At 43.7% G+C, this 121,896-nt stretch overlaps 2 protein-coding genes across 2 annotated transcripts in view; both read right to left on the minus strand.

Moving 5' to 3' along the window:
* CLYBL (citramalyl-CoA lyase) overlaps window positions 1–31,525 on the minus strand; it is a 221,443-nt gene extending 189,918 nt beyond the window's left edge. Inside the window, exon 1 of the mRNA XM_054701673.1 lies at window positions 31,367–31,525. Coding sequence (XP_054557648.1) covers window positions 31,367–31,525 — 159 coding nt within the window. The remainder of the gene's footprint in view (window positions 1–31,366) is intronic.
* A 24,269-nt stretch (window positions 31,526–55,794) lies between these two features.
* Window positions 55,795–104,374, minus strand: TM9SF2 (transmembrane 9 superfamily member 2). The gene is made up of 17 exons (XM_037528753.2): window positions 103,996–104,374; window positions 92,924–92,991; window positions 91,205–91,298; window positions 85,203–85,330; window positions 81,606–81,735; window positions 80,472–80,596; window positions 78,796–78,907; window positions 77,967–78,046; window positions 77,224–77,332; window positions 74,072–74,204; window positions 70,342–70,461; window positions 67,946–68,003; window positions 65,292–65,451; window positions 63,332–63,483; window positions 62,065–62,176; window positions 59,009–59,180; window positions 55,795–57,121 (listed from the first exon to the last, which is right to left on the minus strand). The coding sequence occupies exons 1-17, from the start codon at window positions 104,344–104,346 to the stop codon at window positions 57,054–57,056; spliced, it is 2,172 nt and encodes a 723-aa protein (XP_037384650.1). The 5' UTR covers window positions 104,347–104,374; the 3' UTR covers window positions 55,795–57,053.
* Window positions 104,375–121,896: the final 17,522 nt, after the last annotated feature.

A 121,896-nucleotide genomic window follows, 5' to 3' on the forward strand; every position in this document is an offset into this window, starting at 1 on the left:
TGAAATGATGCTATTAATTTGACTCTCCTGAAACCATTAATGGTTTTTTTTTTTTTTTTTTGTGGGGGGAGGTTAATTTACCAATGAAATATTAATACAAACACATATCCTTATATTCACATGTAAAACATTCATTTCAAAGTCCAATGTGCAGATCTAAAATCTTACATGTAACACCTAAGATTGGGATAAAAAAATGGTATTTAGGGTATGTAAAAAAACTATATTTAAAAACTACCAGTGAGGCTTGATGGTGAGCTCCATTGTCTTCCCAAGGAGTAAGAAAAGCATTCTCTTTTGACTGAATTAATTTTATCAGGCTATCAAAGCAAGTTTATAAGAAGGCCTTAAACATTGACTTCAGCACAATATCATTCTTCGATAACTACTTCAGGGCGATTTCTCAAGCACGTCTGTCTGTCCACCCTACCTGTTCCGGAATACATGAATGGAATAAAAAGGGCTCCTAAGAGTAACAGTCAGTCCCACTAATCACATTATCATCCTAATGGATTGACAGTGAGAGAAATCACAGAAAACAAGCACTGACAGGAAGACTGTCCCGATATTTAAAGAACAATGGACTGCTTATTTTGGCACGCCACAGCCATTTTACCTACACGCTCTTTTAGAAAACTGGTAAAATTCAGGAAGCAGCACCTAGGGGCTAATCCATATTCACATGGAGCCTTCTGAACAGTCCCTGGCGTTCAGATTTCTGTCCTCGAACTTGAAAAGTTAAAGGCATGTCCTGCCAATTGTGAGATGCCCTCTCCAACACAGACCACCCACAACCACGGATTTTCCATCTGGTGAACAAAACAGACAGCTCCCTAATTATTTTTAAAAAGGATTTTTTCCCCCTAACATACTTTCTTTATTTGTCTGTGACCTGGAACTTAATGGAAAACCTGGTGTATGCCAACTTCATTTCTTGTAATGAAACATCCTATTTTATTGTTTTAACTGGGTTCTTCAAAGGCTCTCAGATAGAAATTATTACCCTCAGAGCTAACACACCAAACCACTAAGACAATTCCAATGAGCAACTGTTTTCTCTGAACAGAGACTATCTTGTTTAAATATTAACCATGGAAGTTTTCTCAAACATGATGAAAATAGGAGGGAAATTATTTTCAATCATATTCAACTGGGCACCCATACTGCTAGTGTCAAAATCTATGGCTTTTCCAACAAGATGGCCACCTCTGCCAAAAGCGTGCTCAGAAATGCCAAGTGTAATTAAAATCTGGCACCTGTCTTGGGCACCAAATTTGCTTCTAATATCTCCATGTTGAAATGTGTCTCAGCTTTGAGAGGACGTAAGATGCTTCTTGCCCTCTGCCCTCTGGAAAAATGCTTGAGTGGAGAAAGTGACGGCTGTTATCCCGAAAATTGCGTTTTTTACATCTGAACTATCCTAAATCTTCTCTGCTTTCTTTGCCTGAATCTGTTTGTTTAATTAGTCCCAAGAGAATCAGCATACATTTCCTTCACACATTTTGGTTTTTTCCAACCTTGGGGAAAAATAGGCAGTGAAACAAGTTCTTCCTACTCTAGGGTGGTGCTGAAGGGGGTGGGGTGGCCGGGGAACAGGGATAGATTCTGCAGGGTATGGAGACCACGGGGTTGGGAGGCTAGAGGTGGGGGTAGGTGTTTCCCTACAAACCCCAGAAGGTTCTCAGAGCCCAGAGCTGTGGATCTTGATGCGATACACACTGTCCTCCCTGACTGCTGTCTATGAGCAAGCTTTCACCCCGACTATTGCCTTTGCAGGGGAGGGATATCTCAAAATCTCACTTTAGTTTGTGTCTTGAAAGAACCTATAGCATTTTTCTCATGAAGGAATGCCCTTCTCTTGCAAGTCTTCCACACACACCACCAGCTCCACTTGGAGGACAAAGTGTCCAGGCCCAGTGGGGACTTAGGAAGGTTAAAGCTGTCGCCCAGCTTGGCCCCACTCCTGGGGCAGCAAAGGGCCCAGTGTGTGGAGGCCCCATAGCAGGCACACTCTTGCACCCTGAGCACCAGCCTTCTCTGAAGACCTCGGCCTGTCCCTCTCCACCCCGTGAAGGCCTGATAGGGGCGTCAGCCGTCTGACCAGGGGCTGCCTGCCTTGCCCCCAGAAGGGCAGTGGCCAATAGTATCCTCTACCCCTGGCCCCTCAGCTCCCAAGGCCTCCTCTCTGCCAGAAATGAAAACAGGATAGGGTCCTCCCTGGTGGCACAAGGGGTTAAGACACAACCTATGAAGCTATCTGCAGCCACTGCAGTATGGGTTCAATCCCCGGGCAGGGAGCTTCCCACATGGTGCAGTAGACCTCTCCTGCCTCACCCACTGCTCCCCTCAGCAGCGGATTTCAATCTGCCTGTTCTATTCCCCACTCTGTCTCTGGTGAATACTCTCACCCCCCACAGCTCTGGCCTGTACCCCACTTCTTGTATACATAAATTAATTTTTTAAAAAAATAAAGAAAAGCGGCGAAAGGGGCGCGACTGACCACTTAAGGTGCAAACAGTTTTTCCTATGAAATAAAACAAAGGGTATAAAAGCAGTGCCTCGTTTATGACCGGGTTCTGCTCAAAAACATTCACCAAGAAAGGTTGTTTCTTTGGAACAGAAAGTGATTTTTCCCCCAATGGAAAAGATGTCACACAAATGAGGGCTAGGCCCTCAGGAGGGCTCAGGAAATCCTCTGCACCCCACAATGCCCCAGAGTCCTGGTCACTTCCCCCCACCCAGCCCTCTTTGTCACAGCCTACTCCTGGGCACAGGGGAAAGATACCCAGGGCACTAGTGGCAGTTTCTGAAAGGCTCACACCTCAAAGAAACCACTTCCCTGGACCAGAAATTTCCTGAAGGCAGCCTTTCTCAAAAATGCTTTACTGCCACCCACAGGAAGAAACATATTTTATGCTCAGAGGCCACACACACACACACACCATACAGTAAGAGAAGCGGTTTTATAAAAGGAAACTTAACATGTGATATATCCTGAATAGCGCAGTTGCTGTTCTGATATAGTTCACTTTTTAAATGCTTCTCATGACCCAATACATTAATTTTGAGGTCATAACTTGGGTGGGACCCCAGTAATGAACAGCCAAGGTTGAGGAGCCCAGGGCAGGAAGTGGGGCTGGTGATAGGCACCCCTATCCTGCTTACACCACTCGGCAAGATTTTAATACAATGATGAATAAAAAGGTGCACATCAGCTGATTGCCTGCAAGTGTGTCAGAAACATGCGTGTCCCTCAGTTGGGGCTGCCACCTAAGTAATTTCTTCCTTTGTATTCTATCTTGTTAAAGATGTAGGTGTTGGCAGAGAAGCTGAGGATACAGATAATTATAAATACTAGATAACAAAGACAAAGACTGCAAACCATGTTGATGAAATCAGCCTGAAGATTCCTAAACTACTTTTTTAAAGAGTTACTTATTTATGCATACGAGAGCTGGGGTACAGGCCAGAGGTGCAGGGGGTGAGAGGACTCACCAGAGACAGAGTGGGGAGCAGAACAGGCAGACTGACTGAAATACACTGCTGAGGGGAGTAGCGGGCGAGACAGGAGAGGTCTGCTGTACCATGTGGGTAGCTCCCTGGCCAGGGATCGAACTCATGCTGCAGTGGCTGGTGACAGCTTCATAGTGCTGCGACTTAATCCCCTGCACCACCAGGTTAGGCCCAGATTCCTAAACTTTAAAAAGTATTTTTGGCTCTTCAGAATGCTGGGATGTCGTTCAATGACGCCTTTTTACCCCCAGAGTAAGCTGTGAACAGCCACCGGGAGTGGGAACCAGTCACTGCTATCCAGGGGCTGCTGTCACCAAGCAGAGGGGAAACAGTGCCCCCAGCCTCGCAGCCCCCTGGGACAGACCTAAAGCATCTTCTTTCTGGAGAAAGACTCCTGATGGAGGTGACTCTGGTGACTGAAGGACAACTAAGTTCCTTGGAAGAACCTGTGGACCCAAGGGCAGAGTCCTCAGGGAGGCCAAGCCCAGGGACACTGGTGTAGATTAGAGATGAGTCCATACTCTGCTTTTATCTCCAGGCAGATTCTAGCAACCAGCCATGGCCACTGCCACACTCCCACATAGGACTTCGGCTGACGGTGCCCAAAACTGGCAGCCTCACAGAGGTGCACATTAGTCAAGGCTGTAATCCTGGGCGTCAGATTGCCTATGGACTGAACCCTTTTCTTCAAAGAACCCCTCCCCAAACCTAGTCTGGTCAGAGGTTGTAAAATGATGAGTCTTTCTAAGGAGCTCCTTGACATGTGTGCCATGGGTTCTCACCACCACTTATCAAGGTATGCACTTGTTTGTTCAGTTACATTTATTTTAAAACTGTGTTCAAAAGATTGGGCAATATTACTTCCTAGTTCAATTTTTAAAGGTGTCTTTTCAAAAAGAAAAGTGTACACACCTCAGAAATATCCACCCACCCGACTTCAACTTGGCCTTTTCATTTCTGGGCTTTCATTTTTTTTTTCTTGTGTAGGACTATTTATAAGAAATAAAATGGCGGCCTCCCCTGGTGGCGCAGGCAGTTTGAGCACTGCGCTGTGAAGCTGTCCGCAGCCTCTGCAGCACCGGTTCATTCCTGGCTGGCCAGCGAGGGTCCCACATGGCACGGAAGACCTCTCCTGTCGTGCCCGCTGCTCCCCTCAGCAGTGTATTTTGTCAGTCTGCCTATTCTGTTCCCCGCTCTGTCTCTGGTGACTCCTCTCACCCTCCCGCACATCTGGACTATACCCCAGCTCTTGTATAAAAATAAATAAATCTTTAAAAAATTTAAATAAATAAATAAAATGGAGTAGATTACTGGTTTTTAAAAAACGAATAAAGGGAATATGCACACAATGTCAGTGCCATGACAGAAATAGCTTTGGCTCATCTGGTTCATAGCTTTCTACACTTACAATTAATTCTAACGTATAGGCTAGCAATGACTAATCACTCATATTTAAAATCAGCAAGAAGCACATTATGTCTATTGGGGTAGTACCAACTGCAACCAACTTTTGATTGTAGGCTTACACAGATGACCTGAGAAAAGATTCCCAGTAGGCTTGCAGGCGAGACTTTCTTTCAGAGAAAACTCTATAGAAAACAATTTACATTTTTTTTCACATCTGCACATGGCAACAGAGTTCATAAAACCGACCAAAGGAAGTTCTATGTTAGAAAAACAATAAATGTGAAATAAAGCAAAACTGGGTACTGATTTTGTTTGTTAAGTCCACCCGCAAAGGGAATGTTTTTTAGGAAATGTATCAGCACAAGCAGTTTGATCTTGCACCACCCACCACACATCCTCATACATGTGTATTTATGTACATGTCTGTATCGGGCACGTGATATGTATTTCCAGAGCCGTAAAAATCCCATAGGCCTTAAGACAAAATAGCAGGGGGCACTGCCCATTAAATTATCGGTTCCAGGCCTTCACTTTCTAATTGACAACTTCAGGGATACTTTCATCACTTGTCAACTTCAAACCTACACTCCATTTTTCCTCTTCGATGCTGTGCATCTGTAACACAGCGGTACAGCTTCTGCCACACTGGAGTGTGTTCTACTCAGACTGTTTCCTCAGAAGCACAGCTTAATAGAGGATGGAAAGGGGGGACCCGCTAAATGCTTTTCACATCTATCAGCTACTCAAAAGAACATTGCAGGAAAAAAAAAACACACATTTTTATCTTAAGATATTTTCTGCTAGCTTTAACCCTAATTCTAGCTATACAGAGCAAGTAAATATGGATTTAAGTAAGACACAAAGGGGTATTTGCTACAACAACAAAAAACAGCATCAGCTTAGTAAGGTGAAGCTAGTGGAAGCTGACAGTCGATGCGAGCTAACGCACGAGAACCACTGTGAAACGTATTTGGCTCCACGCTAAACGATTTTTAAAATACACAATGATGCCTCCCTGGTGGCTCAAGGGGTAAAGACAACCTATGAAGCTACCTGTAGCCACTGCAGCACAAGCTTGATCCCTGGCCAGGGAGCTACCCACATGGCGCATACCTCTCCTGACTCCCCGCTGCTCCCTTCAGCAGTGTATTTCCGTAGATCTGCCTGTTCTGCTCCCCGCTCTGTCTCTGGTGAATCCTCTCACCCCCCACACCTCTGGTCTGTACCCCAGTTCTTGTATGCATAAATAAATCTTTAAAAAAATAAAAATAAAATAAAATACACAATGAGACTAGAAAAAAATATTAAATACCTAAGCATTCAACTGTCCACTTTATTAAATAATAAATGAAATATTTATTTATTATGAAATAATAAATCTTTTAAGTTGATAGGTGATTAAGCATTCACTTTCATGATGAAAAAAATAAATTCAAAACTTATAAGAGATTAAAATCAGGTTATCTCTTTAACTCTACGCTATGCAGAGAAATTTTCATTTTCAACTACACATGTAGGAATCATGCTTGAAATTTTCCCAATTTCATTTTCAAATATTCTGTCCAGAAACATCAATTCCAAAGAACACCTGCACCCCTATGTTTATAGCAGCACTGTTTACAATAGTTAAGCTTTGGAAACAGCCCAAATGCCCAAAAATAGATGACTGGATCAAGAAGATGTGGTACATATACACCATGGAATATTACTCAGCATTCAAAAAAGATAAACACATGCCATTTGCAGCAACATGGATGGCGCTGGAAGGGATCATGCTCAGCGAAATAAGCCAGAAAGAAAATGAAAAATACCGGATGGTCTCACTCATAGCAGGAATCTAGAAAACTTAAATAAGGGACCAGGAAAAAGAATAACTATAAGAAAGTGAAAATCAAAATCAACAAAAAACTATGAACCAGAGACACTTTTTGGGGGGTGGGGGGCGGGAAGGGAAGGATTGGGGTCAGAATGGGGGGGGTTGCAATTGTATGGGGAATATAAAAATAAAACTTATTATTTAAAAAAAATATTCTGTCCAATTATCCATTTCCATAATTGTACTAAATCTTGTGCTCAGATGGTGTACACCAACTTGTGGTTCTAAAAATACAGTTACCGTGTGTAGGCTTATAAGGATGTGTTTTATTTTTGATTCTGATTTTTGGTTTTGGCTTTCATTTGCTATGTGTAAATTCATTTATATGACTGCTAAGCCAGTGGAACACTTCATGTAGGATTACAAAGGCTTCTGTTCTAGAACTGGATTTGGCCAAGTATTTATTGTTATGGTTACCAACATTTATGAAACTGTGTATGGTGAAAGCATCACCGTGTCATTTCTGCCATTTAAGAGGCTTATCTTCCAGAAGGTAATGGAATTTACAAATCAACACACACACACACACACACACTCGGGCCCTAACTAACATGCTGTGTCTCTAGAGAGATACAAGCCCTGGCTTGCCTATGGTCCTGGCTGAGTCTGGAATGTCCTAGCACCCCTATGAATCGCTCCTTCTCACTCAGAATTGTCTGGGTGTGGATAAGGACTTCTAGACCCTGTTCATCCATGCGAAGATTTGCAGCTGGCCGCTTACTAGCATTTATCACTGTCATCACCAGGGTGCTCATGTAGGTGATTTTTCAAAATTCAATAGGTCGTCAACTAAAATTTAGCCTCAGGTGACAAAGCGAACGGCAAAGACCAGCCTTGTTGGAACACACTGAGCTTGGGGCCCGGCTCTGCCTCTCACTTGGCTATTGGGGGAGTTATTTCCCCTGATGCCCCTGGGTTCATGGGTCTAGCAATGGGAGTGGGCAGGGGTGGGGGCTAACCGACAGGACACCATGCGTTCCAGTGCTGCTTCAAATCCTGCCTCCACCACTCAGTTGCTGAGTAACCCTGGGCAGGGAACCTGGCCTCGCTGTCCCTCAGTTTCCTCCTAAGAAAAGTAGCAGTGAGCAAAATTTAGCCCGCAGGTTGCTGAGAACACCGAGGAAATACTGCTGACCGTGTTAGAGCAAGCTCGCTCCCCGAAGCACACACAGGGTGCCGACCTCCTCCTTCCCGTCTGTGGTGGACATGGGCTCCCTGACAGCAAGGGCTCTGTCATATTTTGGAGAAAAAAATTTAAGCCTTATTTATTTTTAAAAACCAAACCGCTAGGAAAATACATCGCAGCCTTGAGACAGCAAACAGACAGGCTGGACTACAGAAAAAGTCCTGATCAACACAAGGAGCCAGGGCCAGGGAGGCACACGGAGGCTTGGATGAGAGGCTGCTCTCCTCCAGGCTCGGGAGTGACACTCCTCCAGCCCAGACCTGCTGCAGTCAAGGGACTGTCTCAAGAGAGCTGTGTTGTCTCAGGGGCAAGCAGGCGGCCCCCCTTGATCATATTAAACCCTCCAATCAGCGGAGTCTGGAACACAGTGGTGGTGAAGCAACACTTGCTCAGATGATCTTAGGAGATGAGCGAGGCGTGCACTCACTCATGTATATTGTGTGTGTGTGTGTGTATTAATAAAGTGCTCAATAATTTGGAATAAGGAAAAAGAACCTTCTTTGAAGTAGTAAAAGGCTTGAAAGAAATGCCCTGACAGTTACTTCTGAACCAGGTGGAGCAAGTAGAAGGTTACTGGTGTTACTGACTTTAACACCAAAGAGAGAGGATCTGTAACGAGCTTTCTCTGTGTGCAATTATCTGCTAGACTTAAAAACTGTCTGAAGTTTCTCAGAAATATGAATGAAGGTGTGTGTACACATTCACAGATACACATACACACTCTGGGAACTGTATAGATTTTGCATGACATTTTTGTGCCAGCTCTGTTTCTTTTTTATCATATCTTATTGGCAAGGTATCACACAGCCCATAAGAGACACCAGGTTTGGCAGAAATGGCACAGAGCCAAGATGACACTGCTTGACCCACTCCACTCCAAAGCGGGGGTTTTCATGGAGTCCTTCCAACCCAGAGAGGAGCCACTTACTGCTTGGGATTTCTTCCACTCACGCGTGGTACCTTCCCGTTCAGGTGAACACACTGGCAACCTGGGGAGCCTCCACAGCCCTGGCACTTCAAAGATGAAAGGTTTAAATGAGACAAAGGACCTGACTTGCTAAGAATGCTCCAGATTACCACTAGGATGGTAACGGAGAGAATCCGAAACCACTTGTTTCCTTATTTGCCATTAGAACCATCGTTTTTTCTGTACACTAGCCAAGAAGCAAGACCCGAGACATGCCCTGCACTACAGAGTGACCCACATCTGTTGCCACCCATAAAATGCCTTCTTTTTACATTTTTTAATTTTTTAAATTATTTTTATTTTTTATTTTTTAAGATTTATTCTATTTTATGCACACAAGAGCTGGGGCACAGGCTAGAGGTGTGGAGGGTGAGAGGATTCATCAGAGACAAGAGTGGGGAACAGAACAGGCACACTGACTGAAGTACACTGCTGAGGGGAGCAGCGGGCGAGTCAGGAGAGGTCTGCTTCACCGTGTGGGTTGCTCCCTGGCCAGCTGGGGGATCGAACTCATGCTGCAGAGGCTGCAGATAGTTTCATAGGTTGCGTCTTAACACCTTGAGCCACCAGGGAGGCCCCTACATTTCTTTTTTAAATAGGCTAAAACTATCAGCTGGGCCGCATCCATTCTGGACATTTTGTATTTTTTTTAAGATTTATTTTTTATTTATGCATACAAGAACTGGGGTGTAGGCCAGAGGTGCGGGGGTGAGAAGAGTCACCAGAGACAGAGTGGGGGGCAGAACAGGCAGATCTAATGGCATACACTGCTGAGGGGAGCAGGGGGGCGAGACAGGAGAGATCTGTTGCACCATGTGGGTAGCTCCCGGGTTGGGGGGGTGCTGCAGTGGTTGCAGATAGCTTCATAGTGCTGACTGACCCATAACCCCTTGCACCACCAGGAAGGCCCCTTCTTTTACATTTTAAACCCTTAGAGTTGGACATTTCTCTCAAAAGTGTGAGGATGGGTACCCAAACAACTCTGTTAAGAGGAATGCGTTCAGGCACAGGGTGTCCAGGTGCATGGGGGCAGCTCTCACTGGCCAGGTATTGCCCGTCAACTCACCTTGTTCAGAAGTTTGTTGACACTGCATCAGCTGAAGCTCAGCCAGCAAGTCCTGCCCCTGCTTTCACACATCTCAAGTGACAGGAGATCATTCACTTAAGACTACTCCATCAGCATTCTCTTACCAAGACTTGGGCCTTGTAAAATCTGAGATTCCTATTTATCCAGACAGCTAATGACCTGCAGCAAGGGGGAGCACTGGGTGACAGGTTAAGATATCTACAATAAAGTGTGAAAGGAGGGGTTAGCATTTGCTTGGGGAGATTAAGTCACTTCTTTAAAAATAAAATTTGAGGAGTTTCTGCTGAAAATATGCATAAAACTCTGCATTTCGTGTGACATGAAATCCCACAGCTAAAATTAATGACAATCACTCCTTTTAACTTAGCAGGTCTATTCTATTAAAATCTAAACTTTGTCAAGAGTTCAGCGCTGGCCTCAAGGAATCTAGAATCTAGCAAGCAAGAAGGACATTTAACCAGGAAGATTCGATATAATGTTGAAAGTACTGTAAGAATAACAGCTGATCAGATGCCAAGCTACGCACTTTTCCTATAGTATCCTTAGTCCTTCTGCTTTGGCAAAATGAGTACAGACGAAAAAACTGAGGCAGGGGGAGACTAAGTTGCCTGAGTTCATATAGCCAGTGGGTTGAAGAACTGGAATTGGAACCAAATCTCTCCAGCTCCTACCCCTGTCATCTTCCATCAGCCTGCACCATCTCTGGAGGGGCGGGCTAGAAGCACGCCCAAGAGTCAGGGGCAGAGAAGAGGAACCTTGTGTCTAGCTTGGTAAGGAACAGGTGTGCTTCTAGGACAAGGTATTTCTGAGGTGACAACAATTTTCTATGTGAAGGTGAGGGTTCAAGAGTGAAGAGTAAGAGGAGAGAGCCAGGCCTCTCCTCCCACCCACCCAACCCCCGTTATGTCATCGACATTGTGATTTCCCCCCAGTTTTACAGATATATAATTGACATATAACACTATATTCATTTAGGGTATATGACATCATATCTTGATAGAAGTTATATAACAATTTTTTTTTTTTTAAAGATTTTTTTTATTTTATTTATTTATACAAGCACTGGTACAGTCAGAAGCGCGGGAGGGTGAGAGAATTCACCAGAGCGGGGAGCAGAGCAGGCAGAAGGACCGAAGTACACTGCTGAGGGGAGCAGCGGGCGGCAGGAGAGGTCTGTGCGCCATGTGGGACCCTCCTCCGGTGGCCGGGGAGCAGCCGGGAATCGAACCGGCGTCGCAGAGGCTGCGGGCAGCTTCGCAACCCAGCGCTCAACCGTTGCGCCACCGGGGAGGCCCATATATAACAATTTTTGACAGCACATTGGACATCATGACTTCATGTTGTAGATTCCGAAGATCTCTCTAAAGAATTACTTTTGCTCTAGTGAACAGCTAACATCAGCTAACATCACTTCTTAATCTTAGCTCCCAGCTGCTGCATTTGACCAGTCCTTCCAGGGTCTTCCCACACATTTCAGTGGCCCTCAAGGATTTGTGTCACTCTGTGTACAGATTTTGGGCTTTACCCTCTGTGTAGCTCCCTTCCCTCAGGAATTTCTCTAATTTTGTGGCTCCTCAGTCAGTCTCCGCTTCTACCTTCTAACACGTCACTGCAGAAAGGCTGTGGCTTTCTTAAGTTAAATGAATTTGGGACTTGTCTTCGGGTAAAAAGCCACAAACTTTCAGACCTTACCCACTGTAGTTTGCCTTTCAAGGTAGAGTCTGCTCCAATTTCTGCATGCCTTTGCTGGGTTTTAGCACCTTAAAATAGTTGGTTTAAAAAAATATTTTGTGCAGATTCTAACAATGCTATCTATTACAGGGAGGTTAGTGTAATCAAACTGCTCCATCACTCACGGAAGCTGCCTCATTATTTCTAATTGCTACATCTTCCTATGGTATGACTATATTGTAGTTTATTTAACAAATCTGCAATGTAGGGAATTTTATATTAGTAACTCTTTTGGTAACAGTAAAAGAATTCTCCATTCCAGAAGTGTCCAGGCTGGAGGACTGAACGCAATGATGCAACAAATAGGTCTCAGAAATGGGGGTTTTGGCTCCTGCTCTACTCCAAGGTAGGCGTGCAATTGTGGGTAAATCACCTAACTCCCCTGCATGTCACTTTCCTACTCTGAAAGGCAGGCAAAAGAAGACTTCTCTCCGGCTAACATGAGCATATAAAGGCACAGTGCTTGGCGCTGGAAAGAGCTCCCCAGAGTGTAGCCCTCCCCAAGAATCAGAACCTGGCCCGGGAGACAGCAGAGCTGGGGTGAAGATGACAGAACAGGGCAACTGGGGACAGGAGGCTCAGCTGGAATGGGAGGTCACCAGGTGAGGGGAAAGAAGAAAGGAGAGAAGAAAAAGAGAGGCCAAAAATAACGCGTTTTTGCAGGAGGTGAGATGGCATCCAAAGCGCTTCTCCTTCAGAAGTGCTTTGGCCAACACTTGTGAGCAGGCACAGTCCCTGCCAGTCCCTGCCACCAACCCTTCCACTTTGAGCACTTCTCTGCACCTGCTGGTGCCCAGCAGCCCGTGCTTCTAGCACGGGCTCTTCTCAGGGACTGTACTCGCCAGCAGCCCCCCCCCCCAAGACCTCCCTCAACCTCATTGTCCCGAGCACACCCATGCTTGCTCTACAGGGGTTCCAGAGTAAAGAAAGGGGTGGGGGGCAGACATAAATGATGGGAGGACGCCCTGAGCTGCTTCTGCAGGAGAGAATGGAGGTGGAGCCACATCCAGGGACACTTGTGCACCTGGTCGGGGCGTGGGGCATGGAGGCATCAAGCAAGGGATGCGAGGAAGGCGCCACCCCCAACCAGCTCCGGGAGCCTCTGAGAGCAGCGGGGGCAACCACACGGCTGGAGGAGACACTGCCTGGGGAAGCTCCGCAGGGGCATCAGCAGAAATGGCCGTCAAGCAAGAACGCTGTGAGCAGAAAGGGGCACACGGGACTGTGCTGATGTCAGCAGAGGCCCAGCCCACGGTCTCTTTGGGAAAGGAAGACATTTTAAAGGGACCCCTGTGCCAACAAGAACCCAGGGCCTGGAGGGAGCAGTGATTTCTCCGAGATAATACTGATCTCTTGGCATGGGACCACCCTCTCAGTCCAATGCCATCTGTGCCCTCTGGAAGGAGCTAGAGGCCACTGGTGTGAAGAACGGAAATATTACTGAACGCTACAATTTCCTCTGTGGGAGACCCTTTGAGTTGCCATGAGAATCAGAAGGGGTACTTCCTACCGGCTCGAGAAAGAGGCCAGTGAGAGAGCTGCAGATGAACTAGTTCCTCTCGCCCCAAGAGGACCTCGGACATAGGTCACCCTGACGTGGTGGACCAGTTAGGAGCATTTCAGGTGAGACCACTAAGTCCTGGAGCAGGGCCGGCGGGCCCCTTGGGGCGCAGAGACAAACAGCCGCGTCTGCGCTGATCAGGAGGCACAGCCGGGGCGGCCGGTGTACAAGGCACCCGCCACCGTGCCTGCCCCTTCTGCAGACCACTCTCCTCTACGGAACGGGTTCTTGGCCTCTCCCCTAGCCTGTTTTTTTCACTGTGTTAAGTTAGAGCCACACTCGGGATGAGCAGCAGAAGCACGGAAAGGGCAGGCTCCCAGAGGGCCGTCTGCCACTCCCAGGGGGGGCTTGGAATCCGAGTCCAGCCTCCATGCCCCCCCCCACCTCAAGGGCCCTCCACTTTCTCAGCCAAGAGGAGGCTGGAAACCGTCTTCCAGCCCCACACCTCCCCAGCCCTGGGCTCTGCCTGTCCCACGCCCCCCGCGTACCCCAGGCTGAGTCCAGGCAGCACACAAAGAAACAGGACGTGTGCAGGAGTAGCTGTTTCTAGGCAAAACCTCCATATTCATGGTGACACAGCCATCATCATTGCCCCCCCCCCCCGCCTTAAACTAACAAAAATATTCACGGTTGGACTTGTTCTCCTTGCAGTGAGCTCCCTGTGCCCCCCACCCTCAGCTACAAAGGCTGAACAAGAACATAACATCGCCAGAATGAGTAGACACGACGGCCACTGGCTCCGCATTTAGGCAGCTGGATCATGGGATCTGCCCACGATACTGAGCACATTTGTGATTCTGATAACTTAAGACTTTTTAAAACTATATTACAAACTGATTACCGTCCAGAGCCTAAAACTAAGATTTACAAGCCTGTTCTGCCTTCCTTCAGGCCCTCCATGCTTATAAATGGCACCTTCCAATGTCTTAAAGCATGAGAGGCAGCTAGTCCCAAATTCTCAGGCTGCTAATGGTTTCACATAAAATGAGCTCCTACAATTTTATTACCATCCTGGTGCGAATTCACAGGTGAGGGGCCACCAGGGGAAAGATGAGGACACGTCTCTCACTCCTGGCCTCCTGACTTTCCAAGTACAAGGGACTTTTCTGCACAATGGTTCCAATAACGGCTCCCACGCCCAAGATGTTGATCAGGCCCTATGGGCTCTGCCAGGTGCCTTGGAGAAAGCAGGATAAGTCATCAAGAGCTCCCTGGAGACAGGGGACAAGAATTCCCACCCTAACTTTACACCTGTAAAGCTGATCAAGCAACTGAGCCTTTCTTTCTATTTTGAGTTAACTATACGTTGGGTGGGTATCTGCCGATTTGCATATTGGAAGTCACTCGTGAAAGTGTTAACTTTCACATTTCAGATAAGACACAGTTGTGCATACTTGACAGAGAGGACATGGATCTCACAAGGATGATTGTGCTCGCACAGGTGACCCTGTTAGCAGGACAAGAAAACACCCTCAGGGTTCTGCAAACAGGAGGGGCCACATCTCTGCATCTACAGGTAATTTCAACAACACTCGAGGCGCCAAGCATAGCGCCCAGGAGCTGCTTTGGAAAGAACGCCTAGAAATCCTTAAACCCGCGCCGACCGCCAGAAAATACGTGGAATTCACATGCTCGGATATATTTAACTTTGTATGACTATTTGCTCACCTTTGAAAGGGACCTGAGGCGGGCCAAATGGAAAAATGGGCAGACAGTAGGTCTAAAAGTATTTAGCAACGTAACTGGGGGGAGGGGAGGAACCTAAAACCATGGCAACGAAAGATGATTTCTCCATTTTCAAAAGCAGTTGACAAGTAATGAACGCTTGTAATGAACGCTTGCTGGGGAAAACTATTTTCTCAGTATCTTTTAAAAATAAAAAGGCCAAATTAACTAAATGTCAAACATGTGAGAAACAGCTCAATATGGCAGACTCTACTTTTCAAACTTTAAAATTTCAAATTCAAATAAAACGAAATTCCACATAAATGGCTTACATATAAAACAACAAAACGCACATAAAAAGTTGTCCTCTTTAAGACCAAACATCTTCTAAGATCATTTGTCATAGTCTTAGAAGTGGTGAAAACTAAACCAGCTGCCAGAAATTATTTACTTTGCAGCACAAACGACCAAGGCTATAACACCCACTAAGTGAGCTGAGAGAAAATGCAAGGTTAATTCCGGGAGCAGGCTTTCAGTGTGACTTTCTGTTAAAAAAACAAAAAACAAAACCCACCACCACCTCATCACCAAACTCTACTCTTCCTTCGTGCATTGTGTCATAATCCAAAGTAGCGGCAAAGGAAGTAACACAGGAAAGAAAGCAGGAGCGGCCAGAGCGGAAATTCAGGATTAACCCTCTCTTCCAGGACCACCCTCTCATAAACACATCAGGAATACTTATTTCCTCTCGGGAGCGGAGGGCGAGGCCCCGCTGTCATTACGGCACGTATTACAGTCTCCCCCTAGCCGTACGTGCACAGCAGCCTTGGGGTCTTTTCAGATTGGGAGGCATCACCCCAAATGCGGGCCGGCGAGGGCAGCGGGCTGGGAGCTGGTCCCGCACAAGTCGTCATGGAGACAGTCCTGCCACAGGCGGGCTTGTTAGTCCTGCAAATATATAAGTTCTTTGTACCCAAAGCTCTGGAATGTCATCTGTCTTAAATTACCTCCACCTGGGATTACGTTCCGATGACCAATATGGGCAGATTACTGGAACTTGAAAACCTCACTTTTTGGGTAATTGACATTTAAACTGTTTGAAGTTTCTCATTAAGGTCTCTAAAGAAATTAACTGCAGATGTAGGGAGCTAAGTGCACGCACGCAGAGCAGCGGAGTCACCTGAAGGCTCCGCGGAACTGAAGTATTCACCGCAGTGAGTGCTCTGGAAGGAGCGGGTGAGCCGTCCTGCCCCGTCGGGGACAGAGTTCCATCACTTTTTCCCTAATTAGTTTTCCCAGCACATTTGGAATGTAATTAAAAGCAAAGAGGAAGGCAAGAGGTTAAGTGACGTGGGACAACCACCCAGACCCGAGCAGAGTGCAGAACACGCGAGACGGAGGCTGGAGCAGATTAACCATCTCTGCTGCCTCCCGCTGCCACCAGGATGTGCATGGGAAGCCCCGGCTGGCCTTAGCAGCCCTCCACGACCCCCTCAGCTTCCCGCAGGGACCTCTGCCACGAGGCACTGCCCACTCTGCACTGTGCACCTCTGGGCTGCAGAGGCCCGGCCAGGAATGCCCCTCGCTCTCCTGTCACCCTTGCAGCGCTGCTCAGTGGCCGGCTTCCCTGGGAACAGTCCAGGTCCTCCGAAAGCCAGCCCACCTCCGTTCTGCCACTTCCCATGGCAGGCCCTAGTCAGTGCTGCTGGCCGCCTCGGACGGGCCACGGCACCGGGTGGCTTCTCCAAGAACAAGTCACTCCTCTCAAGGCCTCTGCCCCGGCCGGCCCCTTGAGGGCACAGCTCAGACAGCAGAGTCCGCACCTTACGCTGGACGGGCCACACAGAAGCGCCTCCAGGGAGTCTTCTCCCCTCCTCCCAGCAGCTGCCCGACTGAGACTGAGCGGGGACGTGAGCTCCTTCTGCTCAGAAGGCGGTGCAAGCAAATGAACAACAAAAAGAAGTGCATGACAGGCGCATCTTGCTTGAAAGCACACCACCAGCCTTCTCGAAGCCTGGACAACACTCTTCTATGTTCTATTTCCCCACCTGCCTGCATCGTGAAATCAACGGTGAGTCCAGCAAGAAAAGTTTTGTCCTTTTAAAATAAAAACCAGGGCCTCCCCGGTGGCGCAGCGGTTGAGCGCTGGGTTGCGAAGCTGCCCGCGGCCTCTGCGGCGCCGGTTCGATCCCCGGCTGCTCCCCGGCCACCGGAGGAGGGTCCCACATGGCGCGCAGACCTCTCCTGCCGCCCGCTGCTCCCCTCAGCAGTGTACTTCGGTCCTTCTGCCTGCTCTGCTCCCCGCTCTGGCTCTGGTGAATTCTCTCACCCTCCCGCGCTTCTGACTGTACCCAGTGCATGTATAACCAAACAAACAAACCAGCAAACAAATAAATAAAGCATGCCTCTATAAAAAAAATAAAATAAAATAAAATAAAAACCAAATGTACAAATGCTTGAAAGAGAAAAGGCACACTAAGCAGTTAGGGTAGGCGGCTGTGAAGACAAAGAAGAGAAGTTTCCTACCCCTTCTTCACGATGATCCCGGAACGGTAACGTGGTGAATTCCTCAGCACAGCGCACTCACTGATGAGACGCACCTGCGTCAAGGCGTCCATCTTTAAAAGGCGCTTCTCTGGCTGAGGCCGGCATCCTCATGGAGCACGTGATCTCCTGAAACCAGCCGAACCAGCTGGCCAGTGCTGGTCACCAGCGAGCTGCGGGTGCTTGGAGGTGCCCACAGCAGAAGAGTGGCCGCCAGCTGGTTCAGGAGCTGGCTAGTCAGCAGCCCTCCGGGCGGACAGGCAGCAGAAGGGGGGGGCTCTGCTCTCAAGGAGCGTCTGGCTGGCGGCCTCAGCCCATCAGCAGATCTCTGTCCCGAGTCACTGCAGGGTCAGGACTGACTGCCAAGGGGAGAGGGGTCTTCTCCAACGGTGCGCACACCAGTGATGGCCATGAGAGGCCCACAACCAACGTGCAGCGTCCGGCCACCCTCATTCTAGTAAAGTCTAGGGTTTCTGGGGAAGGAGAGAGTCAGGCGTGAACAAACACAGAATGGAGATTTTCAGAGTGAAAGTGGAGATTGCTTGGATCCTGCTAAGATTCCTGAACTGAAAGTCAGTGACTTATTTTTAAGTAGTTCAAAATATATATACCCCCCTGTAGGGTAAGGTAAAAAGTATCAGGTTTTTCTGCCCTCCCGCCATCAGGTTAGATGCCAGAACCCTGCGGTCCCGAATGCATGCCTGATGGCGGCACCTGCAGTGGGGTGTGGGCACATGGAGATGGGATTCACCTGGGCTGAGACTGGACTTTTAAGGGCGGCGTCACGGGGACAAACGGACGAGAAGAAGAGAAGCAGAGAGAGAAGCAGAGCCATGAGAAGAGCAGAGAGAACGTGAGAGAACACCGGAGAGCCCAGATACAGTGAGGATTTGCTGGGGTCCGGGAGGCCGGCCAGCCTGCCACGTACCTGGTAATCCCAATAGGGGCCTGCAAAAGCCACTGAGGGCTCCAGGCCTCTGACTCCTCCTTTGCCCGGTCTGCTGGATCAGAAAACCTGCCTTGTGTCCTTCCTGCCCCTACACCCCCCCTCCCCTTATCGCCCCTTGGCCCTTGCTCCCACCCCCACCTCTTCGCCTCCAGTAAGCTCGGTTCCGTCATCCAAGTCCACTTTGCTGTGTCGGCTCTTCGGCTGTTACCCTGTGCTCCCCATATATGTGAAATCAGCCAATACTTGACTTTTACCTTTTGGGTCAACACCACAACATTTTTAAACACACCTTCAGGATACTGAGTCAAGGGAAAGACGTGTGCTCCCCAGACGAGAAATTCTGGAATAAGCAGATTGCACCTGGAGTGAACTGGGCTGGGACCGGCTTTTGACCTCAAAGGTGGCTGACCAGGTTCCCCTGGTGACTCCTCAGAGCTGGAGTACAGCCCTCCTGTGACCCACAACTCACTGGTGCAAACTAATAATGTAAAAAAATACCGTACAGAAGACGCCCCCCTTACGCTTTCAAAAACTTTTGGGGGAAAAAATGAGATTATTGTGGAATCTGAAAAAAGCCCTGGACTGTGTTCAAAAACCCAAGCCAAGCGAGAACCTTCAGATTTGACATCTTAAATTAGCAGGAATGTTTAGACAAATCTATAATCTAGGAAAACATACACACACCCACACTCTTACACGAGAAGTTTGCCTTTCCACCCTCTCATGTCAAGTGGATAATTAGGAATGAATCCTGTTTACTGTGGCCATATGATGACTCTTCGCATTCGAGAATTTTTTAGTGAGTGCCTACTATGTGTCAGGCACAAAGGGGTGTGCGTGGGGTTTCCATCTGGTGAGGGCAACCACACACGGCAGGGAGACCCCAGTCGTGTCACCGGGTTACCCCATGTGATGAAGAACAGAACGCTCTGAGGAGGGAAACACAGTGGGGGGTTAGGGGGAACACTGTAGCTGGCGTCCCCCCCAGAGGTGGTTTTACTGCCTTGTTTTGTATGTCCAGAGGTCACTGGGGTTCTCATGAGCCAGGTGTGTGCTCAGCATTCGATGCAGCATCTCATTTAATTCTCACCACCTGATGCAGTAACTATCCTGGGCCCTGGACAGACAAGGATCTAGAGGCCAGGGAGTGGCAGGGCCAGCGCTCCGGCTCAGGTCTGTGTGACCTCAGGGTCATGTCTGAACCCCTGTGGCCTCAAAGCCCAGGCCTTTGCCTTCCTCACTTGAGGAAACAAGAGGAGACTGGGGTCTTCTCTCACGATGCTGGCGGTGTGGGTGATGTGGGTGGAGGAAGATGAGAGGTGAGAGGTCAAGACAGGTGTGCAAACATCTGGGCAATGCACATAACAGCAGCACTCATGATCACCAAAAGGTGGGAACGACCCGTGGACTGTGGAAGGGGAACAATGTCCACCAGCTGTGGAATGGACAAACAAAACAGTCCATAACTGCAGTGGAATATTACTCAGTCATAAAAAGCGGTGAATTGTGATACATGCTACTGTGTGGACGAACCTTGAAAACATTGGGTAAGTGAAAGAAGTCAGCCCCAAAGGCCACACAGTGGGTGAGTCCATTCATATGAAATATCCGTAACAGGCAGAAGCAGCGAGACAGCAGACTGCGGCTGCCGGGGCTGGGGGGCCTGGGGGTGGGAGTGACTGCAATGGGCACAGGCTTTTCCTTACGTGTGACGAAAACTGTCTGAACTAGATAGGGGCTACAAATGCACTCAATGCCCCGACTGTGTGCTTCAAAATGGCAAATTTCATGTTAATTGAATTTCACCTCAATTTAAAAAAAAAAAAAGAACAGCTTGAAAGTGTGCAAGGAGATGTCAAAGACCTTTACTTACAGAGGTGTCCAGAGGGCAGACAACCACTGGGAGGGCGAAAGTAGTGACAAGAGAGAGGGCCAGGCCCCAGAGATGAGGCTGGAGACAGAGCACCGAGCTGCTACAGAACAGACGTCTTGATGTTCACGCAGGTGACCTGGGCGAGCGGGCAGCCCCAGCCAGCTCCTCCACGCTCTGGGAGTGGGGGTGGTAAGCAGAGCAGCGACGCCCTCGTCCAGCACCTGGGAAGACCTCAGTGGGATCACAGTGCCAAGTCGTTGGCGGTGCAGGGAGAGCTGGCATGTCCCCCGTGCTCAGCGTAACCACAAGCTTTCTGCCAAGTGGAGAGGGAGGCAGAAGAGAGAGAACCAGGGAGAAGCATTCAACCCACTGCTGTTGGCGCCGAACAAGGAGGCTGCGACCATGAGCAGAGAATGTGGGCGGCCTCTGGGGGCTGGGAGAGTGGAGGGCGCCTCCAGAGACCCCTACCGCGTAGGGTAATAGCTTTGTGCAAGGCGGGCCTCTAAGCATGGAGTGGCCTGCCGCAGCAGCCCTAGAAACAAACACGGTGGGAAGAGCTGAGAAGGGGAAATAACAGACCTGGCACCAGAGCAGCAGGTGGGAAAGGGAGAGGAAGCCATCAACGTGGACCAAGGTGAAGGAGGTAGAAGAGCTGATTGAGGGACCGGGGCTTCAGCAAGCCCTTCAGCAAGCCCATTTGTCCTTCAGCAAGAAGGACAAATGGTTTCTAGGAAGACCTCCTGGGGTTTCTAGGAAGAAGTGGCCCTGAAGGAGGAGCAGGAGGGGCAGGAGAAGAATGGGAGCAACCAGAGGGGTGAGGCCTGAGGGGGGGCACGCCACACCGAGGGCCCCGACTTGCTGCACAGTTGCAGGCGATCAGGAGCTTCACCTCAGGCCTGTCCCCAGGTCACCTGGCATATAACACAGGGGGACACCAATGACCTGAACTCCCAGCCTGGACCTGGCCTAGGGGCTCGGGTGGGAGGTGGCGCCTCAGCCTCTCCTGGGTGCAGTGTGCTTCCCTGGCAGAGGAAACTCTTTACTGGCCAACTCCTGCAGGGGGCACTCGGGAAGGTGCTCGTTAAAGCCCACGAAATCTGGGAGGGACCCCACAGGCGACATGAGTAGGTGCCGGCTTCCTCAGGCTCCCCGGGCACCACAGGGGGTCTGCTGGGTATGTGGACAGGAGGGACACTTGCAGGTCTGCAGGAGGGCCCAAGGAGGGCAGGAGAATGCCAGCAGGGGACAGGGCGTAGGCAGAAGCCAGTCTCGGCTTTTCTGAGTCTACCCTGGGAAACAGGCTGAGTGCAGGGCCTTCGCCTCTCCTCACTCCTGCCTTCCCGGTCTGCATGGCTGGTGCCTGACTCACTTCAAAATCACAGCCGCCGAGCAGCAGCAGCAGCGGCCTCGGGAACGGGGTCTGAGCACGGCACCTGGTGGCTGCTCCCGCTGCAGACAGCAAAGCCACGATGACACCGCCTGTTCTGAGGATCTGAAGGACGAGGCTGAACAACGCGGAACAAAAACGTCTCCCAAGATGGTAGGAGTGGAGATCAAGTGAGTGCAGACTGTCCCCGTAAACGCGGGGGAGGCAGAGCTTTCATTCTCTTCAACCTCTGCTCAAATTGAGCTGAAACGGACCAAAATAGCTCAAAGCTTACAAAACCATATATTTCATATTTCTGAATTCTCCAAAGTCTTCTTCCTTTAGGTCACATTCCTTTCTAGATTACGGAACGTCGACGGCAGGAGGCATGGAGTCCGACGTCCTTGTTTTAACTGTGAGAAGGAGGCTCAGTCTGGACCAGGGCCTTGAAATCCTTGAACGAGGTCAAGGGAGAGCTGGAGGCCACACCGCCTAGACCCCCAGAGCACCTGCCCAGGACCCTCCTGCTTACAGCGAGGGCCAGTAATTTGGTTTTGTGATTTTTTTTTTTTTATATTTGTAAGAAAAACCTGAATAGCATCCACGGGGATATTAAACCAAGCCTGATTTTTAGGAACTTGAATACGCTTCTACTGTTAGCTGACATAAAAGTATTTTCCTGAAGGTAAAAATCACCCAAGGGTGACCCGTGAGTCACTGGTATAATTTAAAGACATTATCGTTTCTAAGAAAGGCTCTCCAGGCTCAATACTTTCACACCACACTCCCATGCTCTGCATGGAACACGCACCAACAATACCAAAGGGCGGAAACAACCCCAACGCACACAGACGGGTGACCGGATAAGCACCATGTGGTACAGACACACGATGAGATGTTGCTCAGCCTTAAAAAGAAATTTCTGATAGGCGCTTCCATGTGGATAAAGCCTGGGGACATCATGATGTCAAATACATTAGCCGGCCACAAAAGACAAATATTGCATGATTTCACGTAAATGAGCTTACGGAACAGTCACATGCTTAGAGGCAAAGTAAGAGAGTGGGGACAGGGCGTGAGGTGGTGCCGCTGGGCAGTGAGTGTTTGATGGGGACAGAGTTTCAGTCTGAGCTGACGACAGGCCTGGAGGTGCTGGCGCTTGGGGCGGCACAGCAGCGCGGGTGTGCTGGCCGCCGCTGGCCTGGCCACTCAGGTGGCTCAAACAGCAAATTTACTTATATTTTACCACAACAAGAAAGACATTATTTCCAGAAATACTATCTTAAAAATGTCATTTCCCAACTAAATCTGTTCTTTTTTCTTTCAGCAGGTTTCTGCTGGATGCTTACTAGGCGCCAGTCACTGTTTTAGAGTCAGGACAGCAGTGATGGGACGAAGAGACCAAGTCCCTGCTCTCAAGAAGACAGGGAGGCGGGGGAGGGGGGCGGGGGTGGATGGGGGCACACAGACACCAGACGGACAAATGCACAATAAGTCAGGTGTGAAAATCACGAGGCAGAGTGAGGGGACAGAGGGCAGGGGCTAATCGGGGGCGGGTGCTGCACGGTGCAGGGTGGCTCTCCCACGGGTGACATCTGAGCGGACTCTGAAGGGCAGAGTGCCCCAGGCTGGGACACTCTCTGCCAGTGAGGCCTGTGTGGCAGGAAGGAGGAGGCCTGGGGCACGGCATTCCTTCTTAAGTTCCCTACCAATTTCTCAAGGGACCATTTAGAGGTGAGTATAGAAATATTTTCCTATCATCTATGTGTCTTTTATTTGTCTTAAAAAGACAGGAAAGCCCACTCCCCCATCTTCTCTGAAGAGCAAGTGTGCAGGGACAGTTCGCATCTCCCATTGCTAGAGCGCCCTCCAGTGCCTCCCTAGGAGAGCAGCATCTGGCATGGAATTTCTTTCTTTTGAATTTCCTAAACTTTTGCATTTGACCTAAAAATAAAGTGGGCATATTATCCTTCTCACCAAGAATACTGGGAGAAACGGCAAGAAAACAAGTCAAGTGCAAGAGCTTTCAGATAAGCCAGCACCAACAGTCCAGGGGTGCGGCGTGGCACAGGCGTGCAGACCCCTGGAGAGGGCTGTGCAAACTTTTAAAGGTTGCTAGAGGTCAATGGAGGGGTGCATTTTCAAAATATACCATTTTTTTTTAACAATGTAGAACTTCCATTAAACAATGAATAGTCTTCCATTAAATTGTGACCCTCATTTCACTGGGGGTGGCGAGCAGAACAATAAAGTAGAAAGTGTTACCTTTAAAATTTTCAATATTGGGATCTGATGTTGATCCTTGAAGCATGTCCTGCCGATGCCCACAGAGCAGTCACTCTGCCTTACCGTCAGAACCCAGAGCCTGGAAACCAGGCCGGCCCAGGCCTCACTGCTGTTCCAGCAGAATCTTTACTTGCTCATGGAGATGGATTCTGACTCCTCTCCTATGAGATCAGGCATCTTGTCAATTTTCTCTCAAAAGCCTAAGCAAGAGGGAGACGTGACCTAGGGCGTAGTTCTGACGAGGACCAGCTGGAGAGGTAAAACTTCATGGCCACTGGTAGAAAGCCCTCTAGGCTGGACCTGTGAGATGGCCAAGGTCAAAGAGGAAAGAAGAGTCGCTGGAGCTGCCCACCAGGGGATGGGGTTCCTTCTCAGTCTGGTGCTGCCAGCTGTGTGGTCACCGAGACAGTCTGTGCTGACGTTTCCTTGCATGGCCTGTAAGGCCGAGGTAAAAGGGCAGACAGCTCCACAGGCACCCAGGGTGCTGCACACCCTTTCTGGAGGGTGATTTGACAACAAGCACCTAAAGAATTTAAAAGTCTATACTCATGATCCCAGTGAGCTCACATCCAGAAATTTACCTGCAAGAACTTAAGGGCACCCACAGAGATCTGGGTACACAGATATTTATCTCCACATTTCCCAACAAAGAAAACATGGTAATGGACTAAATGAATAATTGTGGCCCAACACCTACATATATACCCAAGAGGGCCATGGAACAGTGGATCTTGCTGCTCTGTGATCAGATCACCACCCTAAAAGTGAAACATCAAATCAAAGCAACTAAGTAAAAAACGATCTTAACCTGGAGTGTAGTTGGGAAGGAACTCCTATAAGGAGGGAGGGAGGGAAGGCAGGAGGAGTGTGGGAGAGAGAATGCAACTCTGGGGCCCATTTATTACCTACATCACTCCAGTGAGTTATTTAGTTGATAAGCTATAAAACATTCAAGTATCAATAACGGCATGAAATAAATTAAACCTGTTTGAATTACAATGAATTTAAATTCATATCCAAGTAAGCTGTATGAAAACACAAATCCCTTCATATTGTCTTTATTGCCTAATAAAATTCAGAACAGAACCTGTCAGGAGTATGCGCAGAGCACAGAGGGACAGAGCAGCGTGTGTGGCACCAGAACAGAGCTCCTGCTGCCGCCAGGGCCAGGAGAGCACACTGTTCTTACAATTAACAGCTCTTCCAGTCTCAAGAATAGTCATCAGATCTGCCAATAACCCCTCCCCAGCGAGCCCAGCATTCTCCTCCCTGGCTCCCTAAAATTGTAGCCACCCCACCTGCAGACCCACCTACAGGGAGACCCGCAGGAGACCCCGAGACGGCAGGTCCCACAGAGCACTTGATGCATCACCTAGTAGAGAAACTGGCCAGAGGCGGTTTCCAGAAATCACATCTGTTGTGTCAGCAATACCGCACTGATAAAGCAAAGAAACAGGAGTGTGGAGCGGGCTGTAGGACACAGCATGCTGTTCAAGAGCAAGATCCTGCTCTTTTCATTGACAGAGAAAAGGGTGGATCAAAGTGAATACTGGATTTGGGGCTCTTGGGAGGGTAAGTCTGCTGATATACTCCCAGCCCTCATCCATGGCTCCCATCTTATTAACAAGGTGTTCCACTGATCAGTCCTTGGGGTGCAAAACACACCAGGCAAGGCCCCCCAGGCATTCCCAGTCACACCTGGGCATGTAGGCCTACTGCCCCAGGGCGATCAAGCGTCCTCCGTAGTCTAATCTGAAAGGAGCCTTGGACACTACACCCACACATGTCCATCAGACCTGGGCTTCTGCAAAGCCATCGCTGGGGAAATAACCACCTCAGCAAAGCGGCAGCGGAGAGGACCTCACCCGCCACGTCTGACGCCGTCCTCGGGCCACCCACCACCAACATACATGCTCACCTTCTGCGCTGCTAATCTCTCTGGAGAATCTCCAGCCTCAGATTCCCTGTGACTAGCAACACACCACTGAGGAGTGTTTCTGGAAGCATGACGTGCTTACGCTACTCCAACACTTGCAGAACAGGGACACTTGGAAGAGTTCCTTATGAGGTCAGACTCTTCAGTGGCCACAGGTATTCGAGTAAAGAACGAGATGAAACTCAACTCTTCTCTGGATCTACAGGGAAGAGGGATGGAGGGGGAGGCGTTCACCTGTAGGTCCGAGCCTTTCCTCCTGACTCCATGGTCTCCTGCCCAGACACACCCTGAGGGCTGCCTGATGTCCTTCCTCCTAGTCTGCGCACAGCGAGGGTTCCAGCCAGCAGGAAACAGGCCCCTGAGCTAGCGCAGATCCCGAAGTAGACACCCACCCTCCTTTCTCTGCTCTTCAGCCTGCTTCTAACAGAAACCTTTATTAAGGCATCCTGAAAGGCATAGCCTGATCTTTGAGACAGCCATAGAGAAGGTTCTAGCTCCAATTCTTGAACCCCGGGTCCACCATCTTCTGTCATCTGTCTCCCCAGTCTCCTCTTGCCTTCTGCGATCAGGTCCTTTCTTTCTGGGCTGTGTATTCCGTCTGCACTTTCTTTTCCTCTCTAAGCCCTAAACTCGACCCCATTTCTACATCGTCCAGCCCTGCATTTCCCAGGCTCAGGGTGAATAACGGTCCTGCTTTGCAAGGACCACAGGGGCTTCCTGGAACGGGGGACTTTTGCTGTGAAAACCGGGACATGCTGGGCAAACCGAGATGGTTGGTCCCTGGATGACTCAGTTACTTGCTGCCTCACACCCCAAAACCCCACTTTTGTTCATTGCACCCACTTTCAGCATCTCACCATGGGTTTGGGCAATTAGAGTCCACCTCTAATGATGTCACAACATTTTTAAGTCCCTAACACTTCACACCGACATTTTTAACCCCAGATCAAGGGACAAGCACACACCTTCATTCTTATTCTAAACGAGTTCTTTTGGAAATGATCATTTTTAAATGTCTCAGTCCTTTTTATACTTGCCTCTCCCTTTAAGCACTCTCTTTCTACAGTTTTCTAAAGGTTTCTCCCCTTTCTCTCGCTGCTTCCATTCTTCTCTGTCCTACATTCTCTCCCTGATGCCTCCCCTGCTCCCCCCTTTGGGTCCCTTCTCTCCCTCTTCCCTTAATAGCCCCCGGGGTACAGAGGGACAGCAGAGGCTGCAGCAGCATCTCAGAAGGTTTCCAAAAGGAGGCCAGCACTATAAAAAGGTCTGCTAGGACCTGCGACAGGCAACCCTTCAGGCCACTCACCGCAGCCCTGCCGCTTCTCACACACCGTCCCTTCTTGCTTAGCCTCTTAAGCTGTCTTTGCCTGGTTCCCCCACACCAGGCACTGGGCACCACAGAGCAAGAGACAGCTCCCCATCCAACCCTTCCCGCCCCTCTGCTTTCCCTTTCAGAGGGTCACTACTAATTACTTCAGAAAAGAGAATGTCAAGGGCCTCCCTGGTGGCGCAAGAGGTTAAGACATAACCTATGAAGCAATCCGCAGCCTCTGCAGCACGAGTTCAATCCCCAGCCAACCAGGGAGCAACCCACATGGCTCAGCAGACCTCTCCTGACTCCCCACTGCTCCCCTCAGCAGTGTACTTCGGTCAGTCTGCCTGTTCTGTTCCCCACTCTGTCTCTGGTGAGTCCTCTCACCCCCACACCTCTGGCCTGTACCCCAGTTCTTGTATGCATAAATAAATCTTAAAAAAAACACTTAAAAAAAAAGAAAAGAGAGTTTCAAGATGTGAAATGAAATTATAGGTATTAGAAATCTCATAAATGACAGCGGAAGCTAAAATAAGAGTAAGAGGAAAATTTATTATAAAGTGCTTTCACCAAAAGAGTAGAAAGGGGGCCTCTCTGGTGGCTAAAGGAGTTAAGACACAGCACTATGAAGCTCTCTGCAGCCACTGCAGCACAAGTTCAATCCCCGGCCAGGGAGCTACCCACATGGCACAGCAGACCTCTCCTGTCTCCCCACTGCTCCCCTCAGCAGTGGATTTCAGTGGATCCACCTGTTCTGCTCCCCACTCTGTCCTCTCACCCTCTGCACCTCTGGCCTACACCCTAGTTTCTTGTATGCATAAATAAATTTTAAAAAATCTTAAAAAAATATGCAAACAATACTTAAAAATGCAACAATAAAAAACCAAATAGCCCAATTTAGAGGCAGAAGATTTGAATACACATCTTACAAAAAAAGATATACACATGTCAAATAAGCATATCAGCTGGCATGAGAGAATTTCAAGTTAAAAATATTAACATATTAAAACGATACCACTACACACTAATAGAATGACTAAAAATTTTTAAAAACTGACACTACTGAAAGCTGACGAGGATATGGAACAACAGAAATGCTCATTCATTGATGGTGAGAATGCAAAAGGTACAGCCACTTTGGAAGATGGTTTGCTGGTTTTTACAGAGCTAAACATAATCTTACCATATAACCCAGCAACTATACTCCTAGGTATTTATCCAATTGATTGAAAACGTATGTCCCTACATACCAACATATGAATGTTTACAGCAGTTTTATTCATAATCAACTACAACAAAACTACAAGCAATCAAATGTCCTTCAATAGAGAAATGAATAAACTACAGTTTATCAGTACAATGGAATATTATTCAGCATAAAAGGAAATCAGTTATGAGACCATAAAAAACGCAGAGGAACCTTAACACAAATTGCTGAATGAAAGAACATAATATAAAAAGACACATATTATATGATTCGAATTATATGACACTCTGGAAAAGGCATTTATAGACAATAAAATGATCAGTGCTGGCCAGGAGTTTGGGAAGAAGAGGGAAGGATGAATAGGTGAAGCATAAAGGGTTTTAGAAGAAAAACTGTTCATGTGATACTGTTATGATAGATACATGACATTACGCATTTGTCAAAAGCCACAGAACTTCATCGCAAAAAGAGTGAACCCTAATATATGCACTTTAAAACAAAAATCATTTGCGAGGTTGAAGGATTTCAGGGAAAAAAAATACATAGTGTGACAAGAGAATCTAACTGTATTACAAATCAGGAAACAGCCTCACTGAAGGGGTTGAGCGACAAAGACAGTAAGCTACGTAACTCTGGGAATGAGCGGCGCCTGCGGGACCGAAGGGGAAGGAACGCAACAGCGCTGTGCTCTGGCTGATCATGTTCTCTCTGTGGAGCTTGGTCTGATAGTTCATGCTCTCTATGGATGCTGAAACTGAACAATTAAGTACAGGGATGGCAGATGGTGGGAGCTAGGCTTCTCACAGTTTGAGTGAAAATTTACAAATAAGGGAGGCATCTAGAATGATCCATGTGGTGAAGGACTAAAGTTGCAGATATCAGGATGAACTCATGTTTAGCTTATATACAGATGGCTACACAGAGATTTATAGATGTGTGCACATACACAGGGCTTACTATTCAACCTTAGGTTGAATAGTCTGTCTTCTGACAGAACCTAAAAGATAGCCCTAGCACACACAGGAGTGGGGAGTTATGCTCCCCAACTTGAAAGCAGGGTATTTACAGAAACAGAGCAGCGGCCACAGAGAGCAGCAGGGCGGGAGACCAGACCTCAGGAAAGCAGTGGGCAGCACTGTAACAGGAACAGTTGGGAAGAGGGGTCAGAAATGGCCCTTGCCTATCAGTAATGGTGAAAAATGCAAGGAAAATGGCCCTAGCAGCAGGCCCGCTGGCTTGAGGCTGATGTGCAACCCAACTTGGGTTGAGATTAAGGCATCTCCAAGCAGATTTCTAAGCTGACATTTGGCTCTAGTCCTTCTCCCATGCCTGTGTTCTGAAAGCGTCGGGAGCAGAGCTCGTGAAGAGCTGAGTCCGTGAAGCATGAAAACCCGCTGCCATGGCCCTGGCAGGGTATGCAGTGTGGCTTGTTGCAAAAGTCTTTGTGCTCGGGGAGGTGAAGAGCGTTTTGAGTACTTAGAAGCTGGCGACTGCATGTGGCCACTCAACCTGCAGGCCACACAGAAGCTGGACCCGTCACAGCCCAGAAAAGGAATCTTCTGGATTTCCAGGGGTGATCTCCTGAGCCCAGAGCCCTGTACCAGCTACGTCATTTAGGAAATGGGAAGCACACCAACAGGTGGGGGCTGCAGGGGGTATTGATTTGTCAGGAAGGAGGAATTTGGACTTGAATTTCAAACCAAACTGCCACTACTGGCCACAGGCCTTTGAGAGTTACTAGCCAATTTGAGCCTCACTTCCTTTTCACAAACAAGTCACCTCACTTTTCCCTCTGGTGGTCAGGGAATCAAACGAGACATACATATGCCAAGGCAGCTGGCAAGTGAGCGAGTGCTAGCTAAACCAGCGGTTCTCAAAGTGTGGTCCGGGGACACCTGGGGGTCCTGAGACCCTCTCGGAGTGTATGAGGTCCTGCCTTTTCCAACTAGTATCTGCATGTGTAGGCCGCAGTTTCTTTGTGTTGCCTTTGCCAATAGCTGGTATGAGACTCCATTTGTCCTTTATTCAAAGATTTTCACAAGTATAAAACCATCATGCCATTCTTCTATTTAGGGGGGTGTGAGAGTTATTTCTCATTAAAGATGTCGTTTGTGGGGGCCTCCCTGGTGGCACAAGGGGTTGAGCACCGCATTATGAAGCTATCCACAGCCTCTGCAGCACGAGTTTCATCCCCAACCCACCAGGGAGCCACCCACATGGCACGGCAGACCTCTCCTGTCTGGCCCCCGCTGCTCCCCTCGGCAGTGTATTTCAGTAGATCTGCCTGTTCTACTCCCCACTCTGTCTCTGGTGAATCCTCTCACCCGGACCCCCGCTTCTCTGGCCTGTACCCCAACTCTTGTATGCATAAATAATCTTTTTTTAAAATGTCTTTTGTGTTCAAATACAATGGGCTCATTATTTTTAAGTGAAAAAAACATTAAAAATTTTGTTTTAATTCCGTAAAAATTAGTAAGTGTGAGCAGAAGCTTTCCAAGGCCCTCAACTTTTCGGCGTGGAACGGGGTCCGGGGACAAACACTTCGGGGACGGCGGTGCCGAGCAAAGGCGCGGGAGCCTGGGTGGAGAGGCGCCCCCACAGGCGCACCCCGGGACCTCCACGCGCGCCCGCGGTTCCCGCCTGTGGGGGCGGCCAGTTCTGTTTCGGGGACTGACAGATCGCGGGCTTGTGCCCATTTCGCCGGCCCCCGCCGGGGTCCCCGCGCAGAGACGCACCGGCGAGGGGCGACCCCCGGGTGCGCGACCTTGGCCGAGGTCGCGCGGTGCCCCCGGCCGCCAGGGCGCCCGCTGGGGGTCGGGGAGACGGCGCCGGACCGCGGGGGTGAGCCGACCCCGGGCGAGCCCGGGCGGGACGACGAGGGGCTGGGGACCTGCACTCACAGCCTGGGCAGCACCGCCGCCGCTCCACACGCCACACTGCGCAGCACGCACGGCGCCATCTTGCCGACTCGCGCACCGCCCCCGCGTCGCCCCGCCCACAGCGCTTTTGGCCACGCCCCTCGTCCCGGCCACGCCCCTCTGTCCGGCCACGGCCCTCATCCAGGCCACGCCCCTCGACCGGGCCACGCCCCTTGTCCAGGTCACGCCCCTCGGCCCGGCCACGCCCATCATCCAGGTCACGCCCCTCGACCGGGCCACGCCCCTTGGCCAGGACACGCCCCTCATACAGGCCACGCCCCTAGGCCCGGGCCACGCCCCCTATTTCTCCACGCCCGGCCTGGTCCCACCAGGTGACCTCTCCCTCTGCACCTGCCCTAACATCCGTGTCCCACCTCCCTATACCCTGAGAACTGGCACATAGCCTTATTAGAAACGCCCTGCACCTTATGACTTCAGGTGAAGTTGTACCTTCCTTGACTTACCTACTGGTTCAATTTCTTTCACATTGTGTTTGAAGAAATTGTAGCTGTGCCCATGCTTGCCTGGACTGTGCTGGTTTTGCGGAGCATCTCCACCAGATTTTAGTGTATAGGTTTTAAGAACTGTTTTCTTTTAATTTAATTTAATTTAATTATATATATTTTTACATCATTTTTCATTTTTGCACAATGTATGCGTTTTCATCTTGGTTATAGCCCCCATTCAATTCCCACCCTCCTTATTTTGACTGTAATCCCTCCTATTCCCCCTCAAGAACTGTTTCCTGGTGTTGGTATAATTTAAAATGAAGTTTGGTTAACTTTCCTACATAGCATAGGTATTTATGGAGAAGAGATTTCCAGATATAACAGAGAAAGGGATGCAGAGTTCTTCCTTTGATACTAGTCCAATCTGTCTTTACTCACAGCTTCTAAACTAAAAATAAAAGTACATGTTTGCCCCAAGGGCATTTTTTTAAAAAAAATATGAAATTTAGCAGGGTGAATAATTCTGAGACCTATTATCCTGTTGAGCTAAACAATCTGGTGTGGGGGTAAGAGCCTGGCAGAGATCTGAGAAAGGACAGGAACCAGAAACATCACACCTCTAGGGCATAGCGGGCTTAGGGCTGCTTTGGGGGCAACTAGAATTATCAAGCAAAACTGATAACTGTGGATGATTGATGGCAGGTACATGGCAAGGGACTGGGGTTCATGTGTTCCTTGGCTATCTGTATATAGGAAAATACTCTTTTTTAAAAAAATTAGAAACAAAAATCAATTCAACTAATGTTTGCACAGAAAGTGCCAGAGGCAAATTTACCTAAAGCCACAGGAGATTAAGCCCCTGGGTCCTTGATTTGCACTGGCCCCTGGCAAGTCCCCACCAATGCAATAACAGGCCATTTGTTTTTGTAAACTGTACAAATGTAAGCTATGTTAGCTGTCATTGATTAAGACACTTTCTTTGTCCCCCTCAACTTTCCTTTGCAAGGGAGCAAAAACCTGCCACCCCCAAAAAACATTGTTTTAAAAGGTTGATTTAGGGAGGCAGAAGTTTGGGTATAGTTTTGTGAAAGACATAAGTATAAAGGAGAAGTTCTCTCCCTTAAAGTTGTCTCCTCCCCTCTTCCTGGAACCTAATCTCCTTTTTTCTTATGAGTGGAGAAGGTAGAACTTAAATTGCATGTCTTTGTCTAATGTGCCTTCCCCCACAAACTCTCTGACTTCCTCTTTCTTCACCCAACCTCCCTTGCCTTCGCTATTTAAGAAGGCGTCTAAACCACATGGGTGACTTAGTCAGCATGCTGGGTTTCTCCCATGCATATTATTATTATTTTTTTAAAGATTTATTCATCCATGCATACAAGAGCTGGGGTACAGGCCAGAGATGCAGGCAGTAAAAAGCACCAGAGACAGAGTGGGGAACAGAACAGGCAGATCAACCGAAGTACACTGCTGAGGGGAGCAGCGGGCAAGTCAGGAGAGGTCTGCTGTGCCATGTGGGCTCCTCCTTGGCCCACCGGGGATCGAACTCATGCTGTAGAGGCTGTGGACAGGCCCACAGTGCGGTGCTGCGGTGCTCAACCCCTTGCGCCACCAGGGAGGCCCCCTCCCATGTACATAAGAGGTATATATGTTGTTGTTAAACTTTTCTGTTTTTTTATCAATATGTCTGATGACTCTTTGATTATTTGCCAGCCTAGAAAAATCCAGGGAATTAGGGGATGATTTCCTTCATGCCCTGATCCCCTCTCTGGAACTTCCCTTGTGTTGGGTGACATTGGAAAAGCTGTAGCCATTTGGGGAGTTCAGCTAAGGAGAAATTGAGCTGGGATATATTTGGATGTATATATTTGGTATCTATCTGTTTATGTGATTTGCAGTCCTCCATGTTTCGTTATTATTAGCTGTCCTAGTTTAGGAACGGCTTCCAGGAATGCTCTTGCCTGCTGTTTTGTCCCACCTGCATAAAGGTGCAAGGGGAGGAGTCATATCCCAGCCAGAATGTGCCCCTAGGCCCTCTGCACCAGATATGTGTGTGGCAGAAAAGAAACAGTTTGAAATGTATGGAGCCCAAGACCATCTGTGGAAAATTCTTCTAGTCACCAGCCATGTGAAGCTGCAAACGGAGGCTTTGGTTCTTATCTTTGCTCAATACCACAGCGCCCCCCCCCTCGCTGGGGCACCCTAGCAGCGTCATGGTGGTTCCAGGTAGAACCAGCTCACCTGGAACCATGTCTCCCATGGGTCCTTGCCCCTGTGGTTCTGGTCAGGAGTTCTGAGCAATAGATATAAAGCAGCAAGTGGCGTTTGAAAAAAATGGGGTGTCAGGTGTGCAGCTGCTGATCTGTGGGCTCACCTGTTGACAGGGGCAGGCAGGGCTAATTTCCTCCCTTAGAGATAGTCCAGAGGTCTCATGACTTTACACTCACGTTCACCTTTTTTTCCCAATTGAAACGAACTTAAACAATTACTGACGTGATTCCTGGCCTGGAGAAGCTGTTGAATGCACCCTGAGGACATCGTGCTCAGTGGCGTAAGCCAGGCTCAAGAAGGCAAATACCATGTGAATCTATTTCTACGAGGAGCCCAAAGTTGTCAAATTCATGAAGACTGAAGGAGAATGGGGGTCACCAGGGGTTGGGGGGTGGGGAGTTTGCATATAATGAAACAGTTTCCATTTGGGAAGATGAGAAAGTTCTCCAGGTTCAGGTTGGGGATGGCGGCACGGCCACGTGAAGGCACCGGATCCTGTGGAACTGTTCACGCCCCACGAGTAAAGTGGTAGGTTCTATGTTGTTAAGAAAAAAGATTTAAAGAAGAAGCTATCAGTCTACTGAAAAAGACAGGCAGGTGAACAGTGGGTCCCGAGGTCTGCTGGGATATGTGGAAAGGAGTGACAGATGACTGGGAGGTTTCTTCTGGGCTAGGCAAGCAATCAAATTAACATCAAGTAGTAGGATTTTAAAATTACATATGTATGCGGAATCTACATAGAAAGATTCCAAAGCCACGGAGGGGATATATGGCAACTAAGAAATGGAAAAGGGTCCTGGGCCTTCAAGGAGGGGGACTCACCTGACGAAGAGAGGGTGTCACAGGACTTAGGCCAGATACTAGATACTGGCCCTGCTACATAAAGAGGTTTCTCTCACAGAAGCATTATTTCTGATTAAAAACAAAACAAAACAAAATCTGGGTAATACCCAAGAATTTTCATTCTTCTAGGTAGTTAAGAGAGTGGTTTGAGTTTCTCACCAGCCTGCAAGATAATCCACATGCCCAAGTGACACAACTTAGGGAGGCCTGTTCTGTTCCCCCCGGGGGGACCTTCCTGAATATCTGGGGGAGATGAATCCTTCCCGAACAAGGAGGTGGAAAGGATGGTGCAATTCCTTCTTTGTGAGAGGGCCAGGGAAACCAGAGGGGCTTTGCAGAGCACAGGGTCACCACCGGGGACGTGGGAAGTGAGTCTGCAGGGAACGGGAAGAGTAGAACAAGCCAAGAGAACACGCAGGGAAAAGTGTGATGACTTTGGGGGCCAGACTGTAAACCACCTAAATGCTCAAATCTCACTCAATGTGAAAAAAATGAACCTGAATGGAAACATGTTACATCGCTCCCCCTTGGCCTTGTAATTCATGAAACTCAAATAACTCACGGTGCTTTTTTAGTTCTCCAAATCATGTTTATTGAGCTAAAGTAGGTTTATAGCTTTGTATCTGCTCCGGGGTTACAGCTTCAACCTCCACACACCTGTGCTTTCACACCCCGCCCACCACCAGCGCCCCCAGCATCCTCCACCAGGGGCCACCCTCTGCTGTCGTCTTGATTCAACACCACCTCTGGCCAACAGTCCCGCCCAAGGAGGAAATGGATAAAAATATTGAATCAACTCATGGCTTAACTCGAACCATGCAAAGCTTAAGTAACTCAAATAACCTAAAGTTTAAATAACCACCGAAAGCATCACAGGAAAATGAAGCTGCATTATCCTTTTGTTACAAACACCAGCAGCTTTTATGACGCTCCATTTTCCCCTGCCTTTCCGTGGCTGCCGATGTAGGTTATTTTCACCAAAGTTGAGTCTCAAAGGCTGAAGGGCCAGTGTCACTGATTTAAGACTTCAGAATGCTGCACTTAGAAAGAGGCATAACAGAAGTTCCATGGAGTGATTTTCCAACGGTGGCATAGATAGAACTATACTCTGAGCTCATCCCTGCCTCCCGCTGCTCTGATACAAAACCCTCCCGGCCTCACCTCCTGGCCGGTGCTGCCTTTGATAGCGTGATGACTATGTCTGGCCTTCTTGGGGAGAGAGGAGGAGAATGTCTCTCAAATTTAGGCCAAATGCAGAATAACTAGCAACCACATTGTGGGCTCTCTGAGCCTTGGCTTTCTCTTTCTAAACTGAGGAAGTTAGAACAGCTGACCTCTCCGATTCTTCTGGGCCCAGCTGCTGCTTGTTCAGAAGCTTTTTTCCAATCTCAGCTCCCAACACTGTGCTGCAGCTCCCCCCAGTGCCTGCAGGCGAGGGTGCGCTTCACCTCTCGCTTTTCTCCATCGGCAACTCTGACCCTCTCTTCTTTCACCCCCCCATACTTCTTAATCCAGGTCTGAAATCGGTGGATCCTGGCCTCCTTGGTGATGTCTTTGTTGAAGGCAAGCCCCGCGAGGGCAGGGATTTTTGCCTACTTTCTTCACTGATCTATCCCAAGCCTGGCACAATGGCTAGCACATGGTAATGCTGAAAACATGTTTGTGTAAATTCAGAGTTGAATCTTGAGCTCTGCAGGTTATTCTTTATATAATGCCCCCTGTTATTTTAATTTGCTTTGTAGGCTCATCACTGTCTTGCTCCCCAGCTGTTGCTCCTAAATTGCTTGTGTGCTGGATGGAATCAAGCCCTCCTGCCCCATTCCTCATGCTAATCTCAGGAACCTATGAATATGTTACTTTGCAGGTGAGATTAAATAAGGATCTTCAGATGGGGGATTATCTTGGATTATACTCAGGGAATTACAGGGTTCTTAGGAGAGGGATGCAAGAGGGCCAAAGTCAGAACAGGGAACGGTGACCGCAGATCAAGATTACAGCCATGAGGGGCCATAAGCCACCGGCGAGTCTCTCTAGAAGCTACACAGATGACCCCAGGCTTCTCCCTCCAGTCCCCAGAGGGAACACAGCCTTGCCGACACTTTGACTTTCTCCCAGACTTGTGGCCTCAAGAACTGTAACATAATGAAACTGGTTGTGGGAAGCCACCAAGACTGTGATCATTTATCAGAGAAGCACTAAGAAAGTGATACCTCTAGAAAAGGAAAGCCTCCCCAGAACACCCTACACACAAGAGGGCTGTTAAAGAGCATTTTTAAAGCCATGTGTAAGTCCAAGGTGACTGGCGTAGTTCAGAGGCCTCCACGCGGAAATGGACAAGTTTCGCTCTGGCCAGAGTCCCCTTGAGTATGAAGCTTCTTTTCTTTCTTCTTTTTTTGTTGGGGGTGGGGGCAGAAATAAGAATTGTCTTTTATTTGTTTGGGTGATTTTATTTTTATTTTATTTTTAGTCCCCACCCTCTGTGTCCACTTGTTCCTTTTTAACTCTCCTCCCTTAACCTCCGAGCCCTCACTGTGCTTACTAATGTCTAGTTTTGTAAGAATTTTACTTTGTCCCATCATCTGCTATGTAAATGTCCAGTACTTGTTACTTTGACCTGCTTCACTTCATGCCAATCCCGCAAACTCCTGCCATATTGCTATTAATGGCTGCATTTCATCTTTCCTTACGGCCGAATACTATCCCACAGTGTGGACAGACCCCATCTTCTTGACCCAGTTCTCCATGGATGGACACAGGCTGCTCCCATGTCCTGGCTGTTGTAAATAGTGTGGCAATAGACATGGTAGAGCATATAGTTTTTTGTGTCGATGGTTTTATGTTCTTTGGATGGATGCCCGAGTGTGGGATTGCTGGGCCAGGCAGTAGTTCCACTTATAGTTTTTTTTTTTTAATATTTATTTATTTATGCATACAATCACTGGGGTGCAGGCCAGAGATGCGGGGGTTGAGAGGATTCACCAGAGACAGAGTGGGGAGCAGAACAGGCAGACTGACTGAAATACACTGCTGAGGGGAGCAGCAGGCGAGACAGGAGAGGTCTGCTGCACCATGTGCGTTTCTCCCTGGTCGGGGATCAAACTCGTGTTGCTGAGGCTACGAATTGCTTCATGGGTTGCGTCTTAACCCCTTGCACCACCAGGGAGGCCCCACTTTTAGTTTTTTTAAGACAAATCCAGATCCTTGAGTATGAGTTTCTAAAGAGTTTCACTTCAGCAATTTTTCCAGGTAGAATTGGAATTTTTTTCTGTATGTTGCTGTGAAAGGATTCTTCACTCTAGAACTGAGTTAGAGACTGAGAACACTTATCACTAGAAATTATATTACACATTTATTTGCTTATTACCTGCTATTACTGTAACTTTGTTTGTTTATAGTGTGTTGCTTCCGTTAGAATGTAAACTTCCTGAGGGTGGGAACGAAGTTTGTTTGCTGCTATGTTTTCCAAGCCTGAGAGACAGCAGATGCTAAATCAACATTTGTTGCGTGAATGACTGAGAAGTTGATTGTTAAGAAGAGGCAAGAAGTCTCTTAGCCACATTTTGTCCTAATTCTCAGAAGAAATAAGTGAAGGCAATTCAAATGCAGTTTAAAAGGATAAGATTAAAAACAAACAAATAACCAAGCAATTGAGGTTGTTAGCTGTGAGCGACTGACGAATTGATGAAGATTAGTTGGGTGAGGGTGGAACAGACATGGGAGTTAAAACCAGTCTAGTGTTGGGAAATAAAAACAGATGCTTGCCTATTACATGACTTCAACAGGAATTTGGCTATTAGCTTATGACACCAGGGAGGAAAGTCCCTGTCTTGGCCACTCCTGGGCAGCCCTATGAAAATTAAATCATCATGAACTGTCAAAGAATTGATTTGCAAGGCTATTCATGGCAGCATTCATTGCTTGTTATTACAAAATATTGGAGGGGGGGGAATCTAAATGTCTATCAGCCAGAGAACATGATTCTTAATTTTTTAAAAGAATTCATGCATGCAAGAACTGGGTGTAGGCCAGAGGTACGGTGGGTGAGAGGATTCACCAGAGACAGAGCGGGGAACAGAACAGGCAGACTGATGAAATACACTGCTGAGGGGAGCAGCGGGCGAGACAGGAGAGGTCTGCTGCACCATGTGGGTCAGCATCCTGGCTGGGGATTGAACTCAGGCCACAGTGGCTGGCAATAGCTTGAGAGCGCTAAGACTTTAACCCCTGCACCACCAGGGAGGCCCGATTTTTTAATTTTTAAAAGTATGGTACATAAACTACAGAACAGTATGCCACTATAAAAGGAAAAAAGGCTATTTTCGTATACTCACACTGAAAATATTTTGTTACGTATGAGAGAAGTTATATTGCTAGGAAAAAAGACATGGCACAGATCAATTGTATTAGATCTTACATTTTGCATTAAAAAAGAGCAAAATAAAACAATGTATTTCATATTTTTTGTAGCCCATTATTTAAAAACTCTGAAAGGATCAAATAAAGCTGCTTGTGACCAGGGGTACCCTGTCAGGAAGGGAGGTGCAGAGTAGGTAGAGAAGGGAAGGAGATGTCCACAGTATCCCAGGTTCAACTTAAAATCCTTGGAGCTGCATGTATGTGACTTTTGTAAAACACTAAATTTACATCCTATGAACAATAAGGTGAAAGAAGAAAAGAGAAACTGCAGCCTCACCTTCATGAAGCTGTGGGTCCCCAGCTGACCCAAGACCCCAGCACAGACTTGGGAGGTGGGGCTGGGGCGACACAGCATCTGGGTATCCTCATTCTGTCTGTTTTCCATACTCCACGCTGGATCAAAAGCTCCCGAGGTTCTGCCTGTGCTGGAAGTGAGGACCTGGTGACCCACAGCTGGGACAGTCCTGGTTCTTCGCAGCCTCGTGGCCAGGATGCTTGGGGAGCCGAGTCCTGCTGAACCGCAGCAACAAGCCTGGTGGCTTCAAACCCTCTGGGTTTTGTGGACTAATCTTTAATGCACCAGATAAGGAGACTGTTAACCAGCCTTATTACTGACAATTTCCTGTTACAGTGGCAGGGCAGGCAGATGATTTGAGGATTATCCTGGCGCTGACAAATCCCCCGGGCCCTGCCAATCTCATTTACAAAAGACTCAAATCTGTTTATAGCTGATAATAGATGACATGCCCTCAGGTTTGCTTGTAAGTGACACGGGCATTGCTTTTTATTTTTTTCTTTTAGCAACAGGAACCAAACTTGGATTCATCCTGATAAACTAGACATTTGGGACTTTATGTGAGCTCACTGCTCTAGGCTGTTCTTGCAGGGTTAGCCATTTGCTAACCCTTGCACCCCTGCCCACAATGGGCCCTGCAGCCTTGATCCAGTACAACAAATGGCCCATCCAGGAAAGAGGCCTCATAATTTCTCATGATGCAGAGATTCTCCAATCACCCTTCTTCCATGTGTTTATTTATTCTAAGATCTATCTATCTATCTATCTATCTATCTATCTATCTATCTATCTATCTATTTATCTACTACCTATCTATCTATCTATCTATCTATCTATCTATCTATCTATCTATCTACCTACCTACCTACCTATCTATCTATTTATCCCTTCTATATATATTTTTCAAGGAAAATAAAAGCAAAATCACATCAAAAATGTGGTGACTTAAGCTCCTCTGGGCTTTGTGGACTAATCTTTAATGCACCAGACAAGAAGACTATTAACCAGCCTTGTTACTGACAAAGCAAAAACTAAATAAATACCCACACAATCCTTATCCCCCGTCACCTGTTTCCCACCTCTTCACCTCTGGTAACCTTAGTTCTGTTATCCATGTCCACTAACTTGTTTTTATTTAGCTTTGTCAGTTCATCCACTTTCTTTCCTTACATTATCTCTATATGTGAAATCATACAATATTTGTTTTTATCTTTCTGGCTAACGTCGCTTCGTAGAATCCCCTACAAATTATTTCAGATAAAACAACAAAGCAAGTCTTGAACTTGTTGCTGTGAACACATGTGCACCTTGAATGCAAAGCCCATTCCTTTCTTCATCTCTGTATCCCCAGCAACAGGTAGAGGAACTAACACACAGTATATTCTCAAAATTGGTTGTGGGATTGCCTTGTTCATAAACTCATCATTTCTCCAATGAGATGTTCTCAGGTATCTAAATGGAAGCAGATTACCTTTGGAAACACAAATATCAATATAGATTAAATCTGTAATTCCTTTTGATTCCTTTGATTTTTAAGAAGTAAAATGCCATCTGCCAAATCCTAAACCTGGGTTTAGCATTGGCATTTAATCTTACCCATCACATCATTATGACTGTGATGCTTTCTCCAACACCAGAAGAAATTTTCTAGCCCAAACTCATATCTCACTTAGCAAGATCTCTCGGCCCTTGGCCTTATGACCACTTGCCTCTGTGAGTTGCAGATGGAATTCTGTCACACAAGCCAGACTCATAGGAAACTCTGGGGTACCCCCTCTTCCACACTTCCCTGGCTACAATGGGGACCTGCTGGTAAAAAAGACAACTGCTAGGATTTCCAATTTTCCCATTTCCATTTTTCTTCATTCTAATTTTTCTGCTTAATGTGACTACATCTGGCCATATAATTTCCAGCGTTCAAACCAGTCCTCAGCAGAAGGCTTTGTTACTAGTTTGCTTAAAATTCGAGGAGTTTTTTAGGATTCTTAAGGGAAAGTGCAAATCACTAAATGTCTATGTCTCTTAAAAAATCTAATTTGGTGTTATATAGCTAATGACATATGTTCATTATGGACAAATTGAAACATATGAAAACAACTAGGGAAGTGGGGAAAAGTCAACACTCAAATGTAATATTAATATTCTGATGTCTCCTTTGTAGACATGTTCTTACATTTTTTTCTCTCTCCACAGATAGGTAGGTAGAGATATAAATGACAGATGTACATCAATTCACCATTCATACATGTCTCAAGAAAAATGACATCACATATGCATACTGTCTTAAAATTTACTTTTCTCCTCTCAATAAATCACACAAGCATTTATTTTATATATTACTGGAAAACTCTAAGACACATGGAGACATTCAAATTTTGTGGAAAATGAAACTAAATACATATTTAAAACCTCAAAATACATATTGAAAATACTAAAGAGAAACCCATGGAAGGACCTATATAAGCTATGAAAATGGGTTCAGAGTATTGGAAATTAGTTTCTTGAAATTCAAACTTTTTTACTTTGGTCAACTTTGAAAAATGTTTTTTACATGATAAATTTTTTATATGAATACAGTTGGGAAATTCTATTGTCATGCAGTCCTTAGCCTCAAGTTTGCAAAATCTAGTTTTTGCTGCTTCTTTTTCTTTTTTTATTGTAAGCCTTTTAATTTAACTTTTTGACCCCAGTATTTTTGCTACATCTATTGCTAGGATCAAATCATTATACTTTTCAAAAGCATTCCTTTAACCTCAGGTCAAGCAAATGTGAAATATGAGGAAGTTATAAATAGACTAGAATCTAGAACAACCATAACCCTGATGTACTTTATCTAAATTTTTATATCTTTGAAGTGCACTGAATACAGAAAGAATGCAGAGCTTTTATTTTCTAGCCAGAGAAACCACACACAAAAAAAGAACAAAAAAATGATCTTTTTCTCATTTCTGTAGTCAAGCTCTCCATCCCAAAACAGAAAGTGGGGGTAGAGCCAAGTCAATCCAACAAAAATAAACCGTTGTCATTGTTTATTGAGAAAATAATTCCTTAAGATGTTTTCCCCCAAGAGCTAAAAAAAAAAAAAAAAGTTATAAAGAAGATCTCTGACTGGCTTTATTTCCTAGAGGAAAATTTTGTTGAACATTTATTTATTTTGTGAAAACTACCAATCACAAATGAGCCCATAAAATTCCTCCTTGTCGTGTGCGGTGGGAAAGCAGGGGGAGGGCGATGTTGGGAATACACAGCTGGACTCTGGTTTGCTGCCTGGAATCACCCAATCCCGTCCAGCTTCCCAAACATCCCCAGGTCCATGAACTATGTCCCGCAGGAGCAGCCGAAGCGAGGCAAGGTTGGAGGCAAGGAGTGAAATGCAGGTAGTGGGGTGTAGACTTGGCGTCTGCGTGGTGGATTGAATGAATGACGCGGATTCTCCCTCCTCGGCAACCCAGCCCTTGCCTTGGCTCTGTGGGGTACATCTTGACTGTGAGCTTGGCTAGTGACTGTGTGCCGAGGTCAGTTCCAGTTCTCCAGAGGCCTCACTTGCTGCTGGTGGCTCTTGGCACTGTTGCCAGCTCCTGAGAAGCACATCCTGGCAAAGCCCACCAAACCGTGGAAGGGGAGAGGCCCATAGAACAGAGCTGCCTGCGGGCCTGGGGTCAGACACGGGGCAAAGCCTGCAGCCTAACCAGATCAACCAAGTCCCAGCAGCCCCTGGACACTGGCCATCACCGAATATTCTCTACCTGTCTCCTCTATTGTTTTTCTAATGTTTCCTGCTCTCCCCCCACCCATCTCTTGTACCCCTCTGAGCCTTTTCTCCCACCTGCATGTCTCCCTTTTTATAAAGATTTATTTATTTATGCATTCAAGAATTGGGGTACAGGCCAGAGGTGTGGGGGGTGAGAGGATTCACCAGAGACAGTGGGGAGCAGAACAGGCAGATCGACTGAAATACACTGCTGAGGGGAGCAGCGGGGAGACCATGTGGGCAGCTCTCTGGCTGGGGATCAAACTTGGGCTGCAGTGACTGTGGATAGCGTCACAGTGCTGCGCCTTAACCCCTTGCACCAGCAGGGAGGCCCCTCCATCTCTCTTAACCTCAGAAAGATAACCACTGTTCTAAGGCCCAGTCGTGGTGTGCTTGGCTGTGCCCTATTATTACAGATACACAAATTGATACACATTTTTAAGTAAAAAAAGAATCGTAATTTTAAAAAACCCTGCTAATATGTGGCTGTGTCCACGGCGGACTGAAGGGGGGACACTTCTGCAGCCCAGACGTCAGGGATCAGCCTGTGAATGATGTATGAGAGCAGGTGCGAGAAGAAATGGGGAGAGATGGACGGAGGGTGCATGTGAGGATGGAAGAAAAGGCTGAATCAGTGGGAGAGGGTGGCAAATCCTCACACCTGGGAGATTTTGAGCTTTGAGCATAATTTTAGGAAAAATGATGAGCTTGAGATTTCTAAACCTACTAAACATAGAGCTTGCATATGATCCAGCAATTCCACTCCTAGGTATTTACCCAAAGGACACAGAAACATCCATTCCAAAGAGCACCTGCACCCCTATGTTTATAGCAGCACTGTTTACAATAGCTAAGCTTTGGAAACAACCCAAATGCCCAAAAATAGATGACTGGATCAAGAAGATGTGGTCCATATACACCATGGAATATTACTCAGCATTCAAAAAAGATAAACACATGCCATTTGCAGCAACATGGATGGCGCTGGAAGGGATCATGCTCAGCGAAATAAGCCAGAAAGAAAAAGAAAAATGCCGGATGGTCTCACTCATAGCAGGAATCTAGAAAACCTAAATATGGGACCAGGAAAATGAATAACTATAAGAAAGTGAAAATCAAAATCAACAAAAAACTATGAACCAGAGACACTTTTGGGGGGTGGGGGGCGGGAGGGGAGGGATTGGGGTCCAAATAAGGGGGTTGCAATTGTATGGGGAATATAAAAATAAAATTTATTTAAAAAAATAAAAAAAATAAAAAATGACGAGCTCACTTTGCGCCCAGGAGGCTCTCTTTCGGGAATGCCCCTCCACTAGCTGGGGTGGCTGTCGTTGACGGGACCCCCTTCTCTGCCACCAGGATTGGCTCAGACACGGCAGGCGACCCAGTCAAAGTCCGCTTTGGGGTGATCGACGTGGAGGTTTGATGAAAAAGGGGTCTTTTCCTCTTGTGATACGAGACTAACAAGGACGCCCAGAGCCTGATGGTGTTTCCATCTAGGCTGCTTGGGGGAGACTGCAAGTCAGCTGAGGTGCAGAGAGAAGCAGGGCTGGAAGAAGAGATGGGGACAGGGAAAGAGAGAGGGAGGAGTCACAATCATGGCGTTTGAACCCTTAGATCTGACCCCACAATCACTGGAATTTACAAGCCAGCATGTGCGTGTGCGTGTGTGCGCGTGTGTGTCCACTAACATTTCACTAAGGTCCTTGAGTTGGGTTTTTGACTGGTGACATCAAGGGTCCCAACTCAGCGGACATTCAGGAAACAGCAGCTGAATGTTCTCCAGTGGGCATCGCCCAGAGCTCAGGGCTGCCTTGGGGAGCACATGGACCGAAAAGCCCGGACGCGGCCTAGCTGGGCCGCCGCAGTTCATCCTCTCCACCTCTTCTCCAGAACAAACAAGGAGAGGACGCCAGCTGTCAGGCACCCCGGGGAACAGGCCAAGGATCTAAAGGGAACACACGAAGAAACGCGCCACTTCCCTGGGGGTCAGAGAGACGGGACTGGGACTCCGCTTCACGCATGGCAGGGCCCGAGAGCGGAGCTGGCCCCGCGACAAGGACGCGGGGAAACAGGCGGCTGCGCGCCGCGGCTGGGTGGAGACAGACTGTCTCTGGAGGGCAGCTGAGCGGAGCCCCCTGGAGTCCGTGGGTGCCCAAGGCCAGCATCTCCCTTCCTGGGGGCGACTCTGAACAGCGATGGGGGGCTGCCGTCTCCTGGCGGGGCCGTCCCGACAGACAGCGGCGACCTCACCGGCTCCTCAGCGGTCCTGACCCAGCGCCGGGCGCGCCCAGCTGACCCTGGAGCCTCACCGAGGAGCTCCCACCTGGCGCCCGGCGCTTCAGAGCTCTTCTCTCTGAATCGCTTGCTCTCTCGCGGGTCCCCTTCCCAGCTCGCAGACTGATCCTTTCGAAGCCAGTTCCAGAGGAGACGCTGAGTGGGACCAGCCCAGCCGGAACCCCCAGCTCTGCCTTCCGCAGGCTTCCATGCGACCTTGACCTTTGCGACCCTTCTCTGTCAACTGGGAGTCTGGAACGACCGGGACACTGCCTAGCTGGAAGGATTGTTTTAAAGAATAAATAAGGTAACTTATGACCTTATTTAGACAGAACCCGGCACACAGTAGGTGCTCAACAAATGCTAGCTCCGACATCCCAACGGTGCTCGGTGCTCCGCCTACCCTTGGGCAGCTGCTGCTGACCTTGGGCTCCCGTCCTGCTTTCTTTCTAGCACCTTCCTTGGGCAATGCCACCATCCACCAGGCCTTACCACCACCTACTCTTCCAGGGTCATGCCTTTGCCATCGGTATCTTCCCTAGATGTCTCCTCTAACCATCGCCTGCACGCCCGTCACACCCGGTCACCCCCTCTGCGCCCCCACCTGTCCTGGGCACAGTGCACCCACCAGGGACTGGGGCTGTGGTCAGAACAGTCACCTCTAGACAGGCTGTGGCCCGGTCCCACCCCAAGGGGGAGCTCAATACTGACAAGGGACACTGGAGACCCCATAAGGCTCTCTGTGAGCTCTCTGAACGTGAGACAGAGGGGAGCTTGTATGAACGGCCAGAACTGTCACCTGGAAACACCTGAAAGGGTCTTTGCTCCTTACACCCTGAAGGAGCTTAACCAACATCCATGTTGCAGACCCATCTAGACCCATCTAATCGGTTAGAGGCTGTCGTCCCCTGCAAGTGTGAATGAATGCAGGAAGGTGTGTCTAATGCAAGACTGAATGATGGATGCACACATGCACATGCGCGTGCACCAGGCACACAAGCAGGAGGACAAAGGAGGACAGAATAAATATGGGACACAGTGAAAAAGCACCTAGAAAGACAGGTAAGACAGAGCCTTGGCACAGGCGCAGTAGATTCAAGGGGCAGTTCTGGCTTGTTAAAGATCAGCTTGCTGGGCCCCACCTGTGGAGTTTCTGACCCAGAAGGGCTGGAATGGAGCCTGAGAATCTGCATTTCTAACAGGTCCTCAGGTGATACAGATGCTGCTGATGTGGGAACAACAGAGGCAGCAGAGTTTCAAGGAGTGGGGAGCTGAAAAATCAAATACCTCAGAAGCTTGGCACGAAGTAATGGACAGATTGCACAAATTTCTCTGTTGTCAATTTTCAGAGAATAGCAGATTTTGCTGCTTCCTGTCCTCTGAAAAAAACACCAAAAAAAAAAAAAAATCATTCCAGTCCCCTGGGAATACCCTATTGTCAGAAGTTGCTGGAAGCTTGGGTGGGTCCTCTTAGTGAAAGCTGTCATGATGCCCAGCCCCCAGCCATGTCTAGACAGTCAGAGGCCTTACTTTGGATTCCTGCACCTCCAGCCAAAATCCACCTCAGGCCCTAGTGTCGCAGGGGTTAAAGACACAGCGCTATCAAGCTAGCACCAGCCACTGCAACATGAGTTCAGTCCCGGGCAGGGAGCTGACCCACATGGCACAGCAGACCTCTCCTGTCTCCCCGCTGCTCCCCTTAGCAGTGGATTTCAGTCCATCCACCTGTTCTGCTCCCCACCCTGTCTCTGGTGAATCCTCTCACCCCCTGCACCTATACCCCTATACCCCAACTCTGGTATGCATAAATAAATAAATCTTTAAAAAAAAACAAAACAAACCCACCTCAGGCCAAGGCATTCAGAGTAATAAAGGCCATCCTGGTTGGAATCTGCATTTCAGTAGGACAGAGACTAAAAATAATCAAAATCACTTTTCAATGGTGGTTGAGAGACTTGCCTCTTGGAGACAGCTGTTATTTGTGCATCAGCCCCGACCTCCTGTTAGAACCAGGGAAGTGAAGCTCGAGAGCTCCCTCAGATGGATATTTTTATTTCAATTCTGCCCCCACTTTACAGCACGTTTCACTACTTGCTGCCTATGGGACTGTAGGGGAGCAAAACTCTCATCCCAAAATAAGCCTTTGGTAAAATTTGATTATATGGGAGGGGATCTGAAGACTGGAAGGAGGTTGCTTTGGAAAAGATACTTATAAATAAACGTCTCTCTGTAAGGGCCTGTCCCAGGAAGACCTGTCTCCTTGTCTCTGTTCAGTGGAGAAGGCAGAATTCAAATCTACATGCTTTTGCTTGCTGTGCCTTCCCTGGGAAACTCCCCAACTGAGCCTCCTCTTTCTTCTCCCAACGTGCCTGGTCTTAGCTAAGCGATTTAAGATGGCGTCTGGAGTCACGTGGGTCAGCTATTTAGCACACTGGGGCCCTCCCACGTACACAGGAGGTAGACTTGTAATTATCCACCTTCTTTTGGGTTCTTCTCTTATCAATCGTGTGATGCTTGTTTTGCCAGCTTAGAAGGACCCAGAGGGGCACAGATGATTTCCCTGTGCCCAAAGGACGTTATTGGTTGCCTCCCCTGTGAGTTTCTAGGACAGTCATAAAAAAAACTACAAACTAGGTAACTTAGAACAACAGAAATTTGTTCTCTTACGGTTCTAGAGACTAGAGGGCCAAAATCAAGGTGTCAGCAGGGCTGGGCTCCCTGAACCCCACAGGAAGGATCCTTCCTTGCCTGTCCCAGCCTCCCCTGGTCTCCTGGCCATCCTTGGCATCCTTGGCTTGCAGCTGCAGCCCGGTGGTCTCTTCTTAGTCATCATATGGCCTCCCTGGGTCCTTGTCTTCACGTGACCTTCTCTTCTTATGAGGACACCGGTCATGCTGGCTTAGAACCCAGCCCACTCCATTCTGACCTCATCTTCACTACTCGCACTGGCAGAGACCCTATTCCAAATAAGACCATGTTCTGAGGTTCTGGGGGTTAGGATAGCAACATATTTTTGTGGGAGGGGGACATAGTCAATTCATAACATCTACCCAGGACCCTTTACCCTTTTCTTTTCCCTAATCAAGCCCATATTCCACCCCCCTTCCAAAGTGTGTTAACTGATCTACCTATGAGTTAGAATATCCAAGCCCAGATGGGAGGATCTGCCTTCCATGGAAACGGCTTGTGCCAACAATTATTCCTGTGCACAAAAGGTGCTTGGGAAAATGCACAGAAGCTCTGGAAGAGCTTCCCGGGATGGGGAACCAAGGCAAAGAGGCCTTAAGGGCCTCCCCAGTGGTGCAGCGGGTTGAGCACCACGCTGTGAAGCTGTCCGCAGACTTTGCAGCGCTGGTTCAATTCCCGGCCGGCCAAGGAGATAACCACATGGCACGGCAGACCTCTCCTGTCTTGCCCTCTGCTCCCCTCAGCAGTGTCTTTGGTCCGTCTGCCTGTTCTGTTCCCCACTCTGTCTCTGGTGAATCCTCTCACCCTCCCGCAACTCTGGCCTGTACCCCAGCTCCTGTATAAATAAAAATCTTTAAAAAAAAAAAAAAAGGCCTTAAAAGGTGGGGTCTTGGGAAGGTTGAGCTCAGTCACTGCTCTCCTCGGATTACTTGTTTGTTAATTACCTGCATCCCTGGCTGCCGCCCCCCTTAGATTGCGAAGGTTCACCTTTTTAATCTATCGTGGCTCTTCCCATAAAGCCTACTTAAAGCAACAGAAATTTGTTCTCTTACAGCTTTGGAGGCTATATATAAGACACACGAATTGTATAAATGTGTCTCAAATGTTGTTTAAAAATGCTCGTTTTGCTAAATCCTTTTTCTGTCTCACTGTGAGCTGTTACCAGCCTCTCTCTCAAAATGACACTAAAGCTATCAGGGGCAGGGAAGGATGACACGGAAGGAGCAGGTGTTGGTTCTCCTGACTTGGACCTGAGGAAATGGACACGAAACTTGCTTCATCTCCTTCCCTCAGATAGCAGGTTGAAGGAAAGACTTTCACCTCTGCTTCTTAGTGCTGTAAATACACACAGGCCAGATTCTCCTCCTGCAGACACCCGCGTCCCATTCACAGCAGAAAACAAGGATCCCCCAGCCCCACCCCTGACCTAAGGAATGAGCCACAGGCGACAGGATAATGGCTGAATTTTGGAAATCTCCCAGGGCTCCAAACTGCAATCTGCCATAGATCCATGTTATGAAAATGGAAAGCTAAACTCAACAGTAAAACACAAACAATCCACTTAGAAAATGGGCAGTAGACATGAACAGACATTTCAGCAGAGGATGCACAGATGGAGAATGAGTAGATACGAGGGCGTCCAGCCTCGTTATTCATGAGGGAAATACAACTGAAAACCACAGAGCGATGATGTCGCCCCCTCCCAGGAGCGCTAACATAAAAAATAGTGTCCAAATGGTGGCGAGGATTCGCAGAAACATGTCACTCGTAGGTGGCGATGTAAAATTGTGCAGACACTCTGGAAAACAATTGGCAGTTTCTTACAAATTAAACAGGGAATTATCACACAGGACTCTCGGGCATTCACCCCAGAGAAATAAAAATCTGTATGAGAACCAAACCTGTATGAGAACATTCATAGAGGCTTAATTCATATTAATCCCAAACTAGAAACAGCCCAGATGTCCTTCTACGTGGACATAAACTCAGGGACAAACCAGGGGATACAACACAGTAATACAACAGAATGAACAACGGAGGCACAACATACCTGGGATGAGTTATGCTGCGTGAAGAAAGTCCATCCCAAAATTCCCAGGCCACTTGAGTCCATGTATAGAACATTCTAGAAATTGATAAAGTTATTGACATGGGGACCTAACTATAATGGTAGGAGGGAGTGGGGTGGGGAGGGGAGAACGGAGGGATTCTTGCAGGCCTGGAAATGTTCTTTATCTTGACTGTCCCTTCAATGTTGTGGTTTTGATCTGGTGCTTTGGTCTTGCAAAATGTTTCCAGAGGGGGAAGGTGGGCAAAGTGTGGACAGGATCTCGGTTATTTTTTACAACTGGACATCCATTTACAATCGTCTCAAAAGAGAGAGAAGGAGAAAGGAAAAGAAACGAATTCTTGTCCGGGGGGCAAGACGGGTGAGAGAAAAAGGTGCTTTGATCATTTAACAGGTGAGGAATTCTTGATGCCTCCACTGAGGAAAGAGAAGTTCTAACCATTCCCCAGAAAGTCCTAGGTTTCTGAACACTTACTTGCTTAGACCATCCTTCCTCAGCAAAGTATCTGGTTACCAAGGACCACCAGCTCATACCTCAGAACATACCAGAAAGCCAAGAAAGAACTGTACCTTTTCACGCTGGCCCTGGATTTGTTTTTCTCCAGGAAACAAAGCTCATTCACTGTTACTCATATGGTTAAAAATGCAGCCACCCCGACAGGGATTTGAAAACACAAGATTTACACCTGAGGCAGCAATAGACTAAATCATGACTTCTCTGGAAATGAAGCTTTGGTAACACCGGGTTGCAGGTGCAGCATGGACAGCCAGTTTCTGCTGCAGACCAGAGGAGCAGATGTCATGACCGACTATCAAGTGCACATTTCAGCTTCAGAGAGTTTTTGAATTGTCTCCCAAAGAGCTGCAATAAAGGGCCCCTTTCCGTCCAGCAAGGTGTGGAACTGGGTGACACGTCCCTTTGTCGGATCGGGTGATGCTTTTATTAGTTTTTCTCAGCAGGCTGGGCTTTGGGTAATGGAGCTAGGGAGCGCTAGAGTTTTCTCTTCCAGTTTCTTGTCCCCAGCAGATCTTAAGAGGTAGCTTATAACACTTCATTAGATATCAGCGGTGTCATTAATAACAGCAGTGCTTTGTACTAACAACGCCAAACACACCCTCCACGCTAAAAAACATCATCTCCACAGTTGGCTTTTAAAAGCTTCATGCCAATTTCGAAACCAAATACTATTAATATTGTCAGTTAATTAGGAGTCCAAGTAAGATGTTTCAAGTATGTAGGTTAAATACGAAGTTTCAATTTCTGTAAAGGCAGAGAAGACCTACGTTTCTCCATATTCTTTTGTACATTTTGAACTGTGTGCCATGTGCACGGACTCTCTATTCTGAAAGACAATTTGAATTAACAGTGTAGAGCTGGAGAGGATATTTCCCCCTGCCCTCTGGGTTCTTCTTGGATTGGTCAATTAAAATAACAGCCAAATTAATAGGAGAAACCCCAGATTTAATTACGTACTATGGAGAATCTGCATAGGTACGGATTGTAAAGGCAATGGGGCAAAATGAGGGTGTATGTCCCGAGCTAAGGAACGGGCGAGGGTCCTGGGCCTTCAAGGAGGGAGGAGGGGACTCACCTGAGGAGGTGAGTCACAGGACATGGGCCAGGTCTCTGTGCCTAGATGTTTGCCCTGCCATAGAGGTTGGTCTCTGACCCAAAGGTTAAAAACCCTGAGAAATACCCTCAATTTTATTCTTGTAGATAGTTAATGGGGGCGGTAAACATTTCTCTTGGGCCTGTAGAATCTCGGTTGACCTCAGCTTGAAACAATCCACATGCCAAAGTGATATCTTCTGGGAGGCCTGTTCTGGATGGTGGCGGGGTGGGGGGGGGTGGTGGACGAGGAAACTGTCCTTCAACATAGAAATTAGAAGTAAATATTCAGAATCTGTGTTGAAACCACACATTCTTAAACCTTCAAAATAAAAGAAGCCAAGCTCTGCTGTTTTACAAACTACCTTCCCCCACCCCTTGCATCGTAATAGTTGTGTCTAATTCCCTTCAGGAGTGAACCAAGCATGTGTGGGAGCTTAAAATGTTGATCATTCTCCCCCCACCCAAGTTGGACAGAAGTGTGGCGAGGAGGGCCATCTGTTTTGCTTGAATGAGAAATGACCCCGCATTCTGATTTCAATTAGCCTCTTTGTAGCTTTGTTTGAGCTGGTTCCACGGGTAGCAGTTCAAACTAAGTGTAGAGAGGAGCTGGCCAAGTTCTGCCAGTGCCGATTTGTTTGAACAACTGTCAACGAGCATAGAACAAGAGCACAAGGCGATGCTGCTGGATGCACACGCAAGGCATCATTTTATGGAACCAAAATAGCACGTCCTGGAATCTGAAAGCTAAACAAGTTGTATCAAACCGCAATTTAATTATGCTACCAATTTAAATATTTAAAATCAGCATCGCTGGTCATCTAGAGCCCTAGTTTCTTTTTTTTTTTTTTAAGATTTATTTATTTATGCATACAAGAGCTGGGGTTCAGGCCAGAGGTGTGGGAGGGGAGAGGATTCACAGAGACAGAGCGGGGAGCAGAACAGGCAGATCTACTGAAATACACTGCTGAGGGGAGCAGCGGGCGTGACAGGAGAGGTCTGCTGTGCCATGGGGGTCAGCTCCCTGGCTGGGGATTGAACTTGTGCTGCAGTGACTGGCGACAGCTTGATAGCGCTGAGCTTTTAACCCCTGTGCCACCAGGGAGGCTCCCATTATGTATGAATTATTATGAGTTCAGAGAATGGTTTCCTATTGGGAAATCTGCTCATTCGTGGTAGAGGACTGAAACAGCCCATTATTCTGTGCCCCTTCCACATCACCTGTACTCACGTCTCTCTCTCACACACACCCACACACCCACTGCACACAGGGCAGCAAGCTTACAAGTTACCTGGATATAGGTAACTCAAAAGGTACATCACGCTGCACTGGGGATGGTGCAAAGCCACCCCTTGGCCCGTGGCTCTAGGGAAGAGCCAGCCTGAATGAAAACTCCTAAGGGCCTCCCTGGGCATGTTTCTCAAAGGTACAGATTCCTGGGACTCCATCATGCCCAGGTCATTGAGTGGGGATCATTTTAAAAAGTGAATTAATGAAAACACGGATTTACAAGTTTCAGGGGGCAGGTCACACCTTTGCGAATGAGAGCTACCATGCCAACCCCCACAAGGCCCCAGGGGTCCCCCATGATGGTCCATTGGCTCTCTTCCACATGCTCCTCCCCTTCCCTTTCTGGTAGCCTTAATGCTGCGAATTTCAAAGGTTTTTTGTTTCATTTTGCTTTTTATATTCCACGAGTGGAATCATCTGGTATTTGTCTTTCTCTTTCGGCTTTATTTTGCATCGTGTAATTATGGAGAGTCATTTTTGATGGCAGCTACTTTGTGCAAACCCGGTAATAACCGATTCACATTTTCCCTGCATGTAAAGCAGGAAAAAAGCTCTACACTTTACATGCAGATGTCCTGAAAGATTCTCTCCCCCCAGTTCTGCAGCTTCATCAGTTTCTCATTACATTCTCTCTCCAAGGGCTGGTAAAGTTCCCCAAGATCACGTCATCCGGGCAGAGGGGTAGAAGTCTGGACTGTGTCCCTGAGCGCTGGTGGTGGTGGCCACTGAGAGGACCCCGTGACAGGGTTGTGAGGCAGGGTCGGGGCAGGTTGAATCCCCCACTCCCTTCCACTTTCCACTGACATAGCAGGAAACTTGCGTGCGGCTAACCCGAGCCCTAGCACCTTATTCCTGCAGATTGTCCCAGTCATCACCTCAGATCACTACAGAGATGTCCCGTCAACATGTGCAGCACAACTTGCCTGCAGAACCTGTCCACTTTGACCCACCGCCTGCTTCTGATAGCCAAGACAGCTTATATTTAGGAAAAAGCCAGATTTGTCTTCTGTGCAAACAATGTCATGGATTGTCAAATACCAGTAAAAATTAGCTTTTAAAAACTGAACAGCAATCCTTCAATCAATCATTTTGACTTTAACTGTCATACTTTTAACTCTTGTGAGAAATTAATGGCTTAGGATCATCTATAGTGCTATTTATATACGGTCAAGACAATATAACCTAGAGTGCTTTTAACTACAAATATCCAAGGATATTAAGAGACAGGACTTTCAGGAGCTGTGTTTCCTGCTTTACAAAATAAAATTATTAATGATAATGTCAAATACATCAGTGGGTCAAAGGCTGAAAGGGGCAAAAAATCAAATTCAGGGATGAATCTGAAGAGCTTAAAGAAACCCAATGGAATTTCAAAAGCTAAAGGGATATAGAGAAACAATGATTTTTTAGTACTTAAAATTCAAATGACATGGCTAAAGAGAATTGGAAGGAAACAAGTCTGGTTCTATCAAAGTAAACATATTTAAGAAAAGAATTGTTTTCTACATAAAAATCCCATCGTGGGTAGAGATGTTACAGCCACTATTTATTCGGGCTGTAGGAGAAATACAAGTATGAAAAAACTCCTTTGCTCTTTGTATTGAGGTCAAGCTGGTTTACCACACTGAATGTCGGGGGAGTAGGGGTCCTCACCCCCCGCCCAATCCCTCTTCACTGTCTGCTGCATCTCTCCTCCTTCCTAAGTCTTTGCCTTTATTCTTCTGATTACCTGTTATTTCAGTATGAAAAATGGATACCTCAAAGCATGAAGAAAAAGTGTATCAAAACAGTAAGTTCACTGTTCTAATCACTAACATGTTTATAGAAGGAAAGATAAAACTGAATTTGGGCCTCCCCGGTGGCGCAGCGGTTGAGCGCTGGGTTGCGAAGCTGCCCGCGGCCTCTGCGGTGCCGGTTCGATCCCCAGCTGCTCCCCGGCCACCGGAGGAGGGTCCCACATGGCGCGCAGACCTCTCCTGCCGCCCGCTGCTCCCCTCAGCAGTGTGCTTCGGTCCTTCTGCCTGCTCTGCTCCCCGCTCTGGCTCTGGTGAATTCTCTCACCCTCCCGCGCTTCTGACTGTACCCAGTGCATGTATAAACAAACAAACAAACACATAAATAAAACATGCCTCTATAAAAAAAAAAACCTATAAAAAAAGTTTAAAAAAAAAACAAAACTGAATTTAATCTTGACCAACAAAGTTAGCCCAGTGTCTGATCCTGGGATTTTCATAGCCTTCTCTTTCTTTTCTTTAGTCAACCATGCTATCTCAATGGTGCCTTAACAGTATCGTATATAAAAAACAAAGAGGTACATGAAATAAATTTGAAAGGAACTTTTCCATCTCGAATATATGTGAGAGTTTAAAAATAACTAATGCCCCTTCCTTCACTCTCCAAAACAAAAAGGCCAGGTTTTTGTTGTTGTTTTTTCACAGATGCCACTATAGAATTATTCAGTAATAACCCAGCAACACCGTAAGTGCAAAAGCTAGTAATTTTAATGACAGCATCTGTTTTTTTCTAGTAGGTTGCAAGTATGGGGGCCATAAGATGAGTAGTCTCAGAGATAAAAGTAGACTGTTTCTGCAATCATCCCAAACTTCTGTATTCCACATAAATGGAATACAGCCCGATGAACGTTAAAGAGAAATACTTAACGCTAAGAAATAAAACTGTGAAATCCAAATCAAGACAATATAATCATGAAGATGACATGCTAGTTAATGTATAGACTGTAAAAACTGACTTTTCAAAAACCAAAAGCCATGTATTTTGAAAAGGGTAAAAAACATAAAATCCTTAATGACAACATAGCCAAGACCCAATATTAACTACTAGACTTAAATAATTTATTTGGCTAGATATATATGACTAAAATGCCCATTACTGCCCACTGGTGAAATCTGAGCTTTGTCACAAACCCAAAGAGACTGAAATTTCATTTAGATCAAAACTCAGAAAGTGTCACATTAACAAAAATCAACAAAACCCGATAAAGGAATATAAATCACTTTAGAACACCATTGGTAAATAGATTTGTATTTACAGAATTTCCTTGAATATACAACAGGTAATGATGCAATGAAGATGTTTTTACAATATTTATTAAGATAACAAATTTATAAATTGAAAGACTCAGAGGCACATAGTTTAAAAGGCTAGTACCATGGGAATAATGAAGTCAACACAGAAAAAAGATATGAACAGATACAACCAATACAAGATTTTTTTTAAAAGCCACATCCCCCCCATAAACATATCATACGAATCATCCTTCAAAATTACCATGATAAAAAGTTATTTCCTTCAAAGAAAAATAATCTTTCCGCCTACAGAGCCTAGAAAATCCTATTTACAATTAACTCTCATTCATTTCACCAGCACTGTTTAATATGGCCTCCTTTATCTGCTGTTAGAAGTACTGAAAATTGTATAGCTATTGTATTTACAAATGCACATAATATTTAAATTTGCTCTTCACTGAGAACAACTGAATATATACTTAATCAAATCACAATACAAATGTCTTAGTGTTGAAAACACTTTTTGTGGGGACAGGTGTATGGGAAGAGGTGTTTTTAGAATTATGTCGGTTCTGAAGGATTACTAGGCCATAAGTTTGATAAAACTCAAGGTAGTCACAAAAACAGGTCTTTGTTGATGAAGAATTTAATTTATTTCTGTTTTAACTGGATACACTGGGCTTCTTTAGTCAACCTTCACCACACTGTATATTTTGGTGACAAACCAAAAGCATGCAAAGAAGCCAATTGTTCCTATAAAAGAAAAAGCAAAAATAAAACCTTTTTCAAGAAGAACATTTCATAAATGACACAAAAATACAGATAACTTAAAATAATTGATTCTTTAAAACGTCATAGAACTACCAATAACAACCTGTCAGGAACATACCCTAGAGATCCATGAGCTTTAAAAAAATACACAACTGCCTCAAATCAAATCTTGTAGATATTGATATTAAGAATCCTTGATAAGATCACCTAAGCTTTTTATAAAACATCTTTTCCTTATTAACTGCACAAGACTGAAATGGATATCAAGTTCCCTTTTTGAAATTGGGTATTAAGAAGGTATTAAGAAGGTATCTTTCTAGGGCTTCCCTGGTGGCGCTATGGTTGAGCGCTGGGTTGCGAAGCTGCCCACAGCCTCTGCAGCACCGGTTAGATCCCCGGCTGCTCCCCAGCCACCGGAGGAGGGTCCCGCATGGCACGCAGACCTCCCCTGCCGCCTGCGCTGCTCCCCTCAGCAGTGTACTTCGGTCCTTCTGCCTATTCTGCTCCCCGCTCTGGCTCTGGTGAATTCTCTCACTCTCCTGCGCTTCTGACTATACCCAGTGCATGTATAAACAAAACAAACAAACAAATAAATAAATAAAACATGCCTCTATAAAAATAAATAAATAAATAATAATAAAAAAAAAAAAAAAAAAAAAGAAGGTATCTTTCTAGGTACAGTTACTGGGAATTATCAGTTTTCAAAGAATAATAAAATAATTAAATAGAGATAATTTTATCTGCCCTACCTGCCTTCACAGATTACTTTACAGGGAGGTAACTCATACAACGCATCTGCTTTGCTATTCAAGGACCTTCATCAATCTAGGCCCCAAACACAGACTGTGAGCTGGTCTGGGGTGGGAGTGGGGGTACGCATGTGGCTGGTGAACGTGACCACAACTCAAGCTCCCTCTTTTTTTTTTTTGAAAAGATTTACTTATTTATGCATACAAGAACTGGGGTACAGGCCAGAGGTGTGAGAGGATTCAACAGAGACAGAGTGGGGAACAGAACAGGCAGACTGACTGAAATACCCTGCTGAGGGGAGCAGCGGGCGAGACAGGAGAGGTCTGCTGCACCATGTGGGTAGCTCCCTGGCCTGGATTGGGGATGGAGATCACATTGCAGCAATGGGTGACAGTGTGATAGCGCTGAGACTTAACCTCTGTGCCATCAGGGAGGTCCCTGTAGCTAGATCTTAGAGAAGATATTAGATATATGTTTATTGTGACAAAGGAAGATCCCACGATTTTTTTTTTTTTTAAATTCAGTCATTCCACAACGTAACAAGCAGCCACAAGTGCTCTGAGATATGGAAAAAAAAAACTTTTATCTAGCTGGACAGAGAAGATATATACACATATAAAATAAATAGCAATACAATACACACTCTATCCCATTAGGTATTTGGGTTTTAAAGTAGAGATAGAAACTAGCTGTTTAAAGCTTCTAGAATAAGAGGTATACTATGATTCTCTTGTCTTGATATTACCCATTCTCAAACTCATCTTGACTTTACTCTAATTTCTACTCACTCCTAAACTTAGATAACTCACTATGGTGTTAAGAGTGAGAAGGGGAAACTTGAGATGCTGAGCCAAGGGCTCCTGTACTTTCAGCTCACCATGACCCCTGTTCAGCTTTCTTTCCTTAGTTCCGTTTCCTCACCTGGGTTTCCTGATGCTCAACTCACGGGAGGGGGAGACCAAACTATGCCTAGATGCTTGAGGACTAAATGTAGAAGCACTAAGTAGTAGAAACCTTCATGGATTTTATGAAGGGAAAATAATTATAAATTCTTTGCCTAAAGGGGTATTAGAATGTTAACTATATTATATAATAATCATTTCACATTTTAATTCTTACCTGTAAAAAGAAAGAAGATTAAAACCATGATCATGGTATAACCAAAGTACAGAATTGTACTAGCTGTTCCTGTGATTTGCAGTTTTGAAAAGAAGTAGTGTATTGCATATATTAAGAAATAAACTGCAGTGAAGCCACTGGTAAGGAATGAACGCCACTGCCAATGGTAATCCTAGGTAGAAAAGAAAAAATTAAACAAAAATTACTTCCCAGTTATTAGGCAACAGGTAGCAGAGTAAAATGACAAAGCTAACAATTAAGTGAAACAGCCCCTGGGCTCTGGTCTTCTCCAGTGCAGTGCCCCTCCTCCCTCCAGACTAGGGAGCACTCCCTTCTTCAAGTGTGGAAAAATGTTCAAGTTTCTGAATAATGAAGCATTAGCCTGTATTTTAAAATATATCTTTCCCAAAGAAAAGCGGCATACAAAAGCTTACTTACACACTTCAAAAATAGTATTATTTATTTTAAAGTCTAGCAACTTTCTATTAGGAAGATTATTCTATAAAGATAAGGTTGATCTCCATTTTCATTATTAGTAGTAGAATTTAAATAAGGTAGGTTTTAGAAACAGTTCTTACTCTTACTAAAAGTGGCTTTTATAATTTAGGAGATCTTTGTAAATACTCTACTATGTCTCCTATCCTTTAAAAGATGTGAAAAATATATTTTAAAATCACACCAATATTAGAAAATCCTAAAGAATCCACATACAAAAAATGACTACAGTTAATGAATTCAGCAAAGGTGCCGAGTACAATAGAAACAAGAAAGTCACTTGTGTTTTCATATACCAACAATGAACCTCCAAAATTGAAACTTAGAAAAGTTCCATTTACAATATAGCACCCAAAAGAATAAAATACACAGGAATAAATTTAATCAAGGAGGTGAAAAACTTCTGCACTTCCTGAAAACCACAAAATTCTACTAAAAGAAACGAAGGAAGACTTATAAATGGAAAGACATCCCTTATCGATGGACTGGAAAATAACTGGCAAGATGGCAAGACTCTCCAAGGTTCAATGCAATCCCCATCAAATTCCCAATGACCTTCTCTCAGAAATGGCAAAGTCAATCCTGCATTCACAAGGAACTGCAAGGAGCCCTACATGGCCAAAACAACCTTCACAAAGAAAAAGTTGGGGAACTCGACCTTTTTAATTTGAAAACTTACTACCTACAGAGTCACAGACAACATCAGTGTGGACTGGTGTAAGGGCAGACACGCACGCCACTGGAGAGCAGAACACAACCAACGAGCCTACATGTGTGGTCAATGGATTTCCAGACTATTGCCAAAACCGTTCACTGAGGAGAGAATAGCTCCGTCAACAAAGAGTACTGGGAAAACGGGATATCCCACATGCAAAAGTGAAGTTGGCTACCTCATTAATTCCATATCAAAATGGGTCCATTACCTTCATATGTGAGTTAAAACTCTAACTTAGAAGAAAACAAAGGGGTCAATCTTAGTATCCTGAATTTAGCAATGAATTCTTAGATATAGCAACAAAAGCAAAATAGAGAAATCAGACATCAAGAAAGTGAAAAGGCAATCAGCAGAATGGGAGTATTTGCAATCATGTACCTGATGAAAGTCTAGTATCAAAATAAAATCCACTAAAACTCACCAAAAAGATAATCCAATTTACAAATGGGGAAAGGATCCAAATAGATATTTTACCAAACAAAATATAGACACAGTCAAAAAACACAAAAAAAGCTGCTCAACACCACTGGTCATTAGGAAAATAAAAATCAGCAACCATAACATAGTACTCCTTCACACTTACTAGGACTGTAACTTTTTGAAGAAGCGGAAAATATCAAATGTTGGAAAGAATGTACAGACACCAGAACCTTTGTGCCTTGTTGGTGAGAGTGTAAAATGATGGCACCACTGTGGAAAACGGTGCGTTGGTTCCTCAAAGAGTTAAAGAATCATCATGTGACTCAGCAAGTCCATTCGCAAGTATATACCCAAAGTACTGAAAATGGGTACCAAACAAGCATTTGCACTTAAACAGTCATAACAGCACTAATCCCAATAGTTAAAAGGTAGAAACAAATTTATCAATGGATGAATGAATTAACAAAGCGGTGTGTACCTACATGCACTGGAATATAATTCAGTCATAAAGACCAACCAAGTACCGACATATGCTACAATATCATGAACCTGAAAAACCTAAGTGAGGCAGCTCTCCTGCCTGCCTGTGACTATGCAGGTGCCTCTTTTTCTCTCCTTTTCCTAATAAACCTATTCTTTTAAAATGTAAAAACAGAAAACATTCTAAGTGAAAGAGGCCAGGCACAAAAGGCTACATATCGTATAATTCCATTTATATGAAATACCATCATAAGAAATCTGTACACAGAAAGCAGGCTGGTGGTTGCTGGGTTGGGGAGCAGTTTGAGGTTGGTGGGGGGTGATGAAAATATTTTGGGAAGAGAAAGCAGTGGTGGTTGTACAATACTAGCTGTAGTAAGTGCCACTGAATCATTTACTTTAAAATGGCTTAAGTTTGTTATATGAATTTAAACCTCAATTTTTTTTTAAAAAGCAGCAACTTTAACAAAGTTAGATTTTATCTCCTGAATAGAAAATAGCTACAAAGAATGATTTAACACAACCTAAATCTTTAAAAATCATTACCACCTTTTAGAATGCCGTCATTTTCCCTTGCTGCCATGAACATAACTCAACATTAAGTGACCATGAAATGTTCCAAAGAATCTTCCCAAATAAAATGTTTACCTTTACTAAATTTCAGTCTAAAATACCTGTTATAGAAAGAATATTAATTTTTAAGCTTGACATTCATAAACTCAGTATTTGACATTTTAAAGTTAAGCTCTAAAAATACATACTGAACTAGGATAATATCGTAATTCAATCCTAAAGAGGACTAACATTTGACTTAGCATTGTGTGTCGGTTTCTATCTTAAAAAACGCTATTACAGGAATTATTTCAATTCATAATATTCACAGTTGACTTATGCCAAAATTCTACCTAGCATCTGCTTCTGACACGAGAATGTTGCTAGTACATACCTCTGCACATAGGTGGAAATAGCAAAGTAGTATAGTTGCTTCAGAGCATGTAATAACCAAAATGATAAACACCAGAAACAGGAAGCCAAACATGTAATACATCTGGTGTGACCTACAATCAAACAAGCCAAGACAAACTAAATAGTTTTCTCTTTGACACAGATATAGGACGACACAATCTATACATTTTTCTTGAACTAAAAATGGTTGCTTTTTCTCTCATCAAAGACCACAAATCCTTATAGATTTAGAAGACACTGGGGTAAAGTCTTCACACTGAAATTTGTGTTTAGAAGCAATAAACTAGACACTGTCAGTTGTAATATTCACTCTGTCCACGGGGGAAGTTACTCCTGTCCAGCAGTTACCCATGATGGAAGGCATCGGAAGAAGGCTATGGCAATGTCATTAAACCTTGCCTTCTTGCTCAGGTAGAACCTGAAACTTACTTATTCAAATATGCTTAGTCAACTTGTCAGTGAGACAATCTGGTAATTAACAGAAAGGCAGAGTTGAACTAAGAACAGTTTACATTGTTATAATAAGAAAAGGTTAAATTGTTACTTACAATGATAAAATCAGTTGAATTTATAAAATACTTTAACAACCGGGAATGAAAATTGTTCTAATCATTAACAAGCCCAATTTATTTTCTGACTTTGCTAGCGTGAACCTTGTCACTTTCTGTAACATGTCAGTATGATCAAACACCAATCAAAATACCCTATAATGCATACACCCTGCTGAGTGGCTCAAAATTACCAGCAGGAGTTACTGCATGCAAACAAGAAATTGGTGCAAGAAGGAATCCTGAGATCAGAAAGGACTTCCGTGGTCAGCCAGCTCAGCCCTTCCTTCAATGCCTGTTCTGATCCCCCTACCAGGAGCTCACAGTAGCTCTGCTGAAGTGGTACTGACTATTTATTCAAGAACCGGTTTGGAGGGTTAATCTTCTATGTGACACAATCAAATTACTTAATCTCCACAGTCCTGTCTTCACGTTTATAAATTGGGGATAAGACCCAACTTATATAGGTCTGAGAATATAGTGAGAATTAAGTCAGAGTGAGAATTCTTAAGCCTTTAACTGATAATAGCTATTATTACTATCATTCTTTTTCCTACATGGGAAGGATAAAATAACCTTTTGGTTCTTAATTGGAGAACAGTTTATATTCATAAGACATAAATAATAATCCTTCAGAACAAAAAGAGAAAGCTAGTACTACAAAATAATGAGGAATAAGAGGGCTTTGTTTTATCTTACCAAATACTATTCAGAATGAAGAAGAGCTGTATAAAAATGCACCCAAAGGGTAGGATCCCTCCCATGATGATACCAGGCAATGGCTTTGTGTAGAAAGACTGTTCTGGAATCTGTCGTGGAATCTGATTAGTTCGAACTGGATGTTCAATGGCCTTCAGCAATGAAAAAGAAAAAGAATTCATAATTATTTATGTATTTTAAAAGTTCTCTGTACTAGATTCTTGTGAGTTTTTTCTTCATTCTATCCTATCCCAACACTAATGGCAACACAAGTCTTAAGATGATTTAAGTCAGCAATCTGAAATTGTAGTTAGAAGCAACAAGCCAGACACTGTCAGGTACCATAGTCTGTGTCCTTAGGCAAGCTCCCCATTTCCAGCAGCTATTCATGGCTGATGGCTATAGACAAAGTAAGAGATAAACAGAACACGAAAGAATGCCTGGGCAATGACAGTTGATAAAATGGTGGCATCAGGTTCTTCCATTTAACCACATACTTTAAAAATCAGCTGTTTCTGAAACTGTTGTTAATGTACTTCATTTTTACAGATGGTTAGTGTAATCATTATTAAAACTGTTCAGTTTTACTAGGAGTTAAAAACGTGAAGAGGATAATCAAAGTCTATAGTTTCAAGACTCGGGTATTGGTGATAGTCTCTACCACTTCTCCCTTCATAATGTACTACATGAGAGTATAAAAGCAACTGGGACCTAAAGCATCTACAGGCTTACATGAGGGCTAACAAGGAGCACATATGTAGAACTTAATTTTCTTGCAAAAAAAAGTCCAAAAACATGTCTGTTACTTTCGTGATGCTACATCAAAATCTAAAACTTAGCATTTTTATTGAGGTCATACTCCTGTGGACCAGATTATTTTATATTTAGATATATATATATATATATATATATATATTTAGGTGTGTGTGTGTATAAAAAGGCAGAAAACCATTATATTGTTCTTTAATTTTATATTTGTAGCTAGTATATTTTCGGAATTTTAAGTATTTACTTAATCTATATATTTAATCTGTATAATAAAAAAATTAAATGGTGTTGGTTTATAGATTTTTTTAAATCAAAATCAAAATGCTAAAGAACTTAAAAATTCTTTAGTCTGTGCTCCCCTGAGCAATGTGTTTCAGTCTGCCTGCCTGTTCTGCTCCCCACTCTGTCTCTGGTGAATCCTCTCACCCCCTAGTACCTCAGTTCTTACATGCATAAATAAATAAAACATTAAAAAAAAAAATCTTTAGCCTGGCCTGGTGTGCCATGGAAACTAGGAAGCAATGAGTTTTCTTCATAATATATCTTTCAACCTGTGGATTAGCAAGGATCAGTAAGTGAAGTTAAAGGAGCACACTGAGAATAAATCTCATTTTCCTCTTAGCATGAGGGCAGATGGGGGCAGCAGAGGAGAAAAGACAAAATGGAGCAAGGAGGGAAAAGGAAAGGAGGACCTGAACCTCGATGATAACCTTCCTTAAAAGCAAGCATATAAAATTGTTGCATACTTAAAAAAAAATTGCTACTCGTACTTAATAGTTACTTTCTTACAGCTTCATCCATACTCTTGGTTTACTTTGTTAAGTAATGTAGACTAGAAACACTTATATATTACTAGGAAAAAAGTGCACATGCTATTTAGATTAAAAACCTAAAAAATCACTTTTATGGTTTAAAAGGTCAACATTTTCATTAGTTTAAATCAGTGTTTCACTTCTAATTAATCTGAGTTTCCACCTACTTACAAACTTTGAAATGGGTATTTACACTGTACAAGCTCTTGCCTACATTCTTAAAATACTGTTATGACTGCCATCAAACTTTAAGTGATATTTTTTGTGAAATACAGAACCCACTGGACAAGCTTATATCTTTTAGACACTTCCGTCTCTCTCAAGGTGGCACATGCTAATTTCCACAGCTGAAATTTTTAAGTTAACACCTAAAAACTTACATTCTTCTTAAAACCGAAGTAGGCGCCAATAAACGTTAGCGGCACAGATATACAGAACCAAAGGGCCAATATGGCGACTAGTGTTCCAAAAGGAATAGCTGCTGAAGAGCCTTCTCCCCAGAGAATCAGATTCATTATAAAGAAGTCGGCAAATACAATCCTGTAAGACACAACAGATTTCTGGGTAAAACTTGAGTTAGCGCGAAATGTAATCATATTAACTTGCATTACAATTTAGTGTTTATAAACAAAGAAAGAGGAATTGGTGAGTCACAGACTTTGTGATTTTAAAGCTTTACTACTAGAAACTGCCAAATTGCTCTTCAGATTTGTTTTGCCTCATGGAACTCCTACTAGCAGCTTGTGAAAGTTATCTCTTTACATATTTCATCACATTTGGGATAGAAAACCCTAAAGACTCCACCATAAAACTACTAAGATAATAATGAATATAGCAAAGTGGCAGGACACAAAATCAACACACAAAACTACGCTGCATTTCTATATACAATTAATTAGAAGAGGAATTAAGAAACAATTCCACTTACAAGCCTACCAGTAATTACGGACTAAATATCTAGGGGTAAACTTAACGAAGTTTACCAAAGCTATTCTGAGAAAAAAGCAAAATGGAGGTAGCTTACTCCTTGCAGTTACATTATACTATGTAGCAATAATCAGCACAGTATGAGTGTAAGCCAGACATCACACAGACCAATGGACTGTGTGAACCCAGAAATAAACACACACATCTATGGACAGTTGATTTATGACAAGGAGTTAAGGCCACACAATGGAGAAAGGAAAGCCTCTTTGACAAATGCTGAGAAACCAGGACAGTCACATGCAAAAATAAACAAACTACATCATTATTTACCACTATACACCAAAGTTAACTGAATGGATTAAAGATTTGGATATAAGACCTGAAGCCATAAAACACATCAGAAAACATTAAGTGACACACTCCTGGACATAGAATGCAGAGAGGTTGGAGACTCAACTGCAACAGCAAAAGGAAACAAAAGCAAAAATGCATAAGTGGACTACAAAATAAATTTGAACAGCTAAAGAAACCACCACAAAAATGAAGCAGCATCCAACTGTCTAGGAGAAGACATTGTTCATCATATGTGTGACAAGGGTTTAATATCTAAAATGTAGAAAGACCTCCTACACCTCAACAACAAAAAAAGCCTAAAAATCCAATAAAAAAAATGGTCAGGAGGTCTGAAAAAGCTAAGTGTCCAAGATACATAGAGGGCCAACAGGCACATAAAAAAAGGCTCAAGTTCATTTACTAACTAGGGAAATTAAAATCAAAACCACAATGACACATTATCATGCACCTGTGAGAATGGCCCATATCAAAAAAACTGGAAAACATGTTGGTGAGAGTTGTTGGTGGGAATGTAACTTCTTTAGAGGAGTGGCCTCTAAAGAAACAGTATTAAGATTCCTTAAAAAACTAAAAATGGAAATACCAAGAGATTCAGCAATACCACTGCAAGGATTTACTGAAAGAACATTAATCTGAAAAGATAGATGCACCTCTGTTTACAGCAGCACTATTCACAGTAGCATTCACTATTCACAATTCCCCCTTTAATTTCCAAGACATGGAAATAACCTAGTGCCTACTGATGGATGACTGGATGAACTATAAACATGTCTGTGTAAACACACACACATCCGCTCAATGGAATACTACTCAGCCATTAAAAACAGAGGAACGCTTGCCTTTTACAACAACATGAATGGAACTTGAGGTGAATGAGTCAGAAAGTCAAAGATGATTACAGAATGGCTTCTCTCACATGCAGAATATAAACTAACTAAGCAGAACAAAGCAAACTCTAGACTCTGAAAACTATGGTCGTTCCCAGAGACAGAAGGAAAAGGGAGATGAGGTCAATCTCACAGGGGAATGGCACTAGAGCCTTGGTGACCGCTAAGGTGAGCTTTACTTACACATTAAATTGAAGCTACAAGCCCAAAATTTCTTTATATGGTAAATCAATCCTACTAGATTTAGTCCTTGGTTTTCCTTATTGCGGCTCACTTTTTAGGGGCCAGTTCTTATTCACCAGAAATCTGGGAGTTGGGAAGAAAATGGCTTCTGTTTCTAGAACCAGATGTATATCAGATACTTGATATTAAAAATCTCCCAAAGGGTCATCAAGGCTGTTCTGTTTCTTCATGTAGTGAAGGTTTGTGTTATTGTTTTGGTATATATTAATCTACTTAATAGAATAAACCTAAAAAGTGGTAATACTTTTGATAAAAATCTGAAAGTGTATGCATGCCTGAGCTATCTTCAGGTGAGGATTCCTTTCTGTGATCAGTTCAAAAGCTTTAAATGCAGCCTTACACGACAACATACCAGGTTAATATTTACACACTAAGAAACAGACTTTTAAGAAAAGGAATATAAAATTTTGTCATGTCTAAAGATATTTTTATGCAAGTAAGGCCTCTAGTAGACATTCTACAAATGTTTAGTAAGTATTCACCTTCCCCCTTTTTAAAAATTAAATTCATTTTCTTGAGTACATGGCTTAGAGGCAGAGAAGATTAAAGACTTTAAGTGACCAAAAATTTGGGAACTAAAATATGATCATGTAAAGAAACTTACTGTTGAAAAATTTACTTACCCAGGACAAAGAAATGATGTTAACAAAACATTCGTTTTCCACTTCTCACCTCCAAAGGCTGTAAAAGAAAACAAAAATGGTAAAAAATACAGACCTTTCTCTGAAGCAAACCAAGTGTTCATACTCCAAGTCGGATATTGGACAAACTACCAGAGAAGAGTCACACATGTTCATTCCTGGAAAACGGCGCTGGGAAATGAAACGCATTCCCTCATGGAATGAGCCCAACCAGAGATGCACACCACAGGAGACTGCCCAGGATAAATCGTGCTCTTGGGAGCTGTGCTTCAGTATGAAAATAAGCCTATGATTAAAGGAAAGTCACATAGACCAGTTTTTCATTTCTAACCTTAACTTTAAAGTACAACAAACTCTGAAATTCTAAGTCAGCTTCAGTCAGTGGGGCTGAGTAAACAAAGGGCAAGCTGAGATTCTCCCTCATCTTGCAGCAAAACCAGGAACCTGCAAGTCTGACGGCAGCACATCCATGGTGGGTCTGAATCCCAGGCGGCCCGCACGGCAGTGCTGGGCAGGAGTGGGGTGGGGAAAGCAGTGTGTCGGGCCGTGCGACAGAGCAGGATCACAGATAAAACAAATTCGCTTATGAACTTTGTCACTCTCCTTTTGTCTTCTCCAATTTTTTTCCCCACTTAAAAAAATTTAAAAAACTAATTATACAGAGTAAAAAAATCAAAGTACTGCTCTCACCCAGTTTAAAAGTTGGAGATGAAACTGGCTGAGATCTCTGATTTTTAAAAAAAGTTTTAACACAGTTTACAAGCAAGTTTAAGTACCACTTGTCCTAAAAGAAAACAAATTATATACACATGATTTGAAATCACAGCATTAGTGATAAAGAGACAATTGCGAAATTATTCATTGAGTTAAATATAATTCCAATCAAGATTCAAATACCAGTTTTTGAATCCTTAGAAATGACTAAAATGAAGTATTCTGTGACTGGGGGGTCACAGTAAAGCACCTCTCAGAAAGCTTTGAATTCTGAAAGTTCTGTCTGAATGCCTGTTAAATATGCTACTTAATATGCAGTTGGGCGATCTGGGAGATGGAATGGAGATAAGAGAGAGAGAGAGAGAGAGAGAGAGAGAGAGAGTGTGTGTGTGTGTGTGTGTGATTAGAGCTTCAAGCAGAGAGGGAATAGGATGTGGAAAGGTCCTGAGGCAGGTGTAAAAGTACATACCTTGCTGAGGAACTGACAACAAACCAGCATAGCTGACAATTAACACACACACTTTACATACTCAGGAGAGAACCATATCTGGCAAAGCCTAACTAGTATTCTCTACCTGGGATTGAGTGTAGCCAATCTCACCTTCGGCTGCTATTTGACTTTACTGTACTGTACCTAAAACCTTATTCATATCAGTAAGACCCTTGAAAACTGAGTTTTGCTGCATCTCCCTGGTACTTTGAATCACAGATTATCTCTGGGCCATCTCTATAGGACTTCAGGACTCCTCTGCAGAGCAAACTGCATTCACTAAGTGAAAAAGCTACCGAGTCAGCTGATCATATCCCATCTTTACTCTGAGGCCCTGACCTTTTTTTTCACTGAACTTTATTTTACTTTTGGAAAAAAAGAATGTAAGACATTGTAATTAATTACGTTATAGAAGTTTTTGTAACTCCAGGGCTCTTCAAAATAGTGACATCTTAGTTTATGTATAGCTAATCTTTATAAAAGTAAATGATACAATTTTAAATATGACATCTCTAATATAAGAAAAGGTATTCCTATACAAAATTACTTACTTTAGGTGCCTCCCTGGTGGTGCAAGGGGTTAAGCACCGCACTGTGAAGCAATCTGCAGCCTCTGCAGCACAAGTTCAATCCCCGGCCGGCCAGTAAGCAACCCACATGGCGCGGCAGACCTCCCCTGTCTCGCCTGCTGCTCCCCTCAGCAGAGTACTTGTGTCATCTGACTATTCGGTTCCCCACTCTGTCTCTGGTGAATCCTCTCACCCCCTGCACCTCTGGCCTGTACCCCAGCTCTTGTATGCATAAATAAATCTTTAAAAAAATAAAAAATAAAATTACTTTAGTAATAAATCAGTGATACTTATTTTTATACTTTCTCCCTTTATCAGCCTATGTTCCAACAAAGGCAGCAAATCTAAGTTCAAGGCAACCTTTTAAATCAAAATTTAAAAGAAGGAGAGAATGGATAAACAGCACCAAGATTTGCTATTTTTGAACAGATAAATCTACAGATTGTCATTCACATCACAAAAGAAATCATGAATCAGGCTTCTTTTCAACAAGGATACACACCGAGCATTGTTTGAAGAACATCTGCTGCTAACACAAAGGCTCAGCAGCACTGGTGGAGTGAGGTAGCCCCCACCCCACACCCACCAGGGTGGCTCTTACTTACACTTGTAGAATCTGGCAGCCACGTAACCTGCAGGAGTGCCCAGTAGCACCCACAACACCACAGCACACGTCATCAGTGCTCCTCTGTTGGCAGGTGACAAAAATCCCAGGCAAGCAAAGACTAGAAAGTAAGCAAGTTAAAGTTATGAAATTTTATTATTTATTTTCTATTTTCTCAAATCATTGTTCATTTTTGTACAATATTTGATTCTCCCTTCAGGTACAGTCGCCATTAATTCTCCCACCACCACAATACCCATGCACCTTCACCACAGTCCCTTGTGCTCTTCCTCCCCTGTTCTGACCTCTCCCTCCCCCCCCTCGCCTGCTGGATGCCTCAGATCTATGGTTTGACTGCGAGTTTTATCTTTTTCCTCACCCTTTGTTTGGTTTCCCTATATTTCACCTAGAAGTGAAACCATCTGATATTTATCTTTTCCCTTCTGACTTATTTCACTTAGCATAATCCCTTCCAGTGCTATCCATGTTGCTGTAACCAGCATGAGTTTATCTTTTTTGATCAATGAGTAGTATCTCGCTGTGTATATGCACCACGCCTTCTTAATCCACTCATCTGTTTGGGGCATTTAGGTTGCTTCCGTATCTTTTTTTTACAAAAGATTTACTTATTTATGCATACAAGAACAGGGATGTAGGCCAGAAACGCTGGGGGTGAGAGGATTCACCAGAGACAGAGTGACAGAACAGACAGATCTACGAAATACACTGTTGAGGGGTGCAGCAGGCGTGACAGGAGAGATATGCTGCGCCAGTGGGTCAGCTACATGGACGCCAGGGATCGAACTCCTGCTGCAGTGGCTGGCGACAGCTTGTCAGCACTGTGTCTTTAACTCCTGCGCCACAAGGGAGGCCCCGGGTTGTTTCCATATCTTAATGCTGCAATAAACAGCATTAAGGAGTCCAGGTATCTTTTCAGATTAGTGTTTTTGTATCCTTTGGGTAGATTCCTAAGAGTGGAATCGCTGCACCCTCTGTTATAAAGTGACAGAAGACCACCCTCATTTTTAAACAAGAAACAAAACACAATTTCCTGAAAATACATGTACTACCTTATATGCAGCCTGAAACTTGGTACTATTTGAGGCGCTGAATCAAAAGGATAACACAAGGCAAACCCCCCCCACTATGGCAGTTTCTCTAGGGTCCATAAGAGTCCACTATTCCATTATCAGGGGAGGCTGACAAGTGATTTCAGCTCCTCTAAGACTCAAGGACAACTTTTAAAATTAACACAAAGAAAAATATTTCCACTATGAAATACTTCCAGTTTTTGTTCTTTTTAAAAACAATACTGGGTCCTCAGGTGAAAAAAGCATCATGATATTTAAACACAGAAGACAGAATCTAATCAAAGAATAAAACAGAGGAAAAGATTTCATAGCACTATTAGCTTTTAGAACATAAATTAGGGCCTCCCCAGTGGTGCAGTGGGTTGAGCGCAACGCTGTGAAGCTGTCCATAGCCTCTGTAGCGCAGGCACGATTCCCAGCTGGCCAGGGAGATTCCCATATGGCACAGCAGACCTCTCCCGTGTCGCCCGCTGCTACCCTCAGCAGGGTACTTCAGTTCTTCTGCCTGTTCTGCTCCCTGCTCTGTCTCTGGTGAACTCTCTCACCCTCCCGTGCCTCTGGCCTGTACCCCAGTGCTTGTATAAATAAATCCTAAAAAAAAAAAAACAAAACATAAATTACTTGACTTGTTTAATGTCTTGGGGACATTCTGGCTCCTACCTTTATTTAGTTGGCTAGTTTTATTTCTTCTCTATAAAATCCTCCCTACTGAGAATTAAAAACTACCTTTTATTTATAGGGATCCTAGCCTTAAGATGGGTATCAGAAGTTACCGTTTGAAGAGAAAGAAATCCAGGAACAGTTACAAGTGAGGTTCTAATCCCAGGAGTATGGAAGTTTCCAGTTTTCCCCCTAAGGTATGCACAGCCAAGCACATAACCCATGTGCACCTTCCAATTAGCAACAAAGAGGAGAGAGAACCTGATGGTCATCTGGAGATTGATTAGGGTGATTTAGGAGATCCATTACACTGTGGCCTGAGAAACAAGCTGCTCTGCAGCAGAAAGCTCACATTTGTTCATTTAAGGAAAATGAGTCCCATATCATTTCCTATCCTAAGGCCTTTTCTTCACAAGTTCACTTTCTACCTGACCTCCAACAAGAGTAGACAGTAGCAGGTTGTTCCTGATAAAATTTTAAAGCAGAATTTTATCCACGTATGCATTCTGCTCTAATTCTCTCTTGGTTCTCTGGGGATCGAGTGCCTTCATGCTATCTTCTGATCATGTCCAAACCTCTTTCCCATCTTTTGACCTATCCTTTTCAGCATAATATACTATAAATTCTAGCCCTGCCTATCCTGGCTGGCTCTCCTTATCTAAGTTATTAGTAAAGAGGCATTTTCTATGTCTTCAAACTGAGTCTGAAGGTATAAGTCACTGGTTGCCAAATTCACTCAGGTACCAGACACTTGAAAGTGATCAACCTTTTTGTAAAGCATTATGTAATCAATTCCACCATAAATATCTGGAGCAATTTCACTAACAGAAAATGATCACAGTATTATGTATTTAATGTGCATAAGAACAAATGCTCACTAAAAAAAATTAAAAAAAAAAAAAAAAAGACTAGTTTGTAGAAGAAAAGATGAGTGGTTTCTGAATTCTTCCAGTAACACTCATGTGTTACTGCTCATCAACAGTAGGAAAGATAGGGAGAATGCAAATTTTAGAAAATTTTACTCATAACATTCTTTTCTTTTTTTTTTTAAAATTTTTTTTTTAATAGAGGCATGCTTTATTTATTTATTTATTTATTTGTTTGTTTGTTTGGTTGGTTGGTTATACATGCACTGGGTACAGTCAGAAGCACGGGAGGGTGAGAGAATTCACCAGAGTCAGAGCGGGGAGCAGAGCAGGCAGAAGGACCGAAGTACACTGCTGAGGGGAGCAGCGGGCGGCAGGAGAGGTCTGTGCGCCATGTGGGACCCTCCTCCGGTGGCCTGGGAGCTGCTGGGGATCGAACCAGCGATGCAGAGGCCACGGGCAGCTTCGCAACCCAGCGCTCAACCGCTGCGCCACTGGGGAGGCCCATGAACATTCTTTTCTTTTACACTGAAGAAAACTGAAGGAAAACTGAAGACTGGAATAAAAATGTATCCCCTAAGAGAAGTCTCAGAACCACCCTGTTGTTTATTGATGTAAGAGATGTCTATTTCTTAAAAAATTGTCACTGGCAAAAACATAAGTAATAAAGTTTAAGATTTTTGGGTGGCAAAAGGAGATACTATTCTGTGTGGGAAGATCTTTCTTGAACATTGTTAGAAAAAAAGAGATGTGTTTCCTAAATCCTCCGAAGATGAGGGAGGTCTAATAAAAAAGCTTCCTGTCCTATCCTCTTTTCTCGCCAGCAAACCAAGAATGTCTTGGAATCCTAATGCTCTTGGTGGGCAGGACAGTCAATTTGTGACCCTGGTTCCAGGTCAACCTGACTCAGACCCAGCTTCATTACCACCATGACCAAGCCTTGGTCTCTACTGAGCTGAAGAAGAGATGAAGGGTCCGCTCCAGGGTAGAGTCCTGAATTCACCAATAGGCCCCAGGTCACACAAAGCCACGGCACAGACTTGAGGTGCCAAAAGGACTCACAAACACAATCTAGCCTAGGAGCCCCAAGGAAAAGATTTTCATTGACACTTACAAAGAGTCACAAAAGTCATAATTAAAATCTGTGTCCCCGATCCTAGAAACACTGACAGCAGCATCCCTTTTCTTGGAGGACGGAAAATATCACCATGAACTAGTTTCCAGCCAAATTCTTCCTGGGCATCCTCCTAAAAAGGGAATGACAACATTTAATGGTCATGTAGTATCACTAAGACAACTGGCTTGTTAACTGTTGAATAAGCTGATACAGAAGAAAAAAAAATTTTTTTAACTTACAGACAGTATTTTGAAATATAAAGCTTGACTCGTGGAGCTTTATATAATTTTCTTGAATTGTTTTTAAAAGACTATCATGTGTTATGGTCTATGAATAAGGTTACTGAGAAACTTTAAAAAAGAAATAGAAAGAGAATGTTATATCCATTTAGTTGAAGTCAACCTTTATGAGCCAACCTGATGACTTAATTTTTAAACACCTTATTATCTCTCAACCTACATTGATCTCCAATATTAAAAAAAAAAGGTATCAGGTCTTACAGCTACTTTACTGGTACAGCTGGCTTAGCTCAGACACAAGTCCAAACTGCTCTATATCCAAACACACCTATGTACACAACTGCCTCATCAACAGCCCCAGCCTGCTGTCTGATAGCATCTTGAACAGTCTTATCCACAGCGGAATGATTCCCTCTCCTAACCTACACTTCCTCTTCCTGCAGTCTCCCCAACAGATAATGCTAACCTCCTAATTCTTCAGTTGCCAAACCCTTGGAGTTAGCCTTCTTTCCTCTCTTTCATACCTTGTGTACAATCCCTTAACGAATCCTACACTGAGACCTGCAAAATATACCCACAGGACCTACCACCAGTCCATGGTTTGTCATCACCTCACCTGGCCTCTCCACTGTATAATGGCTTGCTCTTTGCTTCTGCCCTTGCCTCAGTTCAGCTGATTCTCAATACAGCAGCAAAAATGCTTTCAACCAACCGAAAGGTGGTCTGGACTAGTATCATGGGGTCTTTCACTGACTTTTCTTCCTCTTTCACCCTCTCCAGCCAGCCAGCCAATTAGTCTTGCAGCCCAGCTCTGAAACACCCTCCGTTCACTTCCCTCCTTCCTTGCCACCTTCCCTGTCCCTGAATGTTCTCAAACAGCCTCCATACTGGTTCCTGTGCTACCAATCTTGCCCTGCTCAGAATAATTCTCCACAAAATATTCAAAGTGATTTTTCTAAAACAAATTTGGCCATGTCACTGCTGTTTAAAATTCTTTGATAGCTTCTCAATAACATTCAAGCTGCACAGCTTACAAGTCCAAGAATCTGGCCCTTGCTACTTCTTCAGCATCCTCTCTTGAAACACCTTCCCCGGTACTTCCATATCACTCCCCCCAATTCCCATTCCATCTTTTCAAGCAGTAGACAAAGCTATTGCTAATATATTACTTTTATATATATTTTTTAGAAACATAAATCAACTGAAATTTGAAACACGGAAAACTTTATGTACTAATTCTGCTCTAATAATGACTACTTTATAAGACAATAGTAAATACCAAAATATTTCCGTCCCCTTGCTACAAGAAACTTCCATATACACAGTTGGGAATAAGACTTTTACCTGGTCATTTACGAAAAATGCACAAATTAAAGTATTACTACAAGTACACAAATTAAATAAAATTATATCTGGAATTGTCTTCAAAACCAAGGGGCAGAGTGATCAAACAAGACTCAATACAATTTGATGAGGTAAACCAGCACGACAGGTATATGAAGTTCTTAGTTTTTTGTGAATGTCTATTTTAAAAGTATGATGGGGGAAGCATATGTACGTCTTTTTTTAAGTGGGGTAGTGTCAGATAAATAAGGGAACATTTGTAACTACTCTTTCATTGAATTAATACCAAAAAATTTAGAGGGTGTAAGTGAAAACTAAGTTTCCCACAGATAGCTAGGTCTCTTCTCTGGAGCAAACAAATGTTGATTAATTTCTTGTTAATCTTGCAGAGATTATTTTATCTATACATATAAGCAAATGCATATACATATTCTTTTTTGCACAAATGGTAACATATAATACACATTAATCTCATACCCTGCTTTTTTCATCTAACAGTTTCAGAGATGTTTCCATATCTCTAGAGATTTTTATAGAGTTGCTTCATTCTTTTTAATGAGTATATGGTATTTGTCTATATGGGCATTCCATAACTTGTAAAATCAGTCCTGTATTGATGTGCATTTGGGTTTCTTATAATCTTCTGCTATTATAAACAACAATAATACATTTTATGGCTTTAAAATAAAGATAGTAACAATAATGTATTGTATCCAGCTTAATTTCTAGGAATGGAATTGTAATGTCCAATTATTACATTAATTAGTAGTGCCAACTGCTTTCCTTAGGTTATGCCAAAATACATTCTCCTGAAAATGGTAGTATCTCCTCAAAATGGTAGTATCCTCAATCTCCTCATATATTATCATATGGAACATTTAATTTCTGCCAATGTACCAACAATGTTGCAGTGTAGTTTCAATTTACTAAGACATAATGAAAGCCATGGAGAAGAGACTGTGAAGTAGTACTGCAAAGCTTATAAATATTAATGTTCTTTTTCCTGTTCCTGGTTTATTAGAACAGGAAAGAAAGCTCTGGAGGAAAAAGACTAAGCTGAGGAGAGAGAAAAAGGAAAATGTGACCTTTTTTGCACAAATTACTGCAATTCTTATGGAAATTTTGTTAGAATGCTGCTATGAAAGAAAAAGTATACAAGTGTAACATTACGAACCTAAAATATTAAAAAATAAATAAGGCTGGGGCATAAAATTACTTTGTATTTTTGCAAACTGGGCCTATGTAGAAATTCAGGTCTCTGACAGAGCTGATGGCCCAAAAGGGGAACAAGAGGACAGAGCAGAGCTGTGCACTATGTCCATTCTGCATCAATTTACTGTCCCAGATGACAGAAGCTGTGAAGAGTTCAGCTCTGAATACTGTGGTGAGTAAATTTCAAGAGAATACCAAAAGGATCATTTTCTTATTTGCAAATGTGAATTCAAGATAACCTTTGAGAAGAACATCTTAAAAGCAGATTCTGTCCAAGGCTATTTAAACTTTTTCCAAAGGAAAAACTAAAGACTATCACTAGCGGACCAGAGAAGAATTGAAATGCTCACTGACCGTAGAATCCATCTGATTGTATCTGGCAATGTCTTTATGCAGCGTCCGCAGCATAATCATGGCCACCATGCCAGATAAGAAGAGGACAATGACCAGGGAATTCATGATGCTGTAGGAATAAGCATGCTAGGGTTAATCTGTGGCTTAATTTTGGAACAGTGAAACGCTATTTGAAACTGTTTACTGGGTAACATTAAAACAGCATTAATCAAATTCAACAAATTGTGTTCTGCCATGTTTCCTTCTAATAGATACATCATTTTATATACAATGTAGTTGTGTGGTCTGTTGAGAACCAGAATTTCATTTTGTCCATGCCCCAAAGCAATACAAGGAAAGCTGAAAGGATCAACAAAGGACATCTACACCCTCAAGAAATCTACTAAGAACAGATTTACTCATTAATGAGTGTCAAAGGATTAATCAGCAAAGAAGGAAAAGGAGAGTAAAGACACACATAATATGCTTTGTTATGTACTCATCCACGCCAGCTAAAGTGTTCAAATGCTGTTTCATTATCTCCATTCATCCTCAGAACAGTTCCATGGGGCAGGCATTTCTAGATAAATGGTTTCCCCATCACTCACAGCCAGTGACTATAGCCAGAACTAAATCCAAGTCTACCTGATCCAAAAATCTAATTTTTTAATAACTGGAGAGGATCAGAGAGTAAGTGACATGTTCAAAGGCACAAAGAGCAGGCTAAGCACAGAATGTAAGGCAGATTAACTGTGTACTCTTACCTAAACCATTGAATGTGGGTATGAGGCATAGATTCCAGAATATAGTCCCATCTAGATGCCCATCTGATAGTTTTATCTTCCTAGAGGGGTGAAACAAAATGAAACTCTTTAAATTAGCATTTGCTACAAATACAAAGCACATTAATCCAAATGTCTATTTACAATCAGACCTTCCATTTAGGTGATAGGTTTAATTTCTCATTATCATAATTTCAGTTAGTCCTGGGATTCAGGGAGTTTAGATTTACTTAAGTCTCAGGGAAATTAAGAAAACACATACACTAGGCTTGCAAAATTATGAACTACAATGGAGGGAGTAAACATCACAACTATAGTAGACTGCCAAGGTAACATATCAAGGTAAGCTGCGGTGGAATGTGCCTTCAGATTCCCAGGAAATAAACTTTTGCTTCCTCTTAAAAAACTTCTCCATTAAGAATCCCCCCTTGAATTCCTTAAGAATCTATATAAATCATCAATCATAGGAAACTCTCCATTTAAGTTTATACTTAAAAATGATATTTCCCCAAATGCTGTTGCAGATACCTGACATCTTTATACCCTCCTCCATGTTATTTTCTACCTTTTGTCTTACATGTGTCCCTTTTGCTAAACAATCAGGCCTGATTCATTTCCTACACTTCTCATTTAAAAGAAGACTCAGTTTCAAGTGTGATTAGGTTGCCTGGTGCACTGACAAACCATTCCAAAAATCAGCTCATTAAAAGCTTATCTACTTGACAAGCTTAAACATTAATTTCTTTATTAGTTTAAGTAGTATGAATTTAAAATCAATTCTGAGTTATTCTAAAGATAAAAACAAACTCACATGGAAGCTAACAGAATAAGTATAGGCGATTTTGATCTCCCCAGAGGCCTTGTTACTTATATCCATGGGTGGTCCTGAGCAGTCTGGTTTATCTATATGGGTATGTTTGAAGCTGTGGAAAGAAACATTTAGACAAGATGCTGATAAAGCACAGATTCTTAAAATGGGGTAAAAGTTAGAGCTTTTGTACATTTTTCACAATGCCGCCTTATCATGAAAGATGAAATTATCCACATCATACTTAATAGTACATTTATTTCATGTAAATAATGGGCTTAAGCATATGCACAAAATTATTCAAATTAGGAAGAAACTTTGGAAAACACTAGACTTGAAAAGCATTAAATAATCTTTTTTTTTTTTTTTTTAATAGAGGCATGCTTTATTTATTTGTTTGCTGGTTGGTTTTTGTTTTTTTTTGTTTTGTTTATACATGCACTGGGTACAGTCAGAAGCGCGGGAGGGTGAGAGAATTCACCAGAGCCAGAGCGGGGAGCAGAGTAGGCAGAAGGACCGAAGTACACTGCTGAGGGGAGCAGCGGGCGGCAGGAGAGGTCTGCGCGCCATGTGGGACCCTCCTCCAGTGGCCGGGGAGCAGCCGGGGCTCGAACCGGCGCCGCAGAGGCCGCGGGCAGCTTCGCAACCCAGCGCTCAACCGCTGCGCCACCGTGGAGGCCCGCATTAAATAATCTTGAGGGGGGAAAAAACCAAAACACCAAATTACAAGGGAGTCCAAGTTAACTGCCATCTTAATAATTTGTCAAGCATTTCTTTACTACCAATGGCATGAGAACATGGCTAACTGAATAGGGGAAGTCCTGAAAAAAGAAAATCAAAAAGGTATCTCACAAATAACATGTAAGGTATTTTCTTTTTTTTTTTTTTTTTGTTAGCTTACAAAGTGATCTTTATTGGTTTCTTTCTGCCTCACACAGCATCAAGGTCCCTCCTGGGAATGTGGCATTTGAGGAGATAAATACTTATTTTGCCCTCTACTCATAGGTGGGGGGAAGTTCAATAAAAACAGTAATATAATAACAATAATGACTGATCAATAATAAAATGCCCCCCCCCCCATCATCCCCTAATACATAGCTGGTTGAAGCTTTGAGAAAAAGGACCTTCCCCTTTTTTGGGAAGGGCCAGAGTGTGCCTGGAGACCCCCGCAGTGGTCCCCACCGGTGCCTGTCTCCCACCAAGTAGCCCTTATAAATACCCTCCCAACCTCTCCCTGTAACATGTAAGGTATTTTCATTGTAAAAAATAATCGACAAACTTGAAGACATGCCATTTCAATGCCCTGTCAAACACTGGTACCTAGCACTGCCCAGAGACTTTGGATTGGATAGTATCACTCACTCATCTGGGTGACTGACAGGTCAGGGAGCACAACTCTAAGGCAATGCTTCCCACTGTGAAAAAGAACACTGTCCCAACCATACACCTTCCCCATTCCAAGTGACATGGAAAAACTTAAAACTTGACAGAAAAATTAGTATTTGTACGATTTCTCTCAATAACAAATGCGAAAGGAAGTTTTAGTAAATTAGATTTCCAAATACCAGATTATACGCCAGAATACTGAGTAAGGAAAAAGTTAATTGGGCCCCCAATACCGATGATGCTTTAGGCCTAAATAAACTGCACTTATATTTGTTATCTATTCGTATAGTTACCTTTTTGGTTCAAGTTTAGCAGCCACTAATCTTGCTCCCATGGATCCAGTTTCAACAACATGATAGTATATTTTGATGTCCACGTGGTTGAAGATATAAAATGTATCTCTTTCATGGAATTCTGACTGTGGAACCAAACTTAAAGTTAAAGGCAGAAAACTGGATATAGAAGACTCAAAACATAAAACTTGAAAACAAGTCATAACAAATGGGAAAAGTTAAGTTGGACAGAATTTTAATCCTTGCTCATAAAAATTTTCATTTTTTAAGGTTAAAACTAAGCCAAAAATAAATTGGCAGAGGTATGTTAATGCTTCTTTAATATTTTATTCTTCTTTAAAATGTTTTTATTCTTACATAGAACCTATTAAAAAGAACACAGCTAGTATTTTCTAATTTTCCACTTAGAATAAAACTAACAAACTAAATTTTAAAATATTGTATATTATATGCATGCTACATCTTATATATTAATCACTTTTTCTCCATGGAAGTTTGTAACTTCAGACTTAATACCCTAAATTATTCAAGGGTCTCTGATCAAATCTCAAAAACATTAACCAATGCAACCGATTTCATGATCAAGTTCATGCTAACTTCTAAACAGATCACAGTCATTAAGAGATTAAAACAGGTTGATCTGATTACATAAAATATCTATCCCCAATAAGTTTAATTACTTTCTATATTTATATCTTCACTTTATTCTTCTAATTTAAATATGAAAGAATGGCCTCAAAGACAGACACCTTTCAGACAAAGGCACATCAACCTTCAGCAGTACAGAACTTCACAGACTGAAAACGAGGTCTTTTTGGCACTCCACCATCTACAATTTTTTACATATAAGATTTATGAATCTAACTCTTAAGACAGTGAGAACATGCAGTCCTAGCCCTGAGTAGAGTGCTTAGCATAAACATGTACCCTTAGTAAATGCTGAACTGAATCTGATTTATATCACTGCTAGAGTTAAATTTATATGATCTGTCTTAACTTTAAGATCTTAGTAACTATACTTCAGAATTATATCATTCTATGATTATAACAACAACAACAAAAAGGCAACGAACTGAATTCTTCTACCCAAAAGTCTTATTTTGAAAGGCAGCAGAGAGTTTTACATGAACTCACACTAATAACACAGGCATCTTTTGCATGGCCTTTATCTGTAATGTAGCAGCCAATAGGAAATCCAGGATTACAAAACCTCTGACCATCTTCAACATCGTAACACCACGTTACAGGCATGTTATCCACAATCCTATGCACAGAAATAAGTCATGTTAGAAATCACCAAACGTGACTAAAAATTATTACTCACAACCATGTCATCTCTGTAAATTTTAAGTGCCCTTCCATCAATGCCTTAAGATGCCATCACTGCAATCAAGAAATGTGGTATTTCATAAGTAATAATACTATAGCAATAGCTGATATACTTTTGTGGCAAAAGACTGTAAAGCTTCTTTGAAACTATATAAATATATATAGGAAAAGGAGGAGCTTTATAAATTAATTACTGCAACTACTAATTTAACATCATTATCTAATTATAAATATCTTTAGCAGAACACTCAAAGCTTGAAATAGGTACAAAACAATGCCTATATTTCCTTGGAAGCACTTTTAAAAAAGAACAGTATATAAGCAAATGTCTTTTATTATTCAAGTAATTCAATAAAAAGGAGATATAATTGCAAGATATAGTAAACTCAAGGGCCAGGTGAAAAAGTGAAGATTATAATACCTATTAAAACTGTGGTAATCCAACTTACATCTAAAGGAAATTCTGCGATGAAGCTAGAGAAACAAGTATTTAAAGTTCTACAATGAAAAAAAATTAAAAAAAAAAAAAAAAAACCACAATGAAAGAATCAAATTCTGTAGCATTGAAGTCCAAGCATGTGGTCCCTATGTCCAAAACACATTGCGGGACGCAAATAAAAAAATTACTAGAAATATACTAGTTGTATTCCATTCACATGATCACACTCCAGGGCATATTTTATTTGTTAATTAATGTATGCCTTAGGAAGTAAAATTATGATTCCACGTTCAGTCAAGGTGTTCATTAATGACCTAACAAAACATGTCTCGTCACTTTTAAAAGCTATTTAATAGTACTCGATGTACCAAATTTTAGAATCACCTACACTATTAAGTTGCTTAATAGTATAATCAGCAGGCTAGTAGTTCCCATGAAAAAACTATAAAATATTAGCAGTGTGAAAGCAATGTTGTATAAAATAAATAACCCAGATTTTCTGGAGGCCTAAAGAATGAGGTAATTGCTTTAATTTTTTAGACAGAGAATGAAGTTCAGTCAATGAATATATACTAGTAACACATCAATTGTAACATCTCTATACTATCATACCAGAGAAAGCACTACAAAAAAATAATAGTACTACTCAAAAAATAAGGAATTGGGGGCAGTTCAGGTTTTTAAATATTCTAAATTTATCATTTATATAATGCCTTGCAAGAGTAACCGTTTCCTAGTAATAGGAAAAGCATTAAAAACAACAAACAACTCCGGAAATAAATGTAAAAAATATTGAAATATAATGTTCAGTTACTGCTTTGCTAAATTAGAGTACTATTTATTTTAACTTATAACACCAAAAAATTAACAATTACATCTTTAATCTGATATAGTGAAAAATAGTATAAGAAGATGACTCAAAGTGAAATGCTGGCTCCAATATTTTCCACTGAGGACTCCTTTACTGTTATTAGTTCCTGCTACCCTCTTTGAGTGTCATCTGAAATAACTATTAATCAACCTTCATTAATAATTCATTTCCCCAATAATTAAACTCTGAGTTTCTGATCAGAATGGAATGACCCATACTGCCACAGTTACAATCAGAAAATTGCAGCCAAAAGCAAACTTGGCATTTAAGTTATTCTATATAGTTTTAACATGAGTAAATTAGTATTGCCAACTAGGATTTTGAATTTTTGAACCTAGTACATCATTTCCCCTTCTAATTCAATGGGAGTGGGAGCTGGATCTCATCGAATCGTCTTTAAAGATCCTCTTCAGTCCAATAACCTACAGCACAAGAGTTCTATAACACTACAAAAATTTAAGTATTCTGATAACTAGTTAAATAATTACACTTTTAATCACAAATTATGTAGAGTATATTTGAAGGGAACAGAAATATCTGGTCATGGTATCAAAATATTAGTCAGTTTAAAAAGAATGAAAAGTAGAATGAAAAGGTTACTGACAGAGGAAAGCAAGATGACTCTTATGTTCTAGAGTCCAAAAAAAAGAATAGAAGGGCCCTCCCTGCTGGCATAGGGGTTAAGTCTCAATGCTGTCAAGCTATTACCACTGCAGTAGCCTGAGTTTGATCCCTACCCAGGGAACTAACCCACACATGGTGCAGCAGACCTCTCCTATCTTGCTGCTGCTCCCCTCAGCAGTGTATTTCGTCAGTCTGCCTGTTCTGTTTCCTGCTCTGTCTCTGATGAATCCTCTCACCCTCCTGCACATCTGGCCTGTACCCTGGGTTCTTCTAGAAATAAATAAATAAATCTTAAAAAACAAAAAACAAACAAAAAAATCACCACCACCAAGTGAAATTTAACTGCATATAAATAAGCAAATGTATTCCACGTTATACAGATGCAGCAAGTCACAGTAATTTAGAGGAAAAAAGCTCTTGGTTTTACCAGAAACCAAAGAAATGAGAACATGGACGAGACTTTCCAGTTCATATTTTCACTGAGGGTCAGCTGACCCAAGTCTAATGGACCATTCCTTCTTTCGTCTGACAGTATTTTTTATGTGGCTATGGGGTGTACACAAAGGTTTGGTCAATCAGAATGTGTCCCCCTAATCACAGACTAGTCTTAGACGGGCACATGACCCAAGATTGTCCCCATCTCTCTAGGGTTGTTGGCATTGTGTGAATGGAAGGGAGGAGAGGAGGAACTGAGGGTTAAAAGGGAATATGAGGTGCCAAGTAGGGTGTTGATCCACAGGGCCTGGTTATAGCCAAGCTAAGATCCGTGGTTTCTAACATTCCTGGGTGTGGGTGAATGAGCTGATCTGAGATACTGATAGGCCACTCAACAGGAAGTATGTGAAGACAGGTGAAAATATTCACCACCTCCAGCAACTTACACTTGTTAGATGACGTAAAACATATGTAACCTATGACCCCACAGAAAAAACCAAACATTTATGAGCAAAATTACCTGGAAGATTAACAAAGCCTGTATACTTTAAAAAGCTGGATTTTGAGACTTTATTTTTAATAATCTGTGTCTGGATACTGCATAAGTAAATACTATAATGGAAGCAAAAATAAAATATAGGTCACACAAAATGTATTTTACTAGAAGAGGCTATTTATCAAACATCAAAAGAAAGTTAATTTTGTTTTCCTATGGTCTTTTTCATGGCCAATAAGGCTAAAATAAGGATAATTTCTTAAAGAACATATATGCTCTTATTATTTGTATGTGAATAAGGTAAGTGCTCTACGTACCAAAAGAAGCAGATTATTAGTCACCAAGCACAATTAAAAGAAACTTTAAGCTGTCAGCCTTAGCAATCCTCAAGCAAGAAAGTCACTACTTCATGCTATTATTAGAAAAAAGGGAAATAAAATTTGCTATATTTCTTATCAGTGAATTCATGATATATTCAGTGAAACAGGTTTTGCCTTGAAAAGGAAAAAGTCAAAATCCAAAATCCCCATGTCTTACCAGTGATGCTGATAATTCAGTAACATGCTTTTTTTCAAGAATTCTAACTTTTGTTTGTCTTCAGCTTTCTCTGTATGATATGTTTTTGTACAGACAAGCTTACAGGTTTCCTCCTTATTAAATGTAAACTGTAAAAAAAAAAAGGGAAAAAATAAAATTAAGAATATGCATATCATAGCTAGAATAAAAATGCTGGTCTCATTAAATTACTCAAGTACATTAATAACAAACATTTAAAAATTCCTCATAGTTCAACCATATTTAAAATTCAATCATGTGCCTCCCTGGTGGCACAAAGGATTAAGATGCAACATATGAAGCTTCCGCAGCCTCTGTAGCAGGAGTTCGATCCCCAGGCCGGCCAGGGAACAACCCACATGGCGCAGCAGACCTCTCCCGTTTCACCTGCTGCTCCCCTCAGCAGTGTACTTCGGTCAATCTGCCTGTTCTGTTCCCCACTCTGACTCTGGTGATCCTCTCACCCCCTACACCTCTGGCCTGTACCCCAGTTCTTGTATGCATAAATAAATAAATCTTAAAAAAAAATAATAAAATAAAATTCAATCTTAATGTTTTTCTAAACACTGAAGTCACAATTTTTCTTTTAATAAGTAAGTTTTTATTTTGACTTTTGACAATTTCATCTGCCCACCTTTTTTAAATGAGTCCTAGAAAGGAAAAAAAAACACATGTGAAAGAAACAATGTGCCACGATCATGCTTTTCGAATAATGGAACTGATGGCTTTTAATTTAAAAGCAGACAAATTTTGATGTCTTCATATTCATTCCATGGATATTTGTCAAGGGCCCCCATTTGCCAGGTGATAGACATTCAGCAGTGAACAACACAGATTGTGAGAAAACAAGTATAAAAACTGGATTTCTAACATCAAGGTACACAGGATTCTTTTTATTCATATCCAAAAAGATGGTCAATTTTTAGGATCCTATTTAATAGTAAAGTTGAAACTTTACTAAACCAAAATTTAAAAATTAAGGATTCCTCCAATTTTGGAGTGTAAGACTTGTTTCATGTGTGTAAAATCATATCCACAATGTATTCTACAGTGTAGGCTTAGTAATCGTAACTCAATTATATGGTACTTTAAAAAATGTCTCCTACTTATCTCATTTGCCTAACTAACTATACATTGTCCATAATCATAAACCTTTCAATAAATTCAAACTATTACAGGTGATAAAAGAGGGACAACTTTCACCTCTAAATCATCCATTCTTTTGTAGAATATTTATTAAATTTCCTAAATCAGTTTCTGTGCATCAGCTGACAAACATGTTTCAAGCGCAGCCCACTGCTGCCACCTGTCAGCCTACAGTTTAGTTTAGGCCACACTGCTACTTCTGCAAACACATCACTATTTGTGCAATTATTTAATTTTTTTAACCTGTATGAGTCTTAATAGGTTCCTTTTAAAGAAAGGGAAAAAAAGAAAATGTATACTTGTAAATAAGGGACCTGAGGGACAAGTGTCATTTAGATTAAGCAGAGAGAGTCATCATTAATTCCACCAAAAGTGGCAAATCTTACAGCTTGATTCAAGGTTCAATCTACCTGAGTTTAGGTAAGTCAACTGTATGTTCGACTGTGAAGGAAAATCAGACTGAAGATACTCAGTTATCCTAACCAACACTTATTACCTCATGTCTTCCTCCCAGTACCCCTGAGGTAATCTCTTTTGCGGGATCCTCCTCATCTTCTTCACCTATTAATAGTGAGTGCCACGATGTCCAGTTCTTAGAATTCTTCATTATCTATACCCACTCCCTTGGGGATCACATCAATTCCTGGCTTTAAATACTATTCATGCACTGATGATTTTCAAATGTGAATGTCTAGGCTGAATCCCTTTTCCAAACTCCAGACATAGTCACCTGGTTATCAACGTGTCCACTTGGATGCCTAATGAACACACCTCACACTCACCATTTCCCCAAACCTGCTCCTCCATACCCTACCTCCCATCCCTCAGTAAATGTTGGGCATGGCCACTTTCAACACCTCACCCCTTTTGATACCTCATGATCTGCTCTTACATGTCTTTTTTTTTTTTTTAAACAATAGCTGGGGTACAGGCCAGAGGCGTGGAAGGGTGAGAGGATTCACCAGAGACAGAGTGGGGAGCAGAATAGGTAGATGGACCTAAAGCACTGCTGAGGGGAGCAGCGGGCGCAACAGGAGAGGTCTGCCGCACCATGTGGGAATCTCCCTGGCAGGCCGGGAATTGAACCTGCACTGCAGAGGCTGCGGAGGCTTCACAGCGCTGTGCTCAACCCGCTGCGCCACCAGGAAGGCCCCTGCTCTTACATGTCTTAATGACTGTGGAAGCCACCTCATTGTCTTTTGGCTTCTCTCTGCTCTCCCATGGTCCATTCTTAACAGCAGCCCTGGAGGTCCTGCTAAAATCAAATCTAAGCCAACTCAAAACCCTCCAATGCTAATCATCTCACTCAGATGTACAGGCCACGGTCTTCATAGTGGTCTAAGAGTTACTTACGCTGTGGGTCCCATTATTCTTTGCCCCCATTCCTGCTCTTCCCTATCCTGCTCACTTACTCAAGTTACACCAATTTTTTCTGCACCCTGAACAGAGTAAGAAAACTCTTATTTTGAGACCTTTGCATTTGCTCCCCACTTCCCCTGGAACATCTTCCTCTCAGATATTCACATGCACACCTCCCTTACTTGCCTCAGTCTTTTGCTCAAATGTCAACTTCTCAGTCAGACTTTCTCTGGCCTATTTAAAATTGCAAATTCTCCATCCACCTCCCCTGATTTATTTTTGATAGCTCTTTCATTAGCAACTGGCACAGTACATATTTCAGTAATTCATTTCCTTCTGCAATCAGCATATACAATCCACAAAGGAAGAGATTTTTGTCTTCTTCACTGCTGTATCCCACACCTTCCACAGCGTCTGGCACATGAAAGGCACTTGACAAATGCGTTAACTGAGTAAACGAATGAACGGGAGTTGTTAGACGAGATGCGATTTTATGATCCTGACACGGGCCCTGTTTCATAATACACATGATGTCTTGCACCGTTATTTCCCTGCTCTCAGCAGAAGTCACAGATAAAAGATGGCAAAGCAGATGTGAGGTTTTGTTTTATTTCTGGCTGTTTCCATTGTTTTGACTACAGATCTGCAATAAGGCAAAATTCTTTGAAAATAAAGGACAATCAATCAATACTGAACAATACAGGTCAATACATTTATGAATGGCTTGAAAAAACAATCTGATCTCTTAGCCCCATGTTTCTGCCCACTTATGTGCCTTGGTCTTAAGAAACTCCTGTGGTATCCTGATCCTGGGGGCTTCAGGAATTTGTTTTAGGGAAAGTCTTCATCGTAAAAACATTTAGGAACCTCCAGGATGTTAGATGTGCACCCTTTCCTGGTTTTTTTCTTTTAAATGTACTTTTATTTTTTTATTTTTTAAAGATTTATTCATGCATACAAGAAGTGGGGTACAGGCCAGAAGCATGGGAGGGTGAGAGGATTCATCACAGACAGAGTGGGGAGCAGAATAGGCAGCTGACTGAAAAACACTGCTGAGGGGAGCAGCGGGCTAGACAGGAGAGGTCTGCTGCGCCATGTGGGATTCTCGCCGGCTGGCTGGGATCGAACCCACGTTACAGAGGCCGCGGACAGCTTCACAGCACTGAGCTCAACCGCCTGCGCCACCAGGATTTTTAAGTACTCCTGCTCTTCTATTTCACCTCAATTTCCAGGACAAAGGAATAAATCTGAAAAGCACTGGGACTAAAAGCATAAGCAAGACACAGTCTTTACACATAAATAAATGCACCCTAAATGGGATCCTACTAAGTAAGCAATTTGCCGTTAAGAGTGCCCCAAATGGACACAACTTCTCCGTGGGTTTGAGCTTGCGGCTAGCTATCCTGTTTGCCGTTGTCTGTCCTGCGCAGACATTCACTCTAGAGATGCCTGCTGCCCCTCAAGTTCAGAGCATTACTGAGGCTCTTCTCTTCCATCATTTCTCGAGGCTCAGGGATAAGTAAACAGAAAGATAAGGCTGAAACACCACAGGAGTATTTTAATTTGATTTGTAATATGCCCGAAAGTCACCCTCTGCTACATAAAGAATGCAGTTACTTCCCAAATAATCTTTCAAAATATCACACCAGGGAGATGCTACACAGTCAATATGCTTCCTCTTCTCAATGCCAGTCCCTGCGTCTATACACCTGTTCTTCCTCCCCAGTAATTCCATTTAATTAGACCTTTAAATCTATTGTCTTTAAAATTTTTTTAAAAAATACCGGCATCTTCCCCCCAGTGCTTCACAGCTTGGGTACAGAGCTGGAGGAAGTACGATGGTTAGCGGGACCAACCAAGCCTTGAGGATTTGCAGAGTAGCTACCCAGTTAATAAATGCCAAGAGAGACAAAATGAGAGTGCTTAGTGAGAAAGCAGGAGAGGTGGCTAACCATGGGGTGCAAGCCACAGATGAGGAGGATGTGATGCCAAAAGGGAGAACTGTCAAGTAGGGGCATAAAGTAAAGCCATTAAAATGAATATGCTCTGGGCCTCCCTGGTGGTGCAGGCAGTTGAGCGCCATACTGTGAGGCTGTCCGCGGCGTCTGCAGCGCAGGTTTGATCCCGGCTGGCCGTTGAGAATCCCCCATGGCGCAGCAGACCTCTCCTGTCTCACCCACTGCTCCCCTCAGCAGTGTATTTCGTCAGTCTGCCTGTTCTGCTCCCTGCTCTGTCTCTGGTGGGTCCTCTCACCCTCCCGCACATCTGGCCTATGCTCTGGTTCTTGTATAAATAAAAAAAATCTTTAAAAAAATAAAATAAAATGAATATGCTCATGTGGAGAGATGCCGAAGGGAGAATGTTAAAAGAACAATGCACAGTTGCAGAATGTGCTAAAATATAAATAAGTCTCTCTAATCTTATTTATATAGCTTGTAAATGCATGGAAAATTTCAGGAAAGATTAACTAGAAACTGATGTGGAACTGGAGGGAAGACTTACTTTTCATTTTATATTCTTCTGTACCATTTAATTTTTTTATAGTGACACATTATTATAAACTAGTTTAATTTTATGGAGATTGGTATTCACTGTGCAAGAGCGCAGATATAAATTGACGCAGCAACTGTGCAATACAGAAGAATAGGCTTTTATTAAAAGACAACAGGTTCGAAAGATAGAACAAGTCTGGATGATGATTAAGTACATATAATGAAGAAAATATCCTGTGCTGTGCTTACTTTGGTTTAACTGATGTCTCAAAATGTATCAAAGATGTTCCAAATATACTTTCGTTCTTTCTTTTTTGTTTTTAAAGATTTATTTTTATACAAGAATTGGGGTACAGGCCAGAGCTGCGGAGGGTGAGAGGATTCACCAGAGACAGAGTGGGAAACAGAACAGGAAGATCTACTGAAATACACTGCTGAGGGGAGCATCAGGAGAGCAGGCGAGGTCTGCTGCGCCATGTGGGTTTCTCCCTGGCCGGCCAGGGATCGAACTCGTGATACAGTGGCAGCGGATTGCTTCAGAGGTTGCGTCTTAACCCTTGAGCCACCAGGGAGGCCCTCCAAATATACTTTCAATGATCAAAAAGGATAGTTCCCCTAAGTCCTGGGGCATAGTGCTGCATTTGCTAATAGAGAAAAATCTATGACTACTGCTCCAAAGGGCTGGGTGGGTGGAGATGTAGATCAGCGAGGGCATGACTGAAGCTGAATGCCAGGTCCCCATAAGATGAGGCAGGGTCTGAGTGGTTCTTCAGACTGCTACCTTATTATTTATAATACAGGCTGCACAGACATTAAGACGAACTTATCCATGACACAGCATAAGAAGTGGGAACCTACGAAAGGATTCCTGGTTGCAAAAGAGAAATGAATTCCTCCTTAGCAATGAGCGCTAAGTTATTGCAGGCTTTTTTGTTAGGGAAAAAGAAAGACGCAACTAAATAACTTTTATTTAAGCTGAATACAAACCTTATACGGTGAAGGTTCGATTCTTTCCCCGAATAACACCTGACCAAGATTTTCAGATGGGCGTTTTCCTTCTGAGGCTTGGCAAAAATCAAACCTGGGGGGGAAATATTTAAGTTTTTAAACATAAAAGCAAACAATGACACAGCAAACCCCTCATCAATTTTGAGGGCATATTAGATAATGATCACTCTAGCAGCTCTAGTAGAAGAAGAAATATATTCACAATCCAAGTTCCATATACCACACCTCACCAATTAAAAAAAAAAAAAAATCAAAACCAATGCCCTAGAATGCATTCATTGCTAAAAAAGTCTTTTAAGACATAAATTTCAGAGTTTAAAAAATTGACACATAATGTGTTTTTGTTACACCTTTATTTTTCAAGTAGATTTTATATAATTTATCCCCTTTTAAGTTTCTAATCCAAATCTTTACTTAATAATGACAGTTTCAGAAGATGTGTCAAATTTGTCAGGGTTTATATCTCATCTCAATACACTGGCCAGGTCATCCCAACACTAGCAGTCAGGTCTGACTTACTTCCAGCCCTCTGTTCTCATTTCCTTGCATTACTAACCAGATTTTAACAAAGCTTTGTTTAAACCTGACTTCAGTTTTATTATGGAAAGTTAAAGGACACCTGGAATGATATGTAAAGCACAGTGATGGCTCCAGATTACATTCCTAAGACGAAGGGACATCTCAGGTAATAAAAAACTGAGGCGAGCGAGACCCCAAATAAAGACTCCTCATCTACTGACATAAGAGCACCACTGAGGTTTCCCAAGAATAAGCACAAAGACTGAAGAGATGTTTATTTAATAAAACAAACAAAAACTAGGAAGAGCATTATGCATCCAATAGTTACATAAAGCATTATGCATCCAACAGTTACCCATTCATGAGTCTTGTACCCTCATACATGTTCAGGCACATGGATTCTTACAGGATAGTCTTATTTTTCTGTCTGTACTTTTTTATTTTTTTACAGAAAACACATATTTTTCCCCAAAACTTAGATACCAGAGGAATTTAGAAACCAACTAAAATTCAGGAACTATGGTTTATACCATATTTGATATAGTCAAATGACTAACAAATGTTCAGTGTTTTTTATAGTATCAAAGAGGGAAATACATATTCATAGAGAGAGAACTAGTGTGACAAATCATATCTGGATCTGTATGCTCTCTACAAAGGAATAAAAGAATGAAGTAGCTTAGTTGTGTATTAACATGGAAAGATGCCCACAATAGCTTCAGTAAGAAAAATAAGGTGCAGATAAAATACTATGAACGTACTTTAAAGACAAAAAAAGGGTATGATTGTTAAGTACATATCAGAATATGCAGGAAAAAAACATGGAAGAGAAACATCAAGTAATTATTTTTAGGAACTTTTATTATATAAGACCAGGATCTTGTTTTAAAATGTGTGGTATTTTTAATAATTAAAAACTTAAAAGAAAAAAGGTTTTTCTGTCCAGTCAGATAAAAAAGGAAATCCACTGTTTTAGTTAGTACCTCTGTTGTACTGTAAAGCAATATAAAAAGATCACCTTTCACATTTTCTTAGAAATAAAGAATATTCCTTAAAAAATGTTTTTAGGACTTGTACATTTTTAAAATGCATATGGATTGTGGAAAATTCAAGTTTTGAATGTAAAAATTCTGATGAATCACATAAAATTTTATGCAAAAACCAAGCCAAAAAACTTACGCAGTATATTCATAAGGAAGAACAGATTCCACTGAGTCAAGTCTGTTAACAAATAGTTCTATTTCAGCCTGAAAATAAGGAAACACAGAATTAGAATATAAACAACTAGAGACGAAAACTTCAGTTGTGCTTTGAACTGAAAAGGAATTTGAAATGTGAACTTTTATGATATCCGAGACAATTTAAAGAATTTTCTTATAAATACATCAATTGAATGAATCTATATGCATGTAAATTACACCAAAATAATTTTTAGAGTTGTAACTGTCTCCAGTATTTTCTAAGTGTTTTTTAAGTTATAACATTTCTAAAAAATCAAATATTTTATCTAAACCATTCATCACATCAATATAGATGCCGTTTTTTAAAAAATCTGGTTTCCAAATTCAGCATTTCATTCTGCAGCAAAAAAATTTTAAACTATTTTTTAACATTTCACAGCAATAGCAATCAAGAAATGTTGACAGTAGGCAATAAATTTCTAGATGAACTCTACTGGAAGTACAATCCCATGTACATGAGTACTCACTTAAGCAGACAGGAGACATACTGACAACATGATCTAACTTTAAAATCTGCTTTGCTCAATTTGAGAATGCTGAACTGCTGTACAAAGATGCTGAAGGCATTCAGAAAGACTAACTCTTTCTTAGACTAAGTTCAACAATGGAGGAGGGGAGAGAAACTATCAAGTTCCAAGGAGACAGGGCTAATTGAAAGCTACCCCTTCCTACTCAAGTCCCCTCATTTCTCTAACTTATACTTGAAGTTTCACAAGACCCAAAATAACATGCTCATTCTCTTAATAGGAGTACCCTGACTCAAGGCAGAACTTTTTAGTTGAGGAAGTCGGAGAGTAATTTGTGCCCTGCAGCATTTTCGGTGCTAACCAGTGCAATCACACAGGAGCTGCACCTCTGGGCCAAGTATATTAGAGTTCCACTGAGACATTTACCTCTGGACTCTGGGATTAAGAGGCATAAAGACACATTTGCCACTTTCATCCCATTCACTAGTTCTGCCAGCAGTCCTCTGATACTTTAACATCCCCAAAATGTGACTTGATGGCAAGAATACAGACTCTGGGTCCTGTCTGGGTGAGTTCAAATCCCTGTTCTACTGCTTATTATTGATGACTTTGATCAAATTATTTAACATCTAAGTTTCCTCATGGGTGCTTTAGTTTCCTGGTGCAAGATTGGGATAATTGTATTTTTCTCAGAGGGGTATGAAAATTAAATGAGCTAGTAGTATTTACAAATACTTCAAACAATGTCTTACACCCAAAGTCCTACATATTTGTAACATAAACAAAACCCAAATACTTTGGATTAGGGAATGCCAAAACTACACTGCTCACCCATTAAAATGATAACCCGATATCCACGAAACACAAAGGAAGGCCTTTGCAGGTAGTACTGGAAAACAGCCTCACTGGCAAGCAAGAAAATTCTACTTAAAAGAAATGACAGCGCAATGGCAACACTGTCTCAAACACACAAAAAAGTAACTGCCTTTCCTGTATAAAATATTCAAGGGGGCCTCCCTGGTGGCAGAGGGTTTAAAGCCACAGGGCTATCAAACTATCACCAGCCACTGTGACATGAGTTCCATCCCTGGTAAGGGAGGTGACCTGCATGGCGCAGCAGACCTCTCCTTGTCTCGCCCACTGCCCCCCTCAGCAGTGTATTTCAGTCGATCCACCTGTTCTGCTCCCCACTCTGTCTCTGGTGAATCCTCTCACCACCCCCCATCTTTGGTCTACACCCCAGTTCTTGTATGCATAAATAAATCTTTAAAAAATATTCAAGATTATCATTGGTCATGTTAGCTAAAAAGATAATGCAACTTGAGAGGCTTACCTAATTAACACTAACATATTCAACTGTTATAAAATGCAAAATTCCTAGGCGATGAACTTCTCTAACAAAATAATTTTCCCTAATTAGAAGGGATCAAAACTGCTATAAAGTTATGTCAAAACTCAAGCAATCTGTTTTAACGAAGACTAAAATGTCCTAAAAGGCTAATAATCCAGCTCAGAACTTTAGCTTTCTTCCTAGAAAGGAATGTCGCTATTATATTCTATGCAGCTTTCTGTTCTCAGTTTCAAAATCTGTAAAACCCATTTTCACCACACAGGCAAAATCCCTTGTGCTACAATCAAGCCTTGCTCAGTACAACTGATTAAGAATAGGAACTCAGAAGCTACCTAGGCTGTCTGGGTTTAAATCCTGCCCCTGACCATTACTGGCTGTGTGATCTTGGGCCAGTTTCTTCACTACTCTGTGCCTTGGTTTTCTCATCTATAGAACAGAGTTCGTAACAGTAATTTCTGCTCAAGCAGATTTTGAGAAAATTCAAGAACAGTGCATGGCACAAAAAGTACTATGTAAGTATTTACTGCCATTCTACAGTGTCCAATATTACTTCTACACCATCAGATACAGTAACCACCGGCCACACATGGCTATTGGTCACTTAAAGTGTGATCAGTGTGGCTGAAGAGAGCTGAATTTAAAATTTTATTTACTTTTGAATAAAATTTAAATAGTCATAGGAGGCTAATGGCTTCCATATTGAACAATACAGTAATGGAAAAGAATAAAATATTTCCTAGTAATACTTATATGCCCTTTTCATATACTTAACATTTTTACTCTGGTCATCACCATCTTTTCTTTACCAGGAAAAACAACTCTTATATTGTTAGTCCATCCCAGAGTAGAAAGCTTTTCCTTGATTTGCAGGATATGCAATCTCTATCACAAATTATATAAATAATTGTGAAAGCAGCCATAGACATTATTTAAGTGAATACAGTCCAATAAAACTTTATTTAGACAACAAGATTTGATTTTCACTCACCACTAATTATTATCCCCTGCCCCCAATCACTTAAAAATATAAACACAATTCTGTGCTCAAGGACACTAAAAAACCAGGCTGCAAGTAGAACGTACCCATCGGCAGCTGACCCTTGGGTTGTTTGTAGATATTTTTCAATATTCTTTTAATTCACATCTTAAAGAGTACAGGGTTCAAGACCTGATGCTATGTGAAAAATGTTAGGAAGCTGTTCGATGGCATATAAACTTACTGTACAGGTTTTTTCCATCTGCTAATGGGTGGGTATATTTCCTTTGAAAGGTCTTACTTTTGAATCATGTATCACCTTGATCACGCCAGCTGCTTTTCTCAGGACTTCGCCCTCCTCGTATATTTTTTTTTAAAGGTACGTCACGGAGAATTACAAGATGTAGAAATCAGTTTCACATATGCATAGAGTGACATTAGGCATTTCATCAGCCTTTCTGGCCAGAAGCATAAATTCTTCATCTCTTGAAGAAGATGACACTCATCTCTTTTCTATGTTCCATTCCTGACAGCTTAGAGCTCATCATCTCAAAATTGTAACTGGTCAGGGGCAAAAATTCCCAAACACTTCAAATAGTCTTTCTTAACTTGTCCACCAACAAATTAATTTACAACTTTTTGCTCTCTCTCAGAACATTTAAGAGGGCTTCTGGAATATACGCCCATCAGCTTTACTATGTGTAATACTACTAAGCAAACCAAAACATTTCACACTCATTCTCTGCTAAATTTATGGTTCAAGTGCGTGTCAAGCACCTGTCCTGGAAACCCCAGGGACCATCCCCCATGTACTTACTGTCTGCTCCACCCCTCCCTTAAACACTACTTTCATTCCAACTTAACCTTGTTCAAAAACAATCTTATCAAATCTTTAGAAGTCAAATTGACTGGCTCCCTGTAAGCCTACAATAAGTCTCTGAATAATTTTAGAAGTCAAGAAAATTTCTCTTCCAAAAACTATGTTAATCTACTATTTATATAATTTAGTGTCATTTTAACAGATTTAACGCATTTTCCTCCCTTTTAGCCTATAGCCCAAAGACCCAAACACTTTTCCCCCTCATTTTCTTATTTGCATATTATTAGTTTTTTACCCATTTACACTTAGCATTTTATTATTTAGTATCAAATCTCCATTAAATTAAATTTACTTCATCATGAACTTTTCCTGATCTGGTGAAGTAGCTTCAACTTCTACTCCTAATAGCAAAGGTGTTACCGACATCTAACAAGCACATTTGGGGCTAGCTCTGTTATTTATAAGGATGTCTACAATCATCAAGGACTGTCCACAAAATTTCCAAAATAGCAAAATCCAAAAATAATAATTCTCACAAATCTTTCATTTAAAGGCAAAATTGATTTTAACACACAGCACAGAAGTAGAGGAAGTATGGAGTCAGACTGTGAGTTCATTTTAAAATCTAGGCCTATTCTTAATAATGTGTCTTTTAGGAAATTAGTAATTCTGAATATAAGGAATGACTGAGGTACTAATAATGTAGAAAACATTGCAGAAATCTGTCCACAGTTGGGAGGCTCTAACTCTAAGTTAAAAGACAAAATTATTAGCATAGCTGTTATCTACCGTGAAAATGTTCAGTTTCTGGATATTGCAGAATCCAAACACTTATTAACATAAATATAACCCTGAGGTCTGTATGTGTGTGGGGGAGGAGAGTTCCATCTTCTACCCCTCCCATTAAAGGACATTAAAGTAAACCTGTTTATGCCTGTTCATTACTCTTTTCTTGGCTATAGTCAAATTAAGAGGAAGATAATAATCAAGTGCAATTCTCATCGTAACTTCATGAGCTAGGGATTACTTGCTCTACTTTAAAACAAAGAAATGAGTTCAAAATCTGGATTGCTGACTCAAAGAAAGTGAGTAAACGCCAACTACTGCTATCATCACTTTTAATTAATTTCAGTAGCTCTCAGTTCTCAAAATGGCAGTAGAGCAAATGTTAAAACCTAGAAAAGTAATGAGACTGTGTTTGCGATTTCATGAAGGGCTTAGTGCTGAAACACATAAACATAAGTGACAAACATCATGGCATTCATCCCTAAAAAACATAAATATACACACAGATAAAACAAAAATATAAACAGCTGTGGGCTCCAGATATGGTCTAGGTGTATATACAGGAAGTCATTATACTAGTCTTTCAACTTTTTGAATTTAGAAATTGTCACAATTAAATTTGGAAAAAGAAAAGCCTTCAAAGTTAAGAGTAGACTTATTATGAAGCAATGGAATAAATCACAGCAGTAAGAAATAAAGATGAAAGTGTTAATTTAGTGCAGAAAGATGGTCTAAAGCAACAAGGATGCAGACAAAAGAAGTGTTAGGTAGGGGAAATAGAATTTGCAATTAATGTGAAAACTAAAGAACATTCATAACAATAAATCCTGAAAAAAAAAATCACAAGAAATTCATTCAATCCACACAATTTACTTAATGCCTACAATGTTTTGTACCAGACACTGTGACTAATATAATACAAATATATGAACACTGGCCTTCAAAGTTTTCATAATCCAGAAGGGGGCAACACAGAATACACACAAGAAAAAGAGAAAAATGGCATTTATGTGTTCTTGGGGTAGCTACCAAATCTCTATGGAATTAATTTTTCTTATTAAACTAACAATGTGTTGTACAAGGGCAATATTTGATCAATTTTGACTCTAAATATCTTCTCTATTTCCCACCTAAAAGTCAACTAAGTGCCATGTCCTGGAAATGTGTGTTAAATAGACATAGTCAATTCCAAAATATCACTGACATGGCTTGAAAGGGTCTTAAACGTTACTTATTTCACATTCTCACTTTCAAACCATCTCAACTGAGTTACCAGAAGCATGAAAGTTGTGACAAAATTAAACATTTTAAGGTAGTTACAAATAAATCCCAAGGCAAGATTCAGGAAAATCATAATCTCATTATGATCTTGAGATTGTAATCTCCAGAAATTTTTTTATGGAAATGATTTTATCTAGAGTACTACTGTCACTCAAATGTACAATTTATTTCTAGTTCTAATCTGGCTCCTTCTACCTCTGATCCCAGCGTAGGTCACAATTACATTACTTTAATGCTTTAAGGAACACGGGCCAAAACCACAGGATTGCATTTTTCCCTATTTCCTTGTCTTTGTTTCTGCTTTTATTCTACCCCAACTGCTATCACATCAGTCCCAGGAAACATGACACATACAACTGGTTTTCACTGTAGAAAGAAATCTCAGTGAAGAAATGTGACTTAGCACTAGGAGCAAACGAAGTAACTGCTACTAAAGGGTTTGAGTACCAAAGCAGTCATATAAGGGGAAAACTGTGAGTATTTCAACTGATTAATACTGGAGACGTCCAAAGGGGCAAAAATTCTGAAGAAGGGAAGTCTGTACTCAGGCATAATAAAAAACCCCAACAGAAACTCTAGAATTCACGAATGGCATGTTCATGAGCAATGGCGTTATCTGACCAGCAATATCTAGAAGATGATCTCCTAATACTAAGGTTCTTCCTTCCTCACTGAAAAACGAACTGCTGATTTTAGACTATGTGAAAGGAATCAATATTAAATGTGACTACTTAAAAATTGATTACATAGATGAAGAGTTTTTTGTTGACAACTGCATTAATTGTGGAAGTCCAGAACCATGAGCCGTCAGGCATCTCCTGGGTAAGGCAGAAAAGGTAGAAAGCACTCAGTGTGTGAAAGGTACAACAGTGGCCAGACATGGGAAGAATCCAGACCTTGAAGGCAGAGACTCGTGGGTTTGCATCCTGGCTTCACTACTATCTAGTACAAATTCACTAGCTGTGCATGCTTGAATAGCACAGGTCTTACCCAGTGTCAGTTCTTCATCTAAAAATCACAGGGCTGTTCTGAGGATTAACAAATGTTAATCTGGCACAGGGTACACAAATTTTAGTCTTTATCATTATAAGCAAATAATAATAAATACGTTTGATAGGTGAGAAGAAAAAAAAAATCTCACAATCTCCTCCAAAGCCTTTCATCAATAATTGATTTTAATGGCAACAGAGAATGACCTTGCAAAACACTTTCAAGCAGCTACAATTAACTACACACTTACTGAGAGCACAAGTGATTAAACAAAACAAAATAAAACAAAACAAAATAAACAAAAAAACCCACAACCCTAGATGAACAGGAAGTAAAGAGCTTGAGGAACTGGGTTCTTCTTTTGACAGTGCATAGACCAGACTCAGAATTTATGTCTGTCTGTGTGCCTGTGTTGAGGGTGTGGGATACCAGAGCACAAGTCTGACTTTACTTCAGATTATTTCCAATGCCATATTTTGTATTGGAAACAATATCTGGTATACTCATACACTGATCAATTTCCAGAAACTAAGAATGTGTTCTCATTTCAGGAAAAACTAGGGGAATGTGAAATTATCACTAAATATATACCACATAAATCAATAAATATACAAGTAAATTTATTTTTACTTAACTATTTCAAAATCCTCATGTGTTTCTGTGGTTGGGTTAAAATAAGTGGACGCAGACATTCATTGTTCAGAGAAACTGTTCTCTTGAATTTCACTTATTCCATATTTATAGAAAACTGTCCTGAAAATTACATGTAATTTATAAAAAGCTTATAAAAATAACTACAAAGAAAGGAATTAAGAGTATGATTCTGACTGTTTCCTTTCAATCAGAAAGCTGTTAACCTATCTGAAAACGGGCAGGGGGTGGGGGAGCAACCCACCAGGGCATGTATTTGGTCATTTTCCCTTAGTGCACAGGAAAAGAAAATCTTAATCTTTCATCTAAGGAAAGATCTACACATCAAACTGTAAAAAAAATTGGCAGATGTTTTGGAGAGTTTAGGTGTTAGGTCTAAATTTACGTGACAAGCCAGTAATTACTTGAAAGTTAAAAGCAACAAAGGTAAATTGCTCGCTAATTTTCAGTTATTAGCCATCAAATGCCACTCAGCTATTTAAGACTCAATCTAGAGTTAAAGAACATGAAGCAGTTAACCAAAATGGTCAAAAGTTCTATAAAATAGATTAGAAATGCAGTTTACCCTGTGAAGATATCCACTGCAGATCAGGGTCTGATATTACTTATCGCAATTAACATACTATTTTTTAAAAGTAAAATATAGATTCTAAAGGAAAGGTATACCGTGGTAATCTTTTCTTACTATGGTTTCCAAAACTAACAAAGGAAGGCAAATAGAAGGAAAAAAAGAGAACCGTCTATAACAATGAAAGTTAATGCCACATTAAAAGATATTTTAGATACTATCACATAACTATTAAATTGATAAATAAAACTTAGTTTAGCTAATGGCAAGTAAATCAAACCTGATAATATTAAGTAAAACAATAAAATCGTTTCTTTGATGTAATGCTATATCTGCAAAAATACAAATAATTCCGCCTAAATATTCCAGCAAAGCTATTTACAATAGAGAAAAATTGGAACCAATCTAAATGTCAAGCAAAAAATGGTTCAACAAAATTTAATAAAATACTACATAGCACCAAAATCAGTAAGAATGTGCACTATGTTGATACTCAAATGTGTGTGTATATACGCAACGATACCAAGTTAAAAAAAAAAAAAAGCCACAGAACACACTATTTATGAAGGCTAATAAATCAGAGGTTAGAGAAATATAAACAAAATTTTATGTTCACCTGATTTGCTTTCTCTGCCAATAAACTGAACATAAAATAATTTTAAAAGGTGAAAAATCACCAAATCCTCAGAATTCTTTTGACTGCCTTTCAATATACACAGTGAGCTTACTACTGGACATGGATTTTACAGTACATGTAAAGACTATACTATCAATATATAGATCACACTTGTGCTAAAGAAAGATACACTGATTTAGGGCCTCCCCGGTGGCGCAGCGGTTGAGCGCTGGGTTGCGAAGCTGCCCGCAGCCTCTGCAGCGCCGGTTCGATCCCCGGCTGCTCCCCGGCAACCGGAGGAGGGTCCCACATGGCGAGCAGACCTCTCCTGCCGCCCGCTGCTCCCCTCAGCAGTGTACTTCGGTCCTTCTGCCTGCTCTGCTCCCCGCTCTGGCTCTGGTGAATTCTCTCACCCTCCTGTGCTTCCGACTGTACCCAGTGCTTGTATAAATAAATAAATAAATCTTAAAAAAAAAAAAAAAAAGAAAGATACACTGATTTCATCTCTACACTTTATCAATATTTTAAATCACAACAATAATAAATACACTTTTTCTGAGAAATGCAAAATACCTTTCCAGGGGAATATATAATAAGTAAACGATTATTCCTATTTTGCCACTGAAAACTCTGATGGAAGCAGTGTCAATGACTTGTCCAATTCATCCAACTGCTGTTTCCCTACTCTAACAGCATCTTCTGGAAGTAATTACTCCATTTCATTTCAAAATTACTCCATTTCATTTCAAAAATCACCATTTCTAATTTTTAAAATTAAATCCCTTCAACTTTTCTGAACAGTGTATACAAGACTGCACTCTTTAATATGAAGTAACAACAAAATTGCTAATGCCCTGATTGAATTGATGAAAATTTAAACCTTTTACTGTTTTTCTACTATGGGAAGCTACGAGCAGAAATATTAAAGTTTACTTGAAATTTTCTTCACCGGCTAGTCAACCTACAGTGAAACACTGCTGGAAGTAAATTCTTCTCTTCTCCTAAAAAGTTTCCACTGATCAAGATTGTGAGAGCAACTGCAACAAGATTAAACTCAACCACCTCACAACAAGATCTGCCTTGCCTACTTTATGCCCACACCTTTGAGAATTAAAAATACAAAAGGCTTCTTGAAATTAGCCGAAAGTTAACTTACAAGTAGCTACTTAAAGAAGGACCTGTTAAGAAAACAACAGCCAGCCAACTGCCCACCACCTGCACATGTCACTCCTCAGTTCTCCCAAGTGTCACTTCCTCTCTGCAGCTTTCCTGGAAGGCTCCCGGCCACCCGTGTCTCCTCGCTTCTGTTCTGGAGCGCTCTGGACAGCTATCTGTCATAACTTATCAGATTTCAATAATCTGTTCATAGGCTTACAACCCTTCACTTTGAGGTTCCTAGAAGACAAGGGATACAATTTCAGTGACGCAAAAAAAAAAAAAAAAAAATACAACACAGGACACACGACTGCTGTTAAAGTTTAAAGAACAAACACGAGGTCCCAAAGGCTGGATACTGAAGTATCCGTGGAAAAACCCGCGTGGCGGGAGTCCGGCTCTCCCCCCACTGGGAAGCACCATCATTCACGGGCTCCCCAAAAGTGAAAGCCTCCTGCACGGCAGGTTGGAAGAGGTGCAGTTTCCAAACACTGCTGGCTGGACTAAGCCTCCAAGAGCCTCAGACATTTCTAGACAAGCGAGCTTTTAAACAAAAACGGGAAAATGCTATGAAACATTTAACAGCTTCTTTAATACCCTCAAAGAAGTTCAACATTCACAGCTACCGTAAAGCCCGCAGTAATAAAATAAACGCCAGCTTAAAAAAAAAAAAACAAAACACACAAGCAAACTTAGGGAAGGCATTTATGGACTGTAAAAGCGCACTGACGACGGCGGCAACTGTTGAAATCACTAACAGTGTCAAAGCGAGCCTCTCGCCCCGAAACCCGCGCACGGACAGCGCCCGTCCCGGCCGCCCGCAGCCTGTTGCTCCTCCTCGGACTCTCCACGGCGTGGAAAGGTCGGAGGGAGGCAAAGTTTTCCCTGGGAAGAAAACTCGGTTCCCCCCACGGCTGCCCGGCGAAGCGAGCAAAACCGACCCTGGGAAGCGAACCCCCGCCCCGGAGGCCGCCGGCGTCCCGCGGGGAGCGGCCCGGCAGCCCCTCCCGCCGCGGCGACCCCGCGCCAGCCCCGCAGAAGGCCCCGGGGCGAGCCGCGAGGTGAGGGCCCGTCCGGCCCGGGACAGCCCCGCGGGAGCCGGGAGAGCCGGACGCGGCGCAAAGTCGCGAACAAAGAATGACCCGAGGACCCGACGGCGGCCGCAGCTCCGCGCGCTCGGCCCGGGGTGCGCGGGCCCTCGGGGGGGGCCGCTCCGCGCAGCCCGGGAGCCCCGCCCGCCCCGGCTCCGGGAGACGCGCGGCCCGGCCCGCAGGCGGCGGCGACCCCCAGGCCCCCCGGCGACGGCCCCGGCCCGCCGCCCCCCGCCGCCCGCGCCCGGCCGCGCCCACCTTGCACTCGTCGCTCCGCTTCTCCTCGTCGCAGAAGTTGACGGGCGCCAGGCCCGGCAGGTAGAAGGCGGCGGCGCGGCGCGGGCCCGGGGCCGCCCCCAGCAGGAGCAGCGCCAGCAGCCACAGCCGCGGCCACCGAGGCGGAGACGCGGCCGGCCTCGCGCTCATGACGGCCGTTTCGGGGTCCGGGCGGCGCGCCGAGGGGCCGACGGGGGACGCAGGGCGGGGAGGCTCGGGGTCCACGACCAGGCCGCCCGCGCTGAGGGACGCGGCCCGCGACGAGAGTTCCGGTTGCGCCAGGAGACACCGCGGCTCCCGCAACAGAAACCGAACCGGACCTCGACGGAGCATGCGCGCCGCCGCCCGCACATGCTCAGTGGGAGCGCGGCCCGCGCCGGGCGCTTCCGGGACGGAGCGGGGGATCCGCTCTCCGCGTCTTCCGCCGGCCGCCGGGGGGCGGGGCGGGGCGGGGCGGGGCGGGCGGCGCTCGCTCCCTGGGGGCGCGGCGGGGCTGCCGCTCGCGGGGCGGCGGGGCTCGCGGCTTTCCTTTCCCCTAAACACCGTGGGGTTTCGCGCCGCACCACCCGCGTGGTAGAACCCGTGCGCCACAAAGTACTTGGTGAAGGAGGCGGAGTCGGTGCCGCGAGGACGAGTTCTGCAGAGTCCAGATGGGGAGGAGTGTGAGGAAACATGGGAGCACCCGGCGGGAGTCCTCCCGCAGCCACTCAGGAGTGTGAGGAAACATGGGAGCACCCGGCGGGAGTCCTCCCGCAGCCACTCAGAGGAGTGTGAGGAAACATGGGAGCTCCCGGCGGGAGTCCTCCCGCAGCCACTCAGAGGAGTGTGAGAAAACATGGGAGCTCCCGGCGGGAGTCCTCCCGCAGCCACTCAGAGGAGTGTGAGGAAACATGGGAGCTCCCAGAGGGAGTCCTCCCGCAGCCACTCAGAGGAGTGTGAGGAAACATGGGAGCACCCGGCGGGAGTCCTCCCGCAGCCACTCAGAGGAGTGTGAGGAAACATGGGAGCTCCCGGCGGGAGTCCTCCCGCAGCCACTCAGAGGAGTGTGAGGAAACATGGGAGCACCCGGCGGGAGTCCTCCCGCAGCCACTCAGAGGAGTGTGAGGAAACATGGGAGCTCCCGGCGGGAGTCCTCCCGCAGCCACTCAGAGGAGTGTGAGGAAACATGGGGAGCATCCGGCGGGAGTCCTCCCGCAGCCACTCAGAGGTGTTTGCTCGGCCGGTTCCGAGCATTAGACATGCTCGCGCTTTCTTCGTGGCACAGCAATGGCACAAAATAAACAGACCTTTTAGGGGAATGGAAATGAGCTGGGCAGAAAAATGGCAGGAGGCGAATAGAAGGGAGGGCTGACGTCTCTTTGCAAAAGAACATAGGCACGCGTGAGAGCTCTGTGAGTGAAGTTGTTCAAGCGGAGTAGCAATCTAATAGGGCTTTTCTGGAGCAAATTCCTGTCACTTATCCGTGTTTGTCTATGCACAGACGTATGTGTGGTGCATTTTCTTAGTATTTATTTAGGGAAACTTGCTTCTGGTGATAGAAAAGCAATTCAACTGAGCTTTAGACTTAAAATACTTAAGAAAAATGCATCAACTTAGACTAAATAGCAAGAAATCATAGCCGTGGAGTATTTCCAGATTGGAATTCAAGAATGGACAAGTCTGCTAAATGAGCAATTCAGGATCCAAGCAATCCTGTCTCAGTTCTTCTGGGCGTTTGCATTCTTAGCCCTTGGAAAGTTTATAATGTTCATCCACTTTTCAGAGGAATCTATTACCCTGCAAAAAAAGTTACGAACCACTCTTCTGTACTGTGGAGGTAGCAAGACCAATAAATTATAAAGTTCTTTTATAAAGTTTGCACTAGGAGCTCCTTCTTTGTACCACTGCTGTCTAGCTATGTGTGACCTTTGCAAATTAATTTATCAAGAGCCAGTGGTAGCAAGAACTGGAAAGCAGAGAGAAAAAGAATGTCCATCTTGTTAAGGTTTTTGTAAATATTAAATGAGAAAAAAAATTGGACATTAAGTGTGGTGGGACCTGAGCCAAGAATAACATCATCTGTGTCCTAGAACCCACTGAACTGCATTACTTGGGGCTATGATTATGGGAACCTTAATGCTTAAGGAAACTGTTTCTGGATGTTGATATCAGTGCCTGGGGAACATAACTGATAACACAGAAACAAGCAACTACTCCAGAAATACTATAAATCCTCTTGTGTGGACTACACCTAGACCCACTGGCACCACCCCACCCCACCCCAGACCTGAGAATGAAGAAACTTTCCCCATTCCCACATGTCCCCACCTTCCTTCCTAGCCTATATAACCTTCCTTCCCTTGCCATTGTGGAGGTAGCTTTTCTTGAGTATTGCCTCTGCTGTCCGCCCAACATGGTGTCATTCACTAATAAAATACTTCTTTCGTGAAACCACGTCATGGTTCAGACCTTGGCTTTCTGAGCGTGACCAACTTAGATCGGTAGGTCAGTGACGAGTACTCGAGTACTGCGCACGTAGCTTGGTTCAAGGATGACAGCCTTTTTTCTTTTTTTGCAACAAAAGCCAATCTATCAGGGGCCTCACCAATACAAGTGTGTCTATGTTGTTTGCCCTGTCACACCCTCTCCTTCCAGTAAATCGATTAATGTATTGGTTGAACACCTACTTTGGGCTTGGGGAAAGAATGTACAATATTTTGTACTTGAAGTCATGGGCATTTCCAATATAATAAGAAGCAGATGTTCTCCATTAACAGAAAAGTCACAAAATGACTTTTATTATTTCACTGTGCCCTCCCCAACCTTCCTCCTCCTTTCCCCCTCTCAGGAAAAGGCACCACTGCCCCTCTGCTTCTCAAGCCCCAAACCTAGGAATTCACCTACATTTTTGTTCCTTTGTAACAGGGTGGTCCCCAGAAAAGGGGGAGGTTCCAGGTTCCCTGCCCCACCCAAATGGAGGGTGGAGCTGAGCAGGGAGAGAAGAAGCTGCAGAGGAGACTGAGAAGGAGGAAGCAGGATGGAGCCAGGAGGAGACCTGGAGGAGGCCCCTCTCCCTGCCCTATAACACCTTCACTCCACATAGTCCTTCAGTGAGTCCTGTCCGCTGGGATGCTGAGCTTAACTCTTCCCATGTCCACAGCTTTACCCCATTCCAAGCCAAAATCTTGGCCTCCTTATCTACCTCTCAGCTTCTACTCTTGCAAGAGGAACCTTATAAAATATTTAAATAGGTATTTATGACACTGCTGCTTTATGCGCGGCAGCCCACACCTTAACATTACCTGGAATTACTTGGTTATTTGTTTAGTCTGACCGCCCCGTTTGCATGCAAACTCCATGGAGTAAGGCCCGTCTCTCCATCCTACATCTCTCCATCCCCAGAACCTACAGCAGCATCTGGCACAGAAAGCAAACTCCGAGGGCCAAGTAACCGGAAAGCACTACGGGACAGCAACTGTCCAGACCCCAGAAATTCTAGATCTCGATTTAGAATCGTGCACTTTCAGGCTGAAATAAACCTCAGGTTTCCCAGCCGCGATCAACCTCCTACAAACGAAAAGGTAATGATTGCCCGCAGAGGTCTGGGGGCTCGAGGAGACCCCCCACAAACATCTCCCTTCCAGACCCCGGAGCCTCCGAAACAGTAGAGCTCAGCATGAGCGAAAACCCGGAGAAGTGGAGCCTTCCGCAATAAAAACGATCTTGGGAATCCAGAAGCAGCCGGGTGCGCCCAGGGCGCGAATTGCGCATGCGCGGGGCCGGCCGGCCGCACCTCGCCAGCTCCTACCCAGGCGACTTCTCCCCAGCTTCCGCCTCCAGAGTTCAGACACGTCATCCCGCGCGGCCGGTCCCGGGGGCGGGGCTTGGCGGGGGCGGGGCTAGCGTCTTCCTTCCGGATCCGGTCTCCCTGGGGTTCCCTTGGTTACCTGGCGCTGGCGTCCGCCAGGTGTCCGGGGCGTGGCTGGAGAGCGGCCCCGCGGGTTCACCTGGTAACACGTTGAAGTCCGTACCCCAGGGGCGCCTCCCACCCGGGCGCCGCTCTGCTCCGGGCCCGCGTGAGGACCCCACGCCAACCAGAGGCGCAGTTTCCCCGACCCCGGCTTCCCTGCCGGCGGCCCTGTCTGGAAGGGCGAGTCCTCGCGGCCCCGCCGCCGGCTCGGTGGACGCGGTTTTCTCCTCCCCCCTCGCAGATCCCATGTGGCGACTGCGATTTAAGACGCGTATTAATCTGGCATTTGTTTCTTCCACTTCTCTCCGCCAAAGTAATGCAGGCAGCGTGTTTTTCGCGTTTCCCACAACTTCTTTGTATTTGATCGCAAAATAAAAGCACGGGATGCCCCGTGAAAATTCAATTTCAGGTCTACAAGGAATAGTTTTTTAGTATACAAGGCCCAAATACGGGCAAAAGTCATCTCATTGTACTTGGATTTCTGATGCTGAATGGTGACAGACCAAAGGGAGGAAAATCATCCAGCGTCTCCTTCCTTCCCAATCTAAATACTGCAACTTGGGACTAAAACAGGCGTTGGACAACGGGCTACCAGTGCAGCTCACAGCAATTCGGAACCGAGGGATGAGAGATTTTTAAGTTTCAAGACAAAAAATGGTTCCCAGAATTGATTTATAAATTGATGTAGGAGTTGGCCGGCGGAAGGGGGATTGATGAGCCTGCAGAGCCAGTGACAAGCGGAAGAGGCAAAGAGCAAAATGTCACTGAGGGAAGACAGTGTCCCGGCCCAAAGATCGCATCTGCGGTGATGGCGTGTCTCTGTGGCATAGATGCACGTATTGGAGTCACAGGCTAATTCTACTTGCTCTGAATTTTTGTCCACCATGTAAGCCTTTTTGCTTACTATGTGTTGATAGTTTGTTTACAGAGAGAATGTCTGCTGAATTCAATGTTTGCTGGTCTTCTCTAGGATTATTATTGTTTTAACACTTTGTTGAGGTGTAATTTGTATACCTTGCAAGTAACCTTAAGTCTACAATGATTTCTAGCAAATTTACTGAATTATGCAGGATAACCATAGTACACGTTAGGAATAGCACCCCAATAAAGTGGCCTTTAATGTTTAATCCACCTTTCTACACACAACCCTAGGCAGCCACTAATCTGCTGTCTGTCTGTATAAATTTACCTTTTCTGACTCCTTTAGGTTTTTTTTTTTTTTTTTAAGATTTATTTATTTATTTATTTATTTATACAAGCACTGGGTACAGTCAGAAGCGCGGGAGGGTGAGAGAATTCACCAGAGCCAGAGCGGGGAGCAGAGTAGGCAGAAGGACCGAAGTACACTGCTGAGGGGAGCAGCGGGCGGCAGGAGAGGTCTGCGCGCCATGTGGGACCCTCCTCTGGTGGCCGGGGAGCAGCCGGGGATTGAACTGGCGCTGCAGGGCTGCGGGCAGCTTCGCAACCCAGCACTCAACCGCTGCGCCACTGGGGAGGCCCAGACTCCTTTAGGTTTTTTAAAAAAAATCAGTAATCTTATTTATCAGTTTCTGCACCCTTGGCTCATATAAATCCACCCCAGAGATGTCTATCTGTTCAAGCAAGTAAATTATCATAAAGTGTTGGATTGTCCTGGATTCCCAAAGACATTGACCTTCCAACAAGCCAACTAGAACACACTCGTGGTTGGATTTGTTACTAGTGGGGCTTATTTCTCCATACAGCAGGGCAGGCTGTACCCCATGTGGAACCATGGGGTTTCTCAGTAAGGGCATTAGAAAGTGACTTTATAGGATTTGAGCTTGTGTTTTATAATTTGGAGTAATGATTAAAGGGTTGGATGCTATAAGAAAACAGGGGTAATTCTTAAGACTGGACAACTTACTGGTACCTAGAAAAAAGGGAGGCTAGACTAAGGCTAAAGCTGTAATTGGTAAAGAAACTGTAGTTGGTCATTTTGTGGCTTGGGCAATGTTCAGGGGTTTGTCTGTTGTTTAGACATAATTACAAAGGGTTTTTTTGTATGCGTAGATCGTGATCAGAGTGGTCTTGTATATGATGCTCATGTTCTACGAAGTTGTTGATATGTTCCCAGGCTTATCTGTGAGTGCAAGGCCAGCTCCCCACTTCCTGTGCTGCTTTCATTTTCTCACCAAGATAACACCATCCAGGCCTCCCTGGTGGTGCAAGGGGTTAAGATGCAACCTATGAAGTTACCACAGCCACTGCAGCATTAGTTCAATCCCCGGCCAGGGAGCTACCCAGTGCAGCAGACCTCTCCTGGCTCGCTCGCTGCTCCCCTCAGTGTATTTCAGTAGATCTGCCTGTTTTGTTTCTCACTCTGTCTCTGGTGAATCCTCTCACCCCCCACACCTCTGGTCTGTACCCCAGTTCTTGTATGCATAAAATAAATAAATCTTTAAAAAATACACAAAGGACAAGAAGAGATACACAAAGGATATACAAGTTTGATAAAGCATCTAAATAAATACCCATCCTTTCTTATACTAAAAGAATGGCATATTTTAAAAGAACCAATGAGATGCTCTTTTTATTCAGCTACCAAGAATGCAAATTTCAAAAGTAATGATATTGTCTGATGTCAATTCATACCCTGATGATGAGAGTTAAATGGCCTTTTTGGAGAACAATTTAGCATTTAGTATTTTTTTTAAGGCCTGAAAATGGAGGTAATCTGAAGGAACAATTCCACCACTCAGGATCTGTCCAAGGGAAATATTTAGAATGTGTGAAAAGATTTAGCTCTAAGTACAGCACCAGTGGAGTGTTTTTCCCAGTGAAAAAATAGTGAGCAGGCTTAAACATTCAACGAAGGAGTTTGTTAAGTTATGCTATTACATCCATGCAATGGAATACTCTGCAATTAGGTTGAGAAGAACAAAAAACATGGAAAGACGTTCAAGATATGTTAATAAAATGGAAAAAAGGAGTATTATAAAAAAGCAGACACAGCCTGATTTCAGTTTTGTTTTAATTATATATATATATAAACTATATAGAGTACACTATATAAAGTTTTATATAAATTTATATTTATATAAAATACTTATAAAATATATAAAGAGTACACATATACCACTAAGAGAATGAAAAGAAAAACTACAGAATGGGAGAAAATATTTGTAAATCACCTGGCCAACAAAAGACTTGATTCCAACATGCAGAGGACCCTCAAAAACAGTAAGAAAACAGACATCACAATTAAAAAATGGTGAAAAGTTTGAACGATTTATTGAGGAGAACATATGGACAGCAAATAAATACAAATATTCAACACCATTAGCCAACAGAAAACACAAATTCAAACCATGATGAGAAGCCACTACATACCTATGAGGATGCCCAAATTAAATATACTAGCAATCCCAAGTGCCAACAGGATGTGGAACATCTAGAACTCTCAAATACTGCTGCTGGGAATTTAAAATGGAACAACCAGTCTGAAAACTGACATTTCTTACAAGGTAAATATATACTTACCATATGACCCAGCCACCTCACTCGTAAGTATTTAAACCCTCGAGTAATGAAAATGTATGCTCACCAAAAATTTGTGCACAAATATTTATAGCACCTCTAGTCACAATGACCAGAATTGGAAACAACCCAAGTGTCTTTCAACCCACTGAGGCATAAACAAACCCTGGTACATACATACCATGGATGCTACTCAGCAAGGAAGAGGGTACTGACAGACACAACATTGTGCGTGGATCATACACACCAGGCGAAAGAAGCCAGTCTCACAAGGTTACAGACTCTGATTCCACTTGCATGACAGTTTCAAAAACCTAAAGCTGTAGCAACAGAAAAGTGTTTGCCAGAGTCTGGGATTAGGGTTGAGGGATAGAACACTATAAACACCCCCAGAGGGATCTGGGGGTGTGATAAAACGGTTATGTAACCTGATTTGAGGATGGGTAGCACAAATCAATACATATATTAAAATTCATAGAATTATTTTAAAATTGGAAAAAATAAACAGAAAAAAGAACGGAATGACACATGAACATTTTTACTGTGGGTTATTTCTGTGCCAAATATAGGTGTTTTGATTATATAGAGTATTTCCACTCTTTAAAAAAATGAGCACATGTTTCAGCTGTAAAGAAATTTCATAAAGAGTCTGTGTGCGTATAGATCTATATATATATATATCTATATAAATATATGTAAATAGATCTTGTTTTAGGAAAACTTGAGTGATGTCTACTACTATTCATACTGATACAACCTCTTGGGGTCAAGAAAGCTTCACCGTGTTATTGGAAAAGTTTGTGTGGATAAGATATTTCCCTTTCTAAGATGAGAACTGGCAGTGCTATGATCTCTCCATGAATCTTGTGCTTTGCCATGGGTCATAACAAAAAGCCCCTGGCCCTTTGCTACACCATTAGCATCCATTAACCTGCCGCTTGCACTTGGTGGTAAGCAGCCAGCACTCCTTATGAAATGGAAAATGTAGATGCACTCTGCCTTTGATGATGGGTGGTGATGGAGTCATACTGCATTTGCTTCCTTTTCTCATCCATCCTAGCTTATCTTATAAATGGATCCAAAACCTCATCCGAAACCTTTTAGGCACAAAGAAGCTGCCAGGAGTTCCACCAGCAGCACAAGTTTTATTTGATGTTGCTTGATGAAAATAACCAAAGTTAGACTAGATGACATTTTTTTAAGGGCTTTGTCCAAAAATTTAGAGAGAAGAACTTAAACCAGGTGCATTTGATCTCAGTATTTATTTGCCATGTCTGTGACAGAAGCCTGAGATTCTGAGACAGAAAGGTTTCCAGGTGGGTGACCCCACCGGACAATAAAGCCAGGGCTCCCAGCCTCGGCTTTGCAGTTGGCTGCCTCGAGAGCCGCACCATGCAGGATAAGCACGTTACAAAAGGTTTGACCAGGCCAGGGTGTGGGCTTGACAATGGAAACCAAATCAAAAACTCTCTCTGTGTCTATCCAAACGTACATACGTACATGCCCAGAAAATGAAGGCCAATGCCAGCCTGGAGTCAGTGGTGACCATGGGAAGTGGGGGGAAGGACCTTAAATGTGCCCATAATGATTGTTGTTTTTGCATCTTCTGTTATCTGTGTAGTTTAAAATGAATTTAAATTCATCTAAGTCTTGGATTCTTTTTTGGGTGGAGAAAGATGCATCAATTCACCATTTTGTCATTTTAGATACTCTGGTGTTCTGCAGGAGTTCAGGACAGATGGATCTGAGAGCAGGAAGGGTCATCCATTCTGTCCTTAACTGTGGCAGTTGCAGGGGTACACAGCACCTAAAGGAGGCATCAGGCCGTTGAGGTGAGGACTCTGGGTAGGACAGGCAGTTGCAGAATCAGGAGATCAGCCTGAGCAATGCCACAACAAGATGCCACAGTCTTTAAATCATTCGGTTCTCAAATTGGACAATTTCTGTCCTCGCTGCTGGTGAATGTAGGTGGAAGGATATCCGGAAGCCAAGAGGGACCATATGACAGGGAAGAGGAGCGATTTGGAAGGGAACTTGTGGTGGACAAGTTATGGCGACAGGAAAGCAAACTGTGGACTGGGGAGGGGGTAGAGGGAGGGGGCACCTGTGAATGTCTTGAGAGGCCATACGAGGTCTTTTGAGAAAGAACCTCCCTAAGTCTGCATGCCAGGCTGAAAGGAAGGGAGGAAAGCATTTGACTGAGAAGAAAATGAAGAGAAAGGCCAGGTTAGTCTCCCCACCAGGGGATTGGGAAGGTTCCTGTCCTTGACTAGCTCACTGTTTGGTTAGGAAGCGAGACGAAAGAACGAGAAGGGGCAGGAGAGAGTGTGATGACATTATCTGGATGGGTTTTCGGGGGACTTGGTCATCACACAGCCCCAGGAGGACAAATGTGACAGCTGGAGCAGAAGAGCCAAACCACTCAGCTCAGAAATTGAGTCTGGTCGCAGAAAAGCTCTTAAGGTTCCAGCTAAGAAAAGCAATCAGAATTGGCAAGAGCTTCCTGGTAAAGAATGACCTCAGGCCAGCTGAGAGGAACAGCAGGGGTCTTGCAGGTGATGTTGACCGCTCCCCTGGGAAAGGGAGCCTGAATGACAGACTCAGTCCTAAGGCTGAAGAGCTGAGTGGAGTCACTATTTTTTTCCTCTTGGGAAGCTCTCTTGAGCCTGGCTCAGGGATGCCTCTCCTTTTCTCTCTTCTCTCTCTGCTTCCATCCCTCTTTCTCCTCCATTCTTTTCCTCCTTCCTTCCATCATGAAGGAATTCTTTTTTAGGGGAGTCAAGAATGAGCATGCTTCAAAGGGCCCATGACAGAAAATATAATGACCTTTTATTGGGAAATTATACCCAGTGATTCAGTGCAGGGAAATGAGTCACCCTGTGAAGCTGAAAAAGTAGTAGAACTTCACAGAAGTAACAGGGATGGATGTTCTACTCGGGAGGGAACAAGTCCCTAAAATAAAATGCCATTGTTATTAAATATATCCCACTTTCAGATATTTGAAATGTCCAAGTAAGAAAATTAGACTCCTTGATTCCTTAATGAAGCCCATAAATTCGATTGCTATTTTTATTATGGTACAACCTGACATGTTTTCATAAGAAAAAAATGATAGAATAATTAATGTGACCTTCTTTTATATACGCAATTGGACAATGTAGCCAGAAGACCCATCTTATAGATGTCAACTTAGATACAGACACAACAGCAAACACATTATAAAAATCCCCAGGATCCTATAATAAGTTTCTAATAGCTTGTTTCTTGATCTATTCGTTCTCTCTAATTAAAGTAAAATGCAGAGCGAAATCGCCTGGTGAACTGAGCACTGCACATGTTAAATTCTGGTTCGTGAGGTTCTACCATTTTATCTCACTTATTCTGGAAGTATTGAGTGACTTAAGATCGAATGTCAGGTGGAAAAGCCAATGGAACATGACATTTCCGGAAAGCTATGTCCACACAAAAGCTTGCATAGGAATGTGCTCCCAGCTGCCAAAACTTGGAAGCGGCCGAAGTGGCCTAGCCTGGACGCCCGAGAAACCCAGACAATAGGTTATTATTCAGCGCAAGAGAAGTGAGCTGTCAGCTCATGGAGAGACAGGGAGGAAGCACAAGTGTGCATTGCTCAGTGAAGAGGTCAGCCGAGCAGGGTAATGCTGCAGGAGTCCAGCTCTGTGACCTCTGGAAAGGGGGAAACTGGGGGGAGGTAGAACGACCCGCGTGTCCTGCTAAGCAAGGGCAGACGACAGTCGGAGCACTAAGGAGAGTTTAATCAGAGGCGACAGGGAAAAGGACGCAGCGAGAAAGGAACTCAACTTTGGTCTGTGCAGAGGTGACTGCGTGTTTTAAGGGGGGCTGGGGAAGTAGAAAGGGGGTGGCCCGGGTAGAGAAGAGTCAGAAGTGAAAAACTGTAGAAGCGGCTGGGAGGGGCCGTCCTTGGGAAAAAACCCGCTGGGTTTGCAACCTGACAGGTGGGAGTTAGTGTCCTCCCCTGGCGCAGAGACAGAGCCTGGAGAGAGCCCCATCTTCAGGTGCAGCCGAGCCCTGCTGCTGAGTGTTCTCAGGCAGCTGAATGAGGGCGTCTAGCGTCAAGAACAGGACTCAGAAGAGCCTGCCTAGACTTCAGGGAGAATTGTGGTTCGTGTCCCCAGGGGCCAGTGGGCTGGGAGGGAGGGAGGGGTGAAGGGGGTGGGAAGCACCGAATTTTGAGGCCATAAACTATTCCGTCTCTACTGTGTGGTGCTGACACGTCATTCTCCACCTGTCAGAATCCACAGGCGGTGCAGGCCGCAGTGAGCCCTCGTGTGAACTCTGGACTTCAGTGAATAGTATCGTATCAGAGTTGGCTCCTCCCCGATGGAGGTTGTTCACAGAGGGAGCAAGAGGGGTAACTAAAGGGTAACTGTACTTCCTGCTGATTTTTCCTGCAACCCTAAAACTGCTCTAAAAATAAAATCTACTCGTTAAGAAAGGGAATTTTCAGATGACATTTTTTTTCATTTTTCTTTAGCTTTGAACAGAATCATTAGAAGTGAAATGAGTCATACTAATTGGTATGTTTCATACATCATGTTAGAGTTGAAAAACTCTTGAGCGCCCCAGATGCACAGGAAAGGTTATTTCTGAGAAGCTGGTTGCTTCAAATACAATGCAGAACGTTCAACGCGGCTCAAGTATGAGGTGGCCCCCAAGCCGTGCCGGGAGCCACTTGCTCCTAGGAATTTGAAATCCACCCATCCAGCAACCCCCCCGCCCCCCCCGCCCCGCACTGCCCCCAACACCCTCATCAGTTTGGTCCTCACCAAGCTTGTTTCTTCTATGGCTTTACTCTCGGCCTACAATGCTGTGTAAATACTAGCCGCACAGCTTCACACCTCCATCACTTCCCACACTTTACCCACCACAAAAGGTGCAGGACCATTCACCCCTGTCAAACTCGCCTCCTGTATCTCTGCACCCCACCCTCCCAGCCCTTCCCCTCTAGTAACCACTATGTTGTTCTCAGAGTCGAAGAGGTTTTATTTGGCGATGGAGAACTTTTTTGAGACCAGCAGGGAAGCTCTCGGGTGGCCTGCTCAGAGCGCCAGCTCCCTGCAGTCCCTGGGGACAGCCATCAGCCTGGGTTTGGCTGAGTTTTCCTGAGAAAATACCCTCAAGGCACCTACTGTGAGCCTGGCACAGAGGAGGAGAGGAGAGGAGGTCCTGAAGAAACGATATCTCCCCCTCTTCCCTAGAAAGGCTATTTTTAAATGCCCGTGTTTATTTGAAATGAACCATTTTAAATGGGCTCCAACAAAAACAGTGAAAGCTCTATTCAGAGGAAAAAGGGAGGGTAGAGCTTATCCAAAATACGAGAAAGGTTCCTGAGTATCTGGCCAGCTTCCTTCTTTATTTAAAGGGAATAACTTTATGAAGACACGAGCCCAGCCAGACCCGGGCAAGCAGAGCTTTCAAACAAAAATCCCCGGCACTGGGCGGACATGGAGGAGGGCACCCTACTTGGTGAGATCAGACTAAGTGCCCAGTGGTCAGGAATGTTCGAGATTGCTTGGTTTTGTGAAATGTTTTCTTGACTTAGGCATTCTGGCTCAGGTTTCTGTTCCTTTTTTTTTTTTTTTTTTTCAGTTTTCATTCTCCACTGTTAGTGGGTAGATGTTTTTAACTGATGTGCAATTTCTTATTCTGCACATTTACTTATATATAGAGCTCATGCTTAATGTTTGATGACTGAAAGTGAGCTGCTCTTTCTGTTACCGTGAGCAGGAGTTCCTGGGGTAAATGTTGTTGTGTAATAAACCAGGACCAGAAGTATTCCAGAGCAAGCTTGAGAAGAGGTAATTCCCTAGAATCCGATCAAGCAAAATCTGCTCTGCTGGGTAAATCCTGTTGCCTGATTATCGATGTCAAATTAAGCATGAGATATTATTGAGTTTTCCAGGGGAAAAAAAAATGTCCTTTAGCAACAGGAAAGTTGTTGAACACTGACTGTTATCAAGGTCTCTATTTTTCCTTATCACCTTGCTAACGTGAAGGAAGACATGAGGAAGTACAAAGGCAATTAATGTACAACTCAGAAAAGGAAGGGCTAGCCCAATTTTTAAAATGCTCTCATAAAAAAACAAATTAATCACTTTGAGATCAAGTGCTGTTTCTGAGAAGTTAACAATCTTTTTCTGGAACTTAAGGGAAAGCCTACGTTTTAAAAACTAACAATGTGTTCTAGTTGTACTTTAATTGTAGTTTTAGTACTTCCACAAAAAGCATTGAAGTATCATGGGGATTGAGCTTTCTCAGGAAAAGGGCAATAAAGCAAGCAATAAGGAAGCAAAGAACAAGTGTCTTGGCAATGTGGTGATTACAGCTGCTTGTGAATTTCTATAGGAATGTCTGTCCAGAGCTCTGAATTCATCCCATAGGAGAACTTTGAACTACTATATACTCTGGCTAGGTCTCTAACACCTGTTGCATAAATGAGGAGAACTAACATTAAATTGTCTTTCTTTTTTCTCCCTTCTATCTACGTTCGCCACACATATTTCTTATAGTAGAGATAATTGGCTTAAATCAAAGTGGGATCTTATAAATCATTAATGTCATATTTTAAAAATATATATAATAATTTGGGAAAACACATATGATGGAAGGCTACAACAAAAGAAGCAAGCCACAAAACTGGACTTTGTTTTGATTACAACCATGTACGGATTAGGCACGCATACCAATAAGGTCTCCAAGACAGCAGGTGAGATGAAAACATTTGATTTCTGGGAATATTAAAAAAAATATTTTAGTGGGCTTTGCTTTAGTCTTTTAAAAATTTTTTATTTATTTATTTATGCCTATAAGAGCTGGGGTACAGGCCAGAGATGGGGTGGGGGGCGAGAGGATTCACCAGAGACAGAGTGGGGAGCAGAACAGGCAGACTGATGAAATCCACTGCTGAGGGGAGCAGCGGGTGAGTCAGGAGAGGTCTGCTGCGCCATGTGGGTTTCTCTCTGGGGGGCCGGGGATCGAACTTGTGCTGCAGAGGCTGCGGATTGCTTCATAGTGCGGTGCTTAACCCCTTGCGTCACCAGAGAGGCCCTGCTTTAGTCTTGCTGTAGTTGATGCAAAAGGAAAAATAAAGGTAGGGGTCACACTGAAAATATCGAATGACCTGTATGCTACCCCATGGAGGCCGAGTCCGATGAGCAGCTGCCAGAATTATGGAGGCTGCCAGGTGGTGGCAGGGAAACAGGCTTGCAAAGTCAGGTGGGCACAGGACATTTCCCATGAGTCTGGGGATTAAAACGGGGTGGGGACAGTTGGAGTCCCAGTAGGTTGACGGTGGGTAGACACCAGGATATTCCCTTGGGATGACTTATCTAGGCGGTGGGAGGGCATCACCTAGTTACCAACTAGTGCTGTAGTGTTTTCTTATTTTAATGACTGCTACCCCGATGCCTAGGAGATTATTGGAGCTCTGATTAAGAAGAGAGAGAGGGAGGTGATGCTTTTAAAACACTGATGATCACGTCCAGCGCACAGACAGGTTCCCTCAGTGTGGGCTGTGGTGATGGTGTCTCGTTCCTGCTTCTTAATCAGCAAAAAACATGCCGCTTAGAGGTTCCATAGAGAGAGGATGAAGATAGGGTGTGGTTGTCCATCCTTGAGGGAGAAGATTTTGCACAGGTAGAGGCTTATGATTCCCTCGATCCTCTGACATGCCGGTCAGGTACGGCCCAGCTGTGCATCTTCCGGTCTTTGTGGGGACAGGGCAGAGGGGATTACAGCAGACTTGCACCTGGGAGGGTTAATATCAGTGTTCTCCTCCCAACCTTCACATGCAGTCAGGACAGGGCCCTAGAGTTAGGAAACCCCATGAGAGTGCCAGGCACACCCCAGAAAACCAGACGCAGTGCCACCGCTGATGTCTAACCTCTTCATTTCTTTTTTTTTTTTTTTTTTTAAAGATTTATTTATTTATTTATTTATACAAGCACTGGGCACAGTCAGAAGCACGGGAGGGTGAGAGAATTCACCAGAGCCAGAGCGGGGAGCAGAGCAGGCAGAAGGACCCAAGTACACTGCTGAGGGGAGCAGCGGGCGGCAGGAGAGGTCTGCGCGCCATGTGGGACCCTCCCCTGGTTGCCGGGGAGCAGCCGGGGATGGAACCAGTGCTGCAGAGGCTGCGGGCAGCTTTGCAACCCAGTGCTCAACCGCTGCACCACCAGGGAGGCCCTAACCTCTTCATTTCATTCATGAGAAAATGTCAGCTCCAAGAGAAAGGGACACCTTCTCAACTACATGCATCGCTTTTTTGGGGTAACACATTTTTCATGTTGAGTTCTTCTTACTATATAAACATAGATTCCTGCTTCCAGGTGTCAAGAAACTCAGTTGCAAAGCACAATGCAGGCCCAAGAAGGGTCTGTTGTCCCACAGACCAGGAGTGAATGTGAGTTGAAACCAGCTGGAGGAACATGGTGGCCTTAGGGATGCTCTCCAACCACACCGAGCCCGCCGGCCCTGCCGTGAGGAGCCAACCCTTGCAGTCATGACTATCCATCTCACACACCCGGGATGGGGGAAGGGGCAGTTTTCCATCATAGACCCCACATGGCCCCCTCCCCCTTTTTCCCAGGAGAAGAACCTCATGAAGACACGTACAGAGCCATCAGCCCAGTGCCTCACAATCACCCACATCTGCAGATTTTACCCCTGAAGGCAACATCATCCCCACAGAGCGCTGGAACATTTAGCATGTTTGCTTTGTTTCAGGCATTGAGCTAAGCAGCTTACATGGATGATTTCTTCCCACCCTGTTAGGAAAGCAGTCTTATGCCCATTTTATAGATGAGGAAACTGAGGCTATGGATGGCTGGATATATGGTGGGTAAAGCTGGGATCCAAACCCAGACTAAACTACTAAAACTGCCTTTGTGAATGTGACATAAAGCAAATGAAATTCAAACTTCTTCACTGCATACCCAGGGACCAGTAGTGATACATGAAAATAAGGATACCTTGGGAGTGCAAACTGGTCCAACCACTATGGAGAGCTGTGTGGAGATTTCTGGACCTACTAAACATAGAGCTTCCATGTGATCCAGCAATTCCACTCCTAGGTATTTACCCAAAGGACACAGAAACATCCATTCCAAAGAGCACCTGCACCCCTATGTTTATAGCAGCACTGTTTACAATAGCTAAGCTTTGGAAACAGCCCAAATGCCCAAAAATAGATGACTGGATCAAGAAGATGTGGTTCATATACACCATGGAATATTACTCAGCATTCAAAAAAGATAAACACATGCAATTTGCAGCAACATGGATGGCGCTGGAAGGGATCATGCTCAGCGAAATAGGCCAGAAAGAAAAAGAAAAATACCGGATGGTCTCACTCATAGCAGGAATCTAGAAAACCTAAATAGGGGACCAGGAAAATGAATAACTATAAGAAAGTGAAAATCAAAATCAACAAAAAACTATGAACCAGAGACACTTTTTGGGGGTGGGGGGCGGGAGGGGAGGGATTGGGGTCAAAATGGGGGGGTTGCAATTGTGTGGGGAATATAAAAATAAAATTTATTATTTAAAAAAAAAAAGAAAGAAAATAAGGATACCTAACACACGTACCAGCCTGATGAAATGGGCGCTATTACCATCTCTGTGTCACAGACATGCCTGAAGTACAACTGGCTCTTTCAAATTCAACCACATCCGGAAGAGGCAGTAGCCACAAAGAATCAAGCAAGAGACATAAGCAAGTACATGCATTTAGAGGTGGATGCAGAAATATATGCAGAAGCAGATGGTCTAGTCAGCTCGGGCTGCTATGACAGAATGCCATTGACTGGGTGGCTGAAACAACAGATGCTTATTTATTTCTCCTGGGTTTGGAGGCTGGGAAGTTCAAGACCAAGGTGTCTGCAGATTGTGTTCTGTGTGAGGGCTCTTTCTGGGCTTGTGGGTAGCCTCCTCTTCGCTGCGTGCTCCCCTGGCCTTTCCTTGATGCTTGCTTGCAGAGTCTGAGAAAGCTCCAGGGCCTCATCCTCTTTCTGTAAGTGCACTGCTCTGATCTAGAGGATCTGGAGTCAAGCTGGACCTAGTTACCTCCTGTTCGGCTCACCTCCAAATACTATCACATTGGAAGTTTGGGGGCACATCTATTTACCCACCATATTCAGCCCATAGCACAGATTTTATGCAGAAATCACACAGGGAGAGCTACACAGAGAAGTGTATTGACCTACACAGCCCCTTACCCACCCACGCTCGCATCCTACCATCCAGCCAGCCATCCTATGTCAGAAGAACTCACTGTCCAATAGGAAAAATAAGTGGAAAACTACGTATACTAAATGCTGTCACAGAACATTCTAGATGCTTACCAAAGATCTATGGGAATTCAATGAGAAAGAAAATGTTTGTCCTCCCAAGACTCAGTG

The sequence above is a fragment of the Talpa occidentalis genome, unplaced genomic scaffold (assembly GCF_014898055.3).
Source record: "Talpa occidentalis isolate TD23 unplaced genomic scaffold, MPIMG_talOcc4v2.1 talOcc4.5, whole genome shotgun sequence".
Classification (NCBI taxonomy): domain Eukaryota; kingdom Metazoa; phylum Chordata; class Mammalia; order Eulipotyphla; family Talpidae; genus Talpa; species Talpa occidentalis.

Bases quoted from the DNA above. Each gene is read 5' to 3' on its own strand.
- TM9SF2 (XM_037528753.2), bottom strand. From the start codon at position 104,346: ATGCTCCGTCGAGGTCCGGTTCGGTTTCTGTTGCGGGAGCCGCGGTGT. The intron at 85,331-91,204 runs GTTTGTATTCAG...TTTTTTTTACAG, and splicing joins TCGAACCTTCACCGTATAAG to TTTACATTTAATAAGGAGGA. The intron at 65,452-67,945 runs GTAAGTAAATTT...TGTGTCTTACAG, and splicing joins ACATCATTTCTTTGTCCTGG to GATTGTATTTGCCGACTTCT.